This window comes from Strix aluco, chromosome 3, assembly GCF_031877795.1.
Source record: "Strix aluco isolate bStrAlu1 chromosome 3, bStrAlu1.hap1, whole genome shotgun sequence".
Taxonomy (NCBI): Eukaryota; Metazoa; Chordata; class Aves; order Strigiformes; family Strigidae; genus Strix; species Strix aluco.
The window spans coordinates 106,520,171-106,661,750 of NC_133933.1; the positions used below are offsets into that span (position 1 = coordinate 106,520,171).

The window sequence follows — 141,580 nt, forward strand, 5'->3', positions numbered from 1 at the left end:
ATGTAATTTTTGAGATCTTTCATAACATAGGTGTCCATTTCTTAAGGTCACCACAGAACACTTTCCCCTAAAAAAAAAAAAAATCCATCCTAAAGCAAAACTGGAAAAACATTGGGCATTTGGGCACAAACTGCATACAGCTTGGGGCAGAAAGAAACATATCAGCCTAGCAGTGGGTTTAGGTGACTTTCCAAGTTTGTTACGCCCAACTTTTACAATTCTGGAACATTTTTAAAACTTCATGCAGCTGTGCTAAATATGAAGGCATATCACATGACACGGGAGCTAGTAATACCCAGAACAAGAAAATAATGTCTGCCCCCAGAACAACTTGAGCACCTTATAAATGTCCCTTTCAAACTTGTGCTTAGGAATTGCTGCATTCTGCTCCCACCTGATTCAAATGGGAATTTGCCCTATGCACAGTTCAGGTGAGATGGAGATTCCTGAGGTTATGCTGGAGCATCTGCAGCACTGTGGGGCCCTCCGTGCCATCCGTGTGGAAACTGCTGATTTCTCAAGATCCTGAAAGTCAGGCCAAGTCTTCTGCTGTCTGTAGACTATGACAAAGCTCTGGTTTGCATGCTAACAAAGAGCCAGTATAAAGGAAGAAAGGGAAGCAGGAAAACAAACCGGCAGCTGACTGTCCCACAGCATTTTAACTGGAGGTGCTTACTGGGCCTGTTTAGCCAAGAAAGGGTTTGAAGGTGGTTGGAAGTCATTTTACCTTGTGAACTTTGTCCATAGGTTGTCAAAGACAGTGACAGAAGATGAACCAGAGCAATGTGTAAGGGCATATTGTGCATCCTGCACCTGCACAAAGCTCTTTCCTGTCTTGACCTCTGTTTTCCCTTCCTGTTGCATAACATGGTGCGTATGATCTTAGTAGATGTTTATCCCAAATCCAGCCATTTATTTGATTATTGTCCCTAAGAAGATGTTTGCTCTGAACAAGATGACTGATTCAACATTTTTTTCCTTTTGAAGAGTTTGCTGAATGGAAGTGAAAGAGGCAGCTTTCCCTGAGTGAATAACCACTTAAAATTTGCATCCCAAGTAGTTTAATATTTCTGCCCTTTTTTTTTTTTTTCACTGTTACGTGTCTAGTAGATGTTGTAGTGATTGCTATAGTCATGGCTGAGAAGTCCCTCTGCACAAGTTCTTTATATACAAATAAGTGAGTTTTATGGCTTAAAAAAAAAGCCTTGGTGAGCTCAGCTGTTGCCTGACAACAACAGTCTCCACCTCTGGGATGGTTACTCACTAAAGGCCTGATATTCAATCCTAATCACCACTTTCCACAGGTCCCACAGAAAAGCTGCAGGACCAGGTCTTAATGCCAGTAGGCAGTATTGCCCCTTTTCTTGATGTTGCTTTTTTTCTGTACAAAAACTTCTAACAATTAATTTCAGTGATTTGACTGCCTTAAGGGACAATATGTATTAGAAATCTTGTGTGCCCCATATATGCACTGTAGCAGCAAGATTAGAAGATATCATCTTTATGTGCAAGGGAATTTATAAGAGCATCTCTTGCTTGTACCTATTTAAAACATAGATGTTTAAAGTATTTTACATTTTAAATGAGGAGGAGGATCAGCAAAATGAAGTGGGCAAACAGCAGCTAAGAATGGAAACCATCACTTGCAAAGCCAGAGGACTAAACCGTAGTCGATCCATGTGGAAAGGAGTAAGGGCTCACCTGGTTAGTGGGAATTTGTGTCTCGCCAGAGTGCAGGCAGTGTGCTTTTGAAGAAGGTATGAAAACTGCTGCCAGTTAGAGGCACTAGGACACCACTATCTTCTCAGCACTCCTGAAGATGTAATTCCTCATATGGAGCTTTTCAGATCAATTTGTTGCCTTTTTCAAGGTGAATTGGAGTCATGCACAGGCTGTGGAAGGAATAGGCAAGAACATGCTGACTTTATTTGTCTTTCTCATTTTGCAAGAATTTCTGCTTAGCAGCCTTGAAGTTATTTGGGAATGGGGGGAGGGGTGTGTTAAAAGCAATTTTCACTTGTGTATCAACAACAACAAAAAGGTATTTTTGCCACAAAATTAGACTATCCCCAAAGAAGCAAATAGCTAAAATGCAGCTAGAAGAAAGATAATTCAGAAAGTAGCAGTAAAATCATTTTGGTCTTAGTGCTTTGGAGCGATCTGTACAGTACCACATGTACACTGTGTCCATAAGGTTAAGACGTGTAAGTAACACCACATGGTTAGCAGGAGTTCCTGCCGAACACAAGCTGTGGGTGTCCCTGCAGGCTTCTGCCCAAATGCACAGGTTCCCTGTCTGCTGTCACTCCTCATTCATTGTCTTCCTGCTCCTGGTGGCCCCACAGAGGGGTCAAGGTCTGGGGTTTCAGGACAGTCAATGACAACTTTTGTTTGTTCAGTCCACGCCATGCCATACTTTCTGTCCTTGATCTCTGATTTTCTGTGTCAGTGCTGACAACAAGGTTCCTAGATCTTGACCAGGACCGTGCTACATGGCGCCCTCCCTCGCTGCTGTCACAGCTACAAGTCCAGAGAATTTAGTTCAGTAACAGCCTATGCAGAAAAAGATGTGGGGATTCATCTTCATGAAGGACAAATGGACAAGTGAAATGCAGAGAAAACGGAAGACAGGCTTGTCCTTCTGTGCTGATAGGAGCATGAGATGTAAGAAAACCCAGTGATACTTATTAAACTCCCACTGCAGTTTGTGCTGCAGTGTGATAGCAGATATGTAGACAATCACTGGAGCATGTCATCAGATTACCAGAAAATTGCTGCACCATGTTATTAGATATGCTGAAAACTGTACTGTGTTTAGCTCCAAATGCAGGGTCCATCTTCCGAGAGGGCAGTGGTTTGTTCAGAGCAAACTCAGAACAACCTGCAATACTATGCTGCTCGTGTGGACAGACTTTTACAGCAAGGCTGGTCTGACATTCATCAAACTGAGTGGAAAGGCAGAAAAAAATTCTCCATGTCACAATGTAGTGCAAGACAGAAGAACTACAGCCAGCAGAGCTAAGTAACCTTGGCAGAGCAACCTGGTAGTGCACCTGTACAGCTTTCAGTATCTAACTAACTACACTGCTTTATAGACACATACCCAGCTTTCAGTGAGCCTGGGGTTCAGGTTGCATGAGTGCTTGCAAGGTAGTCAGTCATTCTGCTAACATGACTCAATCGAGGCAAAATAGGGTAGGTCAGCCTCAGAGCTAAAGAACAAACCAAGCATCCTCGGCCACTAGTTTTGCTGTCTATTATTACAGAATCACAGAATCACAGAATCAACTAGGTTGGAAAGGACCTTGAAGATCATCTAGTCCAACCATTAACCTAGCATTGCCAGTACCCATCTACACCATATCTCTCAGCACTATATCGACCCTACTCTTAAACACCTCCAGGGATGGGGACTCCACCACCTCCCTGGGCAATCCATTCCACTGCCTAATAACCCGTTCTGTAAAGAAATACTTCCTGACATCTAGTCTAAACCTTCCCTGGCGCAAATTGAGGCCATTCCCTCTTGTCCTATCACTTGTTACTTGGTTAAAGAGACTCATCCCCAGCTCTCTGCAACCTCCTTTCAGGTAGTTGTAGAGGGCGATGAGGTCTCCCCTCAGCCTCCTCTTCTCCAGACTAAACAACCCCAGTTCCCTCAGCCACTCCTCTTACGACATGTGCTCCAGACCCTTCACCAGCTTCGTTGCCCTTCTCTGGACCCGCTCGAGTAATTCAATGTCCTTTTTGTAGTGAGGGGCCCAAAACTGAACACAGTAATCGAGGTGCGGCCTCACCAGTGCCGAGTACAGGGGTAAGATCACTTCCCTGTCCCTGCTGGCCACGCTATTTCTGATACAGGCCAGGATGCCATTGGCCCTCTTGGCCACCTGGGCACACTGCTGGCTCATGTTCAGCCGGCTGTCAATCAACACCCCCAGGTCCCTCTCTGACTGGCCACTCCTCCCCAAGCCTGTAGCGCTGCTGGGGGTTGTTGTGGCCCAAGTGCAGCACCCGGCATTTGGCCTTATTGAACTTCATACAGTTGGCCTTGGCCCATCGCTCCAGCCTGTCCAGATCTCTCTGCAGAGCCTCCCTACCCTCGAGCAGATCAACACTCCCACCCAACTTGGTGTCGTCTGCAAACTTACTGAGGGTGCATTCGATCCCCTCGTCTAGGTCATCAATAAAGATGTTGAACAGGAGTGGCCCCAAAACCGAGCCATGGGGGACACCACTCATGACCGGCCTCCAACCGGATTTAACTCCGTTCACCACAACTCTCTGGGCCCGGCCATCCAGCCATTTTTTTACCCAGCAAAGTGTGCGATCATCTAAGCCTCGAGCAGCCAGTTTCGCCAGAAGAATGTTGTGGGAAACGGTGTCAAAGGCCTTGAATTATTATATAAGGCGAAACAATTTGGAAAAGCTGTAGGTATTGTAGATACTGTATTGTGCACTCTCCAGTTAGCTGGGGAGTATGAGTGGAGAAAGAAAGAGAGCCAAGGGATGTGACATGGGAAACAATGCTGCAGTCATCACTTTCAGGAAATTCATCTGTTAGCACGTGAGGACTTCAGTTGCAGTAAAGTCCACTGGATTTTTAGAGAACAAGGTGTTGTCTTGCATTGAAGAAAATACAGGGAGCATGCACAGGCCTTTTGTAGAGGAAAGCAAACCTGTGGGTGTCCTCCTGCCCATGGGGCTATTGTGCGTGTCAGACACCAGCTCAAAAGCCTGAGAAATGCAACTGTGCACCCTGCTCCTGTCGGAGATACAATAGCAAGGACAGGCAAAACTCAGAAGAAGGTAGATTTTTTCCAAGCCAGTCTTGAGAAAGAGATAAGCTTAGAAATGCACAAATGTGACAGATGGACATTGAATAAGAAAAGAACATGTTGGTCATAATTTTGACAAAGAAAGAGGCAATAATTACCACCTCATCAGTACAGGCAGGGACTGGCCATGCAGGTGGACATATCTGTCTGGGTTTGGCTTGTTTCCAGTTCCCATAAGGCAGAAGTGCAGCTGGCCTTCACTGAGTTTTGTTGGGGATCTACAGAAATACATGCTGGGGACTGATAAGAAGGCCAAGGAGAAAATGTCTGAATAGGGGTTATCAGAGCAGCTTTTGTTGTGTTGGATCAGATGAGGCCAATGGCATGGAGGGAGCTGAGGGGTTCCAAGGGGTGACAGAAACCATCTTGGGAAGCTGCACCAGACTGCCAAGCCTAGGCTTATTGCTGGGATTCCTCTCTCCTAAGAGCAACAGCGGTAGGACCTGGAATCAAATAATCAAGTGTAAACTGGCACTCCCAAAACTGAAAAAGACCTGATCTTGTGTCACTGTTATAATTTCCATAGATCCTTTGGACACTGCGCCCAGCCCAATTGGAAGAGTAGCTATGTTTTCTCAGGAGTAAAGAAAGCTATGTCCTGTTGCAAAGCAAGCAACCAGAATGAGACTCAGTTTCTCTCACAAGGTGCTCCTTTCAGTTGCCCAGACAATGGAAAAGTTCCTCTCATTCTTGAATGTATAACAACCTTTCCATTCCAGACAATGGAAAAGTTCCTCTCATTCTTGAATGTATAACAGACCAAATTATTTAAAGCTTTCTAATTATATCTGAACACTTGAATCTGTGAGAGAATATAGGCTGTAGAAAGGGGAACACAGTGTGCATATAGGATCATGACAGCAGCTGATTATACCAGGAACAGTGGCTGTTCTGAAGTTGGGGCATGATTAACTGATAGGAATTTATTTTGGAATTACCTGCAGCTGAGGATGGATTCAGTAGATATGATACTCCACCTGACCCTGGAGAAAAGCAGAGAGTGCTGTCAGACATACCAGAAATTACTCAGTTCCTAAAACATGAAAATTAGAATGTATATTGCAACAACAGAGAGGGAACAAGGAAAACAATAATCATAGCGACATACCAAATTCCTGTTCTGAAGCAGATGGACATGAAAGACAACTCATTTAGCAATTAGACATTCTTTAAATCACAAAAGGGAAAATTACAGAATTGCAAGGAAGAGAAAAGCACCATGTTCAATAAGCAAGTGTCAATCCATGAGATGAGATTTTGCATGCATGTGATGTTCATGCCAGGCAGAACAACAAAATTAGATGTATTTGCACCAGATGCAAAAGCAAGATGAGAAATCAAGTGTCAGATCAAGAGACGACATGCGTGAATGCACTAGGCTTTGAAAACTAGCAAAATAAGAAAGCAGAATGGCCATAAACTAAAGTAATTTTTATATTACATTATAATACTGCCACTAAGATACTTGAATTTTTAAGCGTAAGACCCACAAAAAGCATTCCAGCTAAAATTTTAGGTAATCCATAGAAGCCAGTGATTTCAGCTAAAGCATGTGAATTTTTGTTCTTAGTGAAACAAAACAAAACAAAAAACCCAGGAAAGATAGTTTATACAGTCAGCAAGATGCACAAGTTAAACCAAAATTTTATCAACACCTGAGTCCACCACAGCATCCCAATATTAATGCTGTTATGATATTACCATGATGGTTTTACATCTGTGGAATAGCTGTGGAATAGCTACCATGAATTTTACTCCAGGAAGTAAATTCCTATGTCTAGAACATCACATGCTTTACAGAGTGTCTGATTTGTTAAGAGAAAAAAATAAAGACTTAACTAAAGTGAATAGAAAGCTAGACTTTACTGCCAAAGCATTAGAGCTCACAGCTTTAATAAAGAGCTACCAAGAAATAAAATGAAACATCTATTTGCATACACTCAAAGCATCCCAAACAGATGATTAAAAAGAGCTCAGGCCCCAAACCTTTCAGTTGGAGCTATGTTCTTAATGCGGCAGAAAAATCTATGTTCCTAGCATTTGATGCTAAAACACTGCCCTGGGTGCAAAAAACAAAACAAACAAACAAAAAAAAAACAAAAACAAAAACAAAAACAAAAACAAAAAAGAAAAGTCTTCATAGATTATGCATACTATTCTGTTCAATAGTAAGTCATACAACTACCAGGCTATCAGCTGAGAACACTGCTTAGGAGCTAACCTACAAGTGGACAAATACCAGCTTCCCCAAGAAGAGGGACTGAGAGGCTTGGCAGAGGCAGAGATATTTATTGTATATGATACAAGTGTGTGAACATGAAGCTCATGTGGCAGAGACTCTGGCAAATCATGTCCACAGCTACATCTGTCTGCGTGTTCATCTCTGTTCTGTGCAAAACAGGCAGACAATACATGGTACTTCCCAAGCGGTCTGACAAAGCCACCCTGAGAATCTGTACTGAGTAGTGACCTAACCCTATGAGGGCAAAAGTGATGCAAACTACATATTTGTAGTCTGACAAAAGAAGAGTCCAAGACATTCATCAGTGTTGAGGCTAATCTGTCTGGTTTATAATCTATGGTGTAGATGTTTCTGTCTTATATGATGTAACCATCAGAGAACCCTGCAGAATATGTCATTTCAGACAGCACTTCTAGAAAGAGGATGTCTGGACAGGGGTAGGAAATTAAGCTTTCAAATAAAAAAAAAATTTAGAAATGTTCAATGAATGTGAGTGAAGCAGCAAAGCTAGAAGAGCTACACCACCTAAAACTGACTTCTTATCTGGGGCAGTTCAGAATTCAGCAATATAGTAACTGAACAAAAATATGAGGCAATCAGCCGGTTCTGATATCGAGGGCATTAACAAGACCAGTTTCAATAAAAGAATTAAAGAGAAACAAAGGATAAACAAAACCAACTAAGGATGTAAAAATTCTTCCATCTCAAAATATGTCCATCTTTCTTTCAAAGAGCCAGACCACAGGGGAGAATCTTTCACTTTTGGATACTTTGGATACTTTTGGAACAGTGAAGACAGCATAAGCATTTCAAATGATGTTGCATATAGAGGTAGTGAAATTGAGGATATGTCAGGGCCATCTGGGAAGAAAAGCTTGTCTCCAAAGAATGAGCAGCATCCCCAGTGCGCTTTTGCACAGGCCAAAACTGTCTTCTCATTACAAATGACATGTCTATTTGTGGTGAGTTTATGCTCCGTGTCTGAGAGTTTAATCATATTACTTCATCCTGTTGACACTGTTGATCAAAGAGCAAGGCTGAACTGAAAGATAAAATTGTTATTTTTAAGTCTACAGAATGTATTTGAAAAAAGTAAAAAAATCGTCAGGCTAATCCAGAGAACTATTCCACAAGGAGTATCAGTAGCACCTTGGTATAATACAGTTGTCATCCAACCATACATGTTCCTTGGTTCCTGTGGTGCAGCACCATGAAACCTTGCAGTAATAAAAGGGGGACTGAAGAAGGATGAGAGGTGTGCAAAGGCTGATGCCTGCAGTGGAGGAGGGGCAGGAAATTTCCCATCAGCAGGGAAAACCTTGCAGCATCAGGGAAAATCATGCACTTGAAGGCAAGGCACAAAGGCAGCCATGGGAGATAGTGAAACATGCTGTTGGCAGGACAGGTAACTCAGCCCATATAAAGGGCCACCAACTGCACCTGAGATTAGTTAAAGGTTGTAATTGCTGAAAGATGACACCAAAGAGAGAAAAAGGAAGGCTGATGGAAACACTCACAAAAGCATCTTCTTCGTGTGATGGTAAACCAATACGAGAAAGGAGCCTGATCTGGTGACTGCTCTGTAATAGCCTACATCCACATGTTCCTGTTGTCCTTCAGCAGAGCCTGACAGCCAAAGATAGTGGTGGGCAAACTCTGCAGCAACAGCTGCTTTCCTTACGTGCTGCTCTGCAGGGTTGCACAGCCCTCTCCAGAGTGAGGCTCCAGGGCTTTTTCCAGTCCTTGATCTCTTGTCCTAGATGACTGCTGAAGAACTCCTGACATTTGTCTGTGGTTACGGTCTGCAAGATTGTCCTTCCAAATAAGAGCTTGCAGATTATATTGAATTAATATAACCTGTAGGCTCATGTAAATTGGTAATTTACATAATAACTTTTAAAAATTCTTAATCCTTTTCCTAAGTGGTCAACACCAAGTACTTCTAAGGAAAATAGAAGAAATCTTCCTAATCCTTGCTAATTAAAAATTTCCGTAAGTCATAAAATAGGAGGTTTAATATCCCTTTCTAAATGTATTATATTTCAGATGTTACACAGATATAAGTATTAAATAGCAGATATTCAAATACTATTTCTTTCCTATGTTTTTGATCTCTTTTTCAGTCTTGCCTAGTGTTCAACCTTCATGGCATACTACAGCAATACTAGCAGTAATGCTGCAGCACAAGTTTAAAGAAATAAGCGGGACAAGGCTTGTAAGGAGAGAAAATAGCTTTCATTAGACAAATGGATACTAATTAGATAGTGAATGAAAAATGCATTTCTTTGCCTCACTTCTGAATTTGCCAGTTGTTTCCACTCTGGGCTCTTGGGCAGTTAAATGAGAAGCACCCCCTGCTTTCTCTTTTTTTCATTGTGCCCTTGTTTATATGTCTCTTCTGGAGTGAACAACCCTGGTTTTTATGGATTTCCTGTGCCCTGAGGCCTGTCTCTTTCTGGGAAGGACTGGTCTTTTTGCACAGTATTGTAAGTGAAAAATGAATGATGGTCTGTGAATTGGTAATACCGTAGTTTATTGTATGGGTCTTCACTGCAGTCTTTCTGTATTCCAACAACTTGGTCACTTTTTATCTGACACCTTGTGCTCGAGGAACTGCCCATGTAAATCCCTCACTCACTTAATGTAGTTAATGGAGAGCAATTCTATAAGATAAATAAATACTTTAAATATTACCCTTCTAAACATGAATTATCTTGTCAGGGTGAAATATAAGTAAATTCTTCTAAAGGATTAATTCAGATACATTTTTGTAATCTGTGAATATTTTTCTCCCTTTCTGTTTTCTTCACTTCTAGATCATCAACAGATACATTAAACATTGGACCAAAACCAGAACTTTGCTACACCTTACTCTTTACTTTCTGTATCGATGAGCATTTACAAGGAATAAAAAACCAAAAATAAACCAAAGGACAGAAGAACTAGATTACTTTCACTGGGTTTCGAGCACAATGAATTGCACCACATTCCAGCATCAAAAGAGGTGCTATTTACATTGTTGCTTCTTAATATAATAATTGCAATTTTTATTACGTGTATTTTTCCAGATCAAAATGACTCAGTGTTGACATCTAAATTTTCACTTTTTTTCTAAGGGGAGCAGAACAGTTTGTTCTGCTGGAGGAGAGGAGAGGAGAGGAGAGGAGAGGAGAGGAGAGGAGAGGAGAGGAGAGGAGAGGAGAGGAGAGGAGAGGAGAGGAGAGGAGAGGAGAGGAGAGGAGAGGAGAGGAGAGGAGAGGAGAGGAGAGGAGAGGAGAGGAGAGGAGAGGAGAGGAGAGGAGAGGAGAGGAGAGGAGAGGAGAGGAGAGGAGAGGAGAGGAGAGGAGAGGAGAGGAGAGGAGAGGAGAGGGAGAAAAAGTATTTCAAAACTTACAACTTACAAAGCTGCTACACTTTAGTAATAATTAAAGCTACACAAATAACAATCAGAAATTTAATATGCCACATAATCCTTAATTATTGTTCACAGGTTTTGCTACTATTTCAGCCTTTGCCTGAAAGTAGATAAATATGTATGATTCTCTGTAACTTCATTTTTTTGTGCGTATTATTTTGAAATTATCTGTGTCTTTCATTAAACGTTAAGGTAATATTTAATTATTGTTTTATTTCTATCAATATAACATAAAGGAAGAACTATTCAATTTTCTCTAATAAGAAGGAAATTAAAAATCAATTTCTAAGCCATCTCATTTTGAAAAGAAATTTTAAAAGCATTGAGACTATCATTTTGAATTATATAATAAATCATTTCATGTTTTATAGCACACAATAGTCAAGAGACATTTGTTTTGTAAATTCAACTCAGTTTTCCAATGCAGCTCACATTTTGTTTGTCCTGACTTTACTATCTCCACCTTCATTGCTGTGCAATATGAAAATATATGAAGACCTGGTATTTCTTACAGCTGCTTGTATTTCTGAGCAGTGATGTTCCCTTCTCCTCCAGTCTAACATCTTATTTGAACCTGTAACAGGTTAGTCGCCCTCCAGGAACAAGCCTCAGTTCAAATTCCTGAGCGCATTGGTGCTGACTACCAGGCTTCCTTCTGTGGGGTCTTTTTCCATGGGGGATGCTCTGCCATAGCCTTCTTTCTCCCCCACCGCCACAGTCTGAGCCATGAAGTGGGGCAGTGGGGCTCTGACTGTGCTGCCAGAGCACCATACAGCCAAATGTCTGAAGTGCTCTGCAGATATCCACAAACTCTTGCTTTAGAGGTGATAATATAACATGAGGACTTAAGATCACAGGTATTTTATAAATGGGTAAACTAAGGACATGAAGGCTAAGTCACTTTCCAAGGGCCATGCATATGCAGAGCCAGAAATAACAATAAAATATGCTTAATAGAGTCTATGAAATAGAATCACATAGATTAGATTTTACTTCTCCCACTACTCAGTAGTCTTTAAAAAACCTTTAACAATTAAGTCTTTAACAATTTTTTTTAAAAAAATTGGCATAAATTACAGTGACCTTCCCAAAACCATTGAACCTTTCCCAGTTTCCAGAAAGAGGAAACTAGCTTGTTCATTTTCTGATTCACCTTTTCTCTCCTTGTCAAAGGAAACAAACCCCAAAACTTTTTTTTCATGTGTAGGATCCCTGAGGATATGGTGTTAAGCTTGGTTGGTACTGAAATTCAGAGTAGAGCAATTACTTGCTTTACAAGATTTTAGGCAAAAACTGTTGGTTTTAACAAATGTACCTTGGTGGTTTTTTCTACTTCAGTCTGCTGTTGAGATAGGAAAATGTAGGTAGCCCAACCCCCTCTTCTACACTTCCCTGATGCGATTGGTAAGCTCTCAGAGATGCCAACGATATTTGAAATGGTTGAGCACCATTTCATCTGAAATGATGTAGCAGTCCCCTCTTGTTTCTCACCTTTGTCATGTGCAGCGTGTGAAATATCTAATGGATAAGCAGGAACTCAAGGAGCCCTTAGCAGCCACTGAGCTGTTCAATCAGTTTGGCTCTGGAAATAATGAGACAGAGTCTGATCAGATGTACAAAGAGCCTGCAAGCAGAGTTACATGACTGTAAACTTGGTATGAGAGGAGACCAAGCAAAACAAAACAGATGACAAAGGCACGATTTGCTTGCTATTAACGATGCCTCTGTAACATCACAGGCTATCTCTAAGCTATATTTTCCACTGCATTGCTGGCTTGCAAAACTTTTAATGGAACAAGTTTTTCTGGCAGAAGAACACTGATTTTTATCTTTAATGAGCAGCCTCTCTATCATTTAGCTTCAGGAAACAGCTTCCTGGTTGTAAACTGCTTGAGAGTGCTGACAGCCAGTCAACTTCAAAAGCAGCCAGAAGAAACTTTCTCGGTAACTTTGGGAAGGAATTAAAAAATGCTGAAAGGTGCAGATGATGTTGTTACAGAGCAGGAGGACTCTGCTTCCCAGCATGGAGAAGTTATGAGTTGGGATATCAATGACATCAAGCTTCCCCAGGTATGTGTCTCTGTCTTAGAAATTTATCCAGTTCTGACCAGTCACCTCCAATTCTCCACTGATTTTAAATGCTTTCTCAGTCATCTATGCCTCATTGACTTTATTCTCTTTGCCACCTCGAGGTATGGGACAGTGTTTTATTGAAAAGCTAGAAAATATTGGGCAAATGTTGGAAGTTTCCATGTATTTTTCCTTAAACATATTATTGAAAGAGCTGCTGATACATGAAAAATAGCAAAGCTGCAGATGTGTTACCTTTCTAGTCCACTGGCCGATGAGGTGCAGAAAAAGCAGGGAAAAAAAATGATCTCCTGCTGTGGGTGCTCAATTAGAGATGTCCAGGACTTTCTTTTGAAGATCAGGCTCCAGTCAAGCAGGCTGGCTTTCCACATGGAGGCAACACTCCTTTCATGAGCACCAAGGAAGAGTTTGCTTCATATTTGATGAGGGGCAGAATAGTGATCTTTCCCTCCCTCAGTCCTTTCCAAGTCCTCTTATCAAAAAATTCCAACCATGCTCTCCACTGAAAGCCCACAGCACCCTGCACGCCAAAGTCATCTCTGTCCCTCACCTCAGCATATTTGTGCCAGATTCCTCCTTCAGCGAACAGCTCTGCCTTTCACTTCCCAATCCTGTCTTCTTATCTGATCCCAGTCTCTTCCCTGCTATTCCACTGCTGTTTGCCCAAAGCCTCCATGTCCCAGGCTGCCTCCTTCCCTGCCCTCCACCCCAAGGTCACCTTCACCTGCATTTCAGCCTGCAGGCTTCCTCCACACCCTTCCCTATGCTATCCAATAGCTCCTGGGGGAGCACAGGAGTTTTTCTCTTCTCAGCTGATGTTCTTGCTGCTGTAATAGCTCTTAGTGGTTGGGAACAGCAATTTCAAGGAAATTCCTACTAAGTTTTTGTACCCCTACAAGACCTTTTCCCTCAAAACCATCAGCAGGTATGTTAGGTGCTTTACAGCTTGCCGCATTTTACTGTGTTGCCTGTACCCACTGAGGTGATGTGTGTTTGGTCCTTTGTTTTTTTTTCCATTGAGATTTATTTTTATTGTTCCTTACAGTGTTTTCATTGGAGTTTTTTTGCTTAGCCTGTAGCAGTGAAAATAAAGCCTGACTAGGATGTCAGGTTTCTTTGTTTTGGACTTCAGAAAAATCACCATGGAAGTCTTTCATGGCAATTAAGCCTAATGGACCAAAGTCCAGAAATAAAGACCTACAAATGTGGGCATAGTCTCAGTCTGATTCAGTATTTGCCCTTTTTCCAGAGAGTTGAGCCAAATCAAGCCAAATGATTCAGTGCAATGCTGCTGTGAACAGCCTGAAAGGCAAAGCAGGATCTCTGACATGAAAGCTAACAGAAGTTAGTCAGTGACTGCTGCCTAAAGGAAAAGTGTCTGCTGTTTTACATCAGGCACCCTACCTCCCTCTCCTGGGAAGGTCCTACACTGAGCCGGACCCATGGGTGAGTGAGAACAGCCTCCCGGCCAGGCTTTCCTGATGCTTTGGGGCTTGAACAGCCATGGGGAGCTGTGGTTTTTCTGCCTTCTCTCCACTGCTCCCTCCTGCCAACCACCATCACCTGCTGGGGTGCTGGAGTTACCCAGGCTAGAGGACACCCAGCAGAGGACCAGGTCTGCTGGGCTCTTGCACAAGTTTTTCTCTTCCCCAGCCTAAAACGTGGCTTGCTTTGGTCTCTCCACAGGACATAAGACAGATAGACTGGTTTCAAGAATGGCCAGATTCTTATGTAAAACATATCTACAGCTCAGAGGATAAAAATGCTCAGAGGCACCACAGCAGCTGGGCAATGAGAAACACCAACAACCACAACTCTCGCATCTTAAAAAAGTCCTGCCTTGGGGTGGTGGTCTGTGGCAACAACTGCTCGACCTTGGATGGGAGGAAGATCTACTTAAGACCAGCCATATGTGATAAAGCTAGGCAAAAACAACAGCGTGAGTATGAGCATGGCTGTTCATTGTACGGCAGTTCATAAGTGAACACAACATAAAAGAAATCAAAGTAGAGAATATCCTTTGGATTATCCAACCTTCCCACTGCCGTTTCTTATATTCCAGTGCAACTCTTGATTTTGGAACAATGCATTTTACATTTCTCTTACTGTTGGGGGAGGAGTTGTTTGCTTGTTTGTTTGTTGTTTGGGTTTTTTTTTTTCTTTTTTTATCTATATTTCTGATGGTTAGAGATTGATTCCCAGCCTTCTCAGGTCCATGAGTGATGCTACTGAGAAAGCTGTGCAGTGCAGGCAGCTTCCTGCTGTCCTGTTCCTGCTGACCTGACTGTTGACTTCATTATTGCATGGGCCCAAGAGTAACTCAGGAAGCAAGTCTTTCGGGAAAGAAGTTGCTCATAAACTATTATGACTGAAAAATAGGCCTCATAGTCATGTCACTGAAGCAAGACAAAGCAAATAGAGAACATGAGCTGCACACACATTTTTAACAAGATGATTCCAAACAATTGTTGATTGCTCAGTAGAGCTAGCACATACTGATTTTTGGATCTGATTAACACTTTGACTAAAGAAAGGTATTACTCAAGCACTCAATGAAATCAGAATGATGTCCTCTAGAAAAATCACACAAGAACACATATGACATTTCAGACACTGCCAAGTTAAAAATACCTAAAATTGATATTAAATGATAATAAATTACAAATTATAATAAAACTATAACAGAAATAAATTTTGCCTGTTATATTTAAGAATGGAACAGAATAAAGGCAATTATTAATTTGCTTATATTGATTTTTGCTTACTTTTGAAAGTTTTTTGCATAGTCTTTCTCAATGTAGTTTCTGAGCCCCAAACCAGAAGTGGCAATCCACCACCAATGAACCACTGTATCACATGGGATTCATCTGACTGGTGTTGTATAGAAAGTATTTCCCATCATCTTTGCTCCAGGGAAGTGCTGTCCAAACTGCAATGGACCCCTGCGGCTCCTTTCCTGCCGAGGCCATGGTGGTTACCCAGTTACCAACTTCTGGAGGCATGAAGGCCAATTCATATTTTTTCAGGTTGGTATAAAATTACCTTACATTATGCAAATTAATTTTAAAGACTGTTTTTAAAGATTGATAAAGGACATTTTTGTTCTGACAAATAAGGATCGTTGAATATGACAAGGTCAAATGACTATAAGGAGAAAAATTTTCACAATGGGTGGGCAAAGTCCTAAGCAACCTAATCTAACTATGAAGTTAGTCCTGCCTGAGCAGGAGGTTGAGCTAGACCTCCAGAGGTCCCTTCCAACCTAAATTAGCCTATGCTACTATGATTCTACAGCATATTTTTCATTTAAGCTCTTGGAAAAAAACCCTGCTGATTTTGAAGCACTTTGCCTCAGGTACACAGGAACCAATGAATCCTCAAAAAGTCAGACATGACATATTATCTCAACCTCTTCCCCAAGGCACCACGCATAAGCATGAGGCTATCTTAGAGCAGGAAATGGTTGTACCCAAGCGACTGTCTATGGAAAATGCCATGTGTGCATTACATGTAACTTATATTTGGATACCAGTGTATGCAAGTGTTTAAATAATGGGCACTATTTCTGGGAGCTGTAGTCCTAGTTTAGTACCATAATCACTGAACTGTCCTGTTTTCCAGTCTTTTACTTATGTGCAGGTTAAATAAAATTAATTCTCTGTGGAAACTAATGGAAATAATGTTCTGATAAACATGTCTAAAGTGGGAGAAGAATGGAAATGTCTGCAGGGACACTGTAGACACTGCAGGCTGCAGAAGACCTTGTGGCTTCAGCAGGGGCTCTAGTGTGAGGAGTCTCTTCTGCATGTAAATGTGGTGCACTGGTTTTATGATTTCAGAGAATTTGTACCCCATCACATGTCATCTGAGATATGTTTGTTACTTGAGCGCATATTAAATAAGTCTTATTAAGTATAAAGCATTAAGTCAGGCCATATGTGTGGTTTTGGCCTGTGCTACAAATTCTGCTCCCTTAAGATTAATAACAAGGTTGTTTCTGACTTTAATATGTCATAATTTCTTTCAAAAGTCCAAAGGAGCTCATGACCATCCACGTCCAGAAACAAAACTAGAAGCAGAAGCAAGAAGATCAATCCAAAAAGCACAGACAGCTTTTTCTCCATCTTCTCCAAGATTAAAAAGAATCCGGGAGATTGAGGTAACACTTATTATCGATCAATGAAATTGTGGGGCTAGTGATCCATGGGTCAAGGCACAGTGCAGTCTAGCTGGGCTTCTGGTCTGGGTGGGAGCAGGCTTTACATCTCCGCATTCTGTCTCCCTGTGATCAGGCCAAGAAGGAGCAGGGCTGTCCTGAGAATCCTGCTCTGCTCAGCACTGTCATCCACTGCCAGCACCCCCCATCTGGAGCCTCTTTGGGCCTGGTGGCAGCAGGGGATTACATCTACACTGGTAAACAAAACAGGGCTGGAGGGCAGGCTCAGTCACATCACTATTCACGTGGTCCTTACCATGCATTTGGCCAGAGCTAACTTGTCCTTACAGACAAAATGCCCTGGCAAGGGTCAAGAGGTCAGCATGTGCCAGGGACCATTGCCTGGAAAGATTTTGGACAAGGCTGCATCAAGTTTGGGTCCCTCACTGTACACAGCTGGCTTTGAACCTACCTGTGCCCCTATGTGCTGTCATGCTACAAGCCACAGACAATAAGAATCTCAAGCTGATGCTGTAAAAAATAGCCCTTGGTGGGCTGCAACACAACCCTTGCATCATTTCACTTCAGGTCCAGAGGTCGCCCAAGGCCAGGATGTAGTATGGACACTGTCAGGCCATGCCTTTTGATCCCTGTTACCAACAACAGTCCTTGGCCTAATTTTATTTAGCTGCATGGACACAGCTTTAGAGCCCCAGCTCTTTCCTTTTTTAAATGCAAGAGTTGTCTTTAGAAAAATTTCCCACAAGTTCTTTGTTGGTGCTGCTCCAGAAATTAAATTATTCACAAAGAAATCTGGGAATAAAGTAATTAGATATTTAGTTTAATCAATATTGACATTGAAGGAGAATATTAGAAGGTTTTAATTGGATTTAACTTACAGTATTGATTGCACCACCTCATGAGAAAATTTTAACAAATGAACACTTGAAAACTGGGAAATACTTTTGGCAATAACTGAACTCAGGAGGAAGATTCGTGTATGTGTGTACACATACACACAAACACACTGTATAATATTTTAATGTAGAATACAATATATAACATTACCTATATGATATACCTATTGTATATGGTATCTTGACAAAACAAACTTATCATTAACAAGGCAAATCCAGAAATCCTCACTCCTTCTTCCTCCAGTCCCCCAACCCTTACTTAAGAAAACCCAGTTACTTCAGTAGCAGGCCTGGATCATTTTATTCACAGACTTAATGCCCATCAGGGAAAGAGAAGCTCTCCTGCAGGGCAGCTGCCCCTGAGCAGGATTCAGCCACCTGCAGACCCTCAAGGGCTGTGAGGACACCTCAGGTGCAGGAGGCACTGCCCCACCCTTGGAGAGACAGAAGGAGGTCATGTTTTCTTCACATTAACGTGTGTCTTGAGGTCCTCCACTGACATGGAGGAGGTGCCATAGAAAAATGAAGGCACCCTCCACATCTGCTCATCTTTCCTGGGTTTTGCCAGGGTTGATAACGTGCATCATTTCTGCCTGGTGTGCCCCGCTTGCTCCCTGGTCTCCAGAAGGGCTTTGAAGATAGACAGTGCTTTGAAGGACTTACAGAAGCACTGATATTAAAACATCATCTCTGCTGGGTGTGGAAACGCTTGTGAAAGCCTCTAAAGAGATCGTGTAGACTGCCACATGCCTGATGGAGGGAACTGGGTAGAGCAGTGAGGCTGTCTCCAGTGACCTTCCTTGCAAAGGCTGTGTTACACGCAACTGTACACCACTGGTCTTCACATGCAGTTTGTTTTGTGCTAAATGTGGTGCATCCTCCCCAGCCTGGTGTTTGGGATAGTAACCAGTGCCCCTTCACCTACAGACAAAAGGGATAATTGGGCTGGGTGGGGACAAACTTTTTAAATGGACAGCATGGGGAAGCAGAGGGATCCAGAAGCTCAAGAAGTAGATCAGAAGAGTGAACAGAGGAAGTTAAACTCATTTGGATGGAATATGAATTTAAGAGCTGCTATTTCTGCTGGAAATACTCAGGAGGATACTAAAAACCAGAGCTCAGGAGTGACTCTCATGGAGACCCACTGACTTGGGATGGGACAGTCAGAGAGTACAGGATGGACTGCTGGTGGCCTCTTGACACAAGTTCCTGGGAACACAAGAATAAGAAAAAACAGCTGAGCTGCTGTGTAAATTTCTAACGAATACACAAACAATGTTTTTCATATCAGTGGTTTAATTCTATCCCCATGAACACTAAAATAGTCCTCACCTAGCAAATGTTACTGAGCCACATGGCTTTTTTTCTTTTATACCTGAGCCTACTGGTCTTTCTACGTCTTTCTGGTGTTTTCATTGCGAATTGTGTGGGAGTAGGAACAGACCAAAGATGTCATAAATATCTAATTGTAGAGCCTGCTCTTCAGACGCTCTGACTCTGTGCAGTTGGAGTGATACCGTTTACCCTCATCTGGCTTTAAAGTTCATGGCTCTCCAGCAGGTTTTTCTTCGGAATAACCCATCATATTTGTGTTCTGCCAAGACCAGCTGCGATACAGCTAACTCAGGAGTCTGATCTGACATGCAGAACCTGTCTCGCTGAATCTGCAAAACTCTTCTGAAAAGAGTCAATTTTAATGTGCTCACAAGAGACCAGGGAGGAGAACTTCAGAAAAATGTATGAGAACAAAATAGAGCAAGTGATACACAGAATGTTTTCTCTATGGTGTCAGTGGGTCTTTAGCTGAAGGTGGGCTGGGTCCTACATCAAGTTGTTGGAATTTCTTCTCATGGTGAGTGGAGAACATCTGAAAGGAGCTTTTCTGCTCTGACAGTCAGCAAAAACACTATAATTAAACGGATGCAAAACCAGAATTACAAAGAAGAAAGACCTGTAAGTACTCATCAGAAATGATAGCCCAGAATGAGTGTTCTGAAAGGAATTAAAATTTGCAAAATTATAATCCAATAATTAGAGCAATTAAGGAAGTTGTGAAATATCCAGAACAAAAGACACAGAAGAATAATTCTTGTGTGCTGCTCCCTCCCTGAATGAAATTTCTGTTTGTGGGTTAAAAAAAATGTAAAGATAGGAAAATTTATCAGTTAGAAATAGTAGAGTCTTGAAAAGCTGAAGCATAATATTCCTGTAGTGAAAAGATACCTTCAAAACAATCAGTTTAAAAAAATCATACTTAACTTTTCCAAACTCCATAAAAAAAAATAATCTGTGGTGTTAAATGTATTAGTATAATTTCATTTTCAGGTACATCTTCGGTATATGCTGGCAGCAGACCCCGAGGGCTGTGCATGTGAGGTCTAACAATTCTTTCAGTGTAAAACAGGCTTTGGGCAAAAACTGGTGAAACAAACCCAGACCAACGATCTGGGAGCCTTGTTTGATTTGTCCCTAAAGCCCACTGGCACTTCTCTACAAGGAGGCTCTGCTACAGTGTCTGCTTCATTACCTGTATTAACCGAATGCATTCGTGAGGGTCTCATAGAGGACAGTTTTTATTTCATGCTGCTAGACTACACCTTGTTTTTCACTAAACCACGCCTTGCTTTCCCAAGTCTCTGACAGGTGCAATGCCGAGGACGGAGGCTTTGCCTTTGCTTTTTTCCAAGCCGGATGCTTACATGCTACCTACTAATTTCGGGGGACATTTAAGCAAAAGTTCCTGGGAGCTGATGCTGGACAGCTGCTCTGGGCAGCCACCATACCCAAGGGCAGCTGGAGAGGATGGGGACTCTGGAGAGGCACCGACCTGGAGCAGGAGCCCTTCCCTCAAGAGGACGCCCAGCACTGGGAGGCCTTGCAGCAGCCCTGCCGTCCCTGCGGCCGACCTGCCCTGCGCAGCCCCTTCCCCCCAGCACTGCGCCCACCCCGGAACCCAGCACATCCTGCCCATGAAAAAGGGTGGCCATGACACCTTCAGGCCTAACGCCGGCCCTTTGGGGGATGAATCCTGTGAGCAGAAATCCCCCCTGGCCTACGGCGGCAGCTGCCTCCCTCCACTGCCCTACCCGGCTCCTCAGGGAGGCCCCTGCCCCACAGCAAGCGGGGCACACCACCACCGCCAGCTCTCGGCACCTCTGAGGGGATGTGAAGGAGACATGGGCGAGGGAGGGCGCCGTATGGGTCTAAACTATCGCAATGACGACATGTTATTTAACCTGTACCCAGTACGGTGACCGGGTTTAAATGTCCTCTCTCCCCGCTCCTCTGGCAATGGGCCTAATTCACCATCCCTGTTGCAATGTAGATTTGAAAGTGCTACCACACCAGTTCCCTCTTTAGCTCTTCTTTCAGGCCCCAGGAGGGGCTTTCATACCTCTTCAGGCATAGTCAAAGACTTGTCTTTGTTCTTTTTAACTGTTATATTTTTCCCTACTATTTCATTGCTCTAATAAAATGTATCAGCTCTTCTTACAGACTACTTCCCTGACATTCTGGTTTGGTAGCATTTCAATCCACCTTGATACTCAGTTTGTTCAAGCCTGTGGGACTGTGGAAGGTGCAGATGGATGACCTCAAGGACTACAACCATTGTGTGCAACACTCTGCATTCTTCCAGCTTCTTCAGGCAGTGATCTAAGTCCCTCCACCGCACCAGCCCTGCAAATGTATTGTTTAGAATCATCACAGAATGGTCCAACCCCTTTGCCATGGGCAGGGACATCCTTCACTAGATCATGTTGCTCAAAGCCCCATCCAACCTGACCTTGAACATTTCCAGGGAGGGGGCATCCACAGCTTCTCTGGGCAACTTATTCCAGTGTCTCACCACCCCTGTAAAAACATTTCCTCCTTAAATCCAATTTAAACCTACCCTCTTTCAGTTTAAAACCATTGCCCCTTGTCCTATCACTACAGGCCTTGGTAAAAAGTCTTTATCTTTCTTGTAAGTCCCCCTCATGTATTGAAAGGCTTTATAAGGTCTCCTCAAAACCTGCTCTTCTCCAGGCTGAACAACCCCAATTCTCTCAGCCTTTCTTCACAGGAGAGTTGTTCCAACCCCCTGATCATCTTCATGGCCTCCTCTGGACCTGCTTGAGCAGGGCCATGTCCTTCTTATATTTGGGGCCCCAGAGCTGGATGCAGTACTGCAGGTGGGGTCTCATGCGAGCAGAATGGAGGGGGAGAATCACCTCCCTCAACCTGCTGGCCACATTTCTCCTGATGCAGCCCAGGATTCAGTGGAATTTCTGGTCTGGAAGTTCATACTGCCGGCTCACGTCCAGTTTTTCATCCACCAGTCTCCCTAAGTCCTTCTCTGCAGGGCTGAACCCAGTTTTATACATGTATATATTCATGGTGTCTTGCTGCTTTTTCCAGCCACTTTTGATTTCTTTCATTGCAGATTGTAATGAATCCTTCAGCATCCTTTCCGTGCATCATCCTCTTTTCTGACCACTACCATATTTCAGCAGGAGCTATCAGTTCCCTACATTTGTTTAAAAAATTAGGGTGCCAAATATGAATCTTCTTGTATGAACTTAGTAGCCAGCTCAGGGATCTTTGGCAAAGATTTCTTTATCTTTTCCCATAATTCATATATGCATGACTTTCCTGCATGACTAGCCTCTGCTGCTCTCTGGACTGCATTTCAGGGGCCACTGGCCCTCACCCCACAGAGGGAGGCACTGACACATGTCCCCACTGCCACATCTGCAAGGAAGAGCTGAGGGATGTCATGTCTGAAGACACATTTCACAGCTGGTTCCTTTAATCACCATGAAGGTAGAGAGCCTCAGCTCCATGGGCTGTCCATCTGGCAGTCCTAACCGTGCCCTTACCTGCCTGTAGAGCAAGCTGTGCCCCAGCAGTCCAAGGCGAAATAAACCTTCTATTGGCATGAGTCTGGGAGGACAGTATTACGAAACAAGTGGCAATAAAAACCTCACAGTACCTCAGACTGTGGTGTATCCTGTGTCCATCAAATAGGTTCAGTCTTATAATTATTTTTTTTTTGCTTGTTTTCGTCTTTTTAGATTCCCTCTCTTTTAAAAAGAATTTAGAATATATTAGTTACTAGGGAAACCATTCTAATTGTGAAGGGTGGAGTTCAGAGACATTTACAAGACAAGAACAAATTGTATTTATAGAGTGTTTCAAAATGTTTATTGCAATTTGTAAAACAGGGGATGTGTAGTGATTTGTTTTATGTGGAAAAAATCTAAATGTAGATCACAAAATGACAGTCTGCTGTTGTATGTGGAGGTCAGTTCACCAAAATTTTATTTAGTCTTTGAGTTACTCCCATGCTAATACCAAACTTTCTGTTTTATGATGATTCTTTGGATTGGTAACTTGGAGAAGGAAACCTTGATCAAGGGTAATAGCAACCTCCATCTCTAAGACAGAAAAAGGGAAATCAAAAGGAGCTGTAAGCACTTATGCTTCGGCAGGTGAGCTGCAGGACAAGGGACAGACAGGTCCCCCAGGGCTGCATGTCCCATAGCTGAGATTCCTCTGAGACTGCCAAACCCATCACACCAGTGAGGGACTGTGCAGGGCATGGACCCTGCCCACTGCCATCCTGCTCGGTCTCATCTCGCCTCTCCTCTGAATTCCTTACATCTCCACTGCACCGCTGCCAGCATTGCCTTTCAGGAATGGTACCCTACAGATGTATGGCTGAGAGGCTCCTCAGACATTGTTCCCACACCAAAGTACCATCAGTTCCCTGTACACCCACCAACTCCTTCATCTGTTTTTAAAAACTACCAGCAAAGGGGTTTTGGTAACTGACCCCGTAACCTGTTCCACAGCTTCATGGTCCCAATCCCAACTGTTAACATTTTTTTCATGTCTGATTTTCTTTCCTGCAGATCAACCATTTCTTCAAATCTTTGAAGATGAGTAGCCTCTAGTTACTGAGTTTCACAGGCTTTCTAAAGGACTATTACTAGCAAACCTCCCTAAAAGACAGTTACTACCAAATCTGTCTTTCTGCCTGAGAAGCAGGAAGGAAGCTTTTTGTTAGTTTGCCTTCAAGTGTGAACCAAAAGATTTCCAAAATGAAAACTATTCCTGCAAGCACAGCTCCACTCAGCAGCCACCTGCCATAGCAGGGTTGTGCCTTCTTGCAGCTCCTGTGTTCATAATCCTGTGCACCCAGGACTGTACTGCAGTTTGGGGGGAGCCCCCAGCCCCTGTTCATGCAGCGTTCATTGCACTCAGTATGTTTCCGAGGGGAACACATTTTGGGCTCAAGAAGGACAAGTTATTTCTTTTTAAAAAGGAGGAAGCTAAGACTTCATGATTTTTCTAAGGTTAAATGCAGAAAGGCTTTCCAGATTTACAAGCTGACAGGGTTAGATTGCCCTTTCCATGTTCTTGCAGTGACTTCTGTGCTGGCAGCAACTCCCTCCACTTTTGGTACAACCAGCACGGTGGGTCAATATGGTCACAAATTTATATCCGTTTGGCTCAAAATATGAAGATTCCAATCCCAGCTCTAACCTTTGCAAAAGTTACTTTTTGCAATGTATTTGGGATGTGTGAAAAGAAAGGTATATATGTCGCTGCTTTAAGCCTCATTTAACCAACTTTAAGGTATTGTGCCCAACTGGGAAGTTCTAAGAATCAGAGGTGAAAGATGGTACTAGATGCCTTATCCTCTGCAATTTTAAGAAAATATACGGAACACTGAGGTTATTCAGGCTAGCTTCATGAAGAAACACTAATTGATATGTGAGGATCTACCCATAGGTAACTCTGTAACCTTATTCTCTGCTGCAGAAAATGGTTTTCTGCAAGGCACAGCTGCAGTAAAAATACTAGGAAGACAGCAGAAGTGCAAAGGGGTCAGGATGTGGATGATTACACAGACAAAATGTTTTGCTCTGGCTTATCAGTGTTTCAGATGGCTGTAGCTACTGCCAAAGCTTACGCAAATATCCTTACATGGCATGGATGGTCTACACTCATTGCTTTCCCAAGGTCTTAGCTCTGAAAGCCATGCCCTCAATATTTAAGGGGTAATTCTTTGGGAGTAATCCCTGCGCTTGCTCCGAAGAAAATATCTTTACATATAAGGGCTCTTCTGAGGCCATTAGAGAACTACAGCAATGTTGCGCAGAATGATACACTAGCCAGACTGTATCTTACAGAAACACAGCTTTTATGGATTTTTTTGACTCATGCAGCATTTAAAGATGAAATCTAGACATATAATCAGAACAAGCTTAATAATACAAGGCAGCAGCTGGAGACCTCCATTTTTTAGTGTATTTATTCTCAGAATATCTCTATATTTTTAAATGAAACAAATGTGTCAAACTGCTGTTGGTAGAAAGGACTCCATGAGGAAGCTTTAGGGGATACACTCTAAGTAACTGTATAAAGCTTTTCTTTCCTCATGGCCTTTGGGAGTACTAATTCATGTGTCTGGTATTCCCACAAATTTTGCTCAGCTTCCCCTCAATATAGTCATTTGGGGCTTTTTAAGTCATTATGGTCAAGGAGTTAGAATGGGACAATCTAGTGTGTTTTACTTTATTGCAAGCAAAATGTAGAGGCCCCTGTGGTGGACCTCAGCAGGGATATGGCCAGTCTGTGCCAGGAACAGGTTTTACGTGGCTGGGTAGCAACTGACATGGGGACCCAGGGGAGGCAGAAGAGGATGGGATGTTGGCACAGTTTATTTAAAATGAAGGAAGTCTGCTGGTGTCAGAGTAAAAATAGATGCAATCAGTAATCAAAGCAGAACGTGAACAGGTTATTAACACTGCGCACCTGAACACCCTAAGCAGTTTGGATCTGGCTCTTGGGCAAGCTATGAAGACTGGCCCTGATTCAATACAGTGACCCTGAGCTGCTGCAGTCCCCAGGCACTATGGGGTTTTTGTCTTTCACTTCACCAACATTCCTCACCTCCTGGAGCAAGGAGGACTCACCATCAATGCAGGAGAACCAGGCTAGGAAGCACTTAGACAAACCCAACATACATAAGTCCATGGGCACTGATGGGATGTACCCATGAGTGCTGAGGGAGCTGGCAGGTGTCATTGTGAGGTCACTCTTGATAATCTTTGGTGATTGAAAGAGTTTTCTGAAGACTAGAAGAAAGCAGTGTCACTCCTGTCTTCAAGGAGAAGAAGAAGGAAGATGTGGGGAACTACAGGCCAGCCAGCTTCACTCAAAATCTCCTGAGGTGATGGAGAAAATCCTCCTGGAAACTTTGCAAACACATGAAAGACTAAAAAGTGATTTGGAGCAGTCAGCATGGATTTATGAAGGGAAAATTGTGCTTAGCCAACCTGATAGCCTTCTACAATGAGATGAGTGGCTTGGTGGATGAGGAGAGAGCAGTGGATGTTTTTTATCTTGACTTTAGCCAGGCTTTTAGCACTGTCTTCCGTAACATCCTCACAGACAAACTGATGAAGTGTGGGTTTGTTAAGTGGACAGTGAGGTGGACTGAGACTTCAGCTATTTTGTGATTCTGGGAACATTTAGGATCAGCCATAGCTGTTCTCATACCAGACAGTTGCAGTCTCCAGATGCTTCTCTTTGAACTACCTGTGTACTGTGTGGCACATCTGGAAAGTCATCCAAGGGCCTGACATACTAGGAATACCCTGGGGCAGCAGGAACAGCTTTTGTGGCCCTGCAGACAGCAGCATCAGCAATCTGAATGCCACAAGCATCCTTTGCTCTCCCTGTTGGTTTATTTGATTTCTGTGAGCAACGTGAGATGATCTCCTGTATGATAAGTAGTTCTTGAGACTCAGATAGTCTCTTCAGAGGACAGGGCAAGCCAGGAAGGTCTTTGGCCAGCTTTTCACTCTGAACTCATTCCTTCTGTTTTCAGTTAGTAACTGAGGAAGCAAAATTGCCTTGGAGGGCTTGTCTCAGGCAAACATTTTTCATTTCTCAAAACCAGTTATGTCAAGATTCAAACTTCACATCATTTGGCAATTGTATCATCAGTGACGTGGTTTACGTATTCTCTTACCAAGGGCTGTCCAATCTATTTGCTCTTCTAAAGAGGTAGTCATAAATAATACAAACCACGGTATGAGAGCGTCCTCTCTGATCGTTGCTTTCTGAGCCTGGTAGAAACTGTTAAGCAAAGGCCAAAACCATATGGCAACTTGGCAGACAGCCCCTTTTTGCTTCTAGAGGTAGCAGATGCCTGTGGCAGGATCAGGTCCTTCACCCCTTTGCTCCCAGCAGAATGTCCCTGCCAGGACATGGCAGGAACTGACTGGTAGGGTCTCCCCCTGCCCCAAACAACAGGTGAGGAGTGGAGGGGCAATGACATGCTGCTCTCCTCATGTCTGCAGCCTCTTCCCTGGCACCTGTGGGCAGCAAGGTGAGCTGGTGGCATCCCAACCTTACACTAGACTCAGGCAACTACAGCAATGAGTAACGGCTGCCACATGAACAGCTGTGACCAACCTAATATCTGTGGATAGTGTAAACATTGGGTACTGTCAAAAGCTGTTTGCCAAACATCCAGATTTCCTCTGCTCAAGGAGGAAACCATGATCTTCAGCCCAGCCAGCAATGGCCCTGGGCAGAGCAGGATCCCTGGAGGCAGGGCCCTCCAAGCTGACAGAAAAAGCAGTGATACATTTCAGGGGAGAGAAGGGGTGGTTCATGTTCGTGGGCTCTGGACCTCTCTGACTGTCTGCAGAGAGGAGTGTGATTCCCTGTCTGAGAGGCCAGGGATGGTAGGACAAGGTGGCACATGTGTAAATGGCGTGACTGGAGACCCACTGACCCCTGTGCTCAGAGGAAAGTCTGGGGCAGAAGGAGGGCAGGAGAAAAAAGAACAATTGTCCAGCCTTGGAGTGGGTGAAATATAGGATGAATGAACAGACCCTGGCCAAAGTGAGTTAAAATAAAAAGTAAATTGATGCTGTCTTGATAGTTTATTCCACTGGAGTCATTGATCCTTATTGGTCTTTGTATGTACTAAGGAGAAAACTTCAGGCCAGACTGTAATCGTGTCCCAACCTTACCGCACTTTTGTGCACTAAATGACTCCACCAAGAAGAACTGAACTTCCCAGAGGTCCCATTTACCTGCCAAGAGCCAGCCCTGGAGAAATGAAAACCTGAAGCTGTTCCTCTTCAGACAGATGGGTTAGGGAAAGCACCAGCCCCACCCAGGCAGGCAGAGGCTGTCTGCACTGGGGGGCTGCTTCTCGCTTTCCCTCTACCACTCCTGCAGCCTGGGGGTGGGCCAGGGGTCCCTTTACCATGGGGCGCTTAGTTCTCGGAGGCAGTGACCCAGAGGAAAGCCTCAGCCAGCGCAGCAGGTATGGCTGCTCCCTGCTGATGGGGGAGTCGTGGCAGAGTGCAGGATCACCTGCACAGGCCACCATCGTGACACCAAAATTACGGGGACAAAGCTCACCTGAAGAGCATCACCCAGCAGGCTATTGGGCTGCCAGTAACCTGCTCTCCTCTCCTCCTCTTGGCCAACAGGACAACCCACCACTAGGAATGGGTAGATGGAGGTTTCTTCCTCCAGTTCAAGTGAGGTGTATTCTGGTTTTATTTTTATTTGTAGCTCATTAGTTAATAATAGTTGTAAAGCTAGTTTAACAGGTGGTTCTGGTGCAACTTGACAAGGTCTAACTTAACGGAAGCACTTGGACAAGGCACTCGCTGTACTTCATTGCAATGATACTGAAACTCTTGCCATGCACCAGCTTCCTCTCATGAACTTCCAGAAAATGCTCCTTCAAAGATACTCTCTCATGTACAGCTTAACCCTGCTCCCTCCCAGTGTCTTGTGGAGGCCTTTTTTTTAGAGCAGAGGAGGTTTGCCTGACTTTGGTAAATTACCATGTTCACTGTTAACCCCTTTGCACACAGCAGTATGGCCAAACGTAAGGAAGAAAGGTTTATCTTCAGGCAGATGAAACTATTCTCCATGACCAGGATTTGCTTCAGCTGCTTGGTGAGGCTGCAGACACTCCATACAGTGGACATGAGGCATCATCCTGTCAATAGATACTCAGCCTCCCCGCTGGTTGTCCTTCTGCATTCCCTGATGTGGCCTGACCCCGTGACAAAGCATGTGATTTGCTCTTTCCTGTAAAACTAGTGCTTTCTCAGAAGGTCCCTCCCAGGCATCAAGGGAGTGCTTCAGTATTTTTAAATAGCTGATCTCTCAGAAGACCTATTTCAGTAAGAGAAGAAAACTTCATTATGCAGCAAGAAGCTTAAAGTTTTTCTAAGTAGATCTTTTCAACAGTCAGTGGGTTTTTCTTGGCCACCCACACCCCTCTCCTCCAAGCCTGATCACTCCTTCACCCTGGGAATATGGTGTCCTGAACTCCAGACAGCCTCTTCCCTCCCTACTGCCATTGTACAGAGTGGATTTACATTTTCCACACTTACTCTTGGAGACTAATTTCACTTTAAAAAACTCATCTAGCACTTCTACCTACCTGATTAAAACCATGGTCTTAAATGGCAGAAATTGTGAAGCTGGGGTTGGCTTCCTCTGTCATTCTCCCTCATGAATTCTTTGGGGTCTAATAATGGAACAGTATAAAAAACTACTAAAGTGCTATAAAGATCATTTGTGATGATATAAAAACTGAAAATAGACATCATATGGCAGGCTTTCTCTCCATGGAGATACTAGCAGTGTCTTTCCACTCATCACCTACTTTCATCAAACCCATCAAGGGGTGTAAGTGGTATAAGTGAATCTTTGGTCCCTCCGTCAAATTTATTTGGAAACTGGTCAGTGAGTTCAAAAGTTATTGGTGGAAACAAGGCTGACAAGATGACCACTTGATACTTAATTTTGTTAGGGAACTGGCTAAAAATTGACCTGCAGCAGTCATAAGGTTTGGAATCCAGGCAGGCTTTGGTGCCAGTTCACTGGAGGGTGAGGGCAGCACAGGCATATTTGCTGCTGCAGGTAGTTGTTATTATCCAAGTAAGCTATGTAATGTGGTTTTTTCATCAAAATAGTCTCGTCATCTCCATGATGACTGTAACTTTACCAGCTGTTATCCCATTATAGTCCTGTTGATAAATGCAGATTTACAGCAAGGGAGTGAAAGTCCTATTTTACTTTATCCTAACCGTGCAGGCTGGCTGTGTGTATTTAGCAGGCACAGACTTGTGGGAACTTGGAAGCTCAGTTCCTACATGTGATCAGCTCTACCTGTGTAACCACAACATAACCCTTCTTCCATTTCAGAAACAAAAGTCTTTCTCCCTGGCTCTTGCCTGTTGAAGGAATCAAGCCTGCTCCCAGGCCTGGCTTCAGGGAAAAGCCAGTGCCAGTGCGATGGGTCAGCCAGCGTCCTCCTCCCGAGAATGGCCGGGACTCTTGCACAGCAAGAGACTAAGCCCCACCATTTGGGCTGTCCCCACAACTGCTTGGCTGCTCCGTCCCCAGGGCAAGTAGCCTAGAAAGACATAGTTTGTGTCACCCATGCTTCAGCCCACCCTGCATTTAGCCATACAGACACTGCCCAAACCAGTAGACATACTCTGCACGTTTCTGAAACACAAAGGCTCCTGAAAAACTTGCAGACTCCTGCTTTTATCCACCATTTTCAACCTTTCATCACTCTAATACCTCTGAATTTTAGTAGGCCTGAAGTACTACAGCAGGACAAAGAACACTAAATTGAAGGAGAGAAATGGGACTAGTTCTCTTAGATCTTTTGGAAAACCTTAACTCAGGCTTGACTGTAAAACTGGGGTAACAATAATCTTTTCCCTGTTCATATGCCATAAGTTTAAACTTTGTTTAGGTTACAATTGTTCTACAGCAAACCATCTTCCAGGCCTGATGAGAAGCAGAAATGCAGTTTTACCATAAGATGATCATAAATGCTGCTGTGCTGAAGCTCAGTGATCACCAGCTGATCAACAGTGTGCCCCATCGTTAATTTTTTTATTCCTGTGAACAACAGTAACCACATGCTGACGATACGCTGTACAATTCTGGTCTCATAAAAGACTCTAATTCAGAGCCCTTCAGGAGGAAAGAAGAAAAACTTGATTCACTGCGTTGCACATACTCAGACAAATATTCATCTTATCATCAGATTACTTTTTGTGGTAGTTTTTCAGGTTCTACAGACTTTGGTGGGTTTTTATGTGAAATGTTCAAAGGCACACTTCTTAAAGAAGGAGCAGGTTCCAGACAAAACTGCTGGCAACTGTTTTGTTGGCTGCTATGAAAGTTAACCCCCCCAATCTTCTCACTTTATTACCACTGGGAAATGCAGCTGACTTTAATATCTGTAAGTTTATTTTTCCCAGACTTTACTTTGCAGATCACCATCTGTCTAGACACTGTCAATTACTTATATGTGTACTCAAGGTGAGTTTAAGGGTACTCAATATTTTCTTCTCCATGTGATTAAATTTCCAGGCAGCACTGAACCAACCCACTATATTTGCGTTTGTCATTTAAGGCAGATGTTACATTATCCAAAACAAATTAAAAGACCTTTTCATTGATTTTTACTGAAATGAAAGTACAGAAGTTGTGGAAAGCACCCTGAATTTCAAAGGTCTTCTTGAAGGTTGTATAATAGGAACAATCTTTTCATGGGATATCCCCCACACACTCCAAAAAAATCAGTGAGGTGTGGGAAGAAGGATTCAGTTGAAATGAGTTGTGAGTTAACACTGCTTACTATAAAGAGAAAATGGAAAAGCTTTTGAGGAGCAATGAGATTGATGATACCCATCTCTGTATTAATCTGTACAGGGAACGAGTTGGCTGTGCTGGCAGAACAATTACATTCAGCTTAAATACAGTTTCCGCTAAGTAGCTTCTAGTGCAGCTAGCCCTCCCTGCACACGCAGGTTACCGAGCTCAGGTCAGCAACCCCCAGCAGGAGCAGAGCCACCTCTGCGGGTGTTGGTGCAGCCGTCAGGTAGTCCAGGACCGAGCATTTTCATTCTGCACATTGTGTCAGGCACGGTGGCAACACGATTAAGCTCTGTCTGTTTTGATCTCCAGCATTGCTGCACTTGAAGAAGATGCCACAGCCTTTGGGACAGATCATCTAGGAAAAAAACCCCTAAACTCCCTGATACATAAACTCTTGTATTGTAACCAGTTATTACTTTCATACATGTTTTATCAAATTTTCTTTATAATATGAAGAGATTTGTGCCTTTTCCTCTACTTAAGCCACTGAACCCCATGCCCCACCAGCCCTAATGTGTCTGCTCTCCCAGTTTCCTTAAAAGCAAAGTCAGGTTTTTGTGTGACCACAGTTCAAGTCAGGAGGCAAGGACACTGGGCTTTAGGGAAAAGAGAAAAAGGACCAATCTTTTGTATTTTTTTTTCTTTAAATGTGCAACTGAGAGCTAGTAAAAATTAACGTCCTTATAAACATATCTTAACTGCCAACCCAGGTTAATAAACACTGAAGTGTGAAGTACTAGACCTAAACCCAACTTCTTAGAAGTGTAGGAGGAAGCTTCCCAAACTCCCCTTCCAGTGAGACACTCCTGCAGTATCTTCTTAAAAATAGGAGAAAGGAGTGCTCTTTTCTGCTCCCCAAAGACAACAGGTGATGCAACATCAAAGTCTGGGGGAGATCTGCACAGGAGGTAAGCATACTTTCAGTTCATGGGTTCACCTCTCTCCTCTAGCTGAGGTACTCCATTCACATCCATGTTTACCAGTTTTGTAGGATTTCTGGGGAGACACTCAGTCTCCCTTATTAAAACTGTTCTACAGCAAATAGATTTGTTGTACATACTGCAGGACAGGATGACCAAAAACCCCCAAAAGCATGTCTGCCTGGCCCTGGCTAGAGTCAACAACCTTGCCCTAGCAGACTTGGACTCTGAACAGAAACGTTCAGAGCAGGGCAGGGACTGAAACGATGACCGCTGCTTTGGGAGCTTATGCTCCCCCAGTGGCAGTGGTTAAGATGCACTTCTTTTCAGTGCATCACCCTTTGTCATATAAGGATGTTCCCGCTTTGCATATTGGCTGCTTCAGATCCCATTTGGAAGCCATCCTGCTGCAGTCTGGGAAGCTAACTCAGGGCTGAAGGCTCCAATCTGAGATTCAGGTACTTAAAATCCCTTTGAGGAACTGCCCTTTCTGTTTATTTCCATTCGGTTGTTATCACAGACGTCTGACTAGTGCAGAAACCTACAGAGCTGAATGCTTGGCAGGCTAAACGTAATGCTGAACTATTGCTTGTTGCATTTTCTCTTTTTTTTTTTTTTTTTCCTGCAATGTTCTCAAATTTTAAATAAGCTGTAGGGAAAAATAAATAAAGTCTATTAAGTACAAAAGAAAACTTGGAACTGTAGCATGCCACCTAATGGCAGAACAGCAACATTGTGCATTGGTAAACACACATCAGGAAGCTCCACCCCAAAGCTCTTCTTCATTCCTGGCTGCAACAACCTGCAGGGGTAGCGCTGCTTGGGCGGGGGGAGACACCAAAATCAAGCATATTCCTTTGCAAATAAAAGTTTGCAAACTAAACCAGGCAGAACTTCTGTTTTAGCAACTTCAGCAATCTCTTACCATTATGGAAGTAGAAATAATGAAATGTACTTCGGGTGTATATTTAGCATGGAAACATGTAGGGGTCACAGTGCTTGTACATTTCTTCTCAAGGGAAAATTCATTCATTCAGAAATAAAATGTGTGGAAAAGAAATGTCTACTCATCTTGGCTTTCCACATTAAAGAATAATTTAATTTGGCAGGATTTACTAGTCTTACTTTTCTTAGCTCTGCATCATATCCAGCTATTTCTCATAGAGCATTCTGAGGTTAAATTAATAAATGTGCTACAAACATCTTCAAAAGATGTCAGAATAATGGCAGTGGCCAAGATAGGAAGGCTGTCAATCCTAAAAGATGCAGGAATATTGTCTTCAGAAGCAGTCATGTTTCTTTTTTTTTCTATTCATACTCTGAATATGTGTTTCACAAAATCCCACTATACTGTAATTTTAACACCTGTTTCTCACTGCCCTGAATGATAGGTACACGTCAGCATGGTGCATGTGGACCCTTTCAAATGGGCCTCACGACCAGAGCTGAAAGCAGTTTTAGCTAAGAGAGAACGCCACTTTCATACATCCCAAAATGTTACGTTCAATAACAGACTCGAGTGTCTCTTCCAAATCGTTTGTTTCAGCCAACATTATCTAGGACTTGTGGGTTTAAGATTTATTTTAAGGACTCAGGAACTATACTCTGGACAAGACAGAGGTAAGGCAAAGCGCTGTTCCTTTTAAGCAAACAATTATGCAAGTCATTTTACTAAGAAAGCTGCTAGTCTTAGCATAAAGGACAAAGTTTGAATCCAGACTGAGTGACTATCAAATGGAAGTCTTTGATTTTTTTACAGGTACTGTTAATACTAAATAACATATGTAACATTAATTTCTGAAATCCAAACTGTTTTGCAAATGTATATAAGCTTTTATATTTTTCTCATCTTGGACAGCAGAAAAGACAAAATGGAAAAGCACCTCTATCGTTCAGCCATTTTAACATTGACAAGAGCTTCCAAATACACTGGCACACATTCCAGGGGAATTTTCTTGGATTAAAAAAATCAAAATGGACTCTATTGTTTTCTTTCTTTAAACAAAAAACCTTGTGCAAACACCACATGTTTTTGAAATTCTGACCAGCTTGGCTCATGGTTACCGAGTGAACTGGGAGCTGAACTTAGCAGTTGGAAAGTATCTACTGCTGGTCCTCTTTGCTCAGAGCACTAAATCACACTGTCTCTAGTCCCTCCCCCCATCTACAGCCCAGCATTACAAAGGTATAACTGGCGGTAATCTCCAATTAGACTGAGTCAAATCGGCATAACATTTGATCATCTGAGCATCTTCTCTCCACAAAACTGTCCACTCTGCCGCCTTTCATCCAACGCATAAAAGAGATCTACAGATCCGAGAACCATGTTTCTGTCACCTCTTGTAGCCCTCCTGTAGCTCTCCTTCCATTTTTATAAGTGAATTTGTCTCAACTCATATGATAAACTCTTGGGAAAAAGGACTCCATAGGTTTATACCTTATTGTTTTATTTAAGTTACTAATATAATTAAAAAAGGACAATTTCCCAGAAGTAAACTAGTTATACCAACTAATGGCTTTATATGGTAATTAAAAGGACAATAAAACTAAATTATAAAACATACAGCCTCTAGCAATTAAAGCCTTGGACTATTGAAAATCACTAGATAGAATGAAGAGCAACTAGTCACCCATTTCTTTGCTGAAATAAGTACTATTTTAATAGCTGCATGTGAACAGACAGTAATAGCATCTGCTGATAAACCTTTCAAAAGACAAAACTAGCTTAACTTTCTTATATGGCTAAATGCAGAGGAACAAGTCTCACAGGTAGAAGGCTCACACAATTTTCTTGGTGAAGGAATATTTCATATAATCTTAAAATAATTATTGCCTGAGACTTCTCTTGAATCAACATCTCAATTTATATCAGAACATTACCCAGCTTTTCCTTTATGCCCAGAGTAGATTTCAAACACATGACCAAGGCAAGAAAAAACAAAAGCTTAGAAGCAACAGGTAAGTCTTGGTATGAAAAGAGATACCTGAAAGCTTCTCTCCTTTTCTCAGATAATGACTTTACTACTTACAGGTTAAGAGGTTAATTCTACCTGTCAATCTTGCCTAGCATGTAGTTTATGCATGGTAACTCCTAACTAATCATCTTTAACTGTATGAAAAAAATTATTTCTTGGCAAAATAAGAAATTGCAAGGGATTGCATGTTCAAAATCATGATTTATTGATGTATTTTTAATCATGTAGTTCCTTGCAAAGATACACTGTATAAATTATGGAACATGTATGGAACAGTTCTTTCCACAGCTTTCACATTTTAGTCCTCAAGTTCAGTTCAGTATTTTGAAATGAGATGTTCAAAGGTAAATTATGTAAAATGGCTTTAAAAAAACTACACTAAAAAGCTCCAGTTCTTTCAGAATCCAAGATACATATATAATAAGCAGCATTACAGTATCTGCACTACACCCCCAAGCGATATATGCAGGAGAAGCAGCATACAGTACCTGCACCAAACCTCAAGGTACACTTCATGATTAGCAGTACACAGCACCTGCACATCTACAGCAGCCTCGAAATTTATCTTAGTACAACAAATGCTCAAGGGGTTTACAGCATCTGTAGCAAGGTTAGATGAAGGGTTATAATACATTATGACGTCCAAGTGAGCCCTGCTTACCTGTGCATTCAGAGCTGGTCAATGCACAAGCAGTACAGACCAGCATTCCCCCACCACACTGTGACACTTCCCAAGCAGAGCCACGTACCCTGCAAACTCATCCTGCAGTACAAGAGAACAACTCGCTGCCCATATCCCTCGCCCCTTCATGCCCATCCTGTCGAGAAGGCAGGCTCCACTGAACTTCTATCAAGATCAAATTACATGTGTGACCAACTGACATCACTGCACTGGTGGGGATGTACCTCTGTGGTTAATTTTTATACTCCATGATTGCTTGCCCTTGATTGTTTTTTCTTAAGGTTGATGTTGACAAAATGCCAGATCTTAAAGGCAAACAAAGTAAGTTTAATTTAAAGAAAACATTTATTTGAAGTTCTTTTAAGTCACACAATTTAACAGATATAAGACAACTTTTCCCCTTCACATTTCAAGCCTTCACCAGAGACCACACACACTGTCCAATGGACAGTGAGATTTTCCTGTAACAATTCCTTTTGGACAAGCCAGTGTCCAGGCTGACAAACACTCACATTTTAAGCCGACTGATTTATAAAATCTGTTTAAAACCAAACAAAACGAACAAAACTTTGTTATCAAATTCTTGTCACAAAGTAAAGGTGTTTAATACTCATAAGCTTGATCTCAAAACAAAACCCCAGCCATTCATAATCAAATAGAACATACTGCCTTCAAAAAATTCCCCAGAATTTTAAAATGTTCCAAATATATACACATTTATAACTTAAGTGCTCATTAGCTACAACCTTTTTTTCATGCAAGAGTTGTGAGAGGAGAAGGTGTTTCTTAGAGCGGCTTTTCTGAAAATGCAGTAAAACTCTTCACTCGTGCAAAGAACAAAGGGGTGTACATTTTGTCAATGTCGAAAGTAGTAACAGCTGTCTCACCAGTCGATCTGCAAAGAGTATTGTAAAAGTTAAATTAGACACACGTTGCTGTTTAAGTCCCTCTATAATGCAATCATGTTCCACAGTACAGCGTGTGTAGCAAACTACAACTAGAATCTAAATGTCTTTCGTACTGCCTTGTTCTAAAAGCATTTGAGTGTTCACTGAATCACACTACATAGAATACACTTCTAATTTTTCATCAAAGAAACCACTTTCCCTTCCATTCTTATTATTAGGTTCAAGACTTGAAACAGTGCAGGATGTCACTCATGTCACCATATTAATACTGAAGTAAAGAATCCCCTTCCATTTGTTTCACTTAGAACCCTGAATTCAAAATGTTTGTTTACAGAATATTGTATGTTTACAAAACTTTAAATAGAAGAAACACATGTATTTCTGAACATCAGTGACAAAAAGCATACATCCTCCTAGCTGTGTTTTATACTGAGAGGTACAGCAGAACCTGAGCAGCACAGAAACTTCATGCTGAAAAGAATGTCTGTGATATTGCCACTTCTTCATAAATTAGGTATGAAAATATTACTTTTTATAAAAGAATTTTTTCTGTTTATGGAAGTTACCTATACTCCCAACCAGTGATAGTTTACTTTCTAGATTTTACATACTTACAGCTCAATAGCTGTAAAAACACTATAAAAACACTGAATGTAGCAATTAAGACGTCTCGAAGACAAGGCCTAAATCCACCCTAAATGCCAACAGCAAACATCTGGACAGCCAAGCTGCCAGTAATTTAGTGTCAGATGCAAGAACAGTGGCCATGGCTCTTGCTTGATCAGTGATCAGAACAGCTGGTCACATGCCCACATTTTGCACTGCTGGATTATACAGTCTCAGCATTACAGTTCTCACATGATGGGTGCAGCCACTTCTAGTTTTCACATCCACAGAGGAAAAGAAATACACCTTAACGAATATGTTTTCCACACCTCTTTACTAGCACCACACTAAATCATTCAACCTTGACTCAGTTCTGAAATCAATCAAACACTGTGCATAAATCCTTGAAATGGCTAAAATACTGCAGTCCTACTACTTAGGAAACTTCCCATACCATTATAAAAAGTTACTAAAATCTTGGGATGTCTTAAAGTTCCTTACAATATATCAAATCAGGACCAGCTACTGTTTTCTGGGCATTTGTTAAAGCCTCGTGTCTCACAGTCTTTACATCTTCTGTACTTAGTGCAAATTAATGTCACCTGTGTTTCTATATTTAAGTATCCTTCTTTGATCTTACTCTCTATTTACTTACTTGTACGTTATGTGACAAGAATGATGTATCCAGACAAGTTTGTTGAACCTCTGGCGCCCACTGGAGCACAACTGTAGTCCTACATGAAAACTGTGATCTGTTTCTTGTGCAGGAACACGGCGGAAATACCTGTATTTGTGGTAGTCAATTGGTTTCTGTACAAAGAGAAAAGAAGTTTCATGACTGACAAAGAACATATTGTGCAACTATTTATCCTGAGGCCTAACTAACCGCGAGGACAGATTGTTTCTCCTTGAAAATACATCAATTTAGATGTTATGAAAGAAGTTTTCACAGAAAGTAAGACAAGCGTGGAGGACACCACCCAAACTATGCAAACTCACTGTAAAGCAATGTAACACTTTAACTCTTCACAAGTTTCTCTTGACAGACACTTCATTAATCAGAAAATTTTGTGATGTGTATGTAAGTTAACCAAATGATTTGGAATTCAACTAATGAAGACTGCTTATTTAGTTTTATGTAACACCGTAGAACGTAACCGCGCACAGTCAAAACTGATCTCAGAAAATGACCTCTTCATCCTTCCCTTCTGTTTGCTAACAATGTTAAAAAACTACCTAATAGCACCACACATGGCAATTAAGCCTAAGGGGGAGAACCACTGCTCAATGTGAGCCGGATATTTATCTGTCTTAATAAAAATACTATTACAGATTTGGGGAAAAAAAAGGTCAGATAAATCACCATGCTTATTCATATTTTATTTTTAAAACATTTTTCATTTTTAATCCCCTGGTGTAATGCAAATCTTCAGGTGCCTTAAGATATTCAGTCTGATAAAACACTTATTAAAAAGCTCCCTCCTTAAACTATTTTTTCCTCTATTTTATTTTGCTACCTACCTCTTCCTTTTTCTTCATTATTACAGCAAATACTTTGGTTTGATTGTCTGTTTCCTGGGAAAGGCGATAATGGCCAAGCAAGATTGCATCCGTTCTGGAAAGTTAAGAGGAGGATAGTGTCAAGGACATAAAAATATTCTCTGTCTCAAAAGAGTGATGTACTTATAATACAAATATCAGCAATGAAGACTGCATATAATAATGAAGGAAACTATTTTTTATTTCCATTTAGTAAAGTACCAAGCTCACTGAGGATATGAAATGATTAAAACATTTTTGGATGGTTGCTTTTCATTTTCCCAGACAGGACAGTAAAGACAAGTTAGTCAGTTCCATCTAGCCTTCTGCTAAATATTTTCAGACCTCTGGTGAACAGGTCAAACCTGTTCTGAAGTCGCAAACGGTTTTCTAAGTTTGTGCCAACATCAAAAAGAGATCAAGCAATAATTCCGTCATATCCCACCAAAATCTTCACTTTCCTTCAGTCAAGGAAGTGTGAGAAGGCAGCCAATAACAAAATAGTATCTTTAAAAGGATTCTAAAACCACCAAGTTAATCGCATGTATTCTTCCATCTACTTCCTTTAAAGGTTTAAAATCACATAACCTGCAAAGGAAATCTAATTACAATATGAGGACCTTAAAATGAAAAATATCTTGGCATAAAGACCCAAATTTTTTGTAGTTCTCAGAAGAGAACTATAAACAACTATAACACAATATAAATAACATTGTATTTTTACTCTTGTTTTGCTAAGCCAGGATATAGAATATGAGACAAAAGTAGATAGAAATTGCCAGGTAAAAGCAAGATGAAAACTGTAGAGCCAAATATTTTATTTCAATAACCTTGTATTTTTAGTCCGTAAGCGAGGAACTATAGAGGGAGGATCTTCAGGAGTTGTTAGCATCATAACTTGACCATCTGGAAAGAATCTCAAATACCTGCAAAAACATAATTACACAATACAAACCTCGAAAACATATCCTTTTTCTGTGGTGGGGTTTTTTTTTTTTTTAAATCACAGGATGTTTCTCAGAAGGATATAGAACTTAGCAGGTAACAGGATTTGAAAACACATTTCTTCACACATGATATAACAGGAAAAAAGAGATCAGAAATCAAAAGAGAGTTTTGAAGATTAAAAGATCAAGTTATGAAGAGTTATGAAAGAGGGCAGAAGTTCAGGAGTTTTGTCACCTCTAATCAAAGCAAGAAACCTACCCTGGAACCAAAACTGACCTCAAGTAAGTTTCTCCATTCCTTGCATCAATTGAGACAAATGCAACAAAATCTTAATTACAGTATCAGTACAGAATGGACAATGTCATATGGACTTTTTCACGTTCTGGGATCTGATTAATTTTTACAGTAATCAGATACTGTGCTGATGTTTGTGAGACTACAGAAATAACCATGTGATTCAATGACTTCTGTTAACAGTTTCCAGCCTCAGAAGGGACAGAATTGAACAATAAACGCTGGGAACAGCAAGATGAAGAACAGCAGGAAAACAGGCTGAGGAAACAAATGGCAAGGTATTTATAGCAAGTTGAGAAAGCCCAGCCTCTTGATTATTTACAATTGATTACAAATAAGTTAAAAGACAATTTTTGTATAATCACTTGTTCTCCCTTTGCTGAAAACCATTATTATATCAGAAATGTAAAGCAGAAGTGATTTGGTGAAAGAAATCTGTGGACGAGTATTACTGTTGGTTTTGTATAAGTTTTATCCATGTGAAATGGTATAACTGAGGATGAAATGTGTTTCTAAGCCCATCTCTCCTTATCATAATAAATCCTATTTCTTAAGACCTATTCTCAAAAAAATATACATAGCTTTACACACTGTGGCAGTTCCATTGAGTTTCACAGAATTATTAACGTTTGTAATATCAAGGGCTGGATTTAAAGAACTTAAGAGAGAGAAACATTTCACTCACTCATTGTACTACAGTTCTACCTGTAATATTCCACTTGGTGCCACGCTCTATAGAAACCATCAAGAGATTGTTCTCCTTGACGTATGTATTTTGTCTTGCTGATATATACACCTACAGGAAAGGAAGATATAAGCATACAAACAAAAATTAAGTACATAAATTATTTAAGATGAAAAACCCAATAATCTAAAACTTTTGAGTTTACTTTTGTTACTTAAATACATGAAAGCTTTTATTTTCGTCCCTTGAACTCTTCTGATCTCTTAACAGATATGCTCGATTCAAAAGCCCAAAAAAATTCAGATTAGGTCTAACAAAGTCATAAACATCAAACCCACCTGATTGCTTCTGTCATGGTTACATGCAGTTGAAAAACCAAAACTATTTCCAAAAGTACACCTTACCATCAAATCGAACGCGAGGCCTTTCCAAAAACATTTCCCTCCAAGAGGCATATGGAACAAGTTTATTGCAGCTCCTGCCCCATATTTTCAAACAGACTTGATGCCAGATTTCAGGATCTCTAGTGAAAATGAGAAAAAAGCAAACCCATAACTTTCCTGCAAACCTTGTTTAGCTTTTATATATCAAAGTAACACACTCCATTATTTAGGTTGGATGCAACTGAAAGAAACTTTCTTGAACAACAATAGCTCGTAATTTAAAATCATTGACTAATGTGCTTAATCCTGGAGCATTTGAAAGCCATTTCCTCCTTCCAGTGAAATTCAAGAATACAATGCCATTTTCAGCCAATGGCCATATGAGGATGACAACACAACAGACATTATTTTGGAGACCTTGCAACTCTGAATTTCAAACAAGGTAGAGCAAGTGAGACTTTCAGCAACATTTTTTATTACCATGAAGTCATCTATCTAACATACTATTTAGTGGTGTATTCAAAAGCTGAACAGCACTGCCAGAAGCATAACATGAAAATTGCCATGAGAATAAAAAGCAGGACATAGTCCTGCATGTACAATTTAACAGCCTAAAAGCAAAAAAAACCCAAACCCCACCTTTCCAACACAGACAATTTTGCTCTATGGATTTATTATCCACCTGTACATACTGTTCACATATGCTTGAGCATAAAAAATCTTTTTCTTCCTTAGAACAGAGAGAAGCTTCACTCTAGATAACTCATCTACAGTACCTGGCGCAAATATAAAATCCTCGACAAACAAGAGATAATTGCTCTAATGATCTTAGGTCCAAGTCACTTGAAACCACCCATCGGAAAATGTACATGAGTACTTCCATAGGCAACACTGCAAAGAGAAAAGAAATCCTTGTTAGATGATAACTCATAAATCAATACATTATCTATAATTTCAGGTTTGACCATTACTGAAGTTCTGACTTTCCATTAAAAAAAAAAATCTACTTTTTCACACTGTAGCCAGATGACAGGGAACAGAAGAAATATCTTTGATTGAAAAAGTCACTATAACAATATAGTCACTATAACTATAAAAAGTCACTATAACTATAAAAATCACATAACAAAAGAACAAAAATCAAGAGCTGAAAGTGCATTATGGTAAGATGACAGGATAAAACATAGCTTTAAACCACAAATATCCACAACTGTAAGGTGTTATAACCAAAATGCCACATATACATTGCAAATCCACAGTGCCTGTGAAGCAGTATTTTCTTCAAACTGACGTAGTGTGTAACATTACTTCAAAGCATACTGCTTTTGCATGACAAGCTAAATAACCTCAAGTCACGTTCAATATTGGCTAGGAGGTCCTAAGAACAACCTATCCACTATGAAATTGATATATCACTCTATATTTTGTGGTACAGGTCCAGTGATTGAAAATGGTATCACACAGCATTGTTGTGTTGAAAGACCTTCTAATGTAACACAAGATAAAGCCAGAATCTTCATCACAGCACCACAAGATCATATGATACTTTTCCTAGCATTAAAAGTTCAGTGAGAAAGATCTGGGTAATTAAGCCAACATTCTTTCTAATAACTTTCTGCCTCCCTAAGTCTCCTTTGTTGTTTCAGTTGGATATAATTTTGTTTACTAATCTTATACCATCAGGAATTACACTTCATTTATTTTCAACTACTGCTGCTTTCCATAGCCTATGGCTTGAATTGTATCACCACATGCACTTAAGTCTGGATGATTTTCCTCAGTATAACTGCTTTGAGATCAAATGGAGAAAATAGCTGAGTGGCACAAAGGTACATGTAACAGTAACGAGCTGTAAATACTGTGGTAGAGACTGCAATTCAATAGAATTCTGATTTTTAGTGAAAAAACATGCTTCTTAAAAAAAACCTGCATTGCTGCACTCCCACAAATCTGTCGAGATTGTTTTTGCTATAAAATACTAAGAAACTTAAGTTTCACATTTCAGAATACTAACATGATAAAAAGTACATACACCTCATTGGGCACCAGTTTCTGTATTCATTTCATGAATCTGATTTAATTCTTTGTTTTAGTATTGAGAAGTCATAAATTTGCCACATTGCCTGTATTTATAACCATTAAATTAATGTTCCGGTATAAACAAAAGTTGTGCAGATTATTTCTACAAGGTAGAAAACAGTCTCTGGCAACTTATAAACTCATTGGTTTGTGAACTCTTAGTGCCTTGGAAAATGTGAGATACAAAGGGTTAAAAATCTCTTACTAATGCTAACAGGTATACATCTTCCATATAGTCACCAGTCAACATAGTCACCAGTCAGCCAAAGGCTTTATCTATTTTATCATCCACGCTTCTAAATTTCTAGTAAACTAGTGATTGTTAAGACACTTTGCTTCAGATACTGGGCACACCCTGTAGGAAAAATATTATAGCATTTCTGGTGAAGAATATTATCTTGGTCCTAAGCTTGTGTAAAAGAAAAAAAAACTACTATGAAAAATTGCTTATATGCTAGGGAGGAGAAGTAAATATATTCAGTATCTCAGTTACACAGCAGAGGTCTGATCCTGTCCTGTACTAAGGGTTAACCAGTATTCTAAGATTATGAATGTCAATAAAACGTGAAATGGAACACAGGAAATCAATTCAGCCAAATCAGTTGCTTCACATTGTTTCAGTTTTCCTTGGGCTGATGAGGTTTGTAACTATTGTACTACTGTGATGACCAAGAGAAATTCTTTCCATCCTACTAACTTCTGAAGCAGACATCGTGACTTTAACAGTTTTCATTCTGCTATAAAAGTCATTAAACAAGATACTGTGACACAGGACTGGCAGGAAGGCAGAAAATAAAACCAGAAAGAGACTAAGATTGTTGCTCAAAAGAGACATCTCCTGAGATCATTTTATAGTAATGTCTACAACATCTTGACTTTACTGGCAAAAAAAGAAAAGATGCTTTCCCAAGTGTACAATGCCACAGTTGCTAAAATAAATAAATAAATCCTGTTTTCTTTATGTTTTGACTTGAACAGCTTGCTACATTCACTTTATTTTCCTTCCTTGAACAGAACAGAGATTTCCAAGAGCAACTGATAATTGCAGATGCAAAACACACACGCTTTAGAGGCATCTGACTTTAAGAGAGTTCATAGCTTATAAACACTCTCCACAATTTAGATCTCGTAAGGAAGTCTCAGGATAAGTGTCCTAGAACTGAACAGCACTGAAAATCACTACCCTTCAAAAGTCTTTCTAGCTACGTTATATAGTCTTGCTGAACCTGAAAACACATTTGTTGTAAAAATCTGAAACAGAATCAGATAAAAAGAGGAAATGTGAATATGCATGTTCTTCACAGAACAACTGTCTTTTACTCACACTTAAGAACTGTAATAAATATTTGCAAACCAAAACAAAAACACTCACATTTCATTTTTCCAAACATTAACTAGAATAAAACTGGAATACATTTACTTCAGCAAGTCTGTTCCTAGAAGCTGCTACTTTTAAGTATGACTCTGGTCCTGAAAAAGTCTACTTATAGTAATACTACATGGAAAAGCTTGTGCGATAAAGGCAAAATCATGTATGAGAAAAAGGTATGTTTAGCCAGTTGATGATCTTTACATCTAACTATAAAAGTAAATAAAAAGACAGTGTGTACATTTCTTTAAACATGGCTTTAGAATGAAGGAGACAAATGTTTTAATCCAGTGAAACATCTCTAAATTCTGCCTCTGAACCTTACAGTGTATCTTAACTCATACCTGAGATATGGGTCTGGCTGACATCAACCTCAGGCTGACAAAGTTTGACTGAAGATTCCTGAAGAGTTAACTGCTGCTGGAAATCTGACAGGAGATCAGCCATTTTGTCATCCTCTTTGTTATCCTCAACACTAGAAAAGGGGGAATGCCAACACTGTGACAGCGGAAAAAACATACCAACACACGTCCTTATCTTGTCATTAATCTGCTGTCTCACCCTCATTCAATATAGTTGTTTCCTCTATGTTTTCAAAGCAATTTCATTTCATCGTATGATAAAACAACTACTGCAATCTTACCAAGTTCATTTAGATTTTGCTGGAATACATCTGACAGTAACTACTTTTTCATTTAATTCCAATTCCAGTTTCTTTCTGGATTTGAGAGTTCACTGTTCACTGTTTTTAGTGAAGTCACTGAAGAATTGCTTGACCCCATGAAAAGACAAATCTCATCTTTTACTTTGTCTAAGATAAGCCCTATGCAGGAAATAAATTATCATTGATAGAAAGTTGTATTTTGTAATCTTTGTCACAATGTAAGATACTGAAAACAGTCATGGATTTTTTTTTTTTTTACTCTTGCATTATTTACCGAAGAGTGATCCTCAGTGGGTTTATTCATCAATAATGAAAGAAAATTGCTTTTTACCAATTCTGTAAATAGGCAGACATAAAAAACTTCAGGAGCAGGAGTTGTATGCCATAATACGATCCTTTAATAGGTGCACGCTTGCTTGAACCAAGTAACCACAAACTACACATCTCTCCTTGACCTCATCACAAAACACTCTTTTCCCTGATTTGGTATACAAGCTAGCTAAGAGATCTTCCAGTCACTTTTTAATATTATTCTATTCTACTCTAAACAAGCTTAATAGAATGAGCTGAGAATATAAGCAAGCAACTAGTAGACCTACCAATGGGTTTTAAAGTATTATAGAGAAGACAATTATGTTTGGACCTGTCATAACTAAGCCTATGGTTTAGGCTGAACATACCTTCCTTTATTTTGATGAATATGATGGCCAGTCCCAGTACCTACAGGCCACACTGTAAATTCTTGTTTCAAATGTAATTGTGTAATTTGTTTTTTTCTCACCACGATTGTATGAAACACCTACAACAGTAACTCAAAAAGCAAAAATACCACAGCTAGAACCTCATGAAAAAAAACACCTCTACAAATACTGCCTTTAAACAACATTTAAGAGTACTGGCTGTTTTTTCCTCACTGTCATGTAGTGCTGGGGACAGTGCAGCAACATTTACAAAACTGAATGAAAATTCACAGAATCATAGAGTCATTTAGGTTGGAAAAGGCCTTTAAGATCATCAAGTCCAACCGTAAATCTAACACTACCAAGTCCACCACTAAACCATGTCCCTAAGTGCTACATCTACACATCTTTTAAATACCTGTAGGGATGGTGACTCAACCACTTCCCTGGGCAGCCTCTTTCAATGCTTTATAATCCTTTCAGTGAACAAGGTTTTCCTAATATCCAATCTAAACCGTCCCTGGCACAACATGAGGCCATTCCCTCTCGCCCTATCACTCGTTATTTGGGAAAAGAGACTGACACCCACCTCGCTACAACCTCCTTTCAGACAGTTGTAGAGGGCGATGAGAGGTCTCCCCTCAGCCTCCTTTTCTCCAGGCTAAACAACCCCAGTTCCTTCAGCTGCTCCTCATAAGACTTGTGCTCTAGACCCTTCACCAGCTTCGTCGCCCTTCTTTGGACACGCTCCAACACCTCAGTGTCTTTCTTGTAGTGAGGGGCCCAAAACTGAACGCAGCATTTGAGGTGCAGCCTCACCAGTGCCGAGTACAGGGCTAAGATCCCTGTCCCTGCTGGCCACGCTATTTCTGATACAGGCCAGGATGCTATTAGCCTTCTTGGCCACCTGGGCACGCTGCCGCCTCATATCCAGCCAGCTGTTGACCAATACCTCCAGGTCATTTTCCTCCAGGCAGTTCTCCAGCCATTCTTCCCCAAGCCTGCAGCACTGCATGGGGTTGTTGTGACGCAAGTGCAGGACCCAGCACTGAGCCTTGTTGAACCTCATACAACTGGCCTTGGGCCATTGATCCAGCCTGTCCAGATCCCTCTGTAGAGTCTTCCTACACTCAAGCAGATCAATAGTCCTGCCCAGTTTGGTGTCAGAGAGGATTAATGAAGGGAGTAGAGACAGTAATGCTAAAATAAGAAAATAATCCTAAGAAAACCAAGATTTTTACATGACTGTAGTTTATCACCCAGTATTTTCTAGTGCACAAATACACAGCAAAGATTTCATGCTAGTCAATGCACTCAGAAACTGAAGTAATGGATGTAAACAAAGCACTTAGCTCATCTTACTCTCTTTTATATTGAGTCAACTACTGCACTGAAGCTGTACTGCCCTGGGACAACAAGACTGAGCTAGTAATACCACATGGACACGGCTGTACTCTCCTCTTTCGTTCTCAGTTTTAAAACCCTTGATTTCTGGTAGCTATCACCATCATTTATGGCTGCTACCATTAAGCAGTGAATTGGGAAGCTTTGTTTCATAAGCTCGTCTTCACTACGCTATCTGAGCTGTAACAGAAATTTTGGCCTTAACGTGAATCCTGTCCTCAAATATAAGTCCTGGGCTCAAGTTAGGCCAACCTTAAGCCACTACACATCTGGTGTGTTGAGGCTAGGGGTATTCTGATCCTGGTAATGATTCAAGTCTAGACTACTCAAATTACAGTCTATGAGCTTCTTGGAAATGCTCCCACTTGGCTGTGTCAGTCAGCACAAGAACAGTAGTACATTCCCTTGCTTAATTACGATGCTTATTCCATGGTACAAAACTTTTCCTAATTGATCTTTTTGCCATCGACAATTTTGTAGATGATTCTAAATGTCTAACTCATAAATCTGATATCAAAAGTAATAAAGTGACTGATGCTTTTTTTAAGTAACAACATAACTATTTGTAATCCTTCAACTTGAATTTAACTAGCTCCAAACAAGCTCGTTAACTTCTTTGAACTACAGTACAGAAAAATCCTCCTTGGACTAATGCTTCTGTAAACTTTCAATGAAGCAGTCTATTCAAATGGAAGTAGACAAATTTTGCAAACGTTAGGAGACTTACAACTGCGTACCACAGTAGAGCATTCATATGTTTTAGAAACAAAATTTCAGGTTTCAGTACTTCTATGCACTTAATTAGTAAATTTTCATACTTACCACCTCTTTCCAACTCCATCACCATCTGGGGACCGTGTATAGGTGATCTTAAACTCTATGTCAGGCACAAGCTGCATGGCTAGACGATAAAATTTGATGGCTGAAAATAAAGGTTTAATGTTTAAACATGTCTGATGCCTATACTAGCTTATCAAAGCAAAGATTTTTTCCAGAGAGATGGTGAAAGCACTAAAAACATGGAATATGCCTTTGCTAGTAAATCTTAGTCTAAACTGATTAGATTTAAATTCAATACAGAAGAGAGGTACATTAAGCACCTATTTTCAAAATTAAAAACTTCATGTACTCTTTCAGAATGAAAAGCTCTCTAGATGTGTTTCAGCTTTTACAGATTTACAGCTTTTACAGATTTACTACCACAAATTCCAATTACAGACTACAAGATTTTACAGTAAAACATTACAAAGTCCTGATTTAATTTGTTGCCCAGCACGTACAAAGTTTCTCAAGAAGTTGTAAAGATTTTAGGTATTATATTCATAAGTAACCATGAGGAACATGAAAAAGAATTTGAAAGATGATGCAGGTACCTTAAATCCCTGGTATAGTAGTCATTCAGACATACACAACATTATAAAGGTGAGAAAGATCAATAAAATATTGTTGTAATTTTAAAACTCCAACAACAGACACAAAACAAGCAAATTTTACTGTGCCAAGCCCTGGAAACTACAGAAGGCACAGAAGCAAGCCACTCCAAACATAGAGGGTGAGGAATCCGGCTGGAGGAAAGCAGCATTTTAAAAACTTATGTAGCAGGCAGAAGACTATGGGGCATGAAGGAAAAACTGACAGATTTGGTTTCTTCTAGCACGCAGAGAAAGTAATTCTGCCTTTAACACTCCAAAGATGCTACAAACACTGAGTAGAGAAATAGGAGAATCACGCTGTGGGAACGAACTGTTATTTAAGCTGCAAAATGTCTTCCTTCTGAGTTAAATTAAGCAGATCAGAGTTAACTGCATTCATTGTATGCACATTCAATCTGTTTTAATACTGGTATTAAGATCATATATGTATGTCTCTTTGTATTCCCACATGGTGATACCAAGATCAGAGGGCAACACTCCCTCAGTTTGGACCCTTAAACACAAAACCCATAAAACATCAGTGAATGCGGAGCTCAGAATTTGACACACTACTAAGTCTGAGAAGCCTAAGTTTGGGGCAAGTAAGCATTCCTATTTCCTTGAGTTCATGTCAGGACCAGTGACTGACAAGGATGAGGATTACCAGCAACCAGCTAAACAGAGAACAGTCTCAACTTTAGCATTTAATCTTTCAGCAAGGCCTGTACTGTACTTAAACATGAACAAGCTGCTACACATAACTGTGTCACAAACGTCAGGTATCAGCAGATTTCAGAGGCAGGCTGAAATGCCACTTGGATTCTGGTGACCTGGGCCAGGTCAGCAGATAGAAGTGTGGTCTGAAAACAGATGTCCCAACATGTGCTCAGTAATATATCTGTGTCTGGCATGAGACTTTGGTCTCTAAGGTCTCATACAGATCTAGGTGTAGAAACCATTTAGTTTCTTTAAATCTCAAATCAAATTCAACTGAGAAAGAATGGATTCATACTCACGTAATCCAAATACCTAAAACACCTTTGTGAATGCAACTGTTAGAAGTTACTACTTCTCTGCTGCTATGTTTAATACACAAGGAGTGCACTCAAGCAGATGAAGCTATAGCTTTCATTTTATATACATAATGCTTAAATATACTGCTTTTCTTGTATATTTATTTTTAATTTACTTGGAAACTGTTGGTATGAAAGAACCTTCACAATCTACTGCATGATTTCCTAAATGGTAGATTACATGTCAGATTTAGTTCTGACGTCTTTTTTTACTACGCATTTAATTCTACACCCAACATACAAAATACTTTAGCCTAAAGTAATTTTGCCCTGTAAAAACATGTAATAAATTAGAAACTAAACCAACTAATTTTATTACCTACTGGGGACTCATATTTCTCTCAGTTCATTTGAGATCTGGAACACCAGCCAGAAATTTCTTGCAAGGGAAGGAAAACTCCCATGGTGGAGAGAAAATGTTTTATTCAACAGGTGGCTGAGTTCAGGAGCTTCCAGAGTACTCTGAGTTTTGCATATCTTGACATATTTTGCATCTGCACCTTAACTGAGGTGGCCAACACCTCTAGTCGATGAGCAGGGTGGCACGCATGTTCTGTGTTACTTTTTTTTTCATGAAAGAAATAGAAAACTGGTATCTCTACTACTGACCTACCGGACTTGAAGTTAGGACAGTCTTCTTACTCTATATATTCTGAAAACTAAATATGAGGAAGAGAACTTTAAATTCCCATTTTTACTAGTGCTGATAGCAAGAGGGCAAGCAAGCTAAGCATCTTAAATATTTATGGCAAACCTCATAAAATAAGACTACCAGATTTAAACATTCACTTCAGGAATTCTTAAAAAGGCTACCTTAGCATGCTGTGTAAATTTAAAAAAACCAAAACCCAACCAACCAACAAAACATTCCATGGGTTCAGTAGTTCTGTACAAAGTGGAATGAACAAAAGCGAGCACAGGAAACGTAGTGCATTGCCTTGATTAATTACTATGCTTATTTCATGTTACAAAAGCCATATAAAGAAGCATGCTATATGAAGAAGCAATCCAGTGCTTCATGAAATTGCTAGATTTCAAGATACTTTTGTTTTGTCTGAAAGTTAGAAATTCTCTCCTTGATCTCACTTTAGCTTCATCTCAACCTTAGAACTGTGACATGATGGTTCCTTTTATAGTAAGTTTGTTTGCTTATCTGAATAATTGAGCTCTCGAAGTACTATTAGCCTGAAGTTCACTGGCATCATGCAGTCCTGCACATAAACCAGTATTAGATTCCTCTGCAATAAGGGTGTTCATTGTAGACTTCCATATTACCTTCGTAAAGGGCCCCATTTTGTTCTTCTTCCACTGCCTTCAGGAAAAGCTCTTTTGCCTGCACAATAAATCACACAGAACAATTCTTAAATTCCTTACAAATACAAGCGCATTGTCACTCGACTTAGAATCATTTTTCATCTTACCTACTGTACTCTATGAAGGAGATTAATAAAATAATTCCCTAAGTAGAGTGAGAAGACATACTCATGTGCTATGAGACATAACTGAAATTCCCAGTCAACAAACTATCCACGTTCCTGTTACTCGCCCCTTATCTACAGTCTTTCAGAAAGCAGACTGGAATGGTGACAAAGCCAAGCATAGAATCTAGAAAAATCAGCGTAGGATTATGGAAAGACATTAGTACAGAGACAACAGGTTGATCGCACCTGTTGTTTCTCTAGATTTAATTCAGCATTAGCTTTTAGGACAGTTACACTGCAATACTAACACACACCAAAAAATCCCCAAATTATACATCTCTTTTCTTGTACCTTTTCCTCTTTTGCTATCTCCTGCTTCCCTCTGGCATCTACAGACTTTACTCCAGGTCCTCTTGAAGATGCTCTGCATGGCAGAGGTTCCAACCCACTAGAACTCATACCTGGGGCAAGCTCAAACATCCACTGAGCTCTGAACATCTGGAGCTCTGCCTAAAAAAATCCAATTAATTGTGATTTAGCATCACATATTCAGACAGCACATCTTCTGAGGAGAAATTATAAAGTACAAATACAAAAAAGAATTTCAAAATTCTGCTTTACACTTCCAAGTCTTAAATTGTTTCAGTGAGTTTAGACACAGAGTTAGCAATTGTTTTATAGCAATTTTTTTTTAAAAGTGCACAAGTACTTGTTCAATCTCCTTCAATAACATAAGTGCTTTTATCTGGACTGTTCACCTCAGAAGAAAAACTGATGTTTCAAGAAGTGGTTGTTAGTGCTATGGTTATGATCAAAGACTCCAGAGAAAAGTATTCTGTCTAGACATGATGGTTTTGTTTATGCAGAGTTATCTTAAGCAAGAAGTCAATTAGCTCTTGAAATGAAAATTTAGAAAACCTAATTTTTTGTACACAAGCATACTAAGCTTTATAATAATCAAGACTGTCATTTATATAATATACAAATAAGACCTTACACTTTCTTTTAAAAAGAAAGGACTATGCTCTGTGAAACAAGTTATAATTCTTGCCATGCTTTTTTTTCAGGATCTTTGAAGTTACAATTTACATGCCTTTGGCAATCATCACAACTTCTGGGGAGCAACTACACAGAAATATAGTACTGTAAGAGAACATACTTTTCTATTAGACTGCTTTTATCAACTTTCTGCTCCAGAAGAGAGTGACAACTTAAACTGGAATTTGATCCATACAAAAACTGCTGTCCGATTTCTACAGTTCTTGAAAGAAATTCCACACCTGACACAAACTTTCTTTTCACCTATACAGATAACTGAAGACTGAATTTGACACTTGGAACACAATGCCAAATCAATCTATTTCATTTTTGGAGGGGCAGATAGATTAAGCATTTGTCAGATCAACAAATGTGTGGTAACTAAATAAGAGTAAATAATGCAGCTTAAATCACAGCAGTACCACGTTTGTAAAAAAACACTAGTATGAGAGACATACCTGAAGATTTGCTTCACCGGATCTTTCATTGTCATCGGTTCTTACCAAATCAGAGTGACAATCTTCTTCAGCTTCTGCCTAGTAGAGAGCAGTCAGACATGATTATAGAGTCTGCGTAAGTCCCTATAGCACATTCACAAAGCACAACTGTCATGGACACACACACAAAAAAATTTAAGCATACTCCTCTTTTCCCCATCCTACCCATCTACCCCAAAGATCAATCTTAATTGATGATAAAAATGAATCTTAAAATTACTGGTATTGTTTGCACTTCCCCATTAACCCAGTGAAGTTGGCTTTTACATTTCAGTCACATCAATCCAACACAATCAGTTATGTATCACTTGAAAGCTTACATGCATCAGTACACTGCCATAATACCTGAGTAAATACACTCAATGTCTAAGTCAAAGCACAGAACCAAAGTTTCAGTATTAAACGGTAGTGTGCTTCATACAAGAAATTAAAATTTAATCACTATCTTCTCATTGTAAAAGTAACCAGTAGTTTTGATTTGTTTAACATTTACAAAAGCAGAAAAAGACTAGTGCTTTGCATAACAATAGATACTTTATGAAAATTATGGGACAATATGGGCAATTTCAAAAACTACATGTGAAACAAGAAATAGATTGTAAAAGAAAGTAAAAAGCTAGCGTGAGAGCTTGACAGCTGGTTTTATTTACAATACTGCTGTGATACAGGTTAAACAAATAAGACTTTAAATAAAACCTTTAACTGAACTTAACAGGGCTCTAGATAGGAGTTAAACAGGTAGTTTAAGAGCAAAACTTAAAAAGATGCAAATAAATTCTCATTGTGAAATATACTGAGATTTACGGAATCTGTACTAAAACAAAGGAAAACTAACTCTGAGCATCAGTGACAAGTCACTACAATGACAACAGTAGTAAGGTGCCAGTAAGGAAAAAAAAAAAAAACCACACAACAAAGACTAAGACATTTGTTCAAAGTTCTTCTTGCAGCTGAAGCATCCCAGTTTTTGTACCATTCTGCACTGAAACTCACATGTACAGTTCTGCAAGTACATAACGCAAAGTGAGATCATAAAAAGGTAAACCTGGCATTAAGATTACCACAACTACTTAGAGAAATTTTTGTTTCCCACTCCTTCCTATTGTAGATAGTGCTCAAAGACTTCAAGGGTCATTCTGTCAGTGAGATTCTTCCAAGTTCTCACAAAGAAATCTCTATCTCCTGCACAATCAAAGTGCAGAAATCAAAGCATTCTTGTACTCAGAATATTTATAAAATTTTTATAGTATCTGGAAGTTCATGATCAAACTACAGAATACTGGCAAACCTGACGGGAAGGCAACGTTTAATCTCTTTGTCTTGGTGACAAGCACCTCCCTGGAGTTCAACTGCAGCGGTTGTCTCCGGTTCCCCAAACAACCACAAACTTACTGGCTTGTCATCTGTAAACGTGTTTTCACTGATGTCTCAGTCAATTTATGTTTTACAACTGATAATGCAGACAGTGTTGGTTGGTTAAAGCAAAAAGATATTGCATCTGTTTCTACATTCTGATTTTAAGGCTGTCCATTCTTAATTTCTCAGTGAAGAAAACAGGTAAGCCAGAACGCTCCAAAGCACGAGCAGTGTTAAATCAGAGCAAGGAGTAAATAACTCAGAAATTTCATGGTATTTGATTGCAGGCAGTTAATGTCCTATGAGTTACAGCAGTCCTACCATGTTATTTTAGCATCCAGAGATTATGTCTATGCTGGCCAAAGGGAGATAGCCTAGGAATGAGCTAGCACTGAAATGGATGTCTGTAAATGCCTTATTATGGCACTGGGCTGACACAAATAAGGCCTACCTCTGCCTGTGCAGAGTTCAAGGCTTCTGGTTTGCAGCTGAATTATGTCCAGTCAGCTCTCAGTCTGGGCAGAATAAGCCTGGTTTTATCTGCAAAATGCAGTAACTAGTAATTTCTAAACTAAATGAACACACTATCTTCTTTATGTGTGCACTTTCTTATGCACACATAAAGGCACGCCCATTAAAACATTTAACTCATGAAGTCTGTAAATAATTTAAGAGCAAGAGTTAAAATTATTTAGAAGGTTATAAAGTTGGCTGAAGTTTACCTCATGTTCAAAACCTTTTTGTTTCAGTAATCTGTTCAAGAGTCTTGATTTTCCTCCCCTCATCTCTGTTCAACTGCTCTACTTCATTTCTGAGTCACAGTTGGTCAAGGTTCTAGACCAACTGCTTCCAATATGTTCTTCAATGTTCTTTAGGACTTAAATATGCTCTCAATCCAAACAAAAAGTACACCATACTATGAAGACCAAGTCCACAGCCTAAAAGCTGACAAAAAACATCACGAAGTTGATTACAAACAAAGTTCTGACTTTCGTCACTACCTTCTCTATACTGAGTGCATGTGTGATCTGAAGTCTCTCATATCAAAGGTGTGTCTGCTGGCAGCAGTGACAGCATAAGTGACTATCCCTCTAATTTACCAATAAAGCAATTTATGCACATTGCTACTGCATGGCTAACTGGACTCAAAAATTAATCTCTATTAACAACTTTTCCACTATTTATTTGATTTGATGAAACCCTACGGTTTTGCTAGAACAAATGAGTAAACACGGGTATCACTGGAGTAAGGATCTTCATCACCAGACAACTCACGAGACCACACCTAAAGCAGGTTGTAACTTGTATAAATTGGCTCCTTGCCCCCACTCTGACAATACCTGAATTGTAGTTATAGTTTCTGAAGTTCCCAGAAGGTTGTACTGTAACCGCTACTTAGTGGATAAATTTAACCTGTTCACCTTCATGCTGTTGGCCTTCCTCCTGCTACAAGTCAGCTGTCATACGGAACAGTGACTTTATCCTGCTTTAAACTGAGACATCCTTAGTGTGTACTGATCAGCTCAAATAATTTTCCATGTGAAAAGTGGTAGCCAGTCAAGCCACCAAAAGGTCAACATGTCAAAAGTAAATACCTGAATTAGACTGTGACCTGTAAAAAGAAGTCAGCTGATTCTGTTTTGTTTGCACAGCTTTAGAAATCATTTGCCAAATGCAAAACTAGTTTATTTGCACAGCTTAGTTTTAGTTGTTTTGCAATCACTAATCGCATGCTGATTTCCTCAGAGAACAACAATCACTTTCTAAATTGCCTGTAATGTCAACTCTTTCAACAGTTCAGATCAACAACACAAAGTCAAGATCAGAAACAGTTCAGAGTTGACTATCACCAGTTGAACTGGGCTACAGGTGAACTGTACAGAACTAAGGGAGAAGGAGGCACAACACAGCAAAACAGTGACTGATGGCTAACGTTCTTCTTGGTTTTATGAGAAAATGAGGAAGTCACTCCGTATTTCTGTCAATGCGGTAGAAGCAATGCTGTTCAAAAATAACAGTTTTAAACACGGTGGCAAGGCGTTTTAAGAGCTCCGGAGTGATTTAAACAGTTTAACCAATGACCAAGTTCTCATCATGAATACCTGAATCCATCTTGAGGTGCAGTCAGACAGGCAATACTGAACCAAACAGTATTTCTGGTACGTTAAATCACAAAAAAAGTAGAGCCTGGCCCACGGAGTCGTTTAAATTACCAAGCGACTTTATGCCATCTGTTTTTTGAGGGAAGAAAGGGAAAGGTAGGGCACGCTCATCTGCGATGACACAGTGATTTGTTCAGGTGTCTCTACCGATAGCTGGACCGGTGCTGAATCAAGCAGCTCCGCTCATCAGCCCAAAACCCTCTGCGGAAGGGGCCGTGCCTCCTCGCGACGCAGTCCCCCGGGGTGGGATCACGGACGGGATGGCGGCACGCTTCCCACAGCCATCGCCCGCGGGCAGGCGGCCGAGGCAGGGCTGCTCGGCAGCAGCGCGGCTCGGGGCCGCTCCTCCCGCCGCCGGGCACACACCCCTTGCCGCTGCCACCGCCCCTCCCTGTCCCCCCCGGCGGCGGGGCGGGGACGGGCCGGGCCGCCGTCCGCCCGCACCTGCCGCGGCGGCCGAGCCCCCACCGCCACCACCTCCCCGCGGGGCGCCCGGCGCCTCGCCTCCCCGCCCGCCCGCCCCAGGCCGCACCGCAGCGGGGAGCGGGGCACGGCCGGCCCGGGCCCGCTCACCATGCTGCCGGCGCCCGGGCGGCGCTGTCCCGTCCCGGGGGTCTCTGCCCCCCCCCGCTCGGTCCGTGTGTCCTCCCCGCGGGGGGAAATTAGCAGAGTTCTCGGTCGGAGAAGCGCACCACGCAGCGGGAGTAACTGCGGGCCCTGCGTACGGCAGCCATCTTCCCGGCGAGTGAGGGGCCGGCGGACCGGGAGCAGCGGAGACACAGACCAGACAAACCCGCCGGGTCAGAGCGCCGCCTGACGCACGGGCCGCTCGGAGCGCGGGGCCGGCCGCGTGGACTACCCGTCCCAGCGCGCTCCGCGGCCCCGCGGCGGCTCCCCCGCCTGCAGCGGCGCGGCGCGCTGCCTGCCGGGAAGCGTAGTCCCCGGGCGACGCCGCCGGGGGCTGCGGCCGCGCCGGCTGGGAGGCGGCGCTTCCGCGGGCCGAGCCCGCCGGGTGGCGGAGTGGAGCCTGCCGGGAGCTGTGGTCCCGGCCGGGCGGCGGTCCCGGCAGACGGCGCCGACTCCCCGGGCGGCAGCGCCTGTGCACGGCGTCCGCCGCTGCGCTTGAGCCCCGGCCCAGTACTCCGCCGCCGCCCCAGCGGTGCGGGGGAGGGCGGCCATGTCCGGAGCGGCCTCCTGCCCCCTCAGGGCGGCCCCTCAGCCCAGTGTCAGTGGGAGCAGGGCGCGGTGTGGGAGCCGCCATTTCCACTGTGACCGCCGTCAGACCCGGGCCTTGTTACCGGCAGATTAAAACCCGGTAACAAAGGAGTGGTTGGTACTGCGGCTGTACACATGAAAATGTAGCTGAGGTCACGTGAATCTCGTGGCCTCCTGACCTTTGCCTGTTCAGCTCCATGAACAGTCATTACGTGCTCTCTGTACACCTCATCAGGTGTTACAAAATAGGACTAAAAGCATTTTTAAAATCTGTATTACGGTCTCTTTTCCAGAAGAAAGCCACGTGTATGGGTCTTTATGTGTGACCTATGAACCCTCACCCGTGTATCTACAGCCCTGAATGTTTTTAGGAGCAAAAGGAGGCCCGTGTCTGTTCTGGAGAGGGGCAGGTGCACGCTCGGGCAGCGGGAGCAGGCCGTGGGTAAGGTGGCTGTGGCCAGAGGGGATGCGAGAGCTGTGGGAGCCAGCACCAGTGGTGGGTTTCAAATCCAGGGGGCTGTAGAGCTGCTCTGTGGAGAGGGGAGTGCAAGAGGTGGACTCTGGCAGAGCCTGCGTAAATTGTTGAGATAACAGCAGTGCAGCTGAGGTTTTGAGATGGAGCGATCATGAATACAACTGGTTATCTCTAACGCTGCTTTTCGTTTGGGGTTGGAGGCAAAACTGTGAGGCTTTTCTCCTGCCTGGGTGTGTGTCTCTTTTTGGGAATGAAGAAGCCCTTGCCTCTAGCAACAGGAAAACGAGGTACTACAGCTGTCACTGGGCTGGGTACTAGTACGTGTTTATGCATGTGAGATGTAATAGGGATGACTTAAAGCAGCTATCGCTTCTGAGTAAGTGTGCACTGCTGCCACTGGCTTCACTAAGTCATCCATGTCCCTAGGAGGGAATTTAACTCTTATTATTTTTTTTTTAATTTAAGAAATGTAAATGTATATGTTCCAAAGACCAACCACGTTTAGATGTGGGGGGCTGGAGCATCCACAGATTTTTGGAGTTCCTTCACACCTTTTTTAACGAATGAACATTTTGTCAAATATGTGTATTTCACTGTAGGGATTCACTGACCTAAAATCCTCCCCTCGGGGAGGAGCTGGGTGCGCCATGCCCATGAATTACAAAGCCAGCTTGCTGAATTACGCCCCGGCTTGCAAACCCCAGGAAGTAACTGTGCTTTACTTTTAAAACCTAAATGAAGAAGTGTAACAAGCAGCTAAGACTTACTGAATCATTATTACAGTCAGATCTGATGATTAACTGCTTGAGGCCAATTTTGTTCCTTATTTCCTTTTTTCTTCACCCCCCCTGCCATGTCTTAACCGGACCCTGCTAGAGCTGAAGAGGGCTGCTGGTGCACAGGTGAGGAAGGCTCAGGCCCCCCGGGCAGCGGTTAAGATGTCGATATTCTTTGCCAGCTGTTCACAATTCGGTATTTCTGCGTTCCAGTTTTGTTATTTAAACTCCTCTCTCGGGGATGTGGGAGAGGCCAATCATCAGAGGATTTTTATTTTTTTTATTATGTTAAAAGCCAGCTCAGGCACGAATCTCTCTGGTAGCGGTGGTACCGCGCCTCTGTCTCCTGCCTCCCACCGACAGCCGCCCGCTTTTTGGGGGACCCCTAAACCCTCCCTGCCGCCGAGGCTGCCCCGGTGAGGCCCGCGGGCCCGGCCGCTGCCCTCCCTCCTGCGAGGGGACCGGCGCAGGGGCCCACCCGGCCGCTGTCGCGGGGCGTTATCCCCCTGCGGGGAGCCCCGCCGCCGCCGGGCGGGGAGCGCCGGGGGCCGGGGCCAGAGCGGGGGCGCGGCGGGTCGCGCCATGGGCTCGGCGGCCGGCGGCGCCCTGAGCGAGGCCCGGTGCCGCCGTGGGCCGCAGCTTGTCCGGGGCGGCGCCGGCTGTGCGAGAGGGCCGCGGCGGCGGCCGCCGGGGGCGGCGGAGCTGGAGCGCCGCCATTAGGGGCCTCTCGCGCGGCGTCCGCCGGCCGGGGCTCGGCCGAGGGAGGGAAAACCCGAACGCCGTGAGTACCGCTGGGCACGGTGATCGCCGCGGGCGGGGGGGCGTCCTGTTTCAGTGCAGGAGGTGACTGGAGTGGGGTTACTCGTGTGTGTCGGCGCCGAGGCTGGCGTGGGGTTACTCGCGTGGAGGCCGGGCGGGAGCCGCGACCTGGCCTGCCGTGGCGGACGGGCGCAGGGGCCCGCGGCTCGCCTCCCCGCCATCTCCCGAACGCCCCGGGTCCTCCTGCTGCTGGGGGGCTGATGCCTTCCACCGCTCCCGCCTTGGTTTTCGGCTCATGGGGCACCCCCAAAGCCTTCGCTAACAAACAAAACAGCGCTGGTGGGGCAACATCGATTGAAACCTGCGGCGTTAAACCACGCCTTTCTCTGTGCATCCTGCTAGTAACACCTTCAGGTTACTGACAAAACACAACACATTTTAAAAGGCACTTGCTGATTGTTTACTGTTTGCGTTTCTCGGCTTTGGCAGAGTGAGCCAGTTTCACTTTCAGTTCTCAGTACTGCAGCCCTTCAAACGGGAGTGGATACTTGTTTAAAGTGTACATAAGCAAAATAGTAAGTTTCAGCTAGAGTCAGAAAGTAATCCAGATACATTAAATTAGGCTTGCTTTTAAAGGGGCTTTGGTTGATTTCTGTGGAAAAAAATGTTTATAGGTGAGGTAGAGTCTGAACACAATGGTGAAAATAAGGCTTTTACTTTTTTTCTATTTAGTATCAACACATTCTTTTACTCAACAGTTTTGCAGTTTGTATTTACACCCTCTAACGATGTGAATTTGCCTAGATTGTAGTTCTAGACTAGAACCTAGACTAGGTCATACATGTAGCTCTGCAAACTGCTTGTCAGAGGCCCATGTGCTCATTTCAGTGGGACTGTATTTAAGAGAAACAGTCTGCAGGGGTAAGGTTTAGTTTATACCCATAGTTGAAGGTGAGAGCAGAAGGCAATAAGGACAGAACATAAATCTTGCAGAGTACAATAGATTTTAAAAAGCAACTTCACTACTAAGTTCAACAAGAAATTGTACTGATTTAATTCACCATAGAAGATTTTATTTAGATTTTGTTCAGTGACTTTTCATACAGGTGGATTTGTGCTTCCATAGGAGCCATGTGCATCCTGGCATTTTTTTTTAACATGTATTCCTCACAGAAATCTGTATTTTCTGACTGTTTTTTCCTTTCTAGGTTCTTTGTCTCCCCTTTATGCCTCAAAAATAGTTCAATTCATTTGTCTGTTTTTGGTCAAGTTTGACAGCAGAGCTCAAATCGCAAAGATAATTTCTTACAAGTTTTGTGAAAATTGTCTGTGGAAAGGAGAGGGGCTTAAAATAGTATCCTCAATAAGGAATAGGCAGTGACATTTGCCACTCCCTCTATTCAGGAGGTATCAGACAAACGATATAGCAATGATAGCCGTTGGTGATTATTACTAGCAATGTCATGTGTTAGCAGTGTTATGCATCATTTGATTTGCTGTCGTTACCAAACACTAGGTAAAGATGCTCCTCCACTTTGCAGTCACAGTCCCCTGGGAAAGGGATATGCGAATGGTAAGCCAGGGACAGCATAATGGTCCATGAATTGTAAGCATCTGTTACGATTACAGTTTCAGAACTCTGTCACGTATGTGCTGAAAAATCCACAAGTCCCATCTGTTTCGATTTGAAGTTACTGTATTAAAATGTTTGGATACTAATAAATATTACATTTTCAGACTAGGAGACCATGCAAGGCTTTGTCATTGTTTGAAATTTTTGCCAAGGATCTGGGTAAAAGCCAGAGACCTGAGACTTCTGAGTTGCCATCCAATCATTGACCAGCTGGAGTAACCAAAGCTTTTTAAACCTGGGTGCAGAACATTGCCTAAACAAGGCTTTATGCTATGCAGGTGCACAGCCTGAAAAACAGCCAAAAAGAACTGCTACTCCAGAGTGCCTTTCTTACGGACAAGCTCTGTGTTCCTTGGCAAGTAGTACAAAAAGTGGGATTAGGTCTCTAATTTAAGGTGCTGAGTTGTGGTTCTCTGTAGTAGTGTGTGGAGAGAAGCAGGTACTGCTAGAGGACATGTCATTCCTTCTGTCTGTCTGAGAGACTACCTAGTGTCTAAGACAGTGTTAGAAACATGCTTTTTCTTTTTCATACACAATGTGTAAAATTGTCAAAAAAATGTATTAACGTAATTTTTCCTAATTTTTGTTTGTTCCTGTATCAGTATTAGTGGGGCTGATAGGCTTAGAAGACTGAAAACAAAGGATCTTCACAACATCTTGCATCTACAGGATTGTGGCTCTGCACTGATGTCAGTTCAGAGTTCAAGCAACATAATCCCACTACTCTTATAATAATAATTTGTCTTTGTGAAATAAGGCAAGATGGAGGAGAGATTTAAGGCTGCTACAAAAAACAATTGTGGAAATGTAGTTTAAATGCAGGTTACAGAAGGCAGAAGTCACCAGCCATGGATATTGCTGATCTCTTAGAATCGGAGAAAAAGAGAATGCAGGGACCAAACCCTCATTGCAGGTTAATTTACATAGAATAGATCATATTTGTTCTAAACTAAAGTCTAGCAACAATTAGATTAAATGAGGGCATAAGAACTTTTTTGCTTTATTATCTAGCATTCTGTTGTTCATGCAGCGTCAGGACAAAAGGTTGGCTAGATGAACTGACATAGCTGCTACTTCTAGAGACTGATTTTCATGCTTAGGGCTACTGTAGTGAAATATATTTGGTCTTACCTGACATGAATATAGTAGTCTTCCTCTGAAGACTTTGTTTAAGGGAACACATGTGGCTATATCCCTAGCATAGGACCTTATGGAAAGTCAGGAAGTTGGTTTGACTGATGGGAGTACAACTTGTGATGGTGACTTACGTGTCTGATAATTTGACTAGAACAGATTCCCTTCTGTCTTATTGTAATGCTTCATTTTTCTGATAGCAGACTGTTTTCTTCAAGCTATGAGACTTTATCCTCTGCTTTTAGTAATAGTTTTTCCCATTAGGGCTGCCTGCAAGCTTGCTGTGAAGTATCTCTAGATTTAGTATAAGAGTGGATTTGGGGAATGTACCCAGTTATGTCTAGATACAGGCTGGCCCTCTCTGGTGAGAAGCTGAGACAGATGTTTATGTATAGCTTACAAGGAATATCTCATGGAGGAGAATGCTGTCTGCAAACAAGCAATCTTGGAAGGGGACAGAAATCAAACGCATTATGTTCTGTGCTTTCAGACCAAAGGCTAAGTCTTGAAAACATGATTCCTGCAACTGTTCACACTGTCCTGAGTGCTCTATATTTATGCTGCCACAGAAAGAACTGGTTACACTCGGAGGAGAAACACAAGAAACACTAAGGACTGAAATGCGCTTGCAGCTAAAGTATCCTCATCATGAATAGGTACACAACTATCAGACAGCTTGGTGATGGGACCTACGGCTCTGTTCTCCTAGGGAGAAGCATTGAATCTGGAGAGCTAATAGCCATTAAAAAGTAAGTATTTTTATTTGTTACTTAACAATGGATGGTCCACATTTTTCCATTCTGTGCTCCACATCACTTGGTCGTGCTGGTTTGAGTACTTAACATTCCACACAACATTTGTATTTGAAGTTGCATTGGGGCAGCATGCAAAGCTCAAGTTCCTTGTATCCTCCAAAGCCCCAGCAGAAGATAAAGAGGGTGAGATATATAACCTTATTGTGACAGTGTTCTGCTACTATGTGCAGTCAAATGTCTATTATATGTATTATTTAGAGTATTCTGCAATGCTGCTTTGGAATCTGCAGCCCCTTCCCTGCTGCTTACATGGAACATACATTTCATGGTCTGATTTCCAGTGTAATGTTAATGCTGCAGTGATAATTAACACAATGGATCTCATTGTACATTATCGGTATCTTTATGAGCTATTACATGTTGGTCTTTTCAGCTTGAGAGTTTCTTAAAATTCCTTGAGAAATCTGCTTGATTTTCTCTGCCACTTCAGCAGTGACCTCAGTTTGTAAATGGCTTATTTGTCCTAGTTCTGGTAAGAGACAGCTGTAAAGCATTGCAGGCACCTTCCTGAAATACCGACCATGACCCAGGACATACTTGTCAAAAGAGCCTTCAGTACAATGCTGGTTTGTATGAACAGTCAATAGCTGGCTTTAGCAACTTTCTAAATCCTCTGTGCTGAGGGTATTTTTCCTGTATCAAACCTTGCCAGAGGCAGCTTTGATTTTCCTTTTGTAACGTGGTAGAAACTCAGATATTTCAGAACAAACCAGAAGATGGTACTCTCTTAGCTTACACATTAATGACAATCTGTTATTAAGAACAGAAATGGCCTGGTGGCTGAACACACAAGACAGTAACTGCAAAAACACTACTTAAACAAAAAAGAAAAAAACCCAGACCCCCTTCACAGAATGAAGGACTTGTAGTTCTTAAACTATTGTAATTATAAGAGCTGATTTCAAACTGGAAACTTGGTACAGCAATAAGTAATACTGAGTAATAATAATTTAATAATAATTGACTCAGATCTTCAAAGGGTGCCTAACTCCCTCTGAAATAGAGACTCGAAGCAGTTGGATATATTTGTAAGTTTAATCTCTGCTCTTCCGTGTGTGTATGTGTGAGCTTTCATCCTGTTTGTCCTAAAGCATATAGTTACGTATGACAGAACTGAGTCATAATCAAAATGCATATGAACAAATAGGACCATATGTTACACACAAATACATGTTCAGAGTTATATTCTGGCTTAGGAGAAGACAGATCTGCCATGCAGTTTGTTTCTGTTAGAGCAGAGTTGATTATAAGCTTGAAAGAAAGGCAGAATTCAAAAACCACTTGGCATGATAGTTGCAACTTGCAAAGGAGAGAGAAACATGGGGACCAGTGGACGCTGAAAAATGAAGAAATACAACTTAAAGGGGAAAGGTATTGAAATTACAGAGAAATCAAAATATAGAGAAGCAGCAAGAAGAATATGATAAAATTGGAGACCCAGTGAAGTGGTTTAATTTGGTCTTCATTAGATTTGTTTCAAAATTTAGTCGGAGTTGTTCATAACTGTTTTAACCCTTATTCTTTTTACAATTAGACTCTACTCCACCACACTGTATACTGGAAAGAAAAATAGCATGCCTTGACTTGTTGAAGGCTCTTGAAATTTTTGCAGCAAGATAGATATATATATATGAAAAAAGGCAATCCTGTGTAACAGTAATGCTTTTAAAGAGTGTACTTTGCCTAGAGATGTAAAGTTTTTTGACAAAGGAGATACCACCTTATATTTTGATGGAAGAACTGAATTGTTAAGTTTTAATGAGACTTACGGGTCTAAGACCAGCTGATGTTGACCATGTATTAATCGTTTTTTTTCCCTTCCACTATTGTAGAATGAAGAGAAAGTTTTATTCCTGGGAGGAATGCATGAACCTTCGAGAGGTTAAGGTACTTGTTTCATTCAATGGTTAACTTCAGATTAGACAATCCCTGTCACATTTTGGGATAGCATCAAATTCTTTCCATCCCTTTACCAAAAACTCCCCCCAACATAAGCTGAGGCATATGGCATTGCAGTTCTGTTTCCTGGCTCTGCATTTGAACTGTAGTCTTGCAGATTCTTAAAATTCTTATTAAAATTCTGTAGTTATACAAAAAATAATTTCCTCCTTGCAGTGAGTGGTATGTGAGAGAGCTTTCATATCACAAAACCTAGAGTTGGTTGATCGGTGTTTGTTTTTATGAGCTTGAGAACACGTGCCCTTTGCACAGCAGTAACCTTTGTACATGCAGTTGTTTCTGGATAGTTGGTTTGGGGGCAGACATTTAGCATGAAATTCTGACATCAGCAAAGCTTTAGGGCTATGTTCTAAGGACCTCCCTTAATTTCTAGTTCTTGCTATCACTGTTGCAAACATGCAGAAAACCTAGGTCACTTTTCTTACAGTACCATGTATTGGTTGCTGTGTTGCTACAGCAAGAATGAACGTAGAATACGCTGAAAAGTTGGAAAGAAGGAGAATGAAGACCCAAGTATGCTGGTTTTGGCTAGGATAGAGTTAATTTTCTTCATAGCATCTTGTATGGGTCTATGCTTTAGATTTCTCACCAAAACAGTTTTGATAACACAGGGTGTTTTAGTTATTGCTGAGCAGTGCTTGCACAGCCTCAAGCCTTCTCTGTTTTTCATGCTTCCCCGCCAGCAAGTAGTCTGAGGCTAGGCAAGAGGCTGGGAGGGGACACAGCCAGGACAGCTGAACAGAGGGACATCCCATATGACATTGTGCTCAGCAATAAAGCTGGGGAAAGGAGGAGGAGGAGGGGACAGTCAGAGTGATGGCATTTGTCTTCCCAAGTAACCATTACGTGTGCTGGAGCCCTGCTTTCCTGGAGAAGGCTGAACATCTGCCTGCTGATGGGAAGCAGTGAATGAATTCCTTGTTTTGCTTTGCTTGCGTACGCAGTTTTTGCTTTACCTATGAAATTGTTTTTATCTCAACTCATGAGTTTTCTCAGTTTCTGCCCTTCCGATTCTCTCCCCCCTCCCACTGGAGGGGATGAGTGAGCTCAGCTGCCCACCAGGGTTAATTCACAATACCAAGAAAGAGTTTCCAGGGTTATATTTGCTCCTGAGTCTAACCTGACTATTGCCAGTGCAAGTACAAGAGTGTGAATTCTGCTAGTAAGAAGTTACTTACAGAGAAAATGCAACTGTTTTGGTGCCTACTATGATGCCAGATAGCTGGCTTTTGAATGACCAATATGTATGCTGTATATATATCTGGTAATACTTGGAGATCTGGTCTTTGTTCTCAGAGCTGTCTGATTATTTAAAATTTTGAAGATATTTTGAAGCCAAGTCTGCATCGGTGAAATAGTTTTTTTTCTTTGTCATTAGAGTAAGACCCTTGTAATATCCTGTTTGTATTTTCTGTTTCTAGTCTTTGAAGAAATTAAACCATGCCAATGTCGTAAAGCTGAAAGAAGTTATTAGGGAAAATGATCATCTGTATTTTGTGTTTGAATACATGAAGGAAAATCTTTATCAGTTAATGAAAGAAAGGTATGTAACAGCATCACCCATTCCTGATACCAATTAATTACTTGAGTAATGTGCTTTTAACACCCCTGTTACTTTTCAGAGGACTTTGGATCATTTGTTTAGGCTTAGATCACTATGGCTTAAAGCTGTATGCTGCAGTAGGAGCTGTGGCTGTCACCTTTGAGCATATCCCAGACAGTTTAGTGAGAGTTTCCAGTGTCTCTTTGCAGATTAGCCTGGTAGATAAGCAGGGCACTCTCTTGAGAGTTAGGAACTGTGGACTTCTAATAGCCCTCACGCTGAGGAGGCATTGAATCTAGAACTTTTAGATTTCTAGGTAAGTACTCCAACCAGGAATGCTTTTCCTATTAGAGGGTGATATCACCACCTCTTCTATTATGGCTTTCTCAGATAAATGAATAAATAAAAAGTGGTTGAAATGGTAATCATGAGTCAAATTCTGGATTGCTTCTAGGAATTATTTTTTTGCCTTGCAATTTGAACTGACAAGTCCACAGACTGCCTATTTTATTTGTCAGCATTCTTATTGCAATACAATCTAGCTTTTTGATATTTACTGGAGCATTAGTGAAGTCTTAATTTTAGCCTTTGGGCCATGATAGCGTCCTCCAGAGGATAATTTGGAGCAAAATAGCTTCCTGCTTTGAATTGTTCTCCAAGGAGGCCATTTTCTTTCTATGGACCATAGAATTAGCCTGAGAGATGACGGTAATCTTACTTGATTTAGCAAAGTAAGGTTATTGTTATAACAGATCTCTGTGAATACTGCAGAAAATACCTTTTTAAGCATGAAAATATTTTATTATGCATGGACAGCTATAGAACAACTTTAACTAAAATGGGTGCATGTATATGGATGCTGATTTTTAATTATACGAAATGATGAACCTTGAGAAAATGGTTCAGGTGCATAACATACCAATTATCTTTAGGAGTTTCTTAGAAATGCTTGATATATCCTGCTTTCTTATGAAAACAAAAAGGGCAGTTGTCTGTAAAAGTGTGCTACACCTCATATTCTCTATGGTTTAATTAGGCCTTGGATTGGTTAGCCATTGTATAAATCAAACCTTTAAGAAAGTGATTTATTTGCTTAAGTCTTAGTTAAAATTGCCAATCTTGCTGGAAGGGACTCTAGAGGAAATATGACTCTCCTTCTGCCTGTAATTAAAAAAATAAGTAAATATGAAAAGCTGACTCTAGTAGCTTATCTCACTTCGGAAGTATGCGATGGTCAGGTTTTTTTGAGAGGAATCAAGCTCAGGAAATTGAATAAGGCCCAGGCCATCTTCTTAATTCGCTGTTCAGCTCTTTCTGAATAAAATTGTCACTGATTTCCACCCCAGCTCCACTGTGTTTTGGCATGCACAGAGGCAGCTGGTGCAGAGCTGTTTGATCAGAATTCTCTCTTGGTAAATGGGGCTATCATTAAACTGCCTGTCATGGCTCGTCTTCTCGCCTGAATATTATGAGAAGAGCCTCTTGTTTTCAGTGGTAGCAGATGAGGCTGTTTTTTCAGACAACAGAAGAGAAAGAAGTAGCACATCAGCTGTTAAATAATAACACAGAAAAGGCATGAGTAAGGCTTGTATATGCTCTAGAAGAGAGGCCAGAAGAAACCATGCATGAAAAGCACTAAATTAACATGAGCCCTTGCTGTCTTGAGGAGTGTGCCTCACAATCTGTACGTGTTAAGGTTTGTGCAGTTTGGCCGATTTTGTTTTGTTTTTTCTTTTCTTTTTTTCCCTTTTTTAAATTTGCTGTCCCACATAGTCTACATATGATGCAACATAGTCTTAATATAATGTAATATGGCAGTTCTGCAAATACTGTGTAAATTTTATTGGAGAAATAAACTACATGAGACTGCTTAAAATATACCTACCAGTTTTATTGTTACTGTTACCTTTTGTCTTTGGTTCATTAGATAGCATAAACTAATGTGTGAACTTAATATTTATGTCTTCTCTTTTCTTTTATCCCATAGAAACAAACTGTTTCCTGAGTCTACAGTTAGGAATATTATGTATCAGATCCTGCAAGGGCTTGCATTTATCCATAAGAATGGTGGGTTATGTTTTAGCAGTAAACATTTTGAATTAGAGCAAGGTAGTGTCTGTGTAACTTTTTTTAATGAGTATACTAACAATTACATTACTAACTTTTGTAAAGGAAGTGGTCAAAAGAATGGCACTATATGAGAGATTCAGATTACTGAAAATATTCATATTGTACAGTTGCCTGATATTTTAGTCTGGAGGTTTACTTAGTTCCTTTTCTGTAGATTTCTACTTTCTCAAACTAGCAGCTGGCCACTTTCTGAAACTCATCTGATGTTAATGGACTCATTTCTTCATAGATTTAGAGGTCCCCTGAGATTGGGAATAAAGGAAAAATTACTCTTCTCTCAAGGTACACACAGATACCTGAATAAAATGCACATTCTCTGTAAGATATACTTAAAATAATAATGTCTGAGTGCCAAACAACTTTCATTGCATGGCCTTCCAACTCATTTTTACAATAATGATAAAAGCTAAAGCTGTGTACCAGCCAGTGGTAACAAGACCCACTTGATTAATAAAAAAAATTACTTATTTTAATAACTTCCTCACCATGTTTTTCTGCCCTCTGCAATTCTACCTGCTAAATACACTGTAGTATATGTTGCTGGTCAGCTCTTATCAGAAGAGAACTAACATCAGTGGCCAAAGTCCTGGAAGTGAAAGGCTTGTAGCACCAGCATTTCAGTTCAGTTGAACACATTTAACTTTGTTTTTCAAAACATTTTCAAGCTAATGGCTTTATTATCTGTTCTGATGGGGCTTGGATACTCTTCTGAAACCAAACTAGAAATTCCAGTCTGTTCCGGTGAGATACAAAATATTTAAAACCAGAAAAATAATATTATTTATTTCCAAAAATCTAAGCCACCTTTTTTAATAAATTGTCAAATGGATCACAACCTTTCAGAATACATTTTACTGCTATTTAACTTACTATAGCTATAAAGAATTTTGTGTTGAAACTGTCTTGTTCACTGACTTGCTACACACTAGACTGATACTTCTCCCAAGATGTTGCAAATCTGTGGTTACAAAGATCTGGAAATTTATGGCAAGCCTGACAGGATGGTCTTGATGGTCTTGTGGCTCACAGTGTAAGACTGGGTGTCCCAAGATTTTCTCTGCCACAGTTTTGGAAAAATTGCATGAACTTTTTTCCCCTCTCTTATTTCTCTCTTCTGCACCTGTGTGGCATACAAATGCTTGTCAAGTAAACTTTTTAAGTTCTTTGCCCATCCAAACTCTAAGCATCTTTTTACAAATTTGCCATGAAATAAATTGCCTCAGAAGCATTCTGTGCGTGCATTGCATGTCTGTGCAGCAAAATATAGAAGTGATTGTACTAAATGCTGAAAACAACCTTCATTGTTCTGTCTGGTACCTTCTGTAAAGAGGCAGTAGTTCAAGCTGGCACCAGAACATCTACTTAATATCCCTAGGAAGGACGTGATCTGCTGGTTGGTAGAAATTTACAGCACTATCTCTTCATTGCTGTTATACGTTAATCTATCAAACAAAAGTTAGTTATACTTGACGATGTAGGCACATCCTGTGTGAATGTTTTTTCTGTTCTCTGTTGGGAGCATGTTCATGGCCACGGAGAAAACTAAGCATATTGGAATATCTGAAAAGCAGGTTGTAGAGCTCTAGTAAGATATTACAGAGGGAGCTGTATATAGGAAACGGTAGCGTTAGATGCCTGCAAGAAAAAAGCATAAGGACAAGTTTTCCAGTCTAAGGGTGGAAGCAAATTTTGGAAGCAGTAGTCAGTAATATTCTAGCCCTCTCCTCTCATCTGCATTGAAAGAGCTCTTGCCAAATGCTCATTTGTGATAAAGTTTTGCTGAATGCAGAGAGCACTAAAAAAATAGAGATCCTCTATGTGATAGGCCAATGAGTAACAGTGCTTGCAGATTATTATGTTCTCAGATTTAAGAAAGAAGTTTCAAAGTGCAAAAAAGTTGCCTCATGTTTTAATTTGTATTCTTTTTAAAAGAACCTTTGAAGTAATTTTTTTGATATCTTCATTGCACAGTTTCAAACATAGTTAGAATGAAACTAACGTTAAAATGGTGTAAATTTTTTAATGTTAAAGAAGTGTCACTTGAAAGGGAGCTATCTGACTGAATGCTCTGAACTGTCAGTCTGATTGAAGAACCATTATACTGACTAGCTCTGTTGATCATATAAGACTTTGAACTCTGTGTTGTGCTATTCAAGCTTCAGTAGTAAGAACTAAGGCAAAACAATCCAGATGGAAAATAAAGACTACAGCTGGAGGTGGCATTGCAATGCACATCAATATTTCATTTGAATTTTAGGGTTCTTTCATAGAGACTTGAAACCTGAAAACCTCCTTTGCATGGGACCAGAACTTGTGAAAATAGCAGACTTTGGCTTAGCCCGAGAAATCCGATCTAGACCTCCTTACACCGATTATGTATCCACAAGATGGTAAGCGCTAGTATTCACCTACATTGTGTGGAACTTATAATCAAGCCTTTAAAGTAGTAAAGTATTAAATTACTGCTGAATGTAAAGCCATTTTTGATACCTCCTCTTTATGAAACTTTTATTTAAGCTTGGCATAATTTGAAAAGCTTCAGTTAGTGCAGGACGGTTTACAGATGGCAGCAACACAGGAAAAAAGAAGGAACCTGATAAGGGAGGTGGGACATGCTGGGTTTGCTGCATGTCAGGAATAAGAAAGGTTACAAGAGCTTACGTAGGTTTTAATTCTTCACTCTAGAAAAAAAAAATGAAGTCTTATGTATAGGATAGGGGAGGATAGCAGATTTTTAAAGGGATGTTTGCTCTTAACAGCAAAGAATGAAGGGCTGAATGGTTTGTTGTATGTCTGTTTGAATTGTGTTGATTGTTGGGATTTTTTTTTTTTTCCCTCTTACAGGTACAGGGCTCCTGAAGTCCTTCTGAGATCCACCAGCTATAGTTCTCCAATAGACATTTGGGCTGTTGGTTGTATAATGGCAGAAGTTTACACACTGAGGCCTCTCTTCCCAGGCGCCAGTGAGATTGATACTATATTCAAAATTTGCCAAGTCCTGGGGACACCAAAGAAGGTAGTTAAAGTGACATTCCACACTGCAATAATACTAGAGGTGTTCTACAATACAGAATGGCACACACTTAATGCTGTTGTATGGTGTTGATCTCAGATACAGTAAACTAAATTAAAACTTACTTTCTGTGAAATAAGCATTATGTAATTATGCTATAAAACCTGACATTTAGAGGAGAAATAGACCCCCGAACAGCAAACAAGGTCATTAGACTGCGATTTCATTAGGCAGAAATTTCATTTTCTCTTGCATGTTGTGTATAAACCTATGGTTTTAGAGGCTAGAAATTGGAATCATGGCAAGATTTATATCTCCTGATTCCATTTGTGCCTTTGACTTGCTCAGATGTAGAGCAAGACTTACCTCTCACCAGAGGTTTGAGGTGAAAATTTCTAGTGAAATCTTTAATGTAGTCTAGAGTAAGCTGGACACAGTCTGTTACTGATGGAATATATGCTAGTGTGCTTAGGCACTATGATATTTTACAGCTGAACTTTATTTGTAATTGGAAATCTCATTCTTCCAGAACGACTGGCCTGAAGGCTACCAACTTTCAGCCTCCATGAATTTTCGCTGGCCTCAGTGTGTACCTAACAACTTAAAAACCCTCATACCTAATGCTAGCAGTGAAGCAGTGCAGCTCATGAGAGACATGCTGCAGTGGGACCCCAAAAAACGACCAACAGCTAGTCAGGTTTGGTTTTGTTTTCTTTTTCTCACATCTGCATATGATGCTTCCTTTTGCTGCAAGACACCTTAAATAGACAGTCATTTAACGGTTGTTCAGGGGTGCAGTTCTTAGAAGGGAGAAGAGCAGAAGCCAAGAATGACTTGGAAGACAGAGGGGAGTAATTAAAAGAGAGTAGTGAATCTTTTGCATGCAACATCAACTGCATGGGGGGTGTGCTTAGTGATCAAATGTGTGACTGCAGTGTGTGGACGTACACCTGAATTAAGTGTAATCCAGTCACTGTGAATAGCAGCATAGTGAAGGTAGGGTGTACAGCTGAAGGTTGTGATGCCGTTCTTTCATTGCTGTTGATACACGCCACAGATTCACAGGAAGGTTAAGGTTGGAAAGGGCCTTTGGAGGTCATCTGGTCCAACCCCCCTGCCCTAGACAACATGTCCCAGTGCTCAGTCACCCTCACAGTAAAAAAGTGTTTCCTGATATTCAGAGGGAACCTCCTGTGTTTCACTTTGTGCCCATTGCCTCTGGCCCTGTCACTGGGCATCACTGAAGAGAGTCTTGCTCCATCTTCTTTGCACCTTCCCTTCAGGTATTTGCATACTTTGATAAGATCTCCCTGAACCATCACATGTCCAGGCTGAACAGTCTCAGCTCTCTTAGTCCTTCCTCATACGTGAGAAGCTCTGGTCCCTTAATCCCTTGATGGGGCCATGAAGATCCCTTTGCTGGACTCTCTCCATTATGTCCATCTCTCTCTTCTGCTGGGAAGCCCAAAACTGGACACGGCACTCCAGGTGTGGCCTCACCAGTGCTGAGCAGAGGGGAAGGATCCCTGCCCTTGACCTACTGGCAACACTCCTGTTTGTGCAGCCCAGGACCATTAGCCTTATTTACAGCAAGGGCATATTGGTAGCTCAAGTTCAGCCCGGTGTCTACTAGGTCCTTTCCTGCAAAGCTGCTTTCCAGGTAGTCAACCCCAGCATGTACTGGTGCATGGGGTTGTTCCTCCCCAAGTGCAGGGCTTTGCACTTCTCCTTGTTGAGCTTCATGAAGTTCCTGTCAGCCCATTTCTCCAGCCAGTCAAGGTCCCTCTGGATGGCAACATGACCCTATGGTGTATCAGCCACTCCTTCCAGTTTTGTGTCATCAGCAAACTTGTGCTTGCACTCTGCACCACCATCGACATCATTAATGGAGATATTCAACAGTATCTGACCCAATATTGACCTTTCAGGTATACCGATGCCTACTGGCCTCCAACCAGGCTATGTTCCACTAATCACCACCCTCTAGGCCTGGCCAATCAGCCTGCTTTCAATCCACCTTACTGTCTGCTCATCCAGCCCAGCATTGCCTGGGTAAGCCATCTTATACAAGGCAGTGTGCAGGGCAGTCTCAGCTCGCTTATGCTGTAGATACGTCCCAACATCCTGTGCATGAGCATATCCCAAGTCATCAGTGTTGCCTATATAATGGTCTAGTTGATGTTGTTGACATTAGCCACTGATTTCAGATATCAGTACTGTGGTAGCACCCAACTAATGAAATGAGCAGGGCACCTTTTGAAAAACAGATGTGATTCTGGGTTAAAATCTGGCTTGACTTCAATAGGACTGTGGCTGAACCTTTGTCATTATATCAGGCCTTCATTGCAAATTGTAATAAAAAGCTTTAAAGCTAATTAAAGCAGTTAAAAAGTAAAACAGATTAAGAACTCGCAAAGGTAATGAAAATCAAAAAGTAGTGACTAATTTGGTATTAAGAGCCATTAGCAAATGTTTTACAATAAGGTACAAATATGGTGAGGAATCTGAGTTTTTAGAAGCTTTTTCCAGGAGAGGTCTTTGAGAAGAGAAGATAAGTATACCTGAAACAGCAAGATGAGCAGAGATGAATTGCCTTTACTGATAACTCCTTAATTACTTGTAAGGCAGGATAAAGATATTTTTACCAACATGTCTTCCAAAAAAGAGAGAAGCTAATTTTCATAAGAGTTATATTTCTTTCACTTGATTCGGTCTTGGAACTGGAGAGTGGAAAGGATGGGATGTCTCTGGGGTCATTCAAGTTTTGATGGCTGAATTTGTGATGACAGGTGTGCACGTGTTTGCATGTGTCTGGACACACACACATGAAGAGACAGCACATAATGAAACATGTCTCTAGATGGCATGTACCTGGTTAAGTATCTTACTTCTGCAGATCCTTTTCCTTTTGTGCAAGTCCACAGAAGATTTGATAACTTGATATCTGTTGAAAATTTTCTACTATTGCAGCATTAATCTGAAGTAGATTGTGCTCACTAGAATCTAGTGTTGAGAGATGGGTCTTCTGCTGTTTCCCACCCCAGAAAAAAGGAAATTAAATTTGTACTGTCACATAGGGCTAGGGTAAGTTAACTTTGGTTTCCTAAATTGGATCCTAACATCTTCATTATGTTTTAGGCACTTCGATATCCGTATTTCCAGGTTGGGCACGCCCTGGGTGTTCAGGAACTGGTGAGACAAAAGGAACTGCATAATAAATCGTCTCTGCATATTAAGCCTGTTCCTCCAGCACAACCCCCTCCGAAACCTCACGCCCGCATTTCGTCAAGGCCTTTTCAACAAAGCCAGTCTTCTCAGCCCTTGGTGTACCCATATAAGACAGACAACTCTAGGACTGAGCACAGTAACTACTTACAGGAGGACAAGTCTAACCAGGTTCTTCTGCCTGCAATTCACAATAAGGTTCCTCAGCAGGTAAAGGTCCATCTAGGATAAGATACACTTCCTGATATACTGCCTGATTTTTCCTTAAATGTGTTTCTTTTTCTTGTTCTCATTCAAGTTCTTATACTTTACTAAAAGGATAGGAAATGGGAATAAAGAATAGTTAAAACTTTCTGTTAGAAAGTGGAAGTTACTCTGTTGAAATCTAAATCCAGTTGCTATAGAACAAATAAGTCGATTTGTCATTTCAAAGCCATTTTATACTTCCCCTTGTTTTAAAGCACCACTTAAAGGATGACACTGTGATTTCATACAATAAAAAGGATGTACAGCGGTCAGAATATTAATGGGGTTGAAGCTAAATAGTATTGAGATGAGGGGGAGGGGGCTATTGCCTTCATCCATTTAAGGCATCCAGTTTATGTGTCTGGGAGTAATAGTCCCTTCAGGCTTCTATACTGGCCATAGAAAACAGCATATTCTTCTTTCAGCATAAGAACCTACCATTTTTGTTGATTATACAAGGAGACTGACTGCATAAGGTAGGTGACGAGAGCAGACAGTGTGAATGCTGCTGCTAAGAGATCGATTGGTCTTAAGTAGGGTCTGTGCTGGCCATATACAGAGTTGCACAAAGTTGAAATGCACTGATGGGCTTAAATGGCTGAAGAGACACAAATTTGTACCTATGCTGTCCTGCAAGAAAAACGGATTTTATAAATGTCTAAGCACAGGCTTGTGGAAATGTGAACGTGCATGCAGTTCTGTGCTCCTAAGATGGGTCAAGAAATAAAAATTGAGTGTGAGCTAGTTGTTTGGGAGGTGTGTAGTGAAATATAAATAGGATTGGAATAGAGACCTGAGAAACTTACTCTTTTGTCAGTGCAAGATACTTTATTACAGGATGAAACACAGAAGATATGTATTAATGTCTCCAGGCTACAGATTGTGTTCTTAGCATGTTTAATGACAGGTTAGGATTCTGTTGTTACAGCACTACCACCACTATTACTTTTTAAAGTGAGACAGGAGACAGAAGTCCTCTTTGGTCCTGTCACCTGGTTTATAGCATAAGTGCGTGGGTTTGTTTCTTTTCAATCTTCATAACAGAAAACATCTGCTGGGACTGAGAATATAAATGGTGAACTAAAACCAAAAACTAGGCGAAGATGGGGACATCTTGCTAGAACAGTGAAGAGTTCTGAAGACTGGGATGACTTGGAAGACCTTGATTTCAGCTCTTCCATCATGAGGATGGACTTGAAAACCAAGAAGAGGCAGACTGATGAAACTCTTTGTAGGTAAGTAGGTTTCTTTTATGTCCCTGTGCTATTTGGTCTTTTAAAGGCTTCGCCTCTTTTTTCATAATGTTGCTCTTTATGCTTTCTGTGGATCTAGAAACGTATATCCAGGCCAGTAAAGGACATGCAGCTTGTCACTCTCCTGCTTTGACTTGGCTGCTTATTGAATGCTGACCTCTGAATTGCCACACATTTTTTGATGGACAGTGTACCCTTCTATACAATTCCTTGTTAATTTTTCCCCACTGAAAATGATACTTAGCTTAAGTCTTCCCAAGTTAATCTTTGAATATATACTTTCTGTTTTACATACAAACCATGTTGACATTTTCCACACTTATGAGCTGTTTTGGGTGACTCTAAGCTGCAGTTTCCATGGATCATACACAGCAGAGAAAAATTTACTGAGTGATTTATACAAACTTTGAAAGCAATATATAAGGGAACTAGAAGTGCAGATCTGATTTTCAGGGGCACTTGTATGGCTTCAGGCTGAAAATATTCCCTGTTGTCTGTGTGTTTATGCTGTAGCAAACACAGTATGAGGAGATGATTCCTGGAGATGAGATGGAGTTGAGAAGGCCAACTGTGGATAAACATATGCTATAAGGATTTGACTAAGTGTAGCAATTCTTGGGTTATAGATTTGAAAGCATTTTGGACCTGAAGCCTTCGGATGCTGTAGGCTCTGGCAGTAGTGCACCTTCCCATGCTACCTTTCCACGGCAGGACACTCCCACATTGCGAGTTTCTGCAGCAAAGCAACACTACTTGAGACATTCTAGGTATCTACCTGGTTAGTAAAAAATACTTATTTCTTTTTTCTTTCTGTAATTCCAACAGCAGTATGAAATAGTCATTGGTACATTAGGCTTTATCCTTTGAGTTTGTGGAGGGGGGACTACTGCTTAAAGAAAATGAGGAGAGATGGCCATGATACAAACTACATTTTAGCAGTCTAGCAGCTGAGATAAATCCTGCTTACAAGAAGGGGACAGGATTGATGGTACTTCTTCTTCCTGCTGGATACTCTTTTATACTTCAAAGCGTGTTAGAAAATGTCTGTTTATGTACCAAGCTATTCCCTGTTTCCCTAAGAAGGGTAAGACTGATCTTCTAGACTGGAGAAGAAAGTGCCCTACATTTACCTTAAGTATATAATACCATGAACAACAGAAGCTAACTAATACTGGGAATATACTTTGCTGTAGCTTGGAGTTAAATAGAATGCAAATCCATGTCTCTATGGAGGAATTGCATGCCTGTCTTCATGTTAACCTCTACTATACTGAGACCAGCATTGGTTCAGTATAGTAGAAGTACAGGAGGTGGACAGCATGTCTGCCTGTATTTAAAATGAGCTGAATATAAATCTTTCATAATTTCTGTTTATAAAGGCAGTGTTAGCTGTTCATTCGCTTGTAGTACTTATACTAGTCATAGTATTCCTGTATGAGAGGCTGGGAAGTCACCTGGAGGCATGTTAAGAGTGGTTTTGGTTAAGTTCACCGAACTGGACATCTGCTCTAAGATTGTGCATCAGGTAGAATGAATGCAAGCCTGTGTAACAGCAGAGATTTCAGCATGGTAATTTTTGCATTTTTGCAATAGGAATAAGCACAAGGAATAGCATAGTCTCCACTTCAAACAAAGAGTCTGTTCCATCTAATCCCTGGCCCAGTTCTGGTTTGCCTGGGAAAGCTTCCAGTTTGGGAGGATGCATTAACAGGATGAATACAGGTAAGAAGCTGTGCTTAACACTCTGAGAAAAGATGATAGGTGATGTCTCTGCAATTCCAGACAGCTGTATTTTGGGGTCGTCCATTTCTAATACATTGTCAGCTCCAAAGATATTTGACACCATGTCTGTTCTTCTTGTTGAAATCAGTTATGAGCACTGTTCCTTGAAATTGTAGACTACTTTAAACTGAAACATAGTAATTTTTTCTAATGAATCCCCAGAAGTCTGGTTTGGGGATGCATAGAAGGTTGGACAGCTTAGATCTCTTCAACCTGAAATGCTTCATCTTGCCTTCAGTTTCCCTCGTCAGTTTTTGTAAGTTGTATTTTCATGTTTCCAAATTATTTTAGCCCAGCTGGTGCATAAATGACTCAGAGGAGGAAGCTGGTCTAAATTGAATTAGCCAAACACACCACTCTTGTTATGTGAATAAAGCAAATAAAATCTATCATCTATCATAGCTTTTAATTGATGCTGTTTAAAGTAGTGAAATAATTGTAGCTTTAAAAAATTACGACAAAAAGCAAAACTCTTTAATTTTTCTTCTTCAGGTTTTTGGGGCATTTGGTATTTCAGGTATTTAATCCCTATTATTTGAAGTAATTTGTAGATTTTTACATTAGATTTTACCAGTTATACTTAAACATGCTGATGTTTCTAGATTGTATCTATGTATTTCCTCTCTGAATCTTTCTTGGCTTCAGGTTTTCATGTGATATTAAAGTTCTGCAGTGCAGTACTTGTTTTGCATATGTTGTTATGAAAATGTTTGATGAAAAAATTTCTGTTGAATCTCATCCCAAAGAAACATTTTGGACCTTCAGAAACTCTGGTTTAAAAAATAAAAATTTAAAATTTTGGAGGTAATTTAATCGGAAAATTGTTCTTTAAAGATTCAAGATGGGAGGATGTTGTAAATGGCTGAACTACATGAGAACCTTTATATATGTAGCACATGTCTCCTTCCTGGCTCTTCTACAGGTTTTTTTGCTTCTTTTGTAGCTGCATTAGGATATCATTAGATTTTTTTACCTTTTTTAATTATTGCCATCACTTCCCACAATATGCTTTGCCACTGCATTATTGCTTTAATACATTATAGGTGTATGTGTGATGGATCTGACCTGTGCATGCTAACTTGTTTAGTGTCCATCTGCGCTATGACTCTAGACTGTTTTATTTCTATGTAGTTTTGTTCCACTTTCTACGGCTTATCCTACAGGTCGGTCAGGTTTGTTCCTGCTCATCTTAGGTACAAGTCTTGTAGGTGACTTTCCACATTTGGAACATGAATCTGTCCCAATTTATTAAGCTGTGCTCTTACTGAGTTCAGTAAGAGCTTTGTGTAGCACCAGAGCCCCAGACTCACTGCACAGAAATCAAGAGTGAGTATATTCACAGGTCCCAGTTGCTGAAAGTCAAACAGAATAATTTCAGCTGAAATGCTAAGTTTTGAAACTTTGAGAAACCTTGAAAAAGCTGAGATGTCAGGGAGAAGCAGAAATTGCCCTTCTTCTAAGAGTACAATTTGTACCTCTTTTCCATTTGTCTTTAATGCAGTGTGATGCTGACAGTTGCCTGAATGCAGGTATATATAGGGTTTGGGGATTTGTAGCATCTTCAATGAAGTTCTGGTTTTCATCAATCCATGATCAGGCTTGATCTTGAATATGACCCATCAGTGCACACCTTTGTCATCTGTTGATAGTATGGGAGATCCATTGTGTTGAGCTCAAGTGTTCCTTGCCATTTCTTTCAGGGCCCATAGGATCAAGTGGTCTAACTAGTGGTTATATCCCTTCATTTCTGAAGAAGGAAGTAGGCTCTGCTGGGCAGAGGGTTCAGTTAGCACCAGTTGTGGATCCATCTTCTAGTAAGTATAGTACCAAACTTCTCTTGGTCCCTTGCTCTTTACTCTGGTAATGCTGTATATATGCAGCATGGAACTACATGTCTTTGCTTTACTTTATTTGTAAATATATGACTGACTGGAACTACAGTTTGTAACCTTGCAGAGCTTCATATGCAGACAGATTTGGTTTATTTTTACTTTGTTTATGAAATAGGTGGTTTTATCCACAGCATATTTCAATGGGACCTAGAGGTTGGTGTGAGAGCTGACACAGAATTCCCACTTGTCAAATCAGTGATAGAAATACTCCTTGTCTGGTAGGGTTTTAGGAATTAGATCCACTGTTGTTTCACATCAGCAAATTCTATTAAAAAAGGAGGCTTATTTCCTGAAGAAATAAGGATCTGGACCTGCATCCAGTTGCTGTTCAATGTGGACAGCTGCTCACTGAACCTCGGTCGCACAGTATTTTCTTTTGTCCCTTAGATTATGCTTCTCTGAAATCAGTAAGACCTCATCTTGGACGGCCATCATTCAATTCACCTACAAAAAGCACACCGAGATTAATGCCTCTCCCACCACCAGCTCAGCCGATCCACGGGCGTGTTGACTGGTCGGCAAAGTATGGTGCTCACCGGTGACGTGTGGAAATGCTCTCTGAACCAGTGGATGTGTCCCCTGAAATGGTGGCTAACATGAGACAATTTGGTACTGTTTTCTATACCTGTAAATTTAAAAGAAACAGATCTTCTATGAACAAGACATTTTTTTACTTTTATTTGTGTTAATTTGAATGCGATCTTGTACCTTTTTGTATAAAATTGTTTTGTTATATAATTGGGTCCAGTTATTTTCATAAATCTGATACATTTTGTATATATGGCTTTGGGGGTTTGGCATTTTTATATGATAAATTTTTATAATGAACTTTTTTAAAATTTAACTTTTCCTTTATTAGATTCAACTTTTTTATAAAAGTGGTTTTAAAAAAGCAAAGTGGTGCAATATTGCAGTGGAAGAGAAGTACTGAGGAAGGGGCATTCATTAGACATTTTCTGAAGTTTATGTGCCAAATGAGGCTGTATAATTTCATCATTGCCATGTCTTGATGCCATGCTTCTGTTGTCCTATTTGCTTTGTACTGACATCAAAGGAGTGAGTGACTAACAGTCTAAACTCTCCTTTGCAGTCACTGAGAGCCTGCTGAAAGTCAGTGGGAGGCTTTTTTTTTATTTATTTTTGCCTTTAAAAGGTTTTTGTTGGACTGTTTCCAGCTCCATTCTTTTGCTTTTACCAAATTTGCGGAATCTTCTTGTTTAATATAGGGTGAATACCATTCTGCAGATCTGTTTTCTGACACAGCGGTCTTTTGTCCTACTTCAAAGTTGCTTCTTGGCATTGTTCACTATGAAATAGAATGTGGACCTACCTCTGTTAAATTCATTTAAATGTTTTAATGATTTCTAAGGATAAAAATCAGATTCTGTTTATTCTTTTTTTGTTGTTGGGAATATAAGATGTGAAGACATATTTAAGACAGTATTAACAATTACAAAGTTGGTTTCAGAGAAACAAAGTATTAGTGATATGCCAGCAACAGTTTAAGGAAACAATATCTATGCAGCTGACTTAATTTTCACAACTGTTTTAAATTACATTTGGAAAAAAAAAATCCAGAGGAGATATGTTAAGGTTTAATCTTACTTCAGTATTCTTCACGTTGTAAGTGAAGATGTATGTCAGCTTCTGTAAATTAGGCCACTGGACTCTACTGGACAAAATGGGACCTTACCTGGTCCTGCTAAAAAAGGTTCTAAAATTGTAGTTGATTTCACAGAAACTGATACAGTTCTCTGAAGAGCAGTTTAACTCAGTTTATAAGATAAAATAAGTTATCAGGTTATAGAAAAGAGAAAATAGCCCCGTAGTCTAGTTTAATTCTGCACTGGAAAGGAGTGCCAGAGTCCAGCCATCAGCAAAAGATTCATTTAGATCAGTCAGCATTTGGCTGTTCCTGCACTTCCTTCCACAGAAGGAAGATAAAACAGTACAGTGCTGTGGAAGAACCTCTTTTTATAGCTGTGTTTTGGAACAGCACCACCAAAGCTGTGTGCTGTAAAAATGCATCTTTCTGCAGGAGTGTACAGAAATGCTCACCTTTCTGAGCTCAGCTTATGAGCAGATCAGGCAAATCATGCATTTGAGAGATTTAAATCCAGCCTAAAGGGATCAGAGCAGGTATGGTTCTTGGCATCTGGATGTTTCAAAGGAGCTGGATGGCTAGTGTGTCACTGAGATCCTCTCTGTGGGATCTGCTGGCGCTCAGAGGGGGCAGCCGCTGTGGACTGGTGACTGGCAACGCATGCTGGCCTTTTCAGTACATCCCATGGAGAACATGTGGGACTCCCAGGAAACTGTGCTCTGGAGTAGGCTGCTGGCTCGGTGCTATGGGAGGAGCCATGAGGAGCACTGGTTACTGCTTTTACGGACTCAGTCCACAGTGAGACAGTACGAGACAAAAAGGGAGCCAAAGGGTCTGTGCATTAAAAACAAGTATGCATGCAAGACTTACACATGCCACGGACATGTTCTGTGTCCCCCTACTCTGTTATTTGTTCATAGCAAGTACTGACTCCAAACCATACCTAACTGCTTCCAAAGCAGTGATGCCAATACACAGCAGTAAAATAAAGCAGCCATTTCATTTCTGAAGCACACGCTGGTGGTGTCTTTGGGTAAGTGGAAAGGGAAATATGTATATTTGTGTTAGAACTGGAAAGATAGTTGTTTCTCTTGGTGGAAATAAATATCTGTATTTATGTCTAGATATCATTTAATTTATTTTATCACTGAATAGTTGGTCTCAAGAGGGAACACCGTGAACCTATCCTAGGTATCCCTAGACCTAAGTAGGCAATTTAACTAGTCTGTTCCATGCGCTTAATTCCTACTAGTGGAAGCAGGAGACGAACGAGTCACGCGACCGGGCTGCTGAGGCTTGGATTCACTGTACCTAACCACAGGCACCTAAGCATGAGCTCCTTTGTTGCGAGCTGACTTTAATCCAGTGATGAGTGAGAATCATCTCAAGAGAAATTCAGCTCACCCGAGAACTTAGTAGTTCTCTGGAGATGCCTGGGTCTCTCCACTAAGGATTGGGACTACTCGATGTGTTTAATCAGGATCAGTCTGAACCTGGCCTGTAATCTCTGAGCCTTTATCAGCCCTGCAGTGATTTTCTTGACTCTAGCATTCAGGTTTTGGTCAGTCCAGCAAAAAGATTAGAGAAAGAAGTAGTACTTTTTTTGACATCCCAAATTAAAGCCTCTTTTGGAAAAAATCTAATAATCTTGATATTCAGAATCACTTCTGCTAGTTTTAACTTAGTGGGACAGAAAATTAGCTAAGTATAAGGGCAGCATTTGTAGCCTTTACTCAAGCAATTTCCTACTGAAGTTGGAAAAAGTTCTTTTTGAGTAGGGACTGAGTTGACTGAGCTATGTATTTTTACTGTGCTGTCTCAATGTGCAATACAGATAATGGAAAAGATGTAGGTCTGCTGAAATCTGGACAAGCAGCATATCTGAGAATTTATTGTATATAACCTACTATGTGTTTTAATATTTACCAACATCTTTATGCAAAATGTTTTTAGAATTCTACTGTTTACATTTTCTCAGGCTTATGCATAGCATGTAATAATGACCGTAGGAAATAAAGGAACCTGACAGTGGACTCATTCACCTCTGAACTGCAGATTTTTATAAAAGTATTGTGTAAGTGCTGTAATGTTAGCAAAAAACCCCCCCAAGCCAGAAAACCCACTTCCATGGTATTTCTGTATCTAATAAGGCTGTTGATATGAGTAAGATATTCAATAATGCAGGAAGGAAAATGTATATTGAAAGAACATTTTTCAACTTAAATGGAAGGAGAGGGTGGAATTGTCAGAGTAAAGAAATAATGGTTCTTGTTTATTCTGTGTTTTTGTTGAAAAATATTATAAATGTTTGTTTCATGCCTTCTGTGTCAAGTCTCCTGCCCAGAATAAAGTTACTCTTGAAGAAATACTGACTGACTAGAGCCTTGATCTTTTACTCAGTTTTTAATAAAAGCACTTTAGTTTGGCTTTATTTGTTTAGTTGTGTTGTGTTTTGGGTTGTTTTTTTTTTTTAAATAAGCCTTACATTTGGTGCCTTGGTGGGGTACTGCCTCCTGGAAGTTGTGCTCTTTCTGCAGGTCCACTGGTCATGTGATTTGAGTCTAAGCATGTAATTTCTGCAATAATACTGTGAGCTTCATGTAAAGCTAATAGTTTTGTCCTTGGATTTCAACTCCTCAGAAAGTCTGAAACTGCAATACTGACTTAAAACAGAAGATGCATGACACCTTGAAGAAGGACAGGCAGTTGGATGAGATGATCATTGTAGGTCCCTTGCACCTCAAATTGGTCTAGTCTAGTCTATTGTAATTTGTTCTCAGTGTCTTGTGTCACTGCTCCTCAGCTTTCTCCCCTGCTTTCAAGGCAGTAGGAGCTGAAGACATTTGGTACTTTACAAACCCTGCCCTTCAGCTGTTCCAGTGGGTTTAAAATGGATTACATGGGTGATGAAGTAGGTGAAAATACATTTAAGGTGCTGGATAGTAACTGGCATGTGTGTGAGGTGTCCTAGGAGCTGAAGGATTTGTAGGTAACTGGGGGATAGAAGTGGGAGAAGTGATAAACTGAGCAGGGCCTGTGGGGGTGGAAATAAAATTTGAGTTCCTCACTGTGCATGTGCAGTGCTCACTGCAGTGTGAAGAAGATAAATGCACAAAAGGGAAAAATGTACAAAACTGCATAAAAGGGAAGTGCACGGCTGCAAGTCACAAAACAATGGCAGACTGCCCCATGCAGTGCCTCACTTGGATGTGTCTGCAGTCTTGGAAGCTTGACTACCCTACGTTCTCCTACAAATGGACCTTGAGCTTGTTTGGAGGTTCTAGCAGGGGAGCGCAGCTACCGTATACCCTTGACCGATGAACGGTACGCCTCTATCGGGGAAGGTCGTCCTCTTCGACCGAGCGCGCAGCTTCGGGAGGGACGCACATGGAGCGGTGAGGGAGGAAGGGGACACCCGCCTAGCCAGCCAGATCAGCCGAATCAACCCTGGCGATCAATGGGGTGACAGATGTCGCAGCCAGATCGCCCTCACATCCAGAATAGAACGCTCCCCGCAGATCTATATAAAGGTCGGGATGCTTTGTCCTTTCCAAGTCATGACGATCTATGGGGTGAGAAGCTCAGTAATATACACCACGGGATTATCCCGCTGAGAAGACAAAACGTTTCGAGCTAAAATAGTTTAAAGTCGTTAACGGTTTTGCGTTTTTTAAGTTACGTGATCCTCCCAGAAGCCTCTGCGAAATATGCAGAGTAGCAGCTTCTTATTGGCTGCTGTCCTGTCTGCTACCGCCGCGTAGCGCTGCGCCTGGGAACGGGGGGTGGTGCCTGCGGCCGCTGGCGGGACAGGTGGGTGCGTGCCGGCCCGGCCCGGCCCGGCCCGGCCCGGCTCGGCTCGGCTCGGCTCGGTTCGGGTCCTCACGGGGCGGCAGCCAGCTGCGGGGGGGGACGGTGCCTGCGGCCTGTGGGGCTCTGCGGCGGGAAGCGCTGCTGCCTCGCTAGTTAAAAGCCGTGTATATATATTCGCTTGTCTCTATTTATTTCTTTTTAAAATTCTGTGTGAATAAGGTTGGTTTCTGTGATTTCTCTTTTCCTGTCACCACTCTGCTGTCCACTGGCTTGCTTGGCTCTCCTGGTGTGGGGGGAGGAGGGGGGCTGTGCTGGGTTCAGGTTGGCATTAGGTGTCTGGCCAGGAGATGACCTCCCTGGTCATGGGCTGCTTGCCCTGGGCCTAACGAGAAGTGCGTGCTCCCGCGTTCCTCATCTCTTCTGTGAGAGCTTGCTCTGTTCTGCTCTCGGCCTCCCAGTCCTCCTACACCACTATCAGCATAGTGACTCCCCATTTAATACCATGAACCACTCGTCATCTCTTGTCTGCGAGGAGCTTGTCCCGAATGGAAGGGGCTGGAGTTGATGGCTACTGACTTTCCCCCCAGGTTCATGTTACATGATGCAGGGTAGAAAAGAGCAGCCGCTCTTGGGCTGGGGGCTGCTCAATGCAAGCAGTGAAAATCGTGTCCTGGAGTCTTGGATCTGCAGGACATGCCAGGCGCAGCTGGTCTCCTGGCCCTCTTCACCAATATTCTTCTGGTCTGTGTAGGAGCGATGACTCCTTGCACAGGTATTTATGTTCCATCTTTCCCCCTGTTAGCCCAGGTGGCCTTTGTAAATCACAACAAGGGAGTAAATTCAGATCGTTTTTTCCCAAAGTCCCTTTTGCTGTTGAGATATCAGGCTGAGGTGAATGGCCAGCAACCTACCTGTGATTGCAGCTCCTGGCTCTAAAGTGCCATTTTCCCTCTGGTGAGAAGAGCAGGGAAGCGAGAAGCTCTTTGCCCATCCCCAGGGTGCTCTCTCTCCATCAGATTTCAGTTCACAAATTGGATTTTCTCTTCCAATATTGCATGGCAGTCACAGTCTTAGGAACCAGAATGCTATAGCTTGCTTCAAAGCTTGTTGATCCCCCTGTATTTACAAGACAGGTATCCACCATGTCTTTACCTTCCGTTTGCCTTTGCTGCATTGATGTGTGCTTGGCAACAGTGACATGTTGGCCTGCTAAGAGCATGTCTTAGGAGGGTGCACTGAAAAAAACTGACTCTTCTTTAATTTTTTAAACTTCAAGTTAAGAATCACCTTTGGCTTTTTTTTTTTCTTCTGTGAATCCAGTGTATTACAGGCAAATGTTTCATTCTGTTCTTTTATGTAGTTCACGCTGATACTTTTCTTCAGTATTTTTTTCTGTTTTTCATGCACTATTATACTTATTAGCAGTATAGATACTATGCAGCAATGTTTTAGTTCCCAGTGACTTACCTAAGAAGAAATGGAGGCCCCTAAGCAGGCATGAAGGGCCAAATAGCCTGGATCATTTGAATTCCTGTGGTTAGATGCAGTCTCGTATTTTGTGTTCTATTTTCGTACTTGTTGGCTAACAAGAGGATTGCTTGCCTGCTCAGGGTCTTTCAAAGGTCTCTTTTCCCTCTGCTTGTGAAGGAGCTCTTGCAACATTGGGAACTGGAGGTTATTGTTCACATGCCAACAGCCTCTTTTCCAGGATTACTTGAGCTGTGGGTTGGAGCGACAAGAAATCTCCCTATAGAGGGAAGACAGCTCTCAGCTGCAGCAAGGAGTTGCTATTATGAAGTTCTGCATATGAAATGCCAGTATGATGAAATTTGATGCTCCTTTGGCTTATGGCTCTACAGTGGAATCCAATTCCTGCTGAGACCTGAACACTAGTCTTTTCAAAAAATAACAATTAATAGCCTTGTTTATGAAGCCATTCAAGAATTAAAATGCTGCTTGCAAAGCATGGTGTATTTGATCAACTGAAAAGTTTTGCTTAGCAACAGGGTTTATTAATAGAAAGAAATGCGACCAGAAGAAGGATAAGTAGTGCAACAGTCTGAATCTTTGTATTTTAATCTGGATTGTTACAGAAGAAACTGGTCATTCTTTTGAAGTTTCTACTGATTCTGGATCACATACTTACCCTGTGTCACCACAGCTAGAAAGAAAAGTGAAAGGCTTTGAAAATATGTTCCCGTACTTCACCTAACTATGCGTAGAATTAATATTTAGGTGCTTTTGGCATTCTTTGATATAAGGACTGACAGATTTGAAAAATCTGTCTACTGCTTCTTCTCCCCTTTGATTAAAACTGGCTTTCAGTGGTGATTGAGTAACTCTAGGGATAAAACTTACCTTTTCTAAAAGTTTTAAGGATTTTCTTAGTGGTAATTTTATTTTTTCTGTTTTCTCCCACTTAGCAACTTGATGCTTACTTTTCCTGAATTTCAAGGGAATGAAAAGACTATGAAATACTGTGACTTGACTGTGCAGCAGTAAAATCAAATCAGTTTAGACTGAAACTTTGCTGAAATGTTTGTCAAAAATTAACTTAAATATGAGCGACCTGTGAACTGTTATTCCATCTGCCATCAGATTTTTGTATTATTATTAACTTATTATCTTTTATAACTATTTTAGGTAACAGGAAGCTTGAAGTCATGGCTGGAAAACCGAAACTCTACTACTTTGATGGAAGAGGCAAGATGGAGTCAATACGCTGGTTGTTAGCTGCAGCTGGGGTTGAGGTTTGTTTTAGTGTTTTTAACTTTAAGCTGCACGTTGGTAAGCTTGTCTTTGAGAAATGACATCCCAAGACACAACAGTAAATTGGCATTGGCTATTCAGTATAATTAAACAGTCTTACTTTAGGCACACAAATATACAGCCTCAAGTTACATGTCTTGTGAGCCATGACACTGTAAACCAGTTTCCTGCTTAATACAAGAATACGTAATGCTTAATTAAGCATTCAATTACTGACCCAGAGCTGTTGAGTGGGATGATAGATGTATTCCTGGCATTACAAGTATTATCTGTGCCAAGTAAAACAGCAATGAATTTACTTTCTCTAGTCCTTCTGTTTTCAGTTGGATGCTCACATACAGGTTTTTCTTTTATTTTTCACTCCGCTGTCTGCATCCTCCATAATAAGCTATAGCATGAAATATATTTTGTCTTACTTGCATCATTTAGATGAGGCTTAACAGGGTGAAGTGAGCAAACTGACCCACGTGTGTAGGGAAATTAGAAATCTCAGAGGAGGAAGAAGAATATTTGGGTAAATCAGAGAAGCAAGGTATCACTTCAAAAATATATTTTTTTAATGGGATATAGTTTACTTATTCATTGCTATTTATCTTGGTGATAAACTGATAATTAAGTTTGAGGGCAGAAAGGACTAGTAGTTGCTCGAGGGTCCTCTTTTGTATAGAGGACTATCACACTTCATATGGTTACCCCTATACTGAGTCAAGGAATACAGGTTTTTCCAAAAGACCACCAATCTATTTGAAGGCTTTACAGAAGTCACAACAGGCTGCTTCCCTGCATCGTTTGTTCTTATGTTTTAATTCCCTCTCTCTTTTCTTTTCTTTTTTTTTTTTTTCTAAATTTTTCATCAGCAGAAACTTGGGTTCTGAATTTTAGACTGATCACACTTGCTATGGTCAAACATTGGCACTGTATTAGCGTGCCTAATCTTCTGGAGTTTCCCTAGTGTAGCAAGTCTTAATTATTAACATAAGTAGCACAGGTGTTCTGAGAGAGGTTGACTGAGGAAGGATCCTTGGGAGTGCATAGCTAGGCATCTAGGGATTGGCAAGCTCAATCGTTTTCTAGTCTCCATGGTCTGCACTGATTATAGACCTGTATGGCACATGCAAACATGTACATGTAGACATCTAACTTTGGTGTCTTAATCTTGAACTTAATTCCTCTGTAAGTAGTACTGATTGGACCAGCCATCCTCAACCACATTGACTATAACTATGTCATTCTGATCACAGTCAATTCTGTGTCTTTTTATTTCTCATCTAGTGAATGATTCATATTTAGGTGTCCTAAATATGCTTCTGTATTAAACTTCCTGGGGGCATGATACTTTTACATTATTTTGTAAAAGCTTTCTTTTAACTTTCTAAGAATTTGTTCCCGTCTAATCAAAATATCCCACAGAGAGCTTTTTTCCACATACCAGAAAGCATTTTAAGGACAGCCTAGTCTGCATTGTTGACTGTCTCACATTAAATTGCCTGTTCAATGCTAAACAAACCATCCTTACTCCAGTTCTTATTGCTTTTCTGCTAGGGTTGCCTTTAGCAGCATTTGTCAGATATAACAACAGTCCAAGAGGTTTTGGCAGTGCTTCTGCCCTTGATATTTTCTCCCTTAGAGCCATGTAGAGCCAATGGAAGGGACATGATGTATATTCTCTTCCTTTTATGATGCTTATAAAGTTTATCTGTTCTAGAAATGTGAAAAGACACTAATTTCCTCTTCTTCGTCATTCTCTTTTGTCAGTTTGAGGAAGAGTTTTTGGAAACTCGAGAGCAGTATGAGAAGCTCCTGCAAGGTGAGTCCATGTGAAACCTCAAGAGGAGTGTGATCAGACTTTACTCAGTCTCAGAGAAGATGTGGGAAGAGAAGACTTTAAGACTTTATGTGACTTTCTTTCCACACAGCAGAGAGGGGAGTAAAACTGAGAGCTGTGAACAGCTGCAGAGGCTGATTTTTTTCCCCCGTACGTGGACAGATGCAATTGAAAATTGCATGTCTTTCCAACTGGAAGAGTTTTCCAGGCCTCTGGGTTGTTCTGTTCTCTGTTTGTCTACATGTCCCACAAACTTACCCTGGGCTTCATTAACTTGAAAAAATGTATCCTAAAACTTCACTGAATGTCCTGATTTAGCTTAAGATATGGGTTATAAGAGAAATTTGGGAAACTGACATTTGCTTCAACTGTGTTTTAAATAATGGACCAGAATTTTTGAAAATGTATTTAGAATTAGACACTTTGTACTCAGTTGATACGTTTAGTGTGATTGTCTCCACTGTATTTCAATTTCAGCATAAAAGCTGCTGTACACAGTCCTGACTGCAACTTCAGTGATTTTTTTTTTTTAAAGCAAGGATGCTAATCCACAATGATAGTGTTCTGCAGTTTAATTTGTCTGCACCACTGTAATTTATGGTTTGCATAGAAGAACTCCAGTTTAATGTAATGACTACTCACAGCATGCTCGCCGTAAAAGTAACAATCTTCTGAAGACAGCAAGAAATCCAATGTGGAATTACTAGATCCAGTAGAATAACGTGTGGCTTTCCCCTTAGGTGGGTCCCTGATGTTTCAGCAAGTGCCCATGGTGGAGATCGATGGGATGAAGATGGTGCAGACCAGAGCCATCCTCAGCTACATAGCAGCAAAGTACAACCTCTATGGGAAGGACCTGAAGGAAAGAGCCCTGTACTGTAACAGTACTACTCTTTGTAAATTTGTTATAGTAGCTTAGATACATATAGAATTAACTGCATACTTCCATACCCAGAGAATCACCTGTGTGCCTCAGTGACACACAACTTGCACTGAGCCTGACAGGCCACAGTTAGATGCAAGCCAACTGATTCGATTATTTTTGCATAAAAATATGTGAGGCAGGGATTTATTGTGCTTTAGTAAGAGATTAACACAGCTTGACACAGATATTTGAGAGGTGACTGGCCTGTAAATGTTGAGCTGCTTTTGTAAACAGAAATTTTTTTGTAAAGCGATGGTTAGTTTTTAACTTTTGGCTGCAAAATAAGATCTGTCATTGGTGTTATCTGTGATTGCATGATGTTCCACAGCAAAGTGCATGGTGTAGGTCTTTGGGAGTTGGGGAAAGAACAGCTAAAAGCTGTTGAAAAACTTCTGGTTTCCTGTGAAATTAAATCCAGGTCTTCATGTTGTGTCTGTGTGAAGGAGAAAAAAAATGTGATTGGGCTATCTCAAGATGTAGCATTTAAATGTCCATTTCCTATTGTTTTTCAAAAGAAGGAAAACTAAAGGTCAACTAGTAAAGCTTCTAACTTTAATAGATACTTTACAGTAAACTGCCATTAACCGGTGCAATTGAAAGAATTAGCTGAAGCCGATTCGGGGAAGTGACAAAAAGAATGAATATTCAGACAGGAGCCTCAGTCTTAGCTTATCAGGTTCTTTGTGTTGTTAATAAGTCATCATTTCCTGTAGCTTGCATTCCTTGCATACCCCTTCCTTCAAATAAAATTCTCTTCCATCGAGCTTTAGATTTAGCCCGGAGTCTATTCCTGCTGTTTTAGCAGCAAATATAAATGAAGTATATTTTTTGATTTGTTCTTGGGCAGGGGGAAGGAAGCATCAGTGTTTCAAGGAAGACTTGCTGTGATTCGCTCCAGGTTTAAGTGCTTTGGATAGCTGGTCTTGTACAGTGTGGAAGTGAAGTTTTGGAAGGCTGGATAGATGCAGGCGAGAAGCTGGCATACATTAAGGCTTGCAGGAATATCTGATAGCTTCTTACTGCACATAACATGTCTAATCCTTACAGAGGCTTTTTCAAGAAGCTGTTGCCTGACAACAAAAACTGCATTAAACCTTATTACACAGCAGGAACTCAAATCTCTTATGACACAGAATGGTTAGAAGACTTTGTTAGACGATTTTAGCAGATATTTTATTCATATTCTTGAGGACTTAATTAATTGAGTCTTGTCTACAGTACAAAACCTTCTGTCAGAGCTCTGGAAAAATGGACAAAAGGGATGATCTGAAGAACTGCTGTACTAATAATTTAGCTAGATGTGGAACCTGGTACACTTCAGATTTCACATTATTAACCTATTTGGTACCACTTGGACTTTGGATGAAATCCTGAAGGTGGGATATATCTGGACAGCTAAGCCAGTTGTGGTGCTGTGTGTTTCTTTGGTGATTCTGACGTGACCTCTAACACCAAAGTTAACCTTTTTTTAACTTCTGTACAACCCTGTTTAATCCTGCACAGTGAGGCGAGTAAAGCCCAACAACACTACAAATATGAGGGAGACTCAGACTGTGACTATTTTTATAACTGCAAAAATAATTTTTATGAGGGGGGTGGGAAATTCAACTTTTACTGTCACAACACAAATCTAAGAAAACTGCTTATGAAGGTGCCTTCTTATTTAAGGTTTTTGTTTGCTTTGGTTTTAAGGATTGATATGTATGTTGGAGGAACTGATGACCTCATGGGCTTCATTTTGATGTTCCCATTCTTATCAGCTGAGGATAAAGAGAAACAACGTGCTGTTGTTGTTCAAAAGGCAACAAGCAGGTATTTCCCAGCATACGAAAAGGTACGTAGGAGGATCATTTCCTAACATTGTTCTAGAAGGATAATGTCCCCCTGCACTGCTGGGGGTGGAGAAGGTAGAGAAAATTGGGAGAGAAGTTGAGGCTGGGAAGATGGGAAGGGTGGGGGGAGATGTTTTAAAATTTAGTTTTTATTTCTCATTATCCTACTCTGATCTGATTGGTAATAAACCAAACTAATTTCCTCAAGCTGAGTCTGTTTTGCCGTGACAGTAATTGGTGAATGTTCTCTCCCTGTCCTTATCTCTACCTACGAGCCTTCTGTTATATTTCCTCTCCCCTGTCCAGCTGAGGAGGGGAATGATAGAGCAGCTTTGGTGGGCACCTGGTGTCCAGCCAGGGTCAACCCACCACCGGAACTTGCATTGCAAAGGCAATGCCATTTTAGAATAGCTAATTGTCAGCTTTGTTTAACATTTCAAATACACCTATATGTTTTTTTAACCACAGTAATACACAGCTATCGCTGCTGTCTTCTAGTCTGAGTGGTCTGCTGCTTAAGCCATACTGGAATCTTGGTGTTTCTCTAACTGATCCTTTGAGAGATAGGACCCAAGAGGTGTTCTCAATGGAAATTAATACACACAGACAGGATCATCTGGCAGAAATAGCTGCTTTTCTGTTTTAAAGACTAAAGGGAAGACAGTTTCCCGCTTAAATACCAGCTCTCCTATAGATGGCTGCCAGGGTTCATTCTGCCCTAGATTCCACTTGTTGCATTCTAGCCCCAATGCTTTAGGCTGATCACTTCTCCTTTACATTCTCTGTTTTCCCATTGAAGCTGTAACTACATACAGAAAAATTCAAGATTTATTAGGCTGAAAAGGAGTGAATACCAAGGAGGTATCTAACCCTGTAGTCCAGTACATGGGGTTACCTAGAGCTATAGGAAGGAAGGATGGGTAAAAGAAACCCTGGGATTCTAGATTGCCACAGTGAGGACTGCTCATAGATATCCCGTAAAATGATCAGTGACTGCAGGCACTGGGCCCACATCCCCCATGCAATTAGTATCCCTAGTTGCATGGGAGAGAAAGGTGAAAGGAAGAGGAGACAGTAAGTATTGTCAAAGAAGATGTGCCTGTGCATTTTGAAAACATCAACCTCAGCTGGCTATCCACATCCGAACGTTTTCATTTATGACACTTCTAGGTTTTGAAAGACCATGGGCAGGACTTTCTTGTTGGCAACAATTTTAGCTGGGCAGATGTTCATCTTCTTGAAGCCATTTTAATGGTAGAAGAGAAGAAGTCAGATGTGCTCTCAGGCTTTCCTCAGTTACAGGTACCTTACACTAACAATACACTCATATGTCTGGAAATGTGATAAATGATATTTCAAAGTCTATTGTGTGTAGGTAATTCCACAAAACAAGAGCATTTGTTGCTCCTCTTTCACTATAGTCTTGCTCTTCTAGCTTTGGAAAGAACCTTGTAATATGTTTCATCTAGAGAATCTGTTATTTTCTGGAGTAACCCCTGTACAGATCTGAAGAAATCCACCCTCCCTTTTTTCTCTCCCCTCCCCAGTTCTGTGATACCTTTAAGCAGAAGATATTTGCTGGATCACAAGTAGTGATTTGAGTCAAGTACACATCTAAAACCACAGATAACTGTTTCCACTTCATCCCATATCAATACAAGACATATCAATATCCCCTATCAAGGTTGGAGTGAGGGGGAGTAAAATTCATCCATGGCTAAAAACTGTATTTCCTGTCTTGCCTCCACATACTTGTTAAAGGATGTTACACAAATCAGTAAAATTGTTTCTTCTTGTGTTACTTTCTGTTCTTTAAATACCATGTATTTACTGTTTACCTTTTAGGCATTTAAAGCAAGGATAAGCAGTATCCCCACAATCAAGAAATTTCTAGAGCCAGGAAGCCAGAGAAAACCTGTTCCTGATGATAAATACGTGGAGACTGTGAGGAGAGTTCTCCACATGTATTATGACATAAAAGCGAATTAGTGTGCCTGGCTAAAACAACAGCTGTGCTCGGTCTGAGTGAACTATCAGATTGCACATGTGCAGAGAGAAGGTGAAGGGGTGTTCAAAAGGAGTTTCAATGGGCAGTATCTCGTGCTCTCTCATACAAAATACAGTAGGCGGGTATCTTTTATAACATTGTACTACTAGCCTGGGTTTTTTTTCTTCATTCTTCTTGAGATTTTTCTGGTAACTTTAAGCAAGTGAAATGGCAGCAAGCATGCTGTCCTCCTGGACACTTTTTGGAAGAGCAAAAAAGAAAGAAATGTGAGTTGCTGACTGACAGCTTCAGCATGTTCTGCTACTTCTGAGGACTTTCTTCTGAGATCCAGATCAGATTTTTGTATTATGATTTCTTCCAATTCAGACCTTTATTGTTTTTAATATCACTGTAGGCAAATGAAACAAGTGGTTTTTAAAAGAAAGTAGGAGGGAGATATTTCTCTTGCCAGTTCTATTGGACATCAGTGACTTCTCTGAAATGTCAGCATTGTGCCTTTACAACTAAGCTGCACTTTTCTTTTATTACTGAATTAGGAAACAAAATGACTGCCAAATGACTTTTTTTTTATGTAACTGCTGTATCTAGATGATCTGTTCTAATCAAATAAACTTTTTATTTTTATGTGGTCATGTTGTGTTGTGAATGAAAATTGGGGCCTGCAAACTTCATTTCTCCTTTTCTTGGAGGATAAATTCTTTATACTTGATGTGAAGGGGATCCTTGTTAACCCATATGCCTCATGCATGTAAATTGTGAAAGGCAGATTATCCCACCACAGATCGTTGCATAGTTTTATACCTTGCCTTGCGGACTTGTACCACCTAACTTGCACCTACTTTTCTTTGAGGTTGTAACATCTACTCCTAGGAAACTGCCTCCTCCCTCATTATCAGCCCTGAGTCACCATCTAATGAAGCTGATTTTACAGGCTCGTGTGGGCTTGTCATTAAAATTTTTCCCACCCCTATCCTTAGAAATTGCATTATTTTCAATTTTAAGCTTTTAAAGCAAGAGTAACATTGCCACAAATAAAAAGTTCCTCCAGCCAGGCAGTCAATGAAAGCCACCACCAGATGGAGAACCTGTAGCATTAAAAACCAGGTTTTTTGACCAGGAAATGAAGCCAGGTTCCATCTGCTGTAATTTTTCAACCACTTTTCCTACTTAAACCTTGATTTTTGTTCTCCTAGATTTGTACAATCTTGTACATGCAACATGAACAAATGAATCTCATGCTGAAAGCATCATTGGAGAGCAAGCCAAGTTACAGTTCATAGTTATATGTTATGTGGAAGAAAGGTAAATGTAGAGTTAGAACATTACTCATAAGTGCCTTTAAAATGCATACCTTTTATAATTTTGAACATGCTACCAAACAGTGAATAGTGTCTTAAAAGTGGGGTAGTATCCCGCTCCAATGTCAGGAGAGGTTTTGACTTGCGGAAACAGACCCTACAACTCGAATAGTTATAAAGCAGGTATGTTTACTCCGATGCCAGGGTGCAAGGGGATTTCTCCACAAAGCTTGCACACCCACCGCACATTTTACCAAAAACTTATAGAGTATGGATATACATATTCATTGGATTACATAACACAAACATACATATGCATGAGTAAGGCTGGGTTAGTTCGAAAGGCTGGTGTCAGCAGTTTATGTTATCTTTGTGCCTGTGCATTGCCTCCTAGGGGGGCCTCTTTGGGTTCTTTGGGAGGAAGGCTCGTAGTCTTTCTCACCTTGTACTTTTCCCCGGAGCATGCGCAGATTCTGTCGGCCAATTTCTTGAATAACAAGAGTGTTTTTCAGCCAGTTTACTCATTCTATCTAAGAGAACCAATGGAACTTCTACCGTCCATATATGGCTATCTTTACTCATTACCAAGACCCAACTAGTTAGAGCACGTCTGTTTCCCAAGGACAAAAGCATGATATTTTGCTGAACACTGCAGTTCTTGGTAGATTTTCACAGTAAACTGCTTTGTTTCAATGAACACAGTAGTCCTTGGTAAAATTCCACAGAACAGCCTGGGCAAGCAGGATTCTTAGCAAAATTCAAAAATACTATAAGTAATACTATAAGTTGCTATAAGTAAGTAAATAAGTTGCTAAGCAGTTTGCTATAAGTAGATAAGTCTCAAAACAAGTAATCATTTGTCTGTATCAAACAAAAAATGTTTTACAGAATGAGAGCTGATTTTAAATTTTTTCAAGTGACCAATTTTTATCTTTCTTTTATTGCAAAAAACCCCTTTTTTATGGGAAAAAAACCCCCAAATTGTTGTCCAGCTTTTAAATTAGTCAACATCAGACAAAAATAAGATTGAAATTTCTGCTTTACTTCTTTATACCCTCTTTTGAAAATAAAAAGATTCTTTAAACCTAAGCTTAAATATTAGTTTTAGTTGTAACAGTGCACATAAACTGAGAGTCTTAGAAAGTTTCACAGCACACACCAGAAACCAAATAGAGGAAACATACACTTACAGAAGTTTCTATCAAATATGAAGTAATTTTAAAATATTAGTTATTTAAGATAAATCTTTCACAATAAAACTTGTACTACTAAGGTTATTTTTCAGTTGGCTTTGAAGCCTTGATCTTGCATATCTTGTGGCTATATAAATCAATAAAGACTAAACAATCCTAATAATAACATTCTGTAAACTGGCTCTCCACTTAAGCTCTCCTCGCCAGCAGCACAATGGGTGTAAATCAGAATTAGAATTACTGTTTTCAGACTTTTCTGTGCTGGTGATCCGGATAAATGCCAAACTGCTTACAGAAATGTGACTGAGGGTGAATAGAGGCTTGGTTAACCTTGTCCTTGGGTGGTCAGTAAAGCTTCCAGGACAGAACCAAACAGTTGTTGAAGGTTTGCAGCAAGTCTGGGCTTGAGTGATGCATGACTTCTTCTAACTATTCATGAGGACTCTAATTTTTTATCACACTGGTGACATGCTTCAGTTTAGGAGCTAGATAAGCAGCATGGGGAGACTCCTCCTAACCCCCCTTGTTTAATTCTCTAGTGGCAGTTAGTTATATATCCTGGCCCCACCTCTGAGAGGGTGCTACTGGAAGCTGGAATCAGGCATGATCCCCCAAGCCAGCTGCTTAGTGGTTTGTGAGGATTGCAGGCAGGTATGTTTCAAGAAGTTTGGACTTGTCTAAGCTACAACACAATGAAGTGTGTCCACAGAGCACAGTGGGAACTTGACATGCCAGGGTATGGTATATGTGCTATTTAAAATCTGACTTTGCCCAACCCAAGATCACTTAAGTGGTACCTGGGCTCCATGCCAGCTGCCTGAATACTCATGGGCATGGCTTAACAAATTATTTTTAAAAGAAACTTATTTTCTTTCCTACTCTAAAGGTTTACAGAACAGCTATTCAAATTATAGATAACAGTAACTTCATTGATACAATATCTTTAAATGTCAAAGGAACTTTATAATCACATTATGAAAGGCTATGCTGGAAGTAAAATAAAAAGAGAACAAGGGGGAAAGTCCTTCTGGCAAACAGGAATGTGTGGAAGGGGAACAACAGTCAAAGTTGGATGTGGCCATGTTCAGCAAATTCAAAAAGCATCGGCCCACTCATCCCTGAGCCTCAAATGAAAGACCTCTTCCCCCCCTTCTCTGCCATCAAGCCTATTGCTGCCACTGACAGCATTTGAGACTGCAGAAAGGACAAAGAGACCAGAGTTACTTGCATGCACTTCTGTTGTCACTGTTCCTGAACCAACTCTTGCACTCAGGTATGTGCTGATATGAAAGACCTCAGAAGCAGAAATAGATTAATTTTGATTCAATGCTGCCAGCATGGACAGGTATGAACAAATGCTCCTTTCTTATTCAGCTATCCCTTCCTGCGTGTTCTGCACTCCTACTGTAGCCACATCTACATTAGTGGTTCAGGCATATGGGGACCATTGGTTGGCACTGCTGCCAGCTAGCGTGGTACAGCATGCATTTACACCACACTCCTAGCTTCCAAAACAGGGTGCCATACCCACACTGCACACTGGGAACAGTTCTGGGCCTATGCTGCACTTCCAACCCATACTTGGGAATTTTCTGGGGGGTGGTAACCAGGTTTGACATCGAAACAATACAGAAGCATATATTTAATGCTGTGCTTTATTCACTAAAGTATGAACCTGAGAGAGAGTTAGAACTAGGCAAAGTGTAAAGAAGCAACATACAGTTGTTTTTTGCTGACACCATCAACCTCTGAAGCACATAAATACAAATTTGCAAGAAGCCTCTAATGGCATCCCCTAGGAGAGAAGCATCCTCTAGGAGAGACTGCCAGCAATTGCCAGGCAGAGAAACCATAACAAAACTCCAACTGTGAGGAAAAAAGAAAGTAGCAGCTTTGTGGGGATTTCCTCAAGATAGTTGCCTAAAGATTTTTGTCCTGAGGTCCCCCATCCTGAGGTGCTGTGTTAGTACAGCCATGGCTTTAGACTGGTAAATACAATTTTAATAACAGCATGGGCTCTATGAACAGATCTGCAGATTAGCTGTATTGACATCTGCTGCATGGGTGTAAACATGTGGGTCTATGCTAGAGGTGAGAACTTGATCTTTGGCACCCAAATCCCATTTCCCATCTGCTATGCCATTCTTATGTCTGTTCACATTCACTTTCAGTTTTGGTATTTTCACCTGAAATTACTTGGATGGCAATTTTCAGAGATGTATGTCTTTAAACTGAGTAGTGCCAGCTTAATAGCAATGAGAGATTTTCTCTCTAATTGGGTATGGCTGGAAACTCCCCCAAACTCCAAAGTTTAAATAACCCTGGAGAATCTGCCTGTGCTGGGTGGAGGCTGAGTTAAGGTCAGAAGGTAAGTACTACCTTAAAAATTCCTTTTTCTTAAAGTGTTTGAGCAACTATAGTGAAGCTACTTACAAATTTATTATGGCATCTGCTAGGCTAATGTAAATTCTCTGCTCTGTTTAGTTCATGTGCCAGGTAGACTAAGCATGGCTCAGTAGTCACTCACCAGGTAGAAGCTGCAGGAGAGAGAAAGCAAGAGAAAGACATTTTTTAACCAGGAAATGAATCGTGCAGTGCAGTTCAGAGCTGAGCAAGGCAGCCGTGAAACCGCTGAGGGGACAAAATGTGGGAAGGCAAAGGTAGGTGGGAGTGCAAGCCTCTAGCACCGTGATGGTTTCTTCTGGATTTGAGCAGGAAAGCTGGCCCATTTGGCACGCTGGACTCTGCTCCCAGCTCCAGGGCTAAAGGGCACTTCACACTGGACGCAGATAATGCTCTTTCTAAAAGACCATCCCCTCTTGAAGAGTTCTTGCATTGCTGAGAAGAATCCTCAGAGAAATTCAGGACAGGCATGTCACTAAGGCTCACTAGGAAGTAGGATGGAACTATGGAGTTTAGACAAAAGCAGTAAAACCATTTATATATAGGCATATTTTGTGTTGAGATCTTCCCTAAATATTAATTAAGGCTAAAGGTAGTGCATGCAAGATGTGATTACTTATTTGGCTGCAGTATAAATTCCTGGCACAAACCAATTCTTCAGCAGTGTCTGGGCTACTGCAGCAGCCCCAAAATACCCTGGATGGTGATACATTTTTGCTATGGGAATCAGGAATTGCTTAGGTAAAATACGAAGGTTATCCATGTCTGCTCTCCATATTCTCTGTGAGTCTTTGGTCGCTTGTACCTTTTGCAAGAGTCAATTTCTTCAGCAGGAACAGTCAAACATATCTTTTCAGGAGCAAGTAACATCAGGTCAGACTGCTGGACTGCTTGTAAGCCCAGTGGTTCATACGGCTGTCATGCTGTGGCTTTAGCAGCAATATCTGTTAGACTATTTCTTACCTCTTCTTTTGTCCTTCCGCTGGTATGGGCTGGCTGATGAATGATAGCAAGTTTTTCTGGTAATTTGTGGAGCATTTGATATTTTACTTCCACAAGAAGTTATAAACCCACGCAGCTTCCATAACTGCCCAGTAGCTTGGCATACTCCAAATGCATTTTGAGAATCAGCATAAATATTTACAGTCTTTTCTTTGGCCAGCTGATAGACCTTTGCTGATGCAATTAATTTGGCTGTTTGTGCACTTGGTTAGAGACTGAGTGGTGAAGCCTCCACTACTTCATTCACAGTAGTTATTGTGAACCTGGTTGCCATTCAGATAATATGAGGACCTGCCAGCAAATAGTTATAGACTGGGATTTAGAAATGGCACATCTGTTAAATCTTTTTGAGTCTTTTCACAGGTGCTTACTACACAGTCATGATGTGGAGTTCCTTCCCCAGGTGAAGGGAGTAGAGTAGCAGGATTCAGCATGTTAGTTACCATCCCAGAGGCTATTCCTTGCCCTTCTTGTACAAACAAGGTAAATGGTTTACTGTAGTCTGGCAGTCCCAGGTCAGGTGCAGCTTGCTTCAAAAGCTTGAATGTTGTCCAATGACCTTGTCTGTTGTTTAGTGAATGGGTTTTCCAGCATCTTGAGCATCAGTCAGTATCAGGGGTTTTGCCATTTCCTCAAAAGCAGCTATCCAGGGGTGGCAGAATCCTGCAGCTCCTAAAAAGGCTTACATTTGGTTTTAGTAACTGGTCAGGGAAGATTATGAATGCTTTAACATGGTTTTCAGATAAACACTGCTCCTCTTGTTGGAGAATGTAACCCAGCTATTCTACACTTCTCTTATAAAAATTGTAACCTCTGTGGAGAGGCCCAAGGGCCCTTTTCAGCTAAGGCGAGCAGTAAGGAATGGGTGTCAGCTATACAAGATTCCTTGTCTATTAATAAATCATCAACATATTTGTCACAAACTCTTCATAAACAAGAAACTGTTCATAAAGAGGATGTCTCAAACAGCTCGAGTAGAATGCCCTGTGGGGGAGAAGCAGAGCGAGCTCTGCAGAGGTGGGGTGGTGAGCTGTTTCTCTCCCTCTCCCTCCTGTTGTTGCCCAGAGACAGAACTTGCCTAACTGCGCAGGTACAAGCCAGAGGAAAAAACCTTCTGGAGCAGCCTATTGAGCATGCGTAAGAAAGATTATATAAAGACAACACCCCATGCGTGTCTGTGTTGACCCATCACCTACGGACCAAGTTTGTTACTCTAGGACAACGCAGGATCCAAGGGTGGTGATTCCCCTTTTCCTATCCCCTCTTCTTTCTTCTCTTTCCTCTTTCTGCTCTCTCTCTCCTGCTTACATATATTCATGTATATAAGTTTTGTATGAGTTGCAACAGGTTGTTAGGAAAATAGTCTCATCGCCAAAGTGCCTTTATTCTCTTGTTGCCAAATTGTCTCCACCCATTCACTAAAGTTGTCAGTTAATGAAGTTATCAGCAAAATTGTTCCTCTGAGTCATTGTTGTGACTTGACCCACCCTGTGGCTCTGCCAAGCAGAGACAGGCTCTTCCACCTGCAAGCAGGCTCTTGAGGAATTCAAAAGATTCACCCCCCTCCTAACCCACCATGTGGGACGAGACAAAATTGTATCAAAAATGGATCAATTTTTTTTTTTAAACACAACATCCTGCAAATCTTTTACCAAAATTTTAGAAAAATAGTGGAGGACTGAGTGAAGTCCTGAGGGAACCTTGCCTTAGCTCCACCTTTTCTCAAATAAATGCAAAAAGGCATTGAATAGGTATACTGATTTAAGGTAGAAAAAGTTGCCCTATCTCCAGTAAGTGGAGGGCTGTATCTGTCCACCTTTAGGGAATCTCAAGTGTCAATAGACATATAGGAATGGGCAACTAAACTGAGCCCTCAGGGCAAGACTCAGGTCCAGACCCAGGCACCTGAATGTATGTGAGCTACATGTATCAGGTCCCTGTATAGTCAGTGGAGATACATTCAGTGGATCTAAAGACTGAGGAGATTTTATCAAAAACCAAGGGCTTTTTTCTGTCAGAAGCTTAAGACAATTAAAATCTACTTAGAGCTGACAGTTATTCTTAAATAAAAAAGAGATAGGTTTTTATTCTCCATTTGTCACTGTTCATCCCACATAATTTAATGCCATATAGAATTTCTTGCTCATGTAAAATGAGACCTAAGGCTTTTTACTCCCTCTGCTTTTGTTCTGCAAACAATAGATAAATTTTCCAAGAGGTTTAAGTTTCATATTCTTGCAGTCTTTGGCTTTTTTAGTTAAATGAAAAGTCTTACTGCGAGTTTCTGCACATTACAAGTTGGGGCGATGTGTGTTGAAATGATATGGATGCAATGTATCTGAGAAATATGATAATAAGAGGCACTAGTTAGCTGTTGTAAACTACATAGATAAACTGCACTGCCATATAGTGAAAGCTAGTCACACAACCTGCAGAAACTAATAAAACCACTGTCTTAGAGGCAAAGCATTGTAATTAGCAACAGCTATTTGTACTTTAGAGCTGGAGGTGATAATTTTTTCCTCTATGTGTATTTGGATTATACTGTCTAAATAACCCAAAATATCCCTATTTATTGTAGTAACATGATTCAGTTCTTACCAGAATTGCTCAAGGGAGAACCTTCAATCTGATTGCTCTTTAAAATCAAGTTTTGGCAAAATATGTTCCAAATGTACTTTGTTTTAAGTACACTTACACAGCACTGTGACTTGAAGAAAATACATCAGTAGAGCGTACTGAACCTGATTCGAATGGGAAATGTCATGCTGATGCAAAGTGTGACAAACATAATGTTGCAGCTTTGGCTTTTAGCTCTGAGAAAACTGGGGTTGTCTGTAAAATTATTTTTCAAATTGGGCACTCTACTCTGGTTTCTAAGTCATTAGGACATGATTAGAATACCCATTTTTAAGCTTTTTGTTCTCCCAATCATTAGTGCATGATGCTAACATCTTTGTGAAGGGGGAATGCTAGTCCCATTTTCTTTTTAGTAATTAGGGCAGCAAAGCACAGGGAAATTAAGGTCTGGATTTGCAAACACTTATACCCAAGTGTCAGCACATACTCCAGCTGGTTGTCCCTACACATGAAGCAGCTCAATATAGACGTGCTGTCTCTGCCTCACACTCCGTTGCTCATGGTGCAGGGAGAGGTGCTGTTACAGCAAGCTGCAGACAGCCTCCGATGTGCCAGTCCCCTGGGCACGCAGGTCTCCCGTGCCCTCGGGGATGCTTTGGGGCGCACCTGAAGTCAATGGAGCTAGGTTTCAGATCGGGCTTTGAGGGACACCTCAAGGCTGCCGTAAGCAGCAAGGAAACACGCTGTAGCCATTCAGTAGGACTGCCAAGGAAGCTCAGCCTGTTTCATGGAATAAAGGGAAGATTAACAATTAATTTGCCCCTACCTGAGGAAGGAAGTGGATGGCAATTGAAGCTGCAAAATACGCTCCTACATCTGGCAAACAAAGTTAGACAAATTTTAGCCTACTAGTAAAATATGTTTTCCTTTTCTTCTTTTCATCTTTTCAATAAGGATGATGGCAATGGGGATGCGTAACTTCCCTGAGGATGTGGTAGGATTTTCAGTGGCTTTGTATAATTGTCTTAAAATGCACCAAGGTTCCCCCTATAGCTTGGCACTCATGCCGCTTGTTTAAACCTGTCTGTGTTTGCTTATAATCATAACAAACCTTCCTAGTAGGACTGGGGAAGGCTTTACAGATCTGCACATCTTTCCTTTCCTAGCACACGCTGTGTGGTGTTACTGTTCTATCTCTCATTTTATTATTTAAAACAGATGGAGTTTAAACTTCAACAGGCATAGTGGGAACAAAAGGCTCTCTCTTCCCTCAAAATAATGCTACTGACACCAGTTTTATGAGACACTGTTTTCTGCTTAATATTTTTCAGGGAACCAGGAGCTCAGAAGCATGTCAGGGAAGCCCAGACTTACCTACTTAAATGGAAGGGGGCGAATGGAGCCTGTACGATGGTTGTTGGCAGCAGCTGGCGTGGAGGTTAGTTGACACTTGGTACAGCATTCCAGACTGGTGTTTTCAACTGGCTTCAGTAAGGAACAATTTAACGATAAATGGCTTCAGGAGGGTGGCTAAACTAATTTGCCTGGTGGCACTGCACGTTTGTAACTACCTTGTTTGGTGGTTAATATTTGGGATGCAAACTCAGTGGAGCTTGGAGTTTATTACAGCTAGTATCAGTTCCCTAAAGTAATTAATCATAATGGGTCAAAATGGGGATTTATTTAAAGGCCCTTAATTAATCTGAGTTTTCCAGCTGTGCAAAACCACCTTAACTCAGTCTTACTTAGTTTGCAGATACAGTGTGTATAAACAAAAAAGAGTGTTGTTGTCTTACACACCCTGGGGTAGAGTTAGAAATAGTTGCTTTACTTTGTGTTTCACTTGGCACTGGCTGAAACCTGTCTTCCTCCTGTAGATGTTTGTACTCTGTACTCTCTTTCCACCCACACTTAGGCTATTTCAGAATTAGTGCCCTGAGGTAGCCAGGCTCTTCTGCTCCTCCTCAGCTGCGAGGATGCATGGGGGATATTCAGGACATCTGCAGCCAAACAGTGCAGTTGAAGATCCAGCCCATTATCTTTTGCTCGGTTCGGTTATTCTGCGCATGGTTATGTGCAGTCACTTACAAAAGAAGAATGTTCAAATACAGCAATGTAACACTATCCTCTCTCCTTTTCCAGTTTGAAGAAAGTTTTTTGGAAACAAAAGAGCAATATGAAAAGCTAATCAAAGGTAAGAATCCCGATGCCTGAGGCTTAGTCCCTCAAAAAATTGCTCCAATTTAGGTAAATTTGTGGCTTAAAATTAGTTTATTTAAACCAGTGCAAACTTCTAGGTGCACACCTAGAATACTGAAATATTGAGTAACCTGTTCTTTCCAGTGCAAAACAACTCTTATAAGTGAAAAGCCATAGTTTCCATGACTGTGTTTATCGTAGTACATTAAACAGGGGTAGCAAACATTCCTATTTAATGCAACTTTTATATATGCTGTTGAACTGTTAGCATGGTTCCTGGTGCATTTTTGGTCCAGGGCAAAAAGTACTCCCCAAAGCAATTCCCAGGCATCATCTGGGAGTTGTCCTAGGCCAAGGGCCATTTCCAAGGTGTCATTTAGATGTGACCACCATGCTCTACAGTTAGAGGGAGCTGAATAGAGTGAATGTGGCCCATCTGTGTCAGCTGGTTTGAGCTGCTGTTGACTAGTATAGAGGTACCTGTACACTGGTTCTGAACATCAGTAAGATAAGCCTCTAAATGAAAGGCTGGCATGGGACCAAAATCCTCAGGAAAGCCTTTGTGCAAGGCTCTGTGTGAACACACTAAAGCAGGGTAAGCCTGAGCCATGAAGCTTCCCCCAGTTAAAAAGCAGGGAGCCAGCAGGGAGACCTGTGAAAACTCTGGCATGATCAAAGGCAGCAAGCTACAAAGGCTTCATGTCAACCTTTGGAATGAGACCAGTTCCCAGACATCAGTGCATACCCCCACCCACTGCCCTTGATATTTTGCAAGATGAAATCCAGCAGTGAACCCTTCTGCAGCCACCCTGGAAGGAGAAGACTTTGCTGCCAGGGTGGAGGAGTTGGGACTATGAGGAGCGCTACAGGGTGCACCTGTCCCGTAGTTTACCTGCTGCCCAAGATGTGTAAGAGAAACCTCACAGCAGACTGAGCTTTCCAAGACATCCTAGGAGACTTGGAAAAGGACTTGGCTGATTTTGGCTGCTGGCTCAGAAATGAAAAGGTGTGTTTAAAGAAATTCTGACAGGAGAACTAAAATGAACAAAAAAAGTGGTATTAAGAAGATCAGAATTAAATTTGCAGGTCTAGCTGGCTGGGAATCTGACAACATGGGAGTGCAGTGCGGTGTAAAGACACCAATTATAGCTCTAAATATGATAGCTCAGGTACCAAAAGCCCAAATCGGAATTTGCTTCACAGGACTAAGTAATCCAGACAGAGTGGTACAATCCTGGATACAGCATCCAAGCTTATCCATATCCAGAGAAAAGCATTAAATGGTGATGAAAATGGTAGTGAAGTTTTATAAAGAAGATCAAGGTCTCTTTTATATATGTATATATAAAAACCTTAAGAGGGTGACAACACAAAGAAAAAGGTGGGGTTTAATAGGGTAGGTTGAGGAAACACCAATTAGTTAACTGTTCAGATGAAGGGACCTCTGGAATGCTGCTGGTAATGAAGGCAGGACTGAACACAAATAACCCCACATTACACCTCCCTCTAATTTTTTTCTCTCTCTACCAACATGCTTTTTGCCAGGGTATCCTGTGTCTAGACACCACCACTTTGTTAGAATGGTCCAGGCATAACTTTGGCCCATGCCAGCTGATGCTCTTCTAAACAATGCCCTGGAAGTGTCCAGGATGAAGCCTGGGCCAGGGGCTGGCTGTTCCCAAGAGGCAGCTTGCAGACAGACAGCTGTTTTGGAGGCTGAGAGAGTTAAATAGCATCGGCCTGGTCATACCTGTACCCATTGGCCTGAGAGATGACTAGTTTGGCTCAATCTGTGCAGCCACAGGTTACCCAAGTTGCTACTTGGGTATCAACATGCTCTGCTGGTTGGTGACAAATAGTAGGTCTAGAAGATAGTTTTTTCATGTCTGCTCCACAGACCACCTTCCAACAGGACAATCCAATCTGCAAAATGACTGGCAAACTGCTTTTAATCCTGCATATATATTCTAAGATATGGTTATGTGAAGTATTTCTCACTGTAAAGTGAGGAGAAGCAGTCTGCTACTGGTCCTGAGAGAAATCCCTCTTTTCTGTAGATAAGAAGCAAAGCATGGATTCAGTTTACTCACGTTTGCTGCACCACTTTTTGTCAAGGGCCAGAAAATCAGATTTTATTTGTCACTTCACATCTTTCTGCTGAAAAATATCCTTGCAGAGCTGTTAGTTTTCCCATTCTACTGTGAGATACCAAATAATATTTCTTCCTTAAACTGCAGACGTGTGTTCTGGAAAGACATGAAGACACATGATCTTTCTGTGAATGTTTACAAGAAATAAACACAGGCTATTCCTTGCTGCAGAGAGAACTACTCTTTGAATTTAAACTAAATAATATAGAATGAGTGAAGAATGTTTATTAATTCTAGACTAGCGAAGTATTTTAACAGCTCTGTGGAGAAAAAAGCAAACAGACGTGTCTGTTAAAATGAACCCTTATACCTGAAAGAAGAATGCATTGAATAGATTAAAATTGAGCAATTAAAATAAATTATTAACTTTGAGCAATGCAAAGTGGCAGCTGCCTAGTTGGATTTTGGAGTTTTGCTGTGATTTTAACAGGGCAGGACTGTTCTCTGGATGCCCTTAATGTTATGTAATTGGAGGAGGGAGTATCTCCAAAGACAGTAAACTAGTCCAGCAGAAAACTGGTCTAGAAAAGATTGATTTTGCTATGCCGAATCTCTGTCAGCTTAGCTCTCAGAGCTGCCTCACTCAAGGCTCAGACAAATGCTCCTACCAGAACCAGGAGAAAATGGGACTACAAAGATGTATCTAAAGAGGCTTAAATTGTTGTGGAATGACAGTGAGGATAGGCCTGTAATGAAAATCTGTGGGGACTGTCAAACTCTTGTCCCTGGAGTGACTGTGTAAAGCTTACTTAAACAGCACTTGCTGTCACAGTCCCTGCCTCTAACTCTGTAGCTTCATGACCTTTAAAGTGGCCTGACCTCTTCCTTTATCCCAGTATCAGTCTTGCTGCTGTACTACCCCTCTCATTCTTTCAATTCATGTGTCTATGTCCCTGAGAGTGATCTGCACTCAAAATAACTGGATTTTTTTTTTTTAAGTTCAGATTTAACACAGAACTCTATTCTCCCCCGATCCCTTGGGTAGAAAGTGCTGGTTCAGGCTTTTCCTCCCAGCATGAGACAGGGTGGGGAAGTGCAAAGGAGCAGGCAGTGCCAGCTCCCATCAGCCAGTGAAGATTTGGCAATGCTGTAAAGCAATGGCCCAGCTGAACTGTGATGACCTTGCTACAGAAGTGTGATGCAGGCTGGTCAATATTTGATCTTTCCCACAATGTTAGTTTTCTCCATGGAGCTTTACAGTTAGGGCAAGACATCAATGATCTCCTACACTGCAAAAGAAATGTGCTCAGTCTCTTGGTCTCCTGTAAAGCTAGTAGCCTAGGAGGAACTGACAAGCTTTCCCTCAACTTTCCACCCTAGATGGAGTCCTGATGTTCCAGCAAGTGCCCCTGGTTGAGATCGATGGGATGAAGATGGTGCAGACCAGAGCCATCCTCAGCTACATAGCAGGGAAATACAATCTCTATGGGAAAGACTTGAAGGAGAGAGCCCTGTACCGTAACACCTCCTTTCACTTAATGAGCAATCTGTTATTTGATAGCTGCATTATATATAATAAAATTCAATCCTGTTAATCCAGTAGAAAGGTTAACACACAAAAAAGCTTTTGCTTAGGTTTTAACCACTGCTTCTGAAATGCTGCTGAACAGAAACTGGCTTTTACTCCTTTTAAGAAATATTTGGCTTTAGTTTATGTTTAGTTTCAGCTGTGAAAATTGGCACTATGGTGGTGTGGTAACATAAAATTCTAATAAGTTGCCTTAGTTAATTGGAAAACAGATGAAATAACTTCTGTTCTCTTTTCTGCTGTCTTCCCCTCACCAACAGGATTGACATGTATGTGGAAGGAATAACAGATCTGATGGAAATGATTTTGATGTTTCCTTTCTCTCCACCTGAGGCAAAGGAGAAAAATCTTGACTCAATTAACGACAGGGCAATTAACAGGTACTTCCCAGTCTTTGAAAAGGTAAGTGACAGTGAGGATGTGTCTGTAAGACTTGTATTTACAATTATCAAAAAGTTTCCCCAAAATAAGATGATGTTTGTAGTGCAGGTCAGTTCCAAATCCTCAGCTTTCTTGGCTCTCTCAGAGAAGGGGAAATACAGCAGCAAGTTTTCTGTTTGTTGGCTTGTGTTGTCAGGGCTGTGGTATCTGTACATCTACAAACCAATATGTTCTCAGCTATACAGCAAAACTTTTCACTAAAGTAAAAGCAAGCATGTATGATTTCTTTTTCCCTTGAGGGGATAGTTCCACACTTATATTTGTTTAGAGCACATCGCTCTGCTATACTTAATTTCAGTTGGAACATTTTCATTAGAAGAATGCAAAAATCTCTTGCAAATAAATCAGGTAGAGAGGTCAGGAGTATTTTAGTAAAACAGTCATAGATTTCTGCAGATCACACTTTTGAAAACAACAAACCAAACCCATATGACTCAGGTGTCTGACAACATTTCTCACTTTTGTAACACCTAGTTTTGATGGAAAATGGTAATAAAGGCTAAACATCCTAGAAGTTCTTATGACTATAATAACTTTTTCCCAAAGGCAGGGATTTTCTTTGGTTAGCTATTGTAATTCTGCATTTCTAAGTTTGCTTCCTAGTATCGACATTGGACATAACTTTAAACTAAATACTTAAATGGCAATTTTATAAATTTTCCAAGTTACTATTTAGTTCTTCCATTATCCCTACTGTTACTAGTCTACTTAAGAGTGTGGTTTTGTCCCTGTTCCCACTGCCTATCATCATTCATCATTACGGAGTGACTGTAGCTTGTAGTTTGTGTACTACAAGAGTTCAGATTTTTTCCCACTCTTCCAGTTTCCAGCTGAAAACTCCACCCTGAAATTTCAGATATAATTGCTGTGCAGCTCTACAGCTGTGCTGTGAGGCTTAGCTGCCAGGCATTGTATGTCCCATCCTCATCAGCAGCCCACATTCTCTTGTATTCTACAGGTTTTGAAACAACATGGCCAAGACTTTCTTGTGGGCAACAAATTCAGCTGGGCAGATGTTCAGCTAATTGAAGCTATTTTAGCAGTGGAGGAGAAAATACCTGCTGTGCTGTCCGGGTTTCCTCAGTTGCAGGTAATTTTGTTATTGAGCATGCCTGTATTCAGGAGCTAGAGGGCAACCCTGAGGTGATCATCTCTCCATGCTATGTAAATCAGGAGTCTGGGCTCTTGAGGAACTGTCACTATCATATGTTTGCTTAACACCAAGCACAGAGGGAATTGATTTAGTTGGTTTGTTGTAAGGCACTGTGTTTCTGATTAACCCTCTTCAGGTATGCCTATCCCTCTTTGAGTGGTATATGCCTCCTCAACAGAAATAAATTAATGTCCCAGGGAAATCACTCATCTAAGATGCTCTGTTTTCATTTCCCTGCTTCCTGTCAGTAGATGCTATCTAATCCAGCTGACAAATTAAGTCTGAGATAGTTTGACACGTTAGAATAAGGTAGTGTGCCATTTTCTGTACTGGATGGTATTACAATTTTAGGATCCCAGTAACCTCACTTCACTTCTGCCTTCTACAGTATGACTAGAAACTCAAGTCTTAGCATTAAGCCACAGGTTTCCATCAATAATCAACTCCATAGAAACGAGGATGAATTCTCTGCCTTTGTGCCATGTACAAAGTCTGAAACCATCAGAAGTGAGGCACTTCTGCTGTGAGACTTGACCAGAAATCAGAAGCCTCCAGGCATGCAGCATGCTATTAGAGCACAGTGCATGGGCAAGCCTGGGGCATGACCTGCAGGAATCATTAAGAGTTGAGATACAGTGGATCCAAGTAGGAAAAAAGTAGATAGTATTCAGTAGTCCTCCCACGTGCCTGTAATCATGGTAGTAAAGCAGTGTAGGCACTGCAAGTTCAAGTTGATGATGCAAGGCTTGAGGTCATGCTTCTTTGTCCTTATAAACTGTTGAGAGGTGCACTCAAAGACTTTGGCTTTATTGCCACTAACAAAAGAAACAGTTCAGCATTTGACTATCACAGTTAGGTTTCTCCCTGGAACTGATGAGGTAAAGGGCTTTTTTTTTTTTTTATTACTATTTTTAACTTTTAAATCTCAACCCCAACAGTTTAAGCCTGAATTTAGTGTGACAGAATGAGGCACTTCAGCCACAAAGTGGGCAGTAACATTTGTCAGATTTTATTCCATATGCAGTTTTGCAGCCTCAGGTGATTCTTGCCTCTAGCTTCCATCTTCTAGCAAGATATATTGGCCACCAGGTGTGGGCACAGTACTGTTGAAGCCATGCCTTGAATTATGGAGAGATTCCTTCAATGATAGAACGGAAAAAGTTTCTAAAATTGCTGGTTTCTTATTTCACAGTTTTTACTTTTCTTGCTCCTTCTTGTACTTCCCCCTTATCCTTCCAGTGCCTGTAAGGAAGAAGAAATTATGTTCATACACCTGCCAGCAAGAACTGGCTGTCACTCTGTGAAGCTCCTCTGCCTTAGCCCCATTGTTAGAAGGTTCTTGTGTATCTAAGATTGCTCAGCTAACTGTGGGGTCTCCAGCTGCTTGCAGTCTTTATCAGTGAGTCTCCTCTGACTGTACAATGAGATGTCTCAGGATCCTTGACTCAGTTGCCTTGACACAGGCATCTCTTGCCTAGATGCCCAGCTCTTCCCTAATCCTAGTCCTGGCTGCCAGCCACTGCTCCAGAAGGGAACACGTCTCCCTGAGGGGCTGTGTTATATCTGCCAGCCTCATGTAGATATTTTGGCTACCCTAGGCTACAACACAGTATGAGAAGCTTCTACTGAGTTGAGCCAAGGACAATTCCAGCCATTTCACCTTTACCCATGCAATCCTAGAAATGCTGTGACAGTGGGACAACAGTGGCCACGTTAGATGCAAAGAGAGCTTAGATACTTACATAATGTAGTAAAAATGGAAATCATGTTAATGCGTGGTCTGTGCACATGGTAGTTTGCACCATCAGAACCAGCAATTAAAAGAAAAAGATCATGAGCTGGGTTAGTGTATTTGTACCTTCAAAACTATCCCCTGGTGCTCCTGGATATTGAATTTTTGCCTTCGGTTTCTTTCAAGCAGCAGAGATTTAGATATTGTCTGCTCCAGTACTGCCTTCATTGGTGTAAGAACAGGCTTTCTGTTGCAGCTGGATCCTCCTCCTGCTGGACAGAAGGAGACGGAGTAGATGGCATGCGATCTGAATGAATGTTAGGATTTCTTCTAGCAGCAGGGGGAAGCAGTTGTTCTGTGCAAGGAGCACTGTTTGCTACTGGAGTAGCTGGAATTTCTCTCTTACTCTGTCGTTTTTATTTTTTAGGCTTTTAAAATAAGAATGAGCAATATGCCTACAATTAAGAAGTTCCTGCAGCCTGGCAGCCGAAGGAAACCCCCACCAGATGAACGTTATATAGAAACTGTGTTGAAGATTTTTAAGAAATGAATGCCTTGTTACCTTCAGTGAGACCCAAAATCCTGAAAAAAAAACCCAATGAAAAAACCCAAACCCCGAACCAAAGGAAATAGGGAGGTCAGTAAATTAGATCATTGTAGCTAAAACCAATGTTAAAAAACCCAAAACTGAAATAAAGCATTCTGATTACTCTGGCAATGTGACAGCAGATTTGTCTTTATTGATATCAAATGCTTGTTAAAACATGAAAACAAAGAAGTATGGAAGCAAAGAACTATTTGTAGGGTAAGGAATTTATTAATTTGGAAAAAAGACCGATGCAGTGTTAGTATCATCAGAATGTAACTTCTTGAAGAGATATTTTCTGGATGAAAATAGACTTCAGAATAAGAGCTATGGAAGAGAAGAAAGAGAGAAGACTCACTGAATCACTTATTCTTTAAAGTAGGCTTGTTTCAAGAGCAATTTTGGTGAGTAAGTACTTACATTACATTAGTTTTACAGTATTGTGTGAGCGAAACTTCTAATTTAGTATGTTTCCTTGGTTGTTACCAAAGCCAAATCTCTTTTGGTTTCTCACACTCCCCAGGTCTTGCCTAGGAACCAGCTCTTATAATGTTCCATTATTTTCTTCCTCTACATTTTTGATGTGATTCTTTCAGGCACCTTAGTTCATTGTTCCCAATACATTGGAGTCTGTGCACCTCTTCATATGATGAACCTCTTCAAAGGATGGGGAGGGCAGAGCCACATCCTCAGACAAAATGATCACTCAGTTCAATATTTGTTTATGCTTCTTTCTGTACATTCATCTGCCAATTTGAGGGACTCTCAGCTGCTTTCTAGCACCAGTTCCAGACACCAACAGCCAGCTACATCTTTGTCCTCATAAAACAAGAAGCACCAGGCTTCCTTCCCTGGCTCTGAGGCCACACACACACTATTAAACTCTCTTATTACCCGAAGCTGTGTAACCACATCCAAACGGTCTGTTGTGGCTGAGCCCTGGCGTAGACTCTCTGTGGCTGGGAGCCATCTGGGCGAGAGCAGTGGGAACAGACCAGTAACCCCTGAGTGAGCCCCTGTTAATTCAGTAACACAGACGGCGTCTTCCAGTGCCCACACCCTGTCACTGCCTCATGTTTGATGTGATCTTTGGAGAGCTCCAGAGGGAAAAACCTGAGCCTGAGCTGCCACTTGGCATGGAGTGAAATGGGGGCAGCCTAGGGGTGCTGCTGCTTGGGCAGCACTGTGGGGCACCACCTGCCCTTGAGACAATGCGGTGGGACCAGTGACCCCAAGGTGGCCACAGCTCCTCCCAGCGAGGCCTGTTTGCAATGGCGGAGGCGCTTCACAGTGGTGATGGGGAAGGGAGGAGTGGGGGCACAGAGCAGCACAGGCTTCATGGCTAGGACAGCTCAGGTGCTTTAAAGGTGTAATAAAGTTCTCTAAATTTCTCTAAGCAATCTCACCTTGTGCAGGTAAGTTCACTAATAATTTAGTGAGTCATGCTCATTATCTCTATCCTAAAAAAACTATTTAAGGTTTCTCAACAGCAACTTTGGTCCAATGTGACCAATGAAGAATATGCCACTCCTCCATGTCTCTCTTATGCAGCAGACTACAAAAGGACATTTCTTTATTTATTTTTCAGCATTTTGTCAGAGGCAACTTACTCTTTTACTACTGTGTCTGGTACAATTGTGTAGCTTTTTGGCTATGACCTGCAAACGCTGAAACTCATCTTTGCTCATGTGAGGGCAAGTGTGTGCTTATGCACATAACTCAAACAGTGAGTGCAAGCAAACTGTGTACTAAATGCACCTTTATGCTTCAAGCATAAATAGAACTGAAGTAGAAAATATTGTATGAGTTATTCACATGTGTGTGTAAGATAGGGCCCTCCTGTAAAATTTTATTACTTTTGCAACCAGAATTTAAAAAAAAAAAAAAAAAAGTGCGTCCCTTAGTGTTGGCAAGCTAAATGAGAGTAAATCTTCTGAAAATAAGGGTGCTGGAAAAAATGCTAGCATACCCTATTTGCAGCTTAACCCTGTGAGAGGTACAAAAACCTGTTAAAAACAATTGCATTTCCCACTGGTATAGGACACACATTGGCTTAAACTGTAAGGGCAAAGAGCACAAGCAGTTTAACAATCCATACAGGAGAAACAGCTAGCAGAGTTAAGTGGCTGGCATCTCTTACTCTAGGATAGTGCAGACCTGCAGGTCAGATGTTGAAATGGTCAGTGCACCTTCACATTAGGCCGTAAGTGACCTTAGAGTGGAGTCATGTTGGTTTGTATCATGTTATTGCTTGAGTGGGCTTGGAGGGATACTTGCAGAGGAAGTTAATTCCTTAACCCTGCTTTCAGAGAGGAAGAGTATGAAATCATTACTAGTAGTGATCTAAGAATCACAGAATCACAGAATTGTCTAGGTTGGAAAAGACCTTGAAGATCATCCAGTCCAACCATTGACCTAACACTGACAGTTCCCAACTACAGCATATCCCTAAGTGCTAAGTCGACTTTACTCTTAAACACCTCCAGGGATGGGGACTCCACCACCTCCCTGGGCAGCCCATTCCAACGCCTAACCACCCGTTCTGTAAAGAAATGTTTCCTAATACCCAGTCTAAACCTTCCCTGGCACAACTTGAGGCCATTCCCTCTTGTCCTATCGCTTGTTACTTGGTTAAAGAGACTCATCCCCAGCTCTCTGCAACCTCCTTTCAGGTAGTTGTAGAGGGCGATGAGGTCTCCCCTCAGCCTCCTCTTCTCCAGACTAAACAACCCCAGTTCCCTCAGCCGCTCCTCGTATGACATGTGCTCCAGACCCTTCACCAGCTTCGTTGCCCTTCTCTGGACACACTCGAGTAATTCAATGTCCTTTTTGTAGTGAGGGGCCCAAAACTGAACACAGTAATCGAGGTGCGGCCTCACCAGGGCCGAGTACAGGGGTAACATCACTTCCCTGTCCCTGCTGGCCACGCTATTTCTGATACAAGCCAGGATACCATTGGCCTTCTTGGCCACCTGGGCACACTGCTGGCTCATGTTCAGCCAGCTGTCAATCAAGAAGAAACCCTTGAATTTCTGTAAATATTAGGATCCTTTCTGTGCTGGCTGATGGAAAACTGAGAAAAGAAGAGGAAAGATGCTAAAGAGAAGGTTTTCGAGTGTGAAATGCTCTGAAAGTACTGACATTGCCTGTCTGTCAGTGGCATACTACTTTCTATTCTTACACACTGACTGTCTCCATGGGCAGAGAATCACATCCAGAAAGGAGAAAGGTGCAGGGGCTGGAAGTGTGAAGGAGAAAATAGGGAATAATCATGGGCAAGTGAGACAATTTGGAATTTGCCAAGAAGACAGAAACTAAGATTACAAACTAAGCATGAGAGAGAAAGGAAGCCAACTAGAGGGAACCAGAAGGAAATTTGAAAGCTTAACATGCTGTTATGTGGAGAGATAGTTCTAAAAGCAATGGTGAGCAGGTAACACCCCACTCAGAACCTTCTCTTTATCTGCCTCATATGGAGATGACAGGAGCTGCTGATGTTAGCCAAAAAAAGATGACCACTAATTTTCACTGAATATCACAGCGTTGTTTTGGTTTTGCTTCAGCAAGGTCTTGCATTTGTTATTCAAACCATCATGTAAAGAACTGCTGGCAAGAATACATCATGATAAAAACAATTCAAGCTCAGTAGCCCTGAGAACACCTGCCAGCTTCTAGGTAACCCACTTGCTCTTCAAAATGTTTGGGGAAACACCTAATGCCCTTCACATACCTGAAGCTGAGTCAGGATGAGGATCACTGGAGAAAAGGACATTTTCTTTCTTTCAACTTCTCTCTTCTCTCTGCAAGGCTTTTGTAAACATATTTTTGGGTTTATAAGACAGTTACATTGTGCACTTATGCTGACAGGTTCAGGGCATAATTCAGTGTGGAGAAATGTTTCATGGGACATAATGTGTGAGCTGCACTTTTCAAGTGTGCTGAACACAGGCAGCACCAGTTTGGAAGAAAACAACAAATGGGACCTTTGTTTTAAATAGTATGAAACACTGGAGCTGCACTTTATTTCTGCAGCGAGGCAGGACTGGGTATATCCCAACAGGTCTCATTAGCCACAGATGAGGCTCCTTTCTCTGGAGTCCCTATACCCCCTGCTAATACTGCAAGGCACAACAGTTTGTGCGTAGATCTATTTCCCTTGCAAGTACATTTTAAATATTGGCTCATAACATTGAACACAGCTTTAACCCAAATTGACATAAATCTGATGTTTTATATAGAGAGGAAAGTTCACAAAGCCCGATGACAGAAAACATTTTCCAATGCTTTGTCGAGAAATTAGTATCATGTGTGAAAAAACAATTTTTTAATGAAAGAAATATTTATACCTTATTTTTTAAAGTCAGACCGTAAATGGAAACAAACTGGTGGGCAACAGTAGCAGCTGGGGTGAATACTGACTCCTAAGTTATTAGGGTATCTCTGACATTTCCCTTTCTTTTATCTCCTGGATGGTCAATATGAACCAGGACACTATTAAAAGATTGGATGCCTTCAGGCATGCAAGATACAGATGACACTTCTGTAGCATTTTCCAAATACTTTACAAGCTCAGTGAAGTGACATTTCCAATAGTCCTATTAGGAGACAGACTGTACTGTATTTTTCACTTTTATTTAGGCTAGTAACTGTGTTGAAGAGGACTTGCATGAAATCTTGATGGATACCTCTGATAGGGTAAGAAATGTCAGTGTTGGGATAAATCACCCTCTGAAAACTTCTACTCCTCTCCTCTACCCCTAAGGGAAGCTTGAAGGGACTGGCTTCACCTAAACTTTGAATTGCCTCAGTTGAGACAGCATCCTTTCCAGTAGTTTGGATATCAGCTGTAGCTCAAGGGCATGGTAAGGGATTCCTCCTGAATTTAGACCTATTTAAAGGAGACTAAACAGCTAGACTAGATGCAGGTGTCTACAAAGTTAGTCTCCCAAGTTGTCTGCACTATGATTAACTTTCATGCTTGAACTAATGTTTTCTTACCTTGCAGTTCTCTGACACGGCAGATGTCAAGTCCTTGTAGGAGTAGTCACTAGACCTGGGATATCTCTTAGAGTTTATCATGGCCAGGCCTACAAATGATTAATTCACCCAAGCTACCTAAGAGTGAGTTTGGATTTGTGAAACACCACCAGACGCACCTCAGTGCACATTATGCAGGGAAAGCTTCATTCTCCCACATTGTCCCAAATTCGGGGTCATAAGTCATGTCTGTCCAACAATGCCAGAAACACTGTTTCCAGCAGTGTAGTTTGATCTTCTACTCTTAAAAAACACTGTGCTAACAGCAAAAGTCAGCACTCCCGGAAGCCTAGCGGGGAAAGCAGTCACCTCCCAAGCAAGCAAATAAAACATTCTTATGAAGAGTTCTGTTACATTATAAAATATGAACAAATTACTTCAGGCTGGATGTTAACACAAAGCAAAATGTAGGCAGCTTGTGCTTCTACAGCGATACTAAGAGTGGGCTTCTGCTGCACTTAGCACAGACGGCTGGGGCTCTCCATGACACCTCTGCAGGGCTGGCCATCATGCCATGGCATATGCCACAGACCCCTGCTCTCTGGAGCAGCAGCTGGAGGCCAGTGGATGCCCTGGAACATGCACAGTGGTGTGTACACCACTGCACAAGTGACTGAGCCTTGCTGCAGGCTTTCAGAGGCTGGAGAGAAGAACGTCCCAAAATGTAAGAAGGGGACAGAGGGAAATAAGAAAGAAAAGAGACCAAAGCAGAAGGCAGAGGCTATAGGATGTGCTGTCAGTGAGGAGTCCCCTTCTGTGAAGCCTGACTCTCCTTACGTGCTGTATAGGGTACAGAGTGCTCCATTTGGGGACTAGGCACCTCCTAAAAGACAAGACGTTGCAGTGGTGACCGTTTTGATGCTTTGTCCTCCTGTGGTTTTACCTCTAAATAAATAATTAAGCTTATTTTATTGTCAAGCATGGAACACATTGGTCTAACAGGTACCAGCAGGGGAGACTGAGGGGATGAGGATCATTTTAAGTCACACAGCAGCAAAATACATCTACAGGAAGGACCTGAAGGAGAAAGTCCCTGTACTGTAACAACTCATTTTTTTTGTCTGATAGACTACAATTCATACAACCTCCCTGTGTAATACGAAAAGACTATCCCAGCTCACAGTTATGTTCAGGGTGATTCAGCAGATTTTTATATAGCACGTTGACCTTGCGTGCAGATGATGTCTACGACAGTATCAACCAGCTAGATTAGACAAGCAGGAGGTGCATGGGAGTTTATGCTGTATTGGCTCTTGGAAGTCAACAGAGTTATCAGAATAAAGCAGCCAGAAGTGCAGAGGGCAGTTTGTCTTCATTCACTGTCTCCTACACTTGTCTTTGGCATGCATTTTCACCAGGTCAAATTCAGGGAAATATTTTTGACAGAAACAGAAAAAAAACTTCTATGTCCAGGAATGAAATCAGCAGAAAAAGTGTCCTGAAGATTTATCCCCCATTGCTAAGCAAGGGAAGGAAGCTTATGAAGGATTCAAGCTCAATTAGTTGATGTGACTTATGCAAAGCATCAATCTGTTAGAAGTAAAAAACCATAAAATATTAAAACAAAATTTGGATTGCTATCACAGTATTTTTTTAAATCATGGGAGCTTTTCAGCTGTTCTGATTATTTTTAACTAGCAGATTACCAAACAATGAAAATAGGAACCATACAGTTTTATGCTGGCACAGAGGTTCCCAATGATCGTGACCTCTCGCAAATCTTATATTTGTACATAGTAAGCATTAGTCAGGAATTTATTTTCTGTAGGTGAGAAGTGACTAAACAGAACTAATTGTTTTTATTGGTTTAAGAAATAGGAGTTACCCATCAGCAGAGAACTGTTTGCAATTCTCTTTGTGGGAGGGGCTACAGACCTATATAATCTCAAGGCAAAGCTACTGAGAGCTTAGAGTGAGTTACACTGTGTACAAGGTAAGCTTTTTAGATTTTGGACATTCATAGGGAATTAGAAACTTGAAACTAAGTTAGTGAATGGGTTTTGTGGATTAAATACTTGTATGTACTTTCTTTACTAACATGGTTATGTGCATCAAATGTTAAATTATTAATCAATTGCTTTCTAGCTGTACAGATTTAAGAAAAAGAAATGTAGCTCTCAGAAGTGTGGAGTGCTTCCTCTCCCCCCTTCTTCCTATTGCTGAGAAGATGACATGTTATTTACAAGGGGAATGTGGGGGTTTTTTAGCCGTTTTTGCTGCTGTTAATGCTTCATCTTTATTGTTGACATGGTGTTAATAACTGAAGCTAGTATAAACTAGGCACCATCTACACGTTTGCTGCTGATGTGCACACCCTAGTTCTGAACGGGGTGGATGACAGTTTGTCTAGAAACTGTTGTTACTTTAAATTCCAGAAGAGTCAGAATTGGACCAAGCAGGTATTGAACTTTGGCTCTCCCTGTGGTAAAGGCAAATCTAGTGTTACTGGAGACAAAATTAAATTCCATGTCTTCCAGTGCTTGCCTAAAGAAATGAGAGGAGCAGGGAGTGTTGTAAATGAGATTGAATGATCACAATGGGGGAAAGAAATCCTTCCTGGCACTTTACAATGCTGCATAATGGCTGCTGGAGAAAGCACAGCAATTGCTCAGTTTATATTGTGTATCTGATTAAACAGTAAACTGTACTCTGAGATAATGCCAAAATAAACAGAGCACTGTATCTATCTCACACACCCTGCTTTTTGGTCAGAGCAGAACACTTTGAGATGCAAATGGTTTTGATTTGCTTGTTCTCTGACATGGGCCAATTGCTCTCAATACAGAGTTTTGCTTAACTAACCTGCACATATAAAAGACATCTTAAGGAAGAATGATACAATGCAGCCTCTCAATATAGTCTTTTACCTCCTTTACTAATTGATGAGAGTCTTGGACCATAAATCATTGGTTTCTAACAAGACAACTTTGAACAATGCTTGAGAACCAGTTAGGGACTCAAAACCAGCATTCAGAATCTTTATTTTGCACAACTTAATTCTTTATTCCAGACAGTAGGAAATCAGGCACGTGAAAACATGTCTGGGAAGCCCAAGCTGCACTACTTCAATGGACGAGGCCGAATGGAATCAATACGGTGGCTGCTAGCAGCAGCTGGGGTTGAGGTTTGCCTTTGTTTTTTATACTAAGAGCACATGACAAATATGTATTTTTACTGTTCCTTATAAAAACTGTGACTGACCAGCAGTTTCAAGCTCTGCATTTAGGGCACTGCTGACCAAGCCAACCATGACCACTAGTTTACCCTAAGCAGGGGGGCAAGTTCCTGTTTCACTTCCAAGCATCATGTGCCAAGCCTACTGGTAGCACCACAAACGCCTCTCCCCTGTAACCAGTGAAAGAAAAAAATTTAAAACCACAGCAGCAGGACCTAGCTTCTTATCTTCTGATCACAGGGGTGAGCACTTTCAATTCTGAAGGCCTTCAGTTAAATCCCAGTGTCCAAAATAGAAAAAAATTGCTAGGCCTACTACACTGTAGCTTACGCCTGAAGGTACTGTACAAAATACAGAGTAATTGGTTTCACCTCTAAGGGGTTTTGATATTAAAGTGGAGAGGCAGTGTGGGGATCTCTGTGTTTTAAGAGCTGTGAGTTTTTGTCATGGTGATGGTCAATGTACCAGAAAGCTGCAGGGGGCACATGATCTTTGTCCTTCCTTTTGCCAGCTTGTGGCAGAGGAGCTATACCACAGTCCTGCTGCTGCAGTGTGAATTTACCTATCCTCCTCTCTCCCTGCACCATCTCTTATCAGCACTGACAACAGAAGCGGCATGGTCGGCATGGTCGTTTGCTCAGCAGACAGGGTTTTGTGCCTTTCAGTCAGCTCAGCTTTAGCCAAAATCTTACCTTCACAAAAATATGAATCACATGTGAGAGGGAAAAGGAGAGGATGACAGGGGCAAAATAAATTTTTAAAGATTCACTTCCAAATCTGATTTATTTTTTTAAAAACCAAATTCCCCTAAACAAATTTCTTTGTGCTCTCATTGTCTCATGGCAAACAGAAGCTAAAACATGCAGTGACAACACAACTTTTCTTCTGTATTTCCTGCAGTTTGAAGAATGTTTTCTGGAAACAAAGGATGATCTGACAAAGTTACAGAAGGGTAAGTTTCCTTCACTTTTTAATAATTAGATAATAATAATAACAATTAGAATTGTTTGTCTTAGAACACCTAAGAAGTCTTATGTCTCTTAAAAAGAAAATCTAGACTGGACTGTACCACAGATGCACACTGCAGTGTGTTAGATGGTATCATCCACTTAGTTGCTTCAGTCTTCACTGAATCACAGAAGGGCTGAGGTCAGAAGGGACCTCTCGAGATCGTCTGCTCCACCTCTCCTCTTCAAGCAAGGCCAGCCAGCTGCCCTGGAAAATGTTCAATTGGGTTTTGAGTATCTCCAAGGATGGAGACTCCACAGCCTCTCTGGGCAACCCATGCCAGTGTTCAGTCACTCTTACAAGTAAAAAAGCCTTTCCTTAAGTTCAGATGATTGACTCTCCTTTGTTTCAGTTTGTGCCCATTGCCTCCTGTCCTATGACAATACAGGTTTTTGTCATCAGGTCATCTTGAAATTCATCAGCATGTTAGGTTGCCTACAAAATTGTTGTTTTATAATCTGTATGAAACCAGAGTTCCAGATTTCTGAGTTTAACCTGGATCTCTGATGTGTTCCTGTTTCCAAAGGCAACTACTCACCTTGCTATCGTTATCTTCCATCACTGTGAACACGATATTCATGTTTCCTTCAAACCAAATTACATGTCTGTGCTCTTCCTGTTCACTTGGCTTTTCAAAGAAGTCTGAGCTAGGGTTGTCGTTTGCAGCCCTGCTCTCCTTTAGGAACAATGGCTTGATCCCCCTGCCACCTGCAGGCTTTCAAAAAGTGTTTTGAGACACGAGCATAAATGAAAATGTGCCCTTAATAGCAGTTTCTTTGCATAATTGCCTTACAGCGGATACAAAGACAGACGTACCTGATCAGTTATCTGAGTCAAGAAATATGATTCCATAAAGCAAATACTCTGACTCCCTTCTCTGATCAGTTCCTGGAGGTATTTTGACTTCTTCCTTGCTAGAATAAGGCTTCTGCAGACTAGTAAGGGATTTACACGGCTACAGTCTCACAGCAAGTGATATTTGGCTCTTGCAGGAATCTCATGAAACCCACGCTTTATTCCCTGCTTCATGCCCACACAGATGTACGCCATTGTATAAAGTCAATATAGTAGTCACAAAGACATAATATGCATTTATATTCACATTATATGTTGACAAGCCCTTAAATAGTCCAGATTTCCATAACACTTATCCAAAGCATGACAGAAACTGGATGTGTCGGATCCTTCAGTCCTTCTCATCTGTATTAACCTCCATGAAAATCACCTGAGTCCAGGCCATGCAGTGCAGGACTTGTCTTTTTCAGTGTATGACTGCTAGAAGTTCTGTATTTGGGTGCTTCCTCAGATTTGAAGAAACTTCAAAAAGCTGATCACTATAATAGTAAGTTATTAACATGTCACTAAGAAATGGTTTTTGGTTTCATGGTAAGTGTTTTCCATACCTTGTTGTGAGAGTGAGGAAGACTGCCACCGAAAGGGTTGTCAAGCACTGGAAGAGGCTGGCCAGGGAAGTGACTGAGTCACCATCCCTGGAGGTATTTAATAGACTTGTAGAAGTGGCACTTAGGGACATGGTTTAGTGGTGGATGTGGCAGTGTTTGGTTTATGGTTGGACTCAATGATCTTAAGGGTCTTTTCCAACCTCAGTGAGTCTATGATTCTAAATAAAAAATAATACATGTGGCTACTTTGCCAAACATGCACTAATGGTTCTCATTCAGAGACTGAATATCTCCTTGTCTTGTCGCTTTTTCCCTAGATGGTTCCCTGCTGTTTCAGCAAGTGCCAATGGTGGAGATTGATGGAATGAAGATGGTGCAGAGCAGAGCCATTGGCAACTACATAGCAATGAAGTACAACCTCTGTGGGAAGGACCTGAAGGAGAGAGCCCTGTACTGTAACAGCAACACCTTTGTTTGTTAGACTACAGTTCATACTACCTCTCTGTGTAACACAATATCCCAGCTCACAGTTAGATTCAGGGTGATATAGCAGCTTTTCATGTAGCACGTGTTGACAGTGACTGCGGGTGATGTCTACAACAGTAATAACCAGATAGATTTGACAGGCAGCATGGTTCAAGGGAGGTTATGAGGATCAAAGGTCAATACAGTAATCAGAAGGAAGCAGGCAGGAGTGCAGAGGGCAGACTGTCTTACTGACGTTTCTTTTCATTTTATCCCGCAGCTGTCAGCAGCAGCCATTTTCACCACATCTAATTCAGCAAAATGTCTTTGATGGAAACAAAAAATCTTCTCTCTCTAATAACCAGGAACTGGAATTAATAACTGGCTACTAAAAACAGGGTTCTTAGGGCACATGGTTTGACCTGAGTATTTTTAAATACTTTGAGTTAATTAGCACTAGTAAACACATATCAAGATATTTGTTAGGAATCGTATAGACCCACTGTTTAACTTACCACCTCTGATTGGATTTTTAACACAAGTTTGCATGACAAACTTGTATTCAGGTTCAAAAAAACTTAAGACAGAGAAGTATCACCCCGGTGAAAAATGGTAGGGGCGTAGTCTTTTAGTTTTTGGTTAGGCAGTTTGCACTTGTCTTTCACCCACACTTCCCCCCTTCCCTGCCCCTCTGCCATAGCTACTGCACTGCAGGGGGAACTGCTCCTAGCTGGGTAGAAGGGGTGGAGAGTTCCCAAGATCTCAGTGGGGTTATGTCCATAGCTATCGTGCTATTCAGACCTCCTGTGTTTGACTTGATCAACTGGATCTATTCCTTTCAGAATTGATATGTATGTGGAAGCAGTAATAGATCTGAATGAGTTACTCATGACCCATATTCTTCAACCAGCGGATAAAAAGGAGCAACATTTTGCTACTATTGTGGACAAGGCCACAAACAGATACTTCCCAGTCTACGAGAAGGTACGTGGCAAAGATGTAGTAGTTTAATTATTGTTTCCCTGAAACTCCATCTTTGAACACAAACAATTTTTATTAAGGAAAACAGAGAAGAAAAATTATCACCTAAATATAAATGCTGTGGGTTTAGTGAGGCTTGGATGAGGATAGAAACAGGACACTACAGAGGGAACAGAAGGCACTACAAATCTGGGAGAGATGCAGAGCTGCAAAAACCCCGAATACACCGAGCTCCCCAAATGTCTGTGTTTGAATCTGTGTGTAGTTTCAGACAAAAGACACTATAGCATGGCTTTTACATAAAGTGTCCTCCTGAACTGCAGAACCCCCTCTACCATAGACACTGTGTAAAAGCATTACAGCTCCCTCTGTAACAAAAGGGAGGATGGATTAGCTGGGTGTCAAGGCAGAGGTGGACTGAGGCACATGTGAAACGTGGAGAGCTCCCAATGCAATATTCCCTAAATTGAAGAGGAAACAAGTGAGAAGGGAGCTGCCCATAATTTGAAGGAGTCCAAGATACTCATACTATGCTCTGGGCTGAACTTAAGCCTCTTGTAAATTTTATACAGGCATTTGCAGTGATGGTTGTATCTCATAAAGTTTAGCTTTCAACATAGCAGCGCTGATTACATGAGCTACAGAAGTGAAGGCAAGAAGGGTACAACTGAACTGCCAGAAAGAAATGCAGAAAAGAAAGGACTGATAAATTATGCCTAGGATGACAGTGTGGTCAGATCATTCATTTTTACTACAGATGTTCATACTGCATTTCCTTCTTCCAAGGAGAACTCCTTGCAGCGTATGACCTTGCTTTGAAAGTATCAAGTCACAGAGAAAAAAAAAAAAAACATCTCTGCTTCTGGTTCTCTGTTTTTAGGTTTTGAAAGACCATGGACAAGACTTTCTTGTTGGCAACCAGTTTAGCAGGGCAGACGTGCAACTACTTGAAACCCTTTTAATGGCAGAAGAGTGCAAGCCTGATATACTTGCTAAATTTCCTCTTTTGCAGGTAATTGAATGGACAGTTCTAATGGCCAATGAATCAAAGCAGGACCACTGATTTAAACTGGCTGAGAAATATGGGAGAGTGGGAGGGTGAGGAAAGAAGTGAAAGACAAAACCAAAATCAAATATTCTAAGTACTTTTAGCCAGCCTCAAATACTGGTGGCTATTGCTGCCTTCTGTCACTATAGCCCCAAAAGCATAATAGGGTGAAGCATATAGATTCTTCTACAGGATCAACCCATAGTGTTACTTTTAGAGCACGGATAACATCTAAATGTCTGACAGTTACCATGGTTCTTGAGCACAATGCTGTTTTGGTTTTGTTTTGTAGAGTTTTAAAGCAAGAATAAGCAATATCCCCACAATAAAGAAATTCCTGCAGCCTGGCAGCCAGAGGAAACCACCACTACAAGAAAAAGATCTACCAAAAGTGATGAAAATTTTCCACTGAGCAGCAACCTAAAAATCACAGAAACTCTATTTTATTACCTTTGTGTTTGCTGATAGTGGCAAAGTGAAAGTAATGAAAACAGTGAAAAGGTTTTTGATCTCTCTTTCCTTAATTACAGGACTGTTTTTAGTCTATGCAAACACTTCCAGAGTAAATCTACATGAGCACACCAGCAAATGAAATAGTTCACTGAATTAGGGGGTACACTGGACCACACAGGATATCTTAAAATTCTTAAAAGAATACCTGAAATGAAGTCTTACTATTGATACTCAAAACCAGTTTGTTCAATTACTTCTTGCTGCTACTTATATACCCAAGGGCTCTCTGGTTCTATCTTTCTGGCATTCTCAAGAGTGGCTGAAAAATAAAGAGCTTAGCCCAAACAGCTGGTGACATATCTTTTCTGGGAAATGCCAGGAAAAGCCTGCAGGTTTTGCTTTGATGGGGATGACGGGTTTGGATTCAGCTTTCCTCTGAACTTGGAGTATGCTGGGACCAGAGGTCCTATTCACCTCTGTTTTGTCACCAGACATTTAAACTCTTGTACTGTAGCTTCATCAATATATCCTTTAACAAAAGGTCAACTGCAGCAGCTAAAAGCACTTTGCAGACTCGACTGAGAAACAAATGCTTTCAACTGTAAAGTTGAAAACTTATTGTTTGAGGATGGAGGAGTCAGATTGGTGTCAGGTGCTAGTGAGACCTTGAAATGTAGGACTTCATGTTGACTTATGTCACTTTATATGTTAAATACAACTTGTACATTACAATCACTTAAATCAAGCTCTACAACTGAGAGGCTAGCAAGACAGTTTAACACATAAATATGTATATTATTTAAACACCAAATCAACCAAATATGTACATGCAAACACCAGTGTCCTGAAACCAACCAACGCTCTAGTACTGGCAGTTTTAAGCTGGGCAAACTCAAGGCACTGAAACTCTTGCTAATGCCTATAGTTTCTTTCTAAGAAATGTCATGTGACGGGAACCAGGTTTTAGCATCAAGAAAGGAAAAAACCCGATGTTTTTCTGCAGCAGAGCATGTATTAAGAGCTGTTTCCCTCCCAGGTCACTGAAGCATGTGGGCAGCACTTGCAGCTGCTGAGTGCTGTCAGAAACTAGAGTCAGAAGCTTTGACCACGGCTGCCAACTCCCTGCCATGCAAGCGTCCCTGCATAGCCAGGCAGCTTTAGGAGCCTGCGCACAGGCACTGGCCTTCAGCCACGCAGAGGCAGAGCCCCTGGCACACCGACAGCTCGGCAGCCCTCGCATGGGGGCTGTGGCCCAGGCCTCTCCCCTCATCACGCCATCACTGTGACCCCATTGCTTCCTCAGGGGTCTCAAAGCCTTTCTCCTGCCCCCTCGTGCCCTGGCTGCCCTGTCTCTCTGAGGTGCGGCCTCGGCACCCTGCTGACCCCACAGAATCACAGAATCATCTAGGTTGGAAAAGACCTTGAAGATCATCTAGTCCAACCGTTAACTTAACATTGACAGTTCCCAACTACACCATATCCCTTAAGCACTATGTCGACTCTACTCTTAAACCCCTCCAGGGATGGGGACTCCACCACCTCCCTGGGCAGCCCATTCCAACGCCTAACAACCGCTTCTGTAAAGAAATACTTCCTACTATGTAGTCTAAGCCTTCCCTGGTGCAACTTGAGGCCATTCCCTCTTGTCCTATCACTTGTTACTTGATTAAAGAGACTCATCCCCAGCTCTCTGCAACCTCCTTTCAGGTAGTTGTAGAGGGCGATGAGGTCTCCCCTCAGCCTCCTCTTCTCCAGACTAAACAACCCCAGTTCCCTCAGACACTCCTCGTACGACATGTGCTCCAGACCCTTCACCAGCTTCGTTGCCCTTCTCTGGACACGCTCGAGTAATTCAATGTCCTTTTTGTAGTGAGGGGCCCAAAACTGAACACAGTAATCGAGGTGCGGCCTCACCAGTGCCGAGTACAAGGGTAAGATCACTTCCCTGTCCCTGCTGGCCACGCTATTTCTGATACAAAAGACCCGAAGCCAGCCCAGGGGAAAAAGCCGTTTCACAAAACTTCAGGGACAAGGCCGAGGTGGCTTTTCCCTCAGCTACGCTTCTAGGGCTTAAAGATGAGGTGTAAGAGCGGGGAGCTGGCCCTCGGCGACTCAATTCGGCGAAGCGGCCGCCGCCAGGCCTGAGGGAGGGCGGGGGCGGAGGCGGGCGGCGGGCACACCGCCCAGCGCGGCCGCTGAGGGGAGGAGCGGCCGCCTCCCGGCGGGCCGGGCCGTGAGGGCAGTCCGGGCGGAGCTGGCTGGGCCGGGGGAGCTATCGGCGGTGCGGCTTGTGTGGAGGGTACTGGCGGCGGCGGGCTGGGGGCCGTCGCGGTGGTCGGCATCCCGCGGAGGAGGGGGTGGGGGGGTGCGGCGGAGGGTGGTTGTGAATTTTGACCCGAAGCTCGGCGTGTGGCGGCGGGGTGCAGGGGCTGGCAGCTGCTCCCCGGGCAGGAGTCCGGCCCGCCGGCCGGCCGCGGGACCGTGTGCCGCCCCCAGCCGCTCAGCACCGGCGGGTCGCGCCTTACCCGCCGCGGCCAGGTGCGGAGGGCAGGGCCGGGCCGCGCTGTGCCGGGCCACCCGCACAGAGGGGAAGGAGCCCGCCTGCGGCGCTGGGGGGGGCCAGCCGGGGTCTCTGCCGGGAGGGCGAAGGACGAGGTGCGTGACAGACCGGTTTTTACTTCAGGAATACGCTTGAGAGTCCTGCGGCCGCTGCTCGTGTTTGTCCAGGGGTTACTCCCCACCCTCCTCCTGCAGCAGGGACCGACGCCGGGCGGGGTGGGTGTGCATAGAGGGAGTTCGTGTCTGGCTCTGGGTAGGATCAGCAGGGAGCCTGGAGAGGAATTGCTGTTTGGAGTTAAAGTTTTAAAACGTCTCGGGGTAATTTGCCTTTCACCTCGTTCAAACGCGCCTCCTAGCTTGGGTGGAGGAAGGAACGCTTCTTGAATCCAGACTTGGCCTGAGTCCCGGTAGAAGCCACATGCTGGTGAGCAATTACAAGACCGTCTCAAGATTGAGCCGGGCTTCATGCAGTATGGGGCCTGTGCTGTAAGGTCATTCTGCTTGAGCAGCCCCGTGTGACTTGTGTTCAAGGAGCAAAGTGTGGCAGAGAGCTGCTTTGAGGTCCACAGGCAATTAGGAAGAAGATTTAAGATCTTGCAACAGATTGTGAGCTTGCTGTTGAATACACTTACCTGTTTCTCACTGGAAGGACGATGCCTGAATTGTTTTGGACAAAATAGTATGTTTTTTTTAAAATAAGTGATCACAGTGGTAGCTGTCACTCTGACAGCTGCCTGGCTGAAGTCCAAGGAAGGTCCGATGTGCAAGAACAGTGTGATTTCTTTTCAGGTCCATTATTGCTATTCAAGAACGATAATTTAGCAACTTTGCTACTCTTTCGTGTCTCACTGCTTTACGAAGAGATATTCATTGCAGAGCAGTAACAGTCACCAAAGTATAGCAACGCTATGTAAGCATTCAGCCTAAACCCCAAAGTCAGTCTTTAAGCAGTGCAGTTCCAGGGCAATCGTAGAATCATAGAATGGTTTGGATTAGAAGGGACCTTCAAGATCATCTAGTTCCAACCCTCCTGCCATGGGCAGAGACACATTCCACTAGATCAGGTTGCTCAAAGCCCCGTCCAACCTGGCCTTGAACACTTCCAGGGAGGGGGCATCCACCACTTCTCTGGGCAACCTGTTCCAGTATCTGACTACTCTCACAGTAAAGAATTTCTTCCTAATATCTAATCTAGATCTATCCTCTTTCACTTTAAAACCATTACCCCATATCATATCACTACCCTTCCTGATAAAGAGTCCCTCCCCATCCTTCCTGTAGACCCCATTTAAGTACTGGGAGGCCTCTATAAGGTCTCCTCAGAGTCTTCTCTTCTCTGGGCTGAACAACCCCAACTCTCTCAGCTTGTCCTCATAGGGGAGGTGCTCCAGCCCCCTGATCATCTTCATGGCCTCCTCTGGACCCGCTCCAACAGGTCCATGTCCTTCTACTGGGAGCCCCAGAGCTGAACACAGTACTGCAGGTGGGGTCTCACGAGAGCAGAGTAGAGGGGGAGAATCACCTCCCTCGACCTGCTGATCACACTTCTCTTGATGCAGCCCAGGATGTGGTTGGCTTTCTGGGTTGTGAGCGCACATTGCTGGCTCACAGTCAGGTTTCCATCCATTACTACCTCATTACTTCTCCACAGGGCTGCTCTCAATCCACTCATCCCCCAGCCTGTATTTGTGCTTGGGATTTCCCCCACCCATGTGCAGAACCTTGCACTTGGCCTTGTTGAACTTCATGAGGTTTGCACAGGCCACCTCTCAAGCCTGTCAGGGTCCCTCTGGATGACATCCTTTCCCTCCAGCGTGTTGACTGCACCACACAGGTTGGTGTCATCGGCAAACTTGGTGAGGGTGCACTCAATCGCACTGTCCCTGTCGCCAACAAAGATGTTAAACAGCACCGGTCCTAATACCGATCCCTGAGGAACGCCACTCGTCACTGCTCTCCCCATGGACATCGAGCTGCTGACCGCAACTCTGACTGCGACCATCCAGCCAGCGCCTTATCCACCGAGTGGTCCATCCGTCACATCCACGTCTCCAATTCAGAGACAGGGATGTCATGTGGAACAGTGTCAAATGCTTTATACAAGTCCAGGTAGATGACATCAGTTGCTCTTCCCTTAGCCACCAGCACTGTAACCCTGTCGTAGAAGGCCACCAAATTTGTAAATGTAAGCTTTTTCTTACCCGCATAAAAAGCCTCAACCCTTGGCTAATCCCCATAAGCAACTGTGATGAATACAGGTTATGTTGATACCTCAACTTTTTTGGCACTTGCTCTGCTCTTAAGCTCTTTGGAGTGGAGCACTGAGCTGACACTGGCAAGCAGAGCTCTGGCTGGGCTGATTTTTATCAGCTCTACCTCTGCTTCAGGGAGAGACTGGAGAAGCTTGCTCATTCTCCTTACGCTAGCCTGTCCTTGTAGTGTGTTTCCCAGCCTTGATCCTGTGTGCTGGAGGTTAGAGTGCTTGTCTGGTCTGTGAGGGTCCAAGTGCAGTTCTCTCTGATGGAGTGGTGTTGGGACCATCATCTACTTCTTGAGTGCCAGGGAATGAAGTATTTTTGAAGTATGGAAGGTTGAGAGGATTTGCACTTAGTGTAGCGTAAGTCACACACTTACGGGAACTAGAAATGGAGCGTAGGTCATGGTCTTCTGTGTGTAGAGCCTGGTAAGGTGGCTGTGATAAGGCACTTGTCTAAATGCCTTGTTTATGTGCCCTGTTGCTGTTCAGCTATTAGGAATCTAGTTAGGCATCCAGCAGCTCTAGACTAGGTGCCACCTCTAAACTGTCAAGATATAATCAAATTTTATTATCAAGCACATATTTATGCATCAGAGGAACTTTGTTGCAAGAGACTGAGGTGTCTGTGGATATAGGCATTTCTGGGCTCAGCTGCTGAACAGCAGTTTTGAAGACCTGTATTTTGGACTGGGGCACCAGGTTTCTCTTGTGAGTCCAGCCCCTAGTAGAGGAATGGCTGTTTGCTATAGAGCCTATTGAAGCTACCACCCAACACAGAGGACTTCAGTGGAGAAGGCCAGGGATGTGCTCTCCCCTCTCACTGTTGTACTGTTTGTTTGTGCCTCTTCATTCATGCTTTTGGAATTACAGCCAAAGTTTCCACTTTGTGGCTCAGTTATGTGCTGTGAAGTCTATGCAAGAATAAATAAGCCTGCCTGTAAACAGATAAAACCCTGGCTTAACGATGAAGCACTCTGTTAGTCTGTGACTCTGTCTTATTAAATCTGCTTCATTCTTCCAGGACCCATTAGTGGTAAGGGTACAGTGTTCGCTTTGTTTCCAGCACCAGGCAAGCTCACATCAGCTGCCGAGTTCATGCTATGGCATGTGACTGCATTTGTTAGCGAAATCTGAAAGGACGAAGTGTTTCATCCCAGTGCCATCATCTGGTGGGCTGACTTCAGCCCCCAGCTGCTGGGGGCATTGACCAGGTCTTAATCAGCCCAACAGAGGTCATTGTCTCGTTTGTTTGGTTTTGATTTCAAAGTTAAGTTTTTAGAGTCAATAGGATATAAATCCCTGTTACAGTTTAACTGTTGATCATAAAATTGGAATGGGTCTTGAAGTCAATCTGCATTCTCTGTAATGGATATATTATGATTTGGCTAATGGTCAAAACAGAACTAGCTGAATATGGAAGTCAGCAGGTCAGGTGAAGTATATGCTGGAACATATATTGCTGTTACAAGCTCGTATTCATAAAGGCACAACAGCATGGGGCTCTGAAATGTCATAATAACAGAGGTGAAGATAATGCCGGTGTTTCTTGGTTGGAGTTCTTGAGAGGCAACTCATTTGATATAGTACATTTTCAAGTCTGGTATGACATGGCTGCTGTCACAAAACCCAACACCTACTGAAGAGATTGCATCACAACTAGTTTAAAAATTTATTTATTCAGGAATTCTGTTTTGGTAGTAAAACTCATGAGCTCTAATATTTTTAAAGATACGTATATGATTTAGTAGATGCTTATTACATTCTGTCATGATTCCTTTTTGAATAGCTGCATATTCTCCTGGGAGTGTGTACTTTTTTTTTCACTAATTCACATGAAACATGGTTGCATCAAGCCCAAGTATCTATGTCTTGATTGCCCTTCTACTTTCACATTCATCCAGCTGTATTTAGTAGTTTGGAGTGGGACATTTTAAATGCTGATTTAAAACATGCTTCCTGTAAGATTGTCTTCTTGAATTTATCAGGAAACAAGAACTCTGAAATCATGGCGGGGAAACCCAAGCTGCACTATACCAAAGGAAGGGGGAAGATGGAGTCAATCCGATGGCTGTTAGCAGCAGCTGGGGTTGAGGTCTGTACCTTTTTTTTTTATAAGATGATCTGATAAACCTGTGATTAAAATAAGTTGGAAAGTTTTCCCAGTTATATCTATGCTTAGAGATATGCACAACATCATATGTTGTGATGCAGAATACTTAGATTCAGTGATGCACTCTATCATGTTGTATTTATTTGATGTATTCCTTGAGCAACAGTTGCCCAGTTAAAGGATTTTAACATACAAAGAGAATTGTTAAGTGTCCTTTTTCAAATGTACTTTAAGCTGAGATGTTAAGTTGTTGCTAGAGTCCCAAACTGTGTATCTCTGGCTTTTTCTGAGTGCTCATTAGTTCTCTGTGTCTCATGATTGTTCTTCACTGAAAGGCCTTGTGTGCCACATGAAAAGCTTTAGAACATTATCTCCAACCAAAGTGCTTTTTGTTCTTTTGGTGAGGACCTGAATAGGATAAATCAGCAAAGCTGCCCTGAAGGCAGTGGGGGAGATTCACATCGGCTGAAAACCATCCTAAGGCATCTTAATTTCTTCATGCAATTTTTGATTGAATACGGTACTTTGGAACTGGTTTCCCAGAAACTATTTATACTACATTGGAAATAAAAGGCTTTTTAAATGGTGCTCACTTGTGAATGTTGCTGACAGAGAAGCTGCAGAGCACGAGTGCTGAGGAAACAAAGATCTTGCCCTCATTCAAATGTCCTTCTCATTTAAAAAAAAAATACCAGCAGGGGAAAAGAGGAAGATAAATGTTGTGTAACAGAGGCACAGCTTATTAAACATTTCTCAGTGTTTCACATGGCATCAGCTGAATGATTTTGTGTCTGGTAATTGTGCAGGCAAGTAGACTGGTCTTTATAATGAAGGAAGCTGGTTTTGAAGTGTAAAGCATAGTACATTACTGTGGGGTTGGGGACACTATAGTCCTGGGTTATTTGCTGGAGCAGAGATGAAGAATAGGAGTAGGGGGTCAATGCAATCATGAGAAGTATGGGGAATAGTGTGGAGAGGTGCAGTCTTAACTTCAGACTCCCTTCCACTTCCCCATTGCCTTTGGAGTGACACAGTGTTGTTTTTCTATCTTTGCTTTTCAGTTTGAGGAAGAATTCATAGAAACAAAGGAAGACCTAGAAAAATTACGTAATGGTGAGTCTGTAAACTACCCTAAACATAAATTCACACCGATATAACAAAGGGACAACAGGTGAGATTTTTGTAAGACCTCCAATACGATGTGACCTGTAATGACTTGCGGAAACAGACCCTACAACTCGAATAGTTATAAAGCAGGTATGTTTACTCCGATGCCAGGGTGCAAGGGGATTTCTCCACAAAGCTTGCACACCCACCGCACATTTTACCAAAAACTGACAGAGTGTGAATATACATATTCATTGGATTACATAACACAAACATACATATGCATGAGTAAGGCTGGGTTAGTTAGAAAGTCAGCAGTTTATGTTATCTTTGCACCTGTGCATTGCCTCCTGGTGGGTGTCTTAGGGGGTCTTTGGGAGGAAGGCTCGTAGTCTTTCTCATCTTGTACTTTTCCCCAGAGCATGTGCAATTTCTTGAATAACAAGAGTGTTTTTTCAGCCAGTTTACTCATTCTATCTTATCTAAGAGAACCAATGGAACTTCTACCGTCCATATATGGCTATCTTTACTCATTACCAAGACCCAACTAGTTAGAGCACATCTGTTTCCCAAGGACAAAAGCACGATATTTTGCTGAACACTGCAGTTCTTGGTAGATTTTCACAGTAAACTGCTTTGTTTTGATGAACACAGTAGTCCTTGGTAAAATTCCACAGAACAGCCTGGGCAAGCAGGATTCTTAGCAAAATTCAAAAATACTATAAGTAATACTATAAGTTGCTATAAGTAAGTAAATAAGTTGCTAAGCAGTTTGCTATAAGTAAATAAGTAACTAAGTCTCAAAACAAGTAATCATTTCTCTGTATCAATTAAGAGAAGATTTGAGAGACCTGCTTGCTTGCAAATGCCTTCCTCACTCAGAACTGGATGTGTTACCAGGTCTCTTTCTCAGATTCAGTGTAGTACTGCAGCAGTCTGAACAGTTTGCTTCTTTTTCTTCCCTAGATGGAGTCCTGATGTTCCAGCAAGTGCCCATGGTGGAGATCGATGGGATGAAGATGGTGCAGACCAGAGCCATCCTCAGCTACATAGCAGCAAAGTACAACCTCTATGGAAAAGACCTGAAGGAGAGAGCCTGGTATGTTAACAGTGCATACTGTCCTTACTAATACTCTTCCATGATTTTTAATATTTATGAGAAGAATATTGCTCTGAAATATCAGCATGTAAAGGTGCATGTATATCTGCCAGTGCTTTGTCTCCTCAGATACAGGGATTGGGTGAATGGACTTTGAGATTGATGAATGATTGTTAATTGACAACATAGTGAGAAGGTTATGGCCACCTTCAGGCTCCTTTGATTTTACAGAGACCAGAAGTGCATTAAGTTTCTGGGCAACTGCAGGACCTTAATACAATAGTAAAGGCTAAGTATGCCTTTTATTTTTTTCTTTTTAACATGGAAAACAGTAAGAAAAACTACAGCTGCCTAGAAAAAAAAATGAAGTCCCGTTTTGAAAATGTAAAGAATCTTTCATAGCTGATTTTTAAAAAGGTATGTTCAGTGGCTTAATGCCACTGAAAGCTAAACCAATATTTTCCTAGTATTCCTTTACTACGTAAGATGTGGATACTTTCTATTGTCATAATTAAAGGGCTAATGCAAAAGCAAAAATCTTTGTTTACTCTTTCTTTAAGAAAAAGAAGTCATGCAAAAATTCAGTTAAGTTCTTAACCTAACTGACTACCACTTACTGTAAAGGGTTTATTCTGTGATAATGGAGGGGCAACTCCAGAGATCGTGGGGATTACTGGCATGTCTGAACTGGCAATTGTCAGTCATTTTTGGCATCCTTTCATGATTAGACCTCAAAGCTAATTTTTTTTCTCTACCGCGGTTTGCATATGTGGTCTTTTCTCCCACAGCCTAGATGAATAGGTTATCAATGGAAAACAGTGTGAACTTCACTTTAAATACATTAGTTGTAGACTCTTATTTATACCTTGCTTCTTGGAGACATTGTGAGCCTGTTTATAAAGATCTGTGCTTTGAAAAAACTGACCTGGAATTAAAGTGGAAGAACAAGAAAACAAACTAGTGTCTCATGTTACATTCACTAATAAGCATTTTACTCGGTGATCACTTTGGTTTTGTACTTCAGGAAAATAACCAAAATGGAATGTTCAAATGATAAATGTGAAATAAAAATGTTTGTTTCAGGATTGATATGTACGTGGAGGGAACAACAGACCTGATGGGAATGATCATGTATCTCCCTTTTCAACCAGCTGACACAAAAGAAAAGAATCTTGCCTTAATCATTGAACGAGCTACAACCAGGTACTTTCCTGTTTATGAAAAGGTAAGTGATAACTCACCGGTAGTCCACAAAGACAGTAAAGTGGGGTACAGGTTTCCACCCTCTCCCCACTCCCCTGGCCCCACACACCTACGTTCCAGAAGGCAAGACAACTCCAGAACTATATGATGGAGCCAGCATTCAGCAACGTGAAAAGAGGGCCATGAAATAATATTTGACTGGTTTCAGTACTGAGTATCTTTGCTGTCTTCTTTAAGACTACTCAAAGAGCAGATCCTACTTTTTAAACCTGGCTTAGTGGCTGATAGCTCCTAGCATTTTACATAAATACACCATTTAAATACCTGGGAAGCCTTCAGAACTTACTGCCTGAAAGTCTATATACTCTTGTTGTTCAAAGTTAAATATAATTGTGCATTGAAATTAAGGACCTAATTCTGTGATCTTTCTCAAACCCATGGCTTAAATGTATTATACTTACAGATTATTTCTGTCTTTTTGTGAATCTCTATTTGGGCATCCTTACATGTGCACGAAGAGGCTCTGCAAACAGATGTATCTAGCTTAAAAGCATAAAGCAATTATTTACTCGCTAGCATGCACTAAAGAGCCTCTAACGAGCTGCGAGGTAAAGCACTAGTATGCTTGCCACCCCCCTAGAGCACATGAAGAGTCTTTCTTGGCTAGGCAACAGTTGGTCAGGAGGGGACGGGTTGTTCTTTGCTGCTCCCTGGAACATAGCCTGGATGTTACTGAGTTGCTGTTTTGTACGAACTTGCTGTTTTTTCTGTTGTTTTGTTTTTCCCTTGAAGATATTTTAAATTTTTTTGGTGTTAACATTTTCTGTTTGAACCGAGGCAGCTGTGATCCTCATCTCACTCTCCTGCTTCTGTTTGTAACTTTACCTTTTGTACCTTGTATGGTTATACTACACAGACTTTCGCACAGCGCTTTTTCAGGGCGTAGCAGTGTCCTTGGAAGTCTGTGCCAAGGGTATAAAGCTGTGTTGTTTCAGGGCTGAGCTGGCTTTCTAGCTTGAATCCTTGGTTCACAGGCAGCTGAAGTCCATTCAAAAAATACAGGACTTGATGCAATTTCATGTGCCTCTTTATCAGAGCCTTAAATTGCACAAGCAAAACCCACAGAGGCTGCAACTGTGAAAAAAAATGCCCATGAACAACGTAAGCCAGCACTTCTGTAATCAGAGTTTATATAGATCCACTGTCATACCAATGGAAGGCTGTGCTGAGAAAGCTTGATTGCACACATTAATGTTTCAAATATTTGAAGTCTGATAATGTGAGTATTTAAGATACTAAAAAATAAAAAATTTAGACACCGGTATTCTCCGAACCTATGCTTAGGTGTCATAAACTACTGTTACGATATGTTTTAGTGTGTATGTTCACTAGAGGAAAGCCTTTAAAATAAACTTCGTTCTCTTATGGTAAAGACACAGCTAAACTTTCCTGTGATTTTTAGCCTAGTTAATTTTGTTAGAGTGATTAGTAATTTTCTTTCTGTAGCAGCTGTTTGTCTGTTGGTTCATCTGAGCAGAGTTTGCAGTCCATGTGTTACACAATCCTGACAGAAAATATCCCTAACTATGAGTGTTCACTTGAAACGCTCAGCAGCCAGGTAGAGTGGCAAAAGGTGATATGAAGCACTGCAGGTAGCTGGCTCTGATGCTCTGTTTGGGCGTTTCCATATGGCTTTGGTAGACAAGCTGTGGTGGATTACATAAAGGTATCAGCTTTGCCTGTCCAGAGGTTACTGCCTCTTTTATAGTAAAATTGGCAGATAGGACTAGAGAAGGAATCAGCTTCCAAAGTCACAGACTGATGTCCTAGTTTTAGTGCACATTTGTTAGTTAAGTATAGCATTAGAGTAGCTTGGGTCCAGACATGTTTCCTTCTGTTGCTCCTGCTACGAGAGTGATAGTCTTCAGGAAAAAGGTAGGCTGGAGAGCTGGTAACTGCCCTGAAGCTGTGCTGCAACAGTCACAACTTATTACAGCTATCAGTAGCTTTGGCAGGCTGTGATTCTTGCATCAGCTATTTGCCATGAAAGAATGCTTCCATACAGGATGAAGGGTGGAAAGGCTGTGTTCCTTCACACCTGGCCTATTTCAAACTATAATCAACAATCTCAAATTTTGCTGAAACATCTGGGAGTTCACTTGACTTTTTTTAAAAAAGTCAAAGTATGCTACAGGTAAACTGTCCTGACTACCTCTTCCAATTACTTTAGTCCTGTTTGTTTTGTATGACTGAAGTCTTTCTTGTGGTACTGGACTTGCTACAGCTACCTGGTGCAGTAGGTTAGAGTGAGCGATAGGTTCACACACACTCAAACATGAGTTCTAATTTAATTTTTTCCATGAGAGAATATCTATCTCTTTCTAACTTTATAGGTTCTTGCATGGATTTGCTCTGCTGTGTGTTTTTATAGAAGTTTGCCAGTAATGAAATATCTAGATAAAATTGTTACATCCTATATGACTTTTTTTATTCATTCATATTTTGTAGGCCTTAAAAGACCATGGACACGATTATCTTGTTGGTAACAAATTAAGCTGGGCAGACATCCATCTGCTGGAAGCCATTTTAATGGCAGAAGAATGTAAGCCTGACATCCTGTCTGCATTCCCTCTGCTACAGGTTAGTAATCATCTGATCTCAGTATGGAAGGTAACATATAAATTTCACTACCCAGTTTTAAAAGCTAATTGATGTTTAAATCTTTTGAACCATTGCACTGTGTTACTGACAGTTCTCTGGTCTACTTCTGTTGACTACAACCTGAACACAGGCGCGCTGCCCTGCCCGCAGAGCTGCTGGGGGCTCACTTTTCTCCAGCTCTACTTTTCCCAGCTGTTCTCAGCTGGCAGGAATTTACTTACTAACGCTACCAGTTTGTAACTGCTACTTCTATGTCTTCAAACACAGCAAAGAGCATCAGGAGGGGAAGTCTGCAGCCTGTTGTGTCTGCAGTTCCTGTCCTTCTCTTTTTGCTAGCAAAATTATATTTTGAAGAAATCATATACAAGAGCTGTTAAGTTTCTTATGTCTTGTGTTCCATGGTGCTTTGCACTGAGGTATTTCTGTCCTTGCCTCTTTTTTTGCCTGAATATATTTGCAGAATTTGTATTCAGGCTGTGGTTTTTGGTTTTTTTTTTTTTTCCCTTCCATCTTTACTAAATGAATCTCAACTCTTTTAATATTAATTTCTCTCATCCCTATCTGAGAAACTAAGGTAGACTTTATAGCACCAGCATTGTACATCAGAATATTCACATCTGGATTTTCCAAGAAGACTAATATGTGGTAGGTGTATTTTTGCCTTTTTTTTTAATGGAAAATGCTGAGTGCTGAGCTGACTACAAGGAGCTACTACCTTTCTCTGTTTAAGAAGTATGTTTGAGAAGTAAAAATCCAAGTCACCTGATTTTTAAGCTATAAAGGATGGAATTATAATTTCCTTACTCTCATTGGCTTTACTGCTGCTTCTTACAGGCTTTTAAAGGAAGAACAAGCAACATTCCAACAATCAAAAAATTCTTGCAGCCTGGCAGCCAGAGGAAACCACCAACAGATGAGAAGTTTGTTGCCGTTGTGAGGAAAATATTCAATATCTGATCACGTGGCTGCTGAAGATAACACAAGTGTAGTATATTACCAGAGCTGTGCCTTGTAAGTGTAAACTGCGTAGATGTATTCTGTAGCTTGCATCCTAGAGCCAGTGACATGATAATTGTTGAAATAGAATACAGTTAAATTAGAGTAAAAGGCTAATTTGGATTTGTTGAGTCCAGAAAGTGGTATTCCATGGAGCAGTTATGTGAAATAAATATGCTGATACTTTGTGTTTGTGTAATTACAGTACATGCCTGATAGGGTAACATGTTTCATCTGTAAATTCCAGAGGACTGTAGAAAGCCTCCCCTCCCACCCCCCCCCCCTTTATAAACTGCAGGAAAGGAAAGACACTCCATAAAAATGGGGAAGTCATTTCAATTCAGCCTAGAATCTTTTGGGTTTGCTCTCTAGGTGGTCTCTTAGATCAAAGTTTACTGTCCCCCTGCTGTGTCACTGCTGTGTCTGTACTTTCAGAGCTGCAGTTTAAAAATTAAATAAATAAAAATTAAAATAAAAGTTAAAACTCATGATCCTTGTCAATTTAGGGGCAAAAGTAAGAAATTTGTTTAATCCCCACATGAATCTCTTAGAAGGGATTTTGTTCAGTGAAAGATCAAAGACCTTGTGTTTAATTAGGCTGATGTGGTTTTCATCCATTGAAAGCACATATTCCCTTGCACTTCTTTTTGCTGCTTGG

The 141,580-nt window shown here is 41.5% G+C and overlaps 7 protein-coding genes across 24 annotated transcripts; 6 read left to right on the forward strand and 1 right to left on the reverse strand.

The window, feature by feature from the left end:
• Positions 1-12,463: 12,463 nt before the first annotated feature.
• On the forward strand, positions 12,464-20,818 carry GCM1 (glial cells missing transcription factor 1). The gene is made up of 6 exons (XM_074820795.1): positions 12,464-12,565; positions 14,273-14,525; positions 15,500-15,612; positions 16,617-16,745; positions 20,293-20,623; positions 20,796-20,818. Exons 1-6 carry the CDS (start codon positions 12,464-12,466, stop codon positions 20,816-20,818), a joined length of 951 nt encoding a protein of 316 aa, XP_074676896.1.
• A 15,463-nt stretch (positions 20,819-36,281) lies between these two features.
• On the reverse strand, positions 36,282-57,247 carry FBXO9 (F-box protein 9). Of its 4 annotated transcripts, XM_074819894.1 has the most exons (14): positions 57,047-57,203; positions 55,034-55,256; positions 52,917-52,994; positions 51,772-51,930; positions 51,275-51,332; positions 48,337-48,436; positions 45,111-45,241; positions 42,095-42,209; positions 41,340-41,458; positions 40,956-41,046; positions 39,839-39,934; positions 38,991-39,084; positions 38,125-38,279; positions 36,282-36,850 (listed from the first exon to the last, which is right to left on the reverse strand). In XM_074819894.1, the coding sequence occupies exons 2-14, from the start codon at positions 55,094-55,096 to the stop codon at positions 36,742-36,744; spliced, it is 1,368 nt and encodes a 455-aa protein (XP_074675995.1). In that variant the 5' UTR covers positions 55,097-55,256; positions 57,047-57,203; the 3' UTR covers positions 36,282-36,741. The 4 variants fall into 4 exon arrangements, with proteins under 4 accessions (XP_074675995.1, XP_074675998.1, XP_074675996.1 ...); XM_074819897.1 differs by lacking the exon at positions 55,034-55,256 and having other exon boundaries at positions 52,917-52,990; positions 57,047-57,247; XM_074819895.1 differs by lacking the exon at positions 55,034-55,256 and having other exon boundaries at positions 57,047-57,213.
• Positions 57,248-57,536: 289 nt separating this feature from the next.
• Positions 57,537-84,294, forward strand: CILK1 (ciliogenesis associated kinase 1). 9 transcript variants are annotated; one of them, XM_074819900.1, is made up of 15 exons: positions 58,170-58,450; positions 59,040-59,065; positions 62,956-63,214; positions 65,113-65,167; positions 66,661-66,782; positions 68,770-68,849; positions 71,170-71,302; positions 71,757-71,928; positions 72,455-72,622; positions 75,064-75,360; positions 76,441-76,631; positions 77,276-77,427; positions 78,243-78,371; positions 80,132-80,245; positions 80,711-84,294. In XM_074819900.1, the coding sequence occupies exons 3-15, from the start codon at positions 63,114-63,116 to the stop codon at positions 80,863-80,865; spliced, it is 1,869 nt and encodes a 622-aa protein (XP_074676001.1). In that variant the 5' UTR covers positions 58,170-58,450; positions 59,040-59,065; positions 62,956-63,113; the 3' UTR covers positions 80,866-84,294. The 9 variants fall into 9 exon arrangements, with proteins under 9 accessions (XP_074676002.1, XP_074676006.1, XP_074676001.1 ...); XM_074819901.1 differs by lacking the exons at positions 58,170-58,450; positions 59,040-59,065 and adding an exon at positions 57,537-58,130; XM_074819905.1 differs by lacking the exons at positions 58,170-58,450; positions 59,040-59,065 and adding an exon at positions 57,537-58,130 and having other exon boundaries at positions 63,035-63,214.
• Positions 84,295-85,688: 1,394 nt separating this feature from the next.
• LOC141921350 (glutathione S-transferase 3) lies at positions 85,689-95,719 on the forward strand. Of its 3 annotated transcripts, none has more exons than XM_074819908.1 (7): positions 85,689-85,736; positions 88,380-88,486; positions 90,261-90,312; positions 91,071-91,203; positions 92,948-93,089; positions 94,258-94,389; positions 94,933-95,719. In XM_074819908.1, exons 2-7 carry the CDS (start codon positions 88,400-88,402, stop codon positions 95,074-95,076), a joined length of 690 nt encoding a protein of 229 aa, XP_074676009.1. In that variant the 5' UTR covers positions 85,689-85,736; positions 88,380-88,399; the 3' UTR covers positions 95,077-95,719. The 3 variants fall into 3 exon arrangements, with proteins under 3 accessions (XP_074676009.1, XP_074676011.1, XP_074676012.1); XM_074819910.1 differs by lacking the exon at positions 85,689-85,736 and adding an exon at positions 87,535-87,553; XM_074819911.1 differs by lacking the exon at positions 85,689-85,736 and adding an exon at positions 87,849-87,971.
• Positions 95,720-99,933: 4,214 nt separating this feature from the next.
• On the forward strand, positions 99,934-113,492 carry LOC141921351 (glutathione S-transferase-like). 3 transcript variants are annotated; one of them, XM_074819912.1, is made up of 7 exons: positions 99,934-99,954; positions 104,903-105,009; positions 105,714-105,765; positions 109,241-109,373; positions 109,709-109,850; positions 110,848-110,979; positions 113,202-113,492. In XM_074819912.1, exons 2-7 carry the CDS (start codon positions 104,923-104,925, stop codon positions 113,322-113,324), a joined length of 669 nt encoding a protein of 222 aa, XP_074676013.1. In that variant the 5' UTR covers positions 99,934-99,954; positions 104,903-104,922; the 3' UTR covers positions 113,325-113,492. The 3 variants fall into 3 exon arrangements, with proteins under 3 accessions (XP_074676013.1, XP_074676014.1, XP_074676015.1); XM_074819913.1 differs by lacking the exon at positions 99,934-99,954 and adding an exon at positions 102,155-102,227; XM_074819914.1 differs by lacking the exon at positions 99,934-99,954 and adding an exon at positions 102,213-102,230.
• A 7,910-nt stretch (positions 113,493-121,402) lies between these two features.
• LOC141921865 (glutathione S-transferase-like) lies at positions 121,403-127,275 on the forward strand. The gene is made up of 6 exons (XM_074820796.1): positions 121,403-121,521; positions 122,473-122,524; positions 124,301-124,433; positions 125,291-125,432; positions 126,310-126,441; positions 126,770-127,275. Exons 1-6 carry the CDS (start codon positions 121,435-121,437, stop codon positions 126,887-126,889), a joined length of 666 nt encoding a protein of 221 aa, XP_074676897.1. The 5' UTR covers positions 121,403-121,434; the 3' UTR covers positions 126,890-127,275.
• A 1,844-nt stretch (positions 127,276-129,119) lies between these two features.
• Positions 129,120-141,110, forward strand: LOC141921352 (glutathione S-transferase). Of its 3 annotated transcripts, none has more exons than XM_074819915.1 (7): positions 129,120-129,229; positions 133,732-133,838; positions 134,918-134,969; positions 135,930-136,062; positions 137,146-137,287; positions 139,774-139,905; positions 140,761-141,110. In XM_074819915.1, the coding sequence occupies exons 2-7, from the start codon at positions 133,752-133,754 to the stop codon at positions 140,881-140,883; spliced, it is 669 nt and encodes a 222-aa protein (XP_074676016.1). In that variant the 5' UTR covers positions 129,120-129,229; positions 133,732-133,751; the 3' UTR covers positions 140,884-141,110. The 3 variants fall into 3 exon arrangements, with proteins under 3 accessions (XP_074676016.1, XP_074676018.1, XP_074676017.1); XM_074819917.1 differs by having other exon boundaries at positions 129,140-129,211; XM_074819916.1 differs by having other exon boundaries at positions 129,147-129,264.
• Positions 141,111-141,580: the final 470 nt, after the last annotated feature.

Excerpts from the sequence above, each read along its gene's own strand:
- GCM1 (XM_074820795.1), top strand. The coding sequence starts at position 12,464 with ATGCTGAAAGGTGCAGATGATGTTGTTACAGAGCAGGAGGACTCTGCT. Across the intron at positions 15,613-16,616 it reads GCCAATTCATATTTTTTCAG|TCCAAAGGAGCTCATGACCA; the intron begins GTTGGTATAAAA and ends TTCTTTCAAAAG. Across the intron at positions 20,624-20,795 it reads CCCCGGAACCCAGCACATCC|CCGCCAGCTCTCGGCACCTC; the intron begins TGCCCATGAAAA and ends GGCACACCACCA.
- FBXO9 (XM_074819894.1), bottom strand. The coding sequence starts at position 55,096 with ATGAGGGGAGGAAAATCAAGACTCTTGAACAGATTACTGAAACAAAAA. Across the intron at positions 41,459-42,094 it reads GGATTTTATATTTGCGCCAG|AGATCCTGAAATCTGGCATC; the intron begins GTACTGTAGATG and ends CATTTTCACTAG. Across the intron at positions 41,047-41,339 it reads GCCTCGCGTTCGATTTGATG|GTGTATATATCAGCAAGACA; the intron begins GTAAGGTGTACT and ends CCTTTCCTGTAG.
- CILK1 (XM_074819901.1), top strand. The coding sequence starts at position 63,114 with ATGAATAGGTACACAACTATCAGACAGCTTGGTGATGGGACCTACGGC. Across the intron at positions 78,372-80,131 it reads CATTAACAGGATGAATACAG|GGCCCATAGGATCAAGTGGT; the intron begins GTAAGAAGCTGT and ends CATTTCTTTCAG. Across the intron at positions 80,246-80,710 it reads AGTTGTGGATCCATCTTCTA|ATTATGCTTCTCTGAAATCA; the intron begins GTAAGTATAGTA and ends TTTGTCCCTTAG.
- LOC141921350 (XM_074819908.1), top strand. The coding sequence starts at position 88,400 with ATGGCTGGAAAACCGAAACTCTACTACTTTGATGGAAGAGGCAAGATG. Across the intron at positions 88,487-90,260 it reads TAGCTGCAGCTGGGGTTGAG|TTTGAGGAAGAGTTTTTGGA; the intron begins GTTTGTTTTAGT and ends CTCTTTTGTCAG. Across the intron at positions 94,390-94,932 it reads CAGGCTTTCCTCAGTTACAG|GCATTTAAAGCAAGGATAAG; the intron begins GTACCTTACACT and ends TTTACCTTTTAG.
- LOC141921351 (XM_074819912.1), top strand. The coding sequence starts at position 104,923 with ATGTCAGGGAAGCCCAGACTTACCTACTTAAATGGAAGGGGGCGAATG. Across the intron at positions 105,766-109,240 it reads ATATGAAAAGCTAATCAAAG|ATGGAGTCCTGATGTTCCAG; the intron begins GTAAGAATCCCG and ends TTTCCACCCTAG. Across the intron at positions 109,851-110,847 it reads ACTTCCCAGTCTTTGAAAAG|GTTTTGAAACAACATGGCCA; the intron begins GTAAGTGACAGT and ends TGTATTCTACAG.
- LOC141921865 (XM_074820796.1), top strand. The coding sequence starts at position 121,435 with ATGTCTGGGAAGCCCAAGCTGCACTACTTCAATGGACGAGGCCGAATG. Across the intron at positions 121,522-122,472 it reads TAGCAGCAGCTGGGGTTGAG|TTTGAAGAATGTTTTCTGGA; the intron begins GTTTGCCTTTGT and ends TATTTCCTGCAG. Across the intron at positions 125,433-126,309 it reads ACTTCCCAGTCTACGAGAAG|GTTTTGAAAGACCATGGACA; the intron begins GTACGTGGCAAA and ends CTCTGTTTTTAG.
- LOC141921352 (XM_074819915.1), top strand. The coding sequence starts at position 133,752 with ATGGCGGGGAAACCCAAGCTGCACTATACCAAAGGAAGGGGGAAGATG. Across the intron at positions 137,288-139,773 it reads ACTTTCCTGTTTATGAAAAG|GCCTTAAAAGACCATGGACA; the intron begins GTAAGTGATAAC and ends CATATTTTGTAG. Across the intron at positions 139,906-140,760 it reads CTGCATTCCCTCTGCTACAG|GCTTTTAAAGGAAGAACAAG; the intron begins GTTAGTAATCAT and ends TGCTTCTTACAG.